The sequence below is a fragment of the Podarcis erhardii genome (assembly GCF_964252035.2).
Source record: "Podarcis erhardii genome assembly, chromosome: 6".
NCBI lineage: Eukaryota > Metazoa > Chordata > Lepidosauria > Squamata > Lacertidae > Podarcis > Podarcis erhardii.
Genome location: NC_138510.1, coordinates 59,395,122 through 59,539,300, shown reverse-complemented (window position 1 = coordinate 59,539,300; position 144,179 = coordinate 59,395,122). Strand labels below are relative to the sequence as shown.

Below are 144,179 nucleotides of genomic sequence, written 5' to 3'. Positions count from 1 at the left end.
ATTATTTGTCCCTTACAGCACATGGTGTAGTGACCTATGTGCTATAAGGGACAAAGCAGTCTCAACCACATTCTTTAGTCATATACTACACTGCATGTTCTCACAATGGCACCCAAGGCTTCAGGATATGGCATTCCTAGTGATATTGGGATGAGCTGGAAACAGGAGATGAAAGAAGCACAGACAATACTATGGTGGGTTGTAGTTTTGGACCATATAAATAGTTTGACATGTACTGCTTAGGTGAGGGATTTTGGCTATCCTTGTGACACTTCTGATTATTCAAATGCTCTTGCTATTTCAACAACTGAGGTTGCATTAGGCGATGTTTCATCTTGCTTTCTCCCAGTCACTCCTTATGAAATAGTGTAAAGAACATAGCAATAAAGAGAATGTAGCAATAATGTAAGCTGGTTAGATTAGATGTTTTCAAGCCTGTCAACTCCGTTCCCTCTTCAGCCAATTTCTTTTTTTATTATTATTTCTAAAGGACATATTGGCTGATTTTCTCTGATAATCTTCTCAGAGATCATCAAAAAAATATTAGTATGGAACGAGTTATAATTTTGGCACCAGACCTTACCGGATGTCCTTGATAGTTGCTCGTTTGAGTGGATCCACCTGCAGCATGTGCATAAGGAGGGTGGCAACTGAACGGTTGAGGTATTCGGGAATGTAGAAGACACCTCCACGGATCTTTTTAAAGAGGGTTGGGACATGCTCATCATCAAAAGGAAGAGTCCCACAGAGGAGAGCATAGAGAATAACACCACAGCTCCAGATATCAACCTCTGGGCCAGCATACAATCTGAACAAAAGGAAGGTGCCATTAACCAGTTCCTTAAGACATTGCAGTATCTTGCCTGAAGTTCCAAAGGACACCCTAAGTAGCTGGGAGAGGGAAAAAGGAAGCAATGCTAAACAGTCACCTTGAATCCAAGTGACAACTGGAAGATCATCTGATTACAATAACATCCTCCCTGAACTTTGTGCAGAGCCTGTTCACCATTCGGGAATGACTCAAGCCTCTTCTCTTTGATTGCTCTCCCCTACATTCTCCAAAAATCCTTAACATTTCTCTCGAGTGTTGCTTAGAAGTGTCCACTCTCTTTGGACTTGCCTTGGTGCAGTCAACAGAAATAACCTTGGAGGTCAATTCCTGGTATCTACTTTAAATCCTTTTGTTGCTATTGTTTCTTGCTTAAAAACAAACTGTGCAACCAGAAGGACAGAACGCTGCCATACAAACATTATCTAAGCACATATAAATGACCACGAACTACTCAGCTATATGAATGAATCCCATGTCAAAAACATGCCTCTGATCAAAAGGGTATCCATTGGTCTTTAATGTTCTACCTTCCAGAGATGACTTCTGGTGCTGCATAGTTGGGCGAGCCACAGCTGGTTCGCAGGAATTCGCCATCTGACATCATGTTGGACAGTCCTAAAAGGTTGTGGAGGGGAGAAAGAGAGAGACTCATTTGTTGGCATTGCTAGAAGAGAGAGAAGGGTGTTTGTGTGTGAAATAGCAAGGGAGGCAGAAGGGAAAGATATAGATTAAATTTTTTAAAAAGGCTCTTAGAACTGTGTTGCATTATTTGCTTAAGAAACAATTCCTTACAGGTAGAAAGGTCTTTGTAAAGATCTACTTCAAACTGAAAGAAAGATTCTCAAAGCTTATTCTAAGCATTTCCCCTGGAGAGAATTCAGTGGACCATCTTTCCTCAGGTTCCTTGATCTAGGTTACTCAAGAGCTGGAGTAAACTCTGTGCAATGGAGGCCTAGAGAGGGAAGGCATCTGTACGCCCCAAGGGGAAGAGAGGAGGACCTCACGTTTCTATATGTCTAGCATGAAGCTGAATATCAGTGCTATACAATCAGTCCTGTCCTGTCTGCTTTAAGGGGCAGTATTATGGTCAATGGGACAAAAATAAATAAATGAAACCTGATAGTATAAGAAGCCACACAGAACTGCATGAAATATTGAGAGGAAATGTTAAAAGTGGCAAAGATCCAAAATAATTTTGTAAATGATTTCTATTATATATCTATAATCACACTAACAACACCATAACAAGAAAAGCCTGCTTTCCCTAGAGGTGATAAGTGAATGTATGAATTGTATTGTTTCAGTCTGCAGGTGAAGGTTCATATGGCTGAGTGTTCCACCATATAAGATAAAGAAAAAGATGTAGAAAACTAGATGCCAGGGAAATGGCAAGGCTAGGACCCTTCTCCCTGAAATCAACTTATTATGTGCCAGGATTTTTTTAAAACTTTCAGTATGGAGAAGCATGCAGTTATGTAAGCGTCCACCTTCAGGTTTAATACTCAGTGAAGACGAGACTAATGTTTTCAACTTGGGAAGTTTTTCACAGTAGCAAAGAAACTGCTAATGGTGATGAAAACTGATGCTGGGTTCTTTGAAGGATGTTAGCCCTGAGACAGTTCAGCAATTGGCATAGAGCTGGTCACATTTCTGGAATGCTGCTGGGGTCACATACCAAAATCAGCTATCTTGGCATTCATGTTTGCATCCAGCAGCACATTCTCTGGTTTCAGGTCTCTGTGAACTACCATATGCCGATGACAGTAATCTACAGCTGACAGAATTTGCTGGAAAAGACGCCTGGCTTCGTGCTCTTCAACCTAGAAAAATGCACAGGAAGGGAAACAAGGCTCAATGTTTTTTGTCCTGAAAGGATACTCAGCGAGGCAAAATGTGCCCCCTTAATGGGCCACAAGAGACAGAATTACAGTAAGCAAACAAGTAAACAGAGGCCAGCCATCCCAAGGAGACATTCCATTGCACTATTCTCTTATAATTAAGTGTGTGAAATAATTAAAGGCCTTTAAGCTTTAAAACTGTGCTGCTTTGACCAATCAATTGTTCAGCTCTGAAAAATTTCTCTGCTACAGATTGCAGCCCATGGCAGTAATTTTCCAAAGGCCTCTGCAAACTGAAGAAACTAGATTGCCCTTGTTACTTTTGCCTTCTACTCCTTGACTGCACCCAATTTGGAAAAACCAAACATGGGGGCCAGAGACAGCAAAGTAGAAGGCCCTGCCTCTTCATCTCACACTTTTGAAATCAGGACTGACCTCTAAGGGTGCCCATACTTGGGCATCAGCCAAAACCCAAGACTTGGCCCTGTTGTTGCTCCTCTGCACTGCTGCAACTGGTTTGTTTACTTTCCGTTTTGGACTGGAGGGGGATGAGGAAATAAGTGATGGTGGCAGTAATAATTAGGATCAGCAGATGCTGCCACCTGCTTGCTAGCTCTTTTACTGGCAAGTCAGCAAAGTGTGGAGGACAAAGCCCACTCAAGGAAACTTGCCCAGGCCAGAACCTTAAACCTAAAGCCAGCACAGTTTAAGATCCTCTCCCCAGCCCCAAGCTATTGGGGATGGATCTACAGTAGAGTGAAATAGGAATGTGCCAGAGAGGGGTCACATTTTCACCTTGTCCCACAGCTCCATAACGTACAGTGGTACCTCAGGTTACAGACATTTCAGGTTACAGACTCCGCTAACCCAGAAAGAGTACCTCGGGTTAAGAATTTTGCTTCAGGATGAGAACAGAAATCATGTTCCAGTGGTACGGCAGCAGCAGGAGGCCCCATTAGCTAAAGTGGTACTTCAGGTTAGGAACGGACCTCCAGAATGAATTAAGTTCTTAACCCGAGGTACCACTGTACTAGTGTTGTTGAAATGAGCCTCATGGTCCCCTGCCCTTATCCCTCATGCATATGAGGAGAGCACCAACTAACTACAGTTTCCTGTCATGCCTGAACTTGAAAAACTATGGTTTATTCAAACTATGGTTTGTTAACAAAGCGGGATATCATATCATGATATGATCCTGGTTTGTTTAAACTAAACACAGAACAAATCACAGTTCCTTCAGTTCAGACATCACAAACTAAAGCGAAAGTGGAAGTTTTTAATTTCTTCTTCTTTGTGCATATCTTAAGGGAAAGAGAGTAGAATGAGCTATATCAGACCAAGTGAGGGAGATCTATTTTTTATGGCACCTACCAGGGCCAGATTTAGGTTTGATGAGGCCCTAAGCTACTGAAGGTCATAGGGCCCTTTATATGTCCAGCTGTCCTTTGTAAACAACAAATCGTCACTGTTTTTTAGTGTTGAATATATTATATATGGTAATTTATGGACCTAATAGGTTTCTAAAACCATTTGCACATGTTGCCACGCAACCAGTCCATGCAGAATGTAGGCACCCTATATATATAGAAATGACTAAACCACTGATATTTTAGGGAGCAGGCTAGCAGGCTGGGCCCATTACTTACATTATAGGAGCCTACACAACACAAAACACTGTTGCTGTATGTAGGTTTTATTTTATTTGTTTTTTTATCTTATATTTTGGAAATGTACATCCAATTTTTCCTTTAATTTTTTTTTGGGGGGGGGCAAGAAAGTGGGGCCCTAAGCTATAGCTTGTTTAGCTTATACATAAATCCGGCACTGGCACCTACCGATACACCCCGCAAGGAAAAAAAACCCTAGGACACCAAAGACTATTCCATGCTAGACTCTTCCTGATATCCTAGTTTTTATACTTGCAGGAAAGTCTCCCCCTCCCCATTAGAGAGCATTCAAAAATGGCACCCCTAGCTACAGTCTCAGTCTGTAAGATCCTAGCAGTTGTTGTGAAACAGCCTGAGTTGACTAGGTCTGTTAATAGAAACTCTATTTTTAAACTGAATTCAGGCCATTAATGGATGCGCCTCACCACTTAATCATAGTGGTAAAACAATGGTAATGATAGTATATACTTAACATTTTATGTATTTCTATAACAAGTATAATTATATAGCAGATTATAATATCCTCTCAATAAATTATGAACAAGGGATCAAATTAGGAAATATTATGACTACAGGGTACAAAAATTCAAATACTGAATTTTATGCAGTCCAAGTGGTGAGGTGACAATCACATAGCATGCAGCAGGGAGCATTTCAATTCTGCTAATAGCTTCCGAAGGATTAAAGAAAAAATAGATATGAGATCCTCTCTAACCTGTGAATTGGCGCTATGGAAAGAGCACAATCCTAAGCACGTCTATTCAGAACTAAGTCCTGCTGAGTTAAAATAGACTTATGTACATGTGTACAGGAGTGCAGTCGAAATCTGTTTATTATTACTGCTTTTGCATAGAATTTAGATTCTATGTTTTAAAAAGCATTTAATAATTTCTATTTCAGGGAAAATCTGGGCAACAAAAATAAAACACTGTTCAACCATGAATTGTGCTGATTGGCTGTAAAATGTAAATTTACAGAGGCAAGCACTTCTGTCTTGCTTCTGAGCTTGAACTATCACCTAGACTCTAGGAAATTCTGTGGCTCATTGTCTTTTCTGGGCAATTATATAGTAAACTGATAGTTATCACTAAATTATACTGTAACGGCAAATAAATGCTCAGCATCGTCTGAAACGGCTGTTCTACCAGTGCAGTGTCACCCCAAAAATTGCACCACCATAACATGCACACATGTCAGAACATATTTAGGACTGGATCACTATCACCAAACTGCTTTCATTTGCCAGAACGCATTCAAATATAAAGAGCCATGGAAGTTGCTACTGGTTATTGCCTTGTTTCTTACATGTTTATTCAAATGATATGCAATTCAAGGCAAGATGGATCAGCAAAATGTTTGCACTCTAAGACTGTGTAGGACACCACAGTGCCATCAGGCCAGTTGCAAGTCATTCCAGATAGGTCTGTGATGAAGCCAGTTCTATTTTTGGCCTTAATAACCTTAAAAATAACCCTCATTTAGCAAAGACATTATAGATCGGTAGAATTCACTTCCCTCCCGCCCACACATTTATCCTTAATGGAAAAAGTCACTTACATGTCCATGTTTACAGATGTAATCAAACAATTCCCCACCAGACACATATTCCATTACCATGAAAAAATCTGTTGGTGTGCTGATGACCTGGTACCTAACAAAAAGATGCACAAAAATTATGTTGTTTTTTATCTGCATCTTTTTCAATAGTGAGACAAGAGCTGGTGCTTACTTAATCTTACTAAATTAACATTTCCCTTAAAATTAGCACTTGACGCATAACTGCTTTCCACTTCTGAAGGTGAATTTTATTATATTCTTTATGATAAAAGCAGATAAACTGTTTCTGGGCTCTGACGGATTTACCTTTCTTCTTCCGTAAGCTTATTGAATCTCTTGGAATCTTTGCACAATAATTATACCTCACTTATGACTAACCCTCTTTTCAAATTTCCATTGTGGCTACAGATGTTCAAGAATGTTTGAAAAGATGGGAGATAATACTCAGACTCGAGTAATATGGTAAAACTGAATCGTAGTGGCAAGAGGATAGGGAAGTCCAAGTATAATAGTCAAAATATTTTACTTTTCAGAAATCCATTTTTGAACAGAACCACAATATCTCAGAGAGCGAGATGCACATCTAACAAGCAGACTCAGTTGTTTCGCCCAAGAAATTGCTCAAATGCACATCAAACTCTTCCATAAAATCCAGGAATTTACTTCAAATCCATCAGCAAGTCCAAGTTTATTTCTGTTCCTCAGCAAGCACAGAGTATAATCCAGCCATTGTATGTTACTATCACAAGCTCCCAGATGACGAGATGAACGTTCTACAACAATATTTTATAACTTTCCCTCTACCCTAGTCTGGTAGTCATAAATTAAAGGAATCCCAATAAAGATCCTGTTTACTGTGCTTCAGAAAAGCAAAGGCTGTAGTTCTAAGTATAAGTAAAGGTAAAGGGACCCCTGACCATTAGGTCCAGTCGTGACCAACTCTGGGGTTGCGGCGCTCATCTCGCTTTACTGGCCGAGGAAGCCGGCGTACAGCTTCCGGATCATGTGGCCAGCATGATTAAGCCACTTCTGGCGAACCAGAGCAGCGCACAGAAACGCTGTTTACCTTCCCGCCAGAGCGGTACCTATTTATCTACTTGCACCTTGACGTGCTTTCGAACTGCTAGGTTGGCAGGAGCAGAGACCGAGCAACGGGAGCTCACCCCGTCGCGGGGATTCGAACCGCCGACTTTCTGATCAGCAAGTCCTAGACTCTGCAGTTTAACCCACAGCGCCACCCGTGCCTAGGAAGTAAACTCAGTGGAGTTCAGTGGAATTTACTCCAGAATAAATGTGCCTGGAATTGCATTGCAGGTTACCTTTGAAAATATTAATTCAATACACAGTAAAGTAACGGGAGCACACAGGGTCCCTGAGGGCAGTATCCCCATTTCATGCAACACGAAACAATGGGAGTAGTGGCAGCAATACTTACAATTTGATAATATGGGGGTGTCGGAAAAGCTTCAGATTTTGGATTTCTCGTTTGATCTTCCCAACCACATCCAAACTGCGAATTTTTTGCCTATTTAAAATTTTGACCGCTACTTTGTGCCGTGTGAGCTGGTGTTCTCCAACTAAACGAAAGAAAGAAAAGTTTCATGCTTTATTGAAGTACGTATAATGTATACTGGATAATAATGACAGACTGTCATGAGCGGGTATTTGGCCCTGAACAGAAACAAAAATAACAAAAGGTAATAATATAATTTTAAGTCTAAGGTGAAATGTTCTCCCCACCCCAATTTCATCATCCTCTTTGTAGGTTGTGAAGAGGGATGTTAGCTGCCAGTGATTTAATTTTTTATTTTTATTTTTGCCAACAAGGGCAAATGGTTCACTCCAGTGAGCAAATATGCTCCTGCTGCAGTTGAAAGCCACTTTCTCTCTTTTTTCTCACAAGACACAAATTTGAGATCAGAAATGGCAATATTTCAACCTCACAGAATATGTGTCTGTGACATCAGAGTGGCCATCTTGGGAGCAGAGGAACTTTAAAGGGAGACTGCAACTTGAAACAGTTGGATTACAATGCATCAAGAGTTCAGTGCTATTATTTATGGACTGCATTAAGACAAAGGATTTTTTATTTTTTTTTAGTAAAGTCATGTGTTAATTGGCTTACAAATGCCAGCATGTCTGAATTAACATTTTATGAATCACTGCGGCTAATTACGTAATTATCACTGTCTGTGCTTTTCTGCATTTCATTTCCTCTGACCTTACTGTTTACAGCCCTCCACGCAAACATATCTGTAACTCAGAAAAGTGTGTGTCATGTTGCAAGAGACCAACGTGGCCACCCCCTCTGGAAACGAAAAACAAACAAACGGAAGTTTTATAGAACGTCCCAAGCTGTAAGGTTCTAGTAGAAGCCATTATGCTTGTTACAGCAAACAATGAAATGCCATTTAGGATACAATTCACTGAACTCTCACACAGCTTAGCATTCTAATTTAAAAGTCATGGAATGTTAAAACTAGGCAAGAGACTATCTGTGACAGTGACTGTGGCCCCGACTAAAGAACGGAGCAGAGTCGTAAAAGCAGTAGCTGTATAGGGTGAGCAAGTCGCTATTATTAGCAGAGATAAGAGCAGTCTGAAATTCTTTCCTCAATATGAGTGTTCTAAAAATAAAGTGCTTTGCCACACTTCCAAATAAAAACACTTGGGCTTGTTTCCTTTTTATGTACTCGGCTAGGCTAGGAAATGTTAACAGGATGCTATGCTCTGCATCGCACAAGTGTATTTATTTATTTTACAGATCAACCATATTTTTATCCTGCCCTAATAATGAAGTAAACTACAAAGCGTAGATTAAAATCCATATAACAAAAAGGTTTCAGCAACAAGAAATAAACAAATCAGGTTTTAGATTTAAAAATCAAGAGGTTACATTTTTTTTTACCTGTCACCAAAAAGACTGCAAGCCTCTCTGCAGAGAGCATTCCACAGCTGGGATACCACTGAAAAAGGGTTTTTCCTCTAGCTATATGACCTATGGAGCAGTGAGCATTTATTCTGATTTGTTTGCAGGGAGGCTAGACAACGGTACATGAAGGTAGCATTATCCACCCTTTCTAGTGCATTTCCCCATCGCGTTCCTTTTTGCAAGAAGTCTGGTATTTGGGGAAGAGGGTTTGTTTCACAAAGGCACTAAATCAAACCAACCATAACTCTGCAACATGAATATGCCCGTATATGGTTGAATCCCACTTGACAATGGGTGCCTCTAGTAAAAATCTATGCCTCTATCTCGACCTTTCTCTGGCAAACATAAACCCTAGGAAATGTTCCCAACCGATTGCTGTGAAACGACAGGAGGGCTAAATAAGAATTATCATTCCTTTTCCTGTTATGGAAATTCACTCTGCTCCATATCCCTCGATTGCCTGCTGCAGCCACTATGCTATTTCATAAACAGCCAAACACAGAGTGAAACCAAGTCCTTCAATATGTTTCTGTGCAAACTTGAGGTATTTGCTTCAACAAAATGGGTGCACATCATATAGCTTTTCATGCCTTGGGTGACCAAGTGTGAAAGAGGATTTAGCTTTTGTGCTTAATGCAGCTGCATAAAAGGAGGGGGGGGGATCTTTTCTTACCATTGCTGCAATATGATGCAGATGCCAAAATAAGAATATTTTTCTTATATCTACACAAACACTAAAACATGCAGGGCTGTGTCAGCTTTAGCATCTGGACACCCCTTCATATTCCAGGTTGTAACTATGCTCCCAGGATCCTAGCAAACCCATGTTTAGTAACTTTTGTTCCAGCACCCTATTGCAGTGCCACAGCCAAAAAAATATGGGCCACAAATTAGTCTAGTAACAGTTATCCTAGTTTGATCATTCCTATACCTCTAAGCAGCTTGTTCTGCATACATTAGCAGGCAATAATGCATTCATCTTGAGCCTCTAAAAATCTTTACCTGCTACTTCCTGAATGCTATGTTTGTATTGTACAGGAGTAAAGCACGACATGTTTCCTGACAACTGTACTGCTAATATTTTGCTCTGGGAGATGAAACAACAAAGATGCCAGCTGTATATACACATGCATGAAATAATCTGGGCCTTAGAAGTAGTGGGAACAGCACTCACTGAGTTCACAGCTTGCTCCTGCAGCTGAACTCACACACATTACACGTTCTTTTGAGGATGCAGCTAAGGCTTGTGTTTTTATACACGGGGGGGGGGGGGCAGAGTGAGGGCCTAATCATCCCTTGATATTTTAGGGAATAACTGAGTGGGAAAGAGACTAAGCACATGATAGCAATGCTGGTGATCACTGAGTGAATGGATGATAGCCAACGTTAGTCATACTCAAAGTAGACCTATTGAAATCAGCAAGCAAATTACTTAAACTTAATGGATTTCAGCGGGTCTACTCTATAACTAAGGCTGAATATCACCCAGCGGGTATGAAACATCCTTGAAATTGGAATTTTCTCTCTGCTATTTCTGTCAGAAGGAAGTCTATCATCTTATGCCAGTGTGGTGTAATGGCTAGAGTATTGGGCTACGACCTGGGAGAGCAGGGTTCAAATCACAACTCAGCCATGAAGCTCACTGGGTGACCTTGGGCCAGTCACCATCCCATGGTCTAGCCTACCTCACAGGGTTGTGATGAGGACGAAATGGGCGAGAGGGAACCATGTACACCACATTAAGATCCTTGGAAGATAAAAGGTAGTACTGTATATAAATGTAATAAATAAATGCTTATCTGGCATCTCCCAGATCAACAATGCAAATATGTTCCAATGGGACAAAGTCCCAGTTGTATGCTTTGGTGACCACTCTAGGATGATCTATTCTACGACCTGCTGTAGTTCACACAGAACATTTGCCAAACTCCAAACCAGCAAAGCAAACAAACCAAAGTATTAAGCTGCAACTGAGTAGCCCATCTTTCATTTGTTATCAATAAAAAAAACCCCTACATGTGTCTGTTTGTGGTTTTCTTAGTGCCGATACATTAATAATTAATAATAAACAAGTCTGCTTTGTAATCCATCGTTTGCTTACAGCAAGGAACTGATACAGAGATATTATTGTTTCGCTCCCTTGGGACTTGTTAAGCCTACTTGAATGTCTTAAGAGATGCAGGCAAGAGAGACAGTGTTATTTGTTGTGTAGTGCGATAACTCAGGTTCCTAATATAACCATGAAGCAGAGGCACAACTCCCTATGATACACTATTTAACACATTACTCTGTGTGTGTGTGTGTGTACGCATCTGTGTTTTAATTAAATGGTATAAGGCAGGAATGCTGAAATTTCCCTCTGAGTAGGTCTACTCAGAGGGTGTCCTTAGCAACATTATAGGAAATGGTTCAGCTCAATTATTACAATGGTTCTTAAGAAAGTTAGATACTAGCTACTGTGTGCTGCGCCCTAACTTTTCATACCCACTGAAAAGCAGTGTTTTCCAACCTTGCAAATGAGCCCATTAAAGTTACTAGCCCTAAAAAATGTTTTACTAGCCCACCCACGTCAGTAGTCTGTAGCACACCAATGAATGATGACAACAATCCTATACATATTTATTTAAGACTAAGCCTCACTGAGCTCAGTGGGACTCATTTCTGAGTAAAATATGCATAGGATCAGGCTGTTAAGGGGAAAAGAATAAAAATAATTTCTTGCTTGGGAGCAAATCTTGCTCCCTACAAGCAACTTGGCAAGTGGCAATTGACAAGCCTGGACTTTATTTTGCAATGATTGGGATATGATTTGGGCAGAGTATGACAGATGGGAGGGTCTGTGTGATTAAGAAATCAGTGTGGTTCTGGACTTAAACTGAGGAAATTCAGGTTCAATCCTCATCCAGCGACTGGGTGGCCTTGGGCAGTTGACTACTTTTTAGCTTCAAGCTTTTTGCAACGATAAAATGGGTAGAATTAACCATGTATGTCATCTGAGCTCCTTTAAAAAAATGTAACAAATATGGCTGCAATCCTGTGCATATTTACCTGGGAGAAAACCCAACTGAACACAAAGGGACTTATATCTGAATAAATATGCACAGAATTGTGTTGCATTAACTTCATGCTAACCTTGGAAAAAATACTTCACGATGTGAAGATTCTCCATGGATTTGCAAAGAATCAGACTCATGTATCAATGACATTTTCTGCCATTCAACACTGGAAAATATCTCACAAATATCTCACAACAACAACTTCATAAATAGTAATAATAATAGAAATAAGTTTCTAATAGCTTAGCATCTCTTTGGTGATAAAACAAGCTTTTGTGGACTACAGTTCACTTCAGCTTTAACACCTCAAAGTCTGTTGAATTTATAACAGTATAAGCTTTCATGAAATACAGTCCATTTCAACTGATGATGCCATAATTAAACTGTTAGCCAGGAGTTTTGTGACCTAACACAGCTATTCCTCTTGAAACTGTTTCTTTGGTGACAGCATGCCCATGAAGTTTATTCTAAAAGGCTACTATAGGGCAGCCAAAGACCAAGGTTATGTGAGCTGAAGATGTCCAATGTTGTTTCACCTTGTGCAAATGCTGGAGGGAGCAAGATGTGTACATGCCAGAGCAGCCAGAGGCAGGGCTCACAATGCAGTGCACATCTTACAGGAAGGAAGGGAGGAAAGGCTGTGTGATTCATTAACTGGAGGCCAAGCAGTGTGGGTAACCGCATTCGGCTTACACACGTTTTGCCTCTATTTATCCCCTCCTGTCCTTTCCACAGTGTCACGTTCCCTTCTCATCAGGGCAGGGACCCCTCTCCCTGACACTTTTATTTTGCTAAAGCATATATACACAGCTCGTGTGTACTGTCAGCGCTGACTGAAAGAGAAAAGAGGAAGGTATATGTGCTGGAGGCTTGCCAGGTGCTCCCGATTTCAAGCCATGAGCTTTTTGTCTTCTAACCCTAGGAGAACTTCCAAATATATCAGTTGGTAGAGCATGAGATGCTTAATCTCAGCGTTGGCCAAAAGATTCCTGCATTTCAAGGGGCTAGACTAGATGACCCTTCCAATTCTACAATTCACGAGTCTTTGAAAAAGACCCTAACGCTCTAAGCCCCTGTCATCATTCGCCAGCATCCTATTGCGGGTTTCTGAAGGCAGCAGGGAGGAGAGTGCAAAGGTGTTTATGGGAGGAGCTGAGGGGGAATTCTGGACTGGGTGCCTGGCTGAATGGAAGGTCAGATGAAAATGCAAAGCAGGGGTGCCAACTTGAATGAAATATTGGGGGGGGGCGGTAAGCCCTGCCACACATAACTGATCACATTCCATGACATAATTGATCACATATACACGTGTGTTTGTGTCTGAATGGCATTACCAGGGGTGCCAACTTGACTAAAATATTGGGGGGCCCGGGTAACCATCACATGACATGGATGCCATTTGAAGGGCAATGCCCATGAACTTTGAAACGGGAAGGGGGGGGGCTCAAACATTTTATTGTGAGTTGGCTCCTATGCCGGTGGCTGCCTCAGATAAAAAGGGATATACTATGGGGTGGGGGGCACCGGGGTGGGGGAGGTGTTCGCTTCAGGGGGTGGGGAGGGGGCTCTGGGGAGGAAAGGTGCAGGATGGAGACGGAGGGATAACTGAGCGCGGGGCTGTCGCCTGGTGCCTGCGGCGCGTGTGCGTATTTTTTTTTGGGGGGGGTGCGCGCGCTGCGCCTTGGAGAGGCGCTTCCTCGCGCGCGCGCGCTCCATCTCTCCCTCCCTCCCTCCCTCCCTCCCCTCCTCGGCTGCAGCCCCGAGCCCGCCCCTCCCGCGCCCCATACTCAGCTCTTGACTTTGCCGAAGGTGCCGACCCCCAGCGTGTCCCCCAGCACGTAGTGGCCGATCTTCACCCGCCCGTCGTGCTTCTGCGGCTGCTTCTCAGCCATCTTCGCTCGGCGCTGCCGCTGCCGGCCGGGCCGGACCACAATGCAGCAGGGCCGGGCCGGGAGGGGAGGCGAGGCGGAGGCAGGCAGGCAGGCAGGCGGCGCGGAGAGGGAGGGCAGGAGAGGGAGGGGGCCAGGTAAGGGACGGGGGGGGCGCTGAGCTTCTGGAGGCGCCGGGTGGCCCCTAAGGGAAGGAACTTAGTCTATAAAATGGCATCGAAAGGAGAAAGGGCTCGTGCCTCCACAAAGCCCTGCAAGCTTCGCTGGACTAGACTGTGGGTACGGCCGTTCACTCGGCACATGTTCAGAGACAGTCTTGCGGTTTTAGGTTCTTTTCGGATCGTAGAAGCGCAGAACTCAGGATCATCTAAGTCCAACCCCGCCCCCGCAGTGCCGGAATATACGGCTGCGTTATCAGCACCACGCTCTAACCAAGTGAGCTATCCAGGCTCTCCCTTTCCTTATTTTACTGTTACTGTTTTATTTTGGTAAGCCGCCTTGTGAAAGAATCATAGAATTGGAAAGGAGCACCGTGATCATCTAGTCCAGCCCCCCACCATGCAGGAATCTTTGGCACAACGTGACCCTGAGATGAGAGTCTCGTGCTCTACCTGCTGAAAGGAGGTCTATCAATATGTCACCGATATTGCAGAAGGAACATTTTGTCCACCTTGATCTTGTGCAAGGGAACACAAGCAGAGCTGTCCTTCCGTTGTTCCTTGAATAATTGCCAAAGGAGGAGCTCATTCTAAGTCTCCATGCTTGGGTGTTTTTCTTTTCTCAGGATAACTTCCTGAGCTGAAACTTTGCAATGCAAACCGTTTTAGGCTACAATCCAGTTATACACATTTAAATGGAAATAAGTCCCGTTGAACTCAAAAGAGACCTATTTCTGGGTAGACATGTGTAGCATTGCACTGTTAGACCCTCACATTAACCCTTGACCAGAAGAACAGTGGTATGTATATATAGTTTTACCACCTTTTGAAAAATATGTTTAGTACGCTGCTGGAGAGGAATGGTGGCTGCCAAATGTGTGGTTTTGGAAGTATCCATAGGAAGTTGAGTGAGACGGCTTCTGGCGGGGAAAAGGCAAGCTGGCGGAAGTAGATAAAAATCTGAAACGACATTAAATGTGCCAGGCATCTATTTTCGTTCATCAGGTTTGCTAGTTTTTAGCATTGGTGATCAAGGACGATTGTTGGCTGCATTTCAAAATTTCATTTTTCATTTTCATTTCACTTTTAATTAGTATACCGTCTTTCTATTTCACAATACCCAAGGCGGTTTCCAAGCTGAAGAAACAAAGAATGTACACCTTATAACCATCTAATCCAATACAAAAATGTGATAATAAAAAAACTTTAAAATAAGCAACTTATATCAAATAAAGTAATCTTCAAAAATCCATTAGAATAGCATAGAATATTAAATATCAGCATATAAAAATTGGAAATTATTATAATTAAGAGTGGATTTCTGTTTAAACTAATCAATAAAACAACGGCAAGTTACAGTGCATAAAGTAATACAGTACAATACAAATTGTGAAGCAGAGACTGGAGGGTGGGGCAAGGCAGGTGGAAGAAAGCCTTGCCTGATGAAGACTTTCCCCTCACAGTTCTAGATCCCAAGATTCAAAAATTGTTCAGAATCTCATTCTACAGTAGAGGAAACATATAGGCTTGTCTGAAGGCAGCAGTTGATATCCTGTCATTTAGAAAATGGGATAAAAGCTTAATTGGTTGGTTGGGGGGGGGGGGAGCCAGCAGTAAGAGCAAGTGAAGCAGCAAGGGAGTGTTAATGGCAATAAATGTCAGCCCTCCTGAGTTAGTATTAAGCACAGGGACTTTGCAATTTAGAAAGAATGACTGCTGCTTGTTGGGATCATCATCAACCTTTTATTCGACCGTCAGTCAGAAAATACAAATACAAATACGTTTATCAATACACAGTTAAAACATCCAGAAATATTTTAGAGCTTAGCCAACACTAAAAAGGGCTAAACAGATAGCCCCATATCAATACAGTCAATTATGGTCTTGCGACGCTTAAAGGCTAAAAAAAGAAATTTGGCCACCAAAAAAGGTATAGCTCTAGTGACATTATTCAGCAAGTGTAAAACCTGGTTTTCTCTGGGTAGAAAGCTAAGTTGACATAGGAGTGGGTCTATAAAATTTTGTCTAAGCTCTGCATAAGAAGGGCAAGTCAAGAGAATGTGTTCGGTGGACTCAACCACACCAATAGCACAATGACAGGTTCTCTGGGCGTATGGTACTCCCCTGTACCTTCCCCACAATATCGCAGAGTCAAGGACATTTAATCTAGCCGCTGTAAGAAGTCTGCGGTATTCCACATAGTGGACTTCTGCAAGATAGGGGGCTGGTATGGTCCGATAAATCTGGTCCCCTAGGAACATCCCTGGTTTTACCTGGGCTATGTCCTCTTGTCTGGCAATATCACTCAGTCTCCGGGAGATCACATCTCTAGCTTGATTGTACGTCATAGACTCAAAGTAAAGGTGAGACAATCCGCAGGATTGAACCTTGTTAATGACCTCCCTTTCCCACGATGGGATATTATTAAACACTCTGGTCTAGAGGGAGATAGTAGGTAGCAGAAGACAACTGCGTGTTTTCAGTTTGCCTATTTTGGCTCTGTTGCCTATTTGGGCACTCAACACCTGAATTCACTATTATGGGTAGTGCTATCAGATGACTTGCTTGGAGCACAGTGTTCTTAGACAAATGAATAGAGGGAAAGGTCAGGTGGCTAAGCAGAATTAAGAGTTGGTGCCTTTCCTTTAAAAAAAAAACAGCTTTGCCTACAGGCATGCGATGTTGTTGGTTACCAAATATCCTCTATTAATCAGGGTAGAGTTTAATATTTCTTTATTTATTTTCCAGCTACCTAGCACCCACGACTTGTAAGTTGCAATTGAACAGATGTCTGTCTGTTACAATGCAAGGGGTCTTAAGTATATTGGCAATATAAGGTGCATTATTTTTAAAAAAACACTGTTTCCAGTTCTGCCTGAAACCAAATTCAGATTAAACACATAACTTTCTTCCTCAGATATACCTTCAACGCATTTTTCGGGTTCTTTACCTTAAACGTTTTAGGTTTGATTGTTCCTTCTTATACTCCCATCAAGATCTTGTCACTATCTCTTCACACACTTTTTGTTAGTTCCTTGAACAGATTTCCTCGTAGATGATCTTATGCAGAGGTTGTTTTATGCCCCCACCATTTCCTACCAATTATTCTCTTGAAGAATGCTGATCCATCTTCATAAATAATTCTTTGACATGTCCAGAATGCACAGTGACACACATGAGCCCTCTCATTCTTTGATTACTTCATAACCTATTGGTATTGTTTACATTTTTATCCCACCTTTCATCCAGGAATTCCAAGGTGATGTACATTGTTCTCTTTCTCTGTGAAGTATGTTAGCTGAGTGATTGTGATTGACCCAAGGTCACCCAGGAAGTGTCATGGCTGAATGGGGATTTGAACCCTTACCTCCAAGCTGCCAGTCCAGCACTCTAACCACGTTTTAATTTTTGTGAAGCACCTTGAAGCCATTGATATAAGCCAGTATATAAATAACTCTGAAGGGAACAAATGCTTTGCAGCAATGCCTTCTTCTATACTTGCAGGGGCAGACTTTGGTAATATGGCACCCTGAGCAAGGACAAATCCCCACTCCCCCTCAATATTTCTCATTTTCACAATAATTCATTTTTGTATATTTGAATTTTTTTATGGATCTTCTCAGTAGGTACTCATATAATATAGGGTGGGTGGGTGGGTTGGTGCCCCCTCTGCTCAGCACCCTGTGCAGGGGAACCACCCACACTGCCCTAAATCTGGCACTGATACAGTACATGCACCTCCTTTTAAAAGCCAGCATCTATAGGTTTTGTTATTTGTTTCTTAAAAGATGACCTTAACATATTGGAGAACTGGGCGCAAACTAACAAAATGAGTTTCAGTAGGGACAAACCTAAGGTTCTGCACTTAGGCAGGGAGAACCAGTTGCACAAATATAAGATGGGGAACAACTGGCTTGCCAGTAATGTGTGTGAAAAGCATCTAGGGGTCTTAGACCACAAGCTGAACATGAGTCAACCATGTGATATAGCAGCAAAAAAAGCTAATGCTAGTCTGGGCTGCATCAACAGAAGTATAGTGTCCTGATCAAGTATAGTGTCCCACTCTGTTCTGCCTTGGTCAGACCACACCTGGAGTACTGTGTCCAGTTCTGGGTGCCACAATTTAAGAAGGATGTTGACAAGTGCAGAGGAGAGCAACCAAGGTACTAAAGGGTCTAGAAACCAAGCCTTATGAGGAATGATTGAGGGAGTTGGGCATGTTTGGAAAAGAGGAGATTGAGAGGAGATCTGATAGCCATCTAAAGGTCTGTCACATGGAAGATGTGACGTGGTCTGTCACAAGTTTGTTTCCCCCCTGCTCCAGAGGGTCAGACCCAAACCAGTAGCTTCAAAGTACAAGAAAGGAGATTCTGACTGAACATCAGGAAGAATCTTTTGATGTAAGAGCTCTTTGACATTGGAACAGACTCCCTTGGAACATGAGAGATGCATATAAAATTATGAATGCATTTTAAAAGGGATTAAACAACTTCATGGAAGATAAAGCTATCAGTGACCACGCTGGCTATGTTTTACCTCCCGCTGTCAGAGGAGTATGCCTACGAGTACCTGTTGCTTGGAAGCACAACTGAAAAAGTTCTGTTGCATTCATGTCATGTTTGTGGGCTTCCCATAGGCATCTGGTTGAACCCCATGAGACAAGCATGCTGGACTAGAGGGCTTCCGGTTCCCTTCTGCCTTAATGGAGGCAGCACCCATGACGGCGGGATATCATTGGCAAAGGAAAAACAAGAATGATTGTGGGTAATCATCCTTACAAATTCCCCCCAAGGATGGGGGGGGGAATGGGCTTCACTCACAGTTCGTCTTGGTACCTGGCTCTCGCTATGGCATGGAATGGGGGCGGGCAGGGAGGGGCTGAGTGCAAAAGCACATTGCCTGTTGAAAACCTTCCAATGTTGCCTGTGCTGGTCCCGGGGGAAGGTACCGTGGGTGTAAGCAGAGTCCACACGAAGAGGGGCGAGGTCCAAGACGGGGAGCCGGGCGGAGAACAGGTACGCTGGAACAGGAGGCCGAGCTGGGAACTGGAACACCGGATAGTCAGGAACAGGAGGCCAAGCAGGGATCAGGAACACAGGAAGGTCCAAAGCCAACAACGACGTTGCTCCCGCAACCTGGGGCCAGGCTGACTGGGCTTTTATCCTCTTCTAAGGCCGGGGGCGGTCCCGACCCCCAGGAGCCCCGCCTCCTCTGGCCTTAAGGCGAGCACTCCTCCTGGGGGCAACCAGTTCCCTTCGCCTCTCTGCCCTAAGCCTCTGCAGATCAGGAGAGGCCGAAGGGTTACTGGGCCCTGGAGGAGGCTCACCTGTGGCCACTGAGTCGTCAAGCCCCTCTGGGGCCAGAAGGGCTTCACCTGGGGCCAGCTCCTGATGCTCTGTCACAGGTGCAGGCTCTTCAGCATCTAGGCCTTGCCCCAGTTCAGCCGGCCCTGGAGGCGGGGACTCCTGTGCAGGCTGGGATTCCTCTGGTTCATCCTCTGAATCGGAATCCCAGGCCATCACATTGCCATTCAGAAGCGGAGGTTCTCCTGTTAATTAGAGCTTAATTGGGCTAAAGTACAGGTGTGTGCTTGAAGAGATGAGGTCAAAAACTGCAGAACAAACTTAACTGCAAGGACTTTTAGGTTTGAACTTGAGATAAGATTTCATTTGGTGCAAAATATGGTTGGAGGGAGGGGAGGCTATGGTTTATTCAAAGTTTTCTTTTCTACATTTATGATTTTGTAACCCTCTGAATGTTAGTTCAAATTATATTTGTACAAGCGAGTATGGAAGAAATGGGATTATAAATATGGAATATAACATCAAACGAAACTGTGTGTAGAAAAAGGAAAAAGGAAGGGAAGCTCTATTTTGCAAAAGGTTAATGATGGAAACTTAGAGCTGACTCTTCCCCGGCCTTTATTATTTACGAAGTGACCTGAATAACACTAAGAAGACTTGGAATTTAATTTAATTAGAAGTATAATTGCTCATATATGTTCAGCTGGATGGAAGGATGAAAGGAGTCTGTGAACTGCCAAGGAACTGAAGGTTCTTTATCGAGTCATCTGCAGTTTCTTCCCAGGCTGAGAGGAAAATGGTGACAACAGTTTATTTACTGGGACAGAGTGACTTTTGCAGTTGTTGTTAAAGTTCTTGGTGCAAAACAACGAAGCACGGGACGGAGTGATGGAGAAAAATGGGATATCAGCTCCGCCCAAAGCATGGCAGATAACAGTAACAATTGGGTGAAAGACATAACATCTTACAAGGACAGGTCGAAACACCACGGACAGAATAGTTGACACACAGAGGAAGAACAAAGATAGAGTTTGAGTTCCTCACTTTCAGTTTTATAAATCATTTAAAGTGTCAACACAAATAGAAGTTACGGTATTAATATTGCAGTTGTATAAGGGATTGCTATTATGACTGGAATGTAATTGAAACTAATAAGATTTTGGGATACAGAAATAAAGAAAACCATCAAATCTAGCATGTGGGAGATCACTTTTAAGTAAATTATATAATTTGGTATTTGAATGATTGGTATTAATAATTGTACTATAAATTGGTATTATTATAACAAGGCTTATAATTGAACTAATTGAAAACTAACAAGGCTTATAATTGAACTCATTGAAAACTAATAAAAATTATTACAAAAAAAGGATGCTGGACTAGATGAGCCTTTGATCTAGTCCAGCAGGGATCTTATGCTCTATGTTCTTGTATCAACATTGACTAAATATTAAGCGAAAGCCAGTGACTATTCAAGATCACAATTTACAAAGTAGAATTTTAAAGAGCTTTTTTTTGGGGGGGGGGAGGAGCAACTTCATTTCACCAAAAGTTTATAGCAAAAAAATTCTCCCACATTTTTAAAAATACAGTCATGGGAGCAGGGCACTATCACCCATTCAAACAGCATGCACTGTCTCGAATTTCCTTCTCTTTAGGATTAATACAATAGCTTCAGAAGGACCACACATGTTCACCACAAACTGAAACCTGTTTTATAGCCATTCGCTCTTCACAGGGAGGCCTGCGGACTGACATTCTGTGAGAAGTGCTGTCAACAAAGAGTTATCCGCCCTCTTGCCAAATGACAACTCCTGGGTTTCTTTGAGGGAAGCCGTTGCAGTTAAACTGGTAATAAAAATCAATAAATATTTGTAATAGAGATCTGCCCCGAAAGTACAGGAAGTCTTGTACAATGTCTATCTTAGGCGTTTCAGAAATGGAGTGGGGTGGGAATATTCTTAGGAAATAATCTTGTGAACGGGGCCGGATTTAGGTTTGATGAAGCCCTAAGCTACTGAAGGTAATGGGGCCCTTTATGTGTCCAGCTGTCCTTTGTCAACAACAAATTGTCGCTGTCTTTTGTTTTGAATATATGCTATACGGTAATTTATGGACCTAATAGGTATCGAAAGCCATTTGCACATAACTAAATATGTATTTTATCAAAGTAATTGATGTAGAAATGAGCAAACCAGTGATATTTTAGGGAGCAGGCAGGGCCCATTACTTACATCACAGGATCCTACACAACACCAAACACTCTTGCTGTATATAGGTTTTATTTTATTTTTATCTTATGTTTTGGAAATGTACATCCAAGTTTTTTTCCCTTTAATTTTTTTTTTAGCCCCGCAGAGAGTGGGGCTCTAAGCTATAGCTTGTTTAGCTTATACGTAAATCCGGCACTGCTTGTGAACATACCTTGACTGGTTCACACCTACCTTATTTAAACTTTTTTCTTTTTCTTTTGTGATGCTAAATTCAGTTGTCTTGTAACACCCTATTTCAAGCTGATTTAGCCAACTCAAATTACTGTTTCTTAGCTGTTAATTGTCTGGATCTGTTTCATTTTTTGCCCCAGCACAATTGTGACACTGCTTTCTGTAGTAAAAAAAAAATTAAAAATTTTTTAATGAGCCCTTTTAAATGCAGTGTCTCTCTGCTGATTATTTTAAGTGCCATTCCCCCCTACTCTCTCAAAAGAAGTAGTTCTTAAAAAAAAAAGTTCACCTTTAGTCAATGGGGTGAAAAAGGATTTATGAATTAAATAAAAATAATACGCATTCCTCCTGGAAAGACACATTCCAACTTTTCCCTCTTTGCTCAATAAAGCAGCATTTTTGTGGCAGAATGCCAGCATTTTTATGAATAGAAGCCTTACTTTCTTCATCTGCAAGGAACAGCTCTGAAATATTAATTAAAATGAAAGCCCCACATGAGACACTCCATAGCTGTGCTATTTTTAGTCAAGGATAGGCGTTTTTGCAATGCGAGTATTTATTTGAATGATTTCTTCCAAATATATTTTTTTTAAATACAGGAAAACTGAAGTATAATTTACAGTAATATACTTACTATTGTTCTCATTATTTCTGGTATCACCACAACCCCCTCAAAGGATTGTTCTCACAGCAGCCGATATAAAGAACATTAGTTGCCTGTTTAAATCCTCAGTGAATATTTCACAGCTCAAGTGAATGGAGGGGGTGCAGGGAAGCAAGCAATAAACATGTCAGTCTAGAAACTAGCTTTTTAAATAAAAAGGTTGAATATAGTGACATTCAGTAGACTGGAAATGGGAAATTGTTTTCATATGTAAACAATTCCCAGCAACCTTTCATACTGTATGACAGTGTATTCACTATCTTACATTGGAAGACAAAGTAGCATCAATTCTTAGTAAAATTGTGGTTTCTCTTATAGGATTTGGAACAGATACCTACATTATTACTTTCCCCTCTGCATCAATAATAACCACGTTCAAGAAACCACTGTTTTCAAGGCAAGATTTCTCAAGCGCAACATTATCTTTCCAACAGTGAAGAAACCATGTGATGACACAACTTGGTTTTCTGTTTTCCACTTTTTATTTTTAAAGGTTGCTTGATTTATCACCGATAGTATATATAGGATAGCAAAATGATTTTTTTAAAAAGGAACCCTGTTAAACCATTTGAAACAAACATACCTAAATAAGAACAACTGAACAAAGTAACTACATGCACTAAAGAGATTGTCCATGTGTGTGCATTGGTTTATCAGCTTAACGGAAACCCTGGCCAAGTCAACATGTCAAGTCCCCAGTCCAGGATCAATCCACATGTCCAAAGTTCAGCAGAGAACCTGGCTCATCCAAGCTGAGGACCACCAACGGGCAGTTGAACAAACACAGCATCTCAGCTAAGCTGCCCTTTTATACATTGCAAGCTGATTGCGGCATCTGGGCCTGATGAGGCAAGTGACCCTCACCTGTTTGGAGCCTACTCAAACTGAGGAATCACAAACCTCTTCACCAAGCCAGTGATCCCCAGCTGGCCAGCTAGGGAGCTGTGCTGTGGACCTTTGCCTGCCTCAGCCTCCTAAAGCAACCCCTCTCGCTGCTCCCTATGCCTCAGAGCCTGCTGCGTCCGTTGGAGAAAGGGGCCCTTATGGCTCTGGTGATGGGTCCTGCTTCTCTGGTTCCTGTGCATTGACCTCCATCCCCTCACCATCCTCTGTCACCCCATGAGTACTTCCTACATCAACCCAGTCCCCAGCTTGCCCCGGTGTGTTTCAGTCCTGGCTAAACCCCTTGCCAGGATCCTCTTTCTTCTCTTCCAACTCCCTGTCATCCTGCCAGTTCAGGGCATGCAACTTATATTTGTCCTATATCCTGCTGCAGTCTTCTTGTGATAGATTTCACTGAAAGCCCAGTCTACAATGAATTCTACCTCCAGTCTGACTTTCCTGTGCTAGGTTTATATGCCCTTGCTTTCTCAGTTCTGCCTTGTCTCTCCTGTGGTTGCTTAGCATGATTTTTTTTTAATTACCGTAACATTTTATGTAGTTTGATTGCAGGCATTATATATCTATGCATGTATTTCATATGATCACCCATCAACAAATGTACCCTGGGTAGCTTACAAAGACGACAAAATTACAAAATAGAATATAAAATATAAAAGACAATTGTGTTGGCTACCATTCTAAGCTTTCTATTTTATACACAACAACCTTCCCCAGCCTGATGCTCTCCCATTGTTTTGTACTATATCTCCCATTAGCCCTAATCAACACACCATCAACGCCAGCCAACATAGTTATCCTGGCTGGGGTTGCTGGGAGCTGAAGTCTGAAACATCAGGAGGGCACTAGGTTGGGGAATATTGCTACAGCCAGCTACCATTGAACTCAAGGGGATTTCTTGCATAGGGTCGCACTGTGAATGCCACTTGATGATAATAAATGAAATATTTGATTAAGGTTCCTTGATTTAATGCCTTTTTCCCCTTCAAAAGATGGTGACTATTGATTTTTTTTTAAAAAAGAAACAGGCTGTCTATCTCCTCAACAGCTCATAAATCATAACAGGGTATATTTGGACAGTGTAGTTATTGTGCCCTAATAGGAAAGGGAGAGCCTATTATCTCTGACACTTGGTGTTAGCTGACATGAATGGAAAAAGAGGATGGTTGTTTTGTTTCCCCCCTGTAAGCAAGAGTGACTAAGGAGGACTAAAAGACAGCAACTTGTCTTACTGCAAAGTCAAGGACAGCTGTGTCACTCTGGATTCACAGCCTTCATGCTGCACAAGATTGATGTGTCCTGACGTTCCAGAGATAAATGAGTATACACTTAGATTATCTCAAGCATCTGTACAGCAATTCTGGACAAACGTTCGTGTTCTGATAGAATTCTTTGACTCATTGAAACTTGCATCATAGTGAACATGTTACTGAACCATGAATGATGAACACTAGATGGAGCATCCCCACACTATAATTTACAAGAGCCTGAATAGAGTTTTTTGGGTGGATTTAATTTGTAAAAGCATGCCTAATGTAACAGAAGAATGCATCCTGTCCCCCCACCTTTTGCCCGATTGCACCATCTACATCTGTCCCTTGCTGTCTTAGTTTTTTCAGTTCAGTTTTCCACATTTCCACATCAATTTTCAATTTTAAAAAAGTTGTCATGTAAATTTATCAGCTTTTTAGTTTGAACTTTGCCTAATGTGTACATTTGTGCAAAGCGATTTCCCTTAATATATATATATAGGCATTTGAATGCATACTTTATTCCCCGCCCCCTGTATATCCATTTTTCTATACACTGGTACCTTGGGTTACATACGCTTCAGGTTACATATGCTTCAGGTTACAGACTTCGCTAACCCAGAAATAGTACCTTGGGTTAAGAACTTGCTTCAGGATGAGTACAGAAATCATGCGGCGACAGCACGGCAACAGCGGGAGGCCCCATTAGCTAAAGTGGTGCTTCAGGTTAAGAACAGTTTCAGGTTAAGAACAGACCTCTGGAACGAATTAAGTACGTAACCAGAGGTACCACTGTAATTTGTGCAACCACAGAATTGCACTGCCAAATCTGGATAAATATTAGGTGCCATGGGAAATAAATTTCCCATGGTTCCTAGTTGCCCTGGATGTCAGCACAGCTGTGTCTAGGGCTTAATAGAAGCCCCATCATGAGCCCCTGCTGCCATGTAAAGGAAGGGGAAATATGATGGGGGCAGTGCTGTCAATGGAAAGGGTTCATGCCAGGTCAGCCTAGAGGCAGTTTGCTTTTTTGACTCTGCCCTTAAGTCAACAATTCTCTATAAACAAAAACTTACCAAAAATTCCTGCTGCTTGTGTGCATGGGAGATCACAGCTCATATATGTGCAGTACTAGGAAAGATAGTTGGTGGAGACTGACCTGGTCTCGAAGCAGGTACAAACTATAGGCTGGTTTATTTTTTAAGACCAAGGTAAGTCATCACATCACAAGGTAAGGGACGCGGGTGGCACTGTGGGTTAAACCACAGAGCCTAAGACTTGCTGATCAGAAGGTCGGCGGTTCGAATCCCCGCGACGGGGTGAGCTCCCGTTGCTCGGTCCCTGCTCCTGCCAACCTAGCAGTTCGAAAGCACGTCAAAGTGCAAGTAGATAAATAGGTACCGCTCCGGCAGGAAGGTAAACGGTGTTTCCGTGCACTGCTCTGGTTCGCCAGAAGTGGCTTAGTCATGCTGTACGCCGGCTCCCTTGGCCAATAAAGCGAGATTAGCGCCGCAACCCCAGAGTCGGTCACGACTGGACCTAATGGTCAGGGGTCCCTTTACCTTTAAGGCATCACATAGCAAAGCACTGATTCAAGTCGCGTTATTCCCCCACCCCAATGTTTCAAGAGAGATGCATAACTTGGAGAGTTACTTCCACAGTCTAGCATACAGCACTCCACCTAGGGCCTTTACTGAACTGAGATTGCAGACAAAACCATCTCAATATCTATCTGGTCATTACTCTGAGGTTCCAGTAAACCAACATTTTATGTTTTGGGGAGATATCTGTCATTATTTGTTTCATTGCTCTATTTATTCAGCCCCAATGATACATGTGTTGTCAGGTCTGCTAGTGAGAACAGCAGAGGCAAATGACTTTTTGAGGAAAGTAAACCATCTGTTGTGCAACCATGGAAAATAGATTACCTATAGGGGAGCTCAATTTGCTACTGCAGCACAAAAGCTGAGAAGAGCCTTTATAAGAGGGGGAGGGGTGGGTTGTCACAAAGATTGACTTTCTTCTATTTATGTTACTACTGCCTACCATTTTCATGGTATTTCTACAGTCTTATTTTCCTGAGTTCTGTTTTAAGTGAAACTCTTGCAATGGCTATGCTTCAACTTTTCTTTCTTTTTTTTGCTATTATTAATGATGTCACCCATCTGTTTAAAAAATAAAAGTGAGCTGCCTGATAGAATGGTTGTGAAGACACATTACATGCTAATGTGCTGTAGAAACAATGGTTCTGAAATTAACAAATCTGAATTCTGCAGACTCAGCTTGCAGTGGGCACTATAACTAGAGGAATACACAAGGGATATATAATTCAATCTGGGATGCCTTTAAATCTTAGGCTTTTTAAAGCACAGCCAGAGGCACATGCATTTTGGTTGCATGCCCTGAGTAGCATGGAGTTGGAAAAGGAGTTGGCCCTTCAAGAATTGGAAAGGATTCCAGCAGTTCTTTGGACCAGGAATGGGGAATTGGATTTGGCTGGTGGGCCAGATACTTATCTCCTTGCACCTGCCATAGACCAAACATGGCAGGTGGTTGGGGTCACCCACCTGTCAATCATGCAGTGATGTCAGGTGGCCTGTTTTTGCCTGCAGCAGCCATCAGCTGACCATCTGCACTTGGGAGCTTTGCGTGTCGAACTCTGCAAGCCTCAACAATCAGCTGCTTGTTAGAGCTTGGGTGCTTTGCACACAGAGCTGTCAGCTGAACATTGGAGCTCTGGAGTCTTGAAGGCTAAACATCCAGAATCAATTCTTGTTCTGCTTTTCTTTGACAGCTTCCAATGAGGTATGGTCATCTATTAAAAACCACTCACGTTCCTGCCCCTATACATTGTGTCTCCTGCTCCTATACAAATAATTGATAGAGGAGGTGGCATTGTCAGCACAGGATTGGGCAGTCTTTAGAAACCCTAAAGACCTATTGGTGTAAATATTGTACATATGAATTCCTTCAGTAGAAAGTAACTAGTGAAGCAGCACTGCTTTGAGGGAGAGCCATAGCTTAGTGGTAGAGCATCTGAGCTACATTGGTAGAGAAAATCAGGACATTCCAGGATCAGATCAGAATCACAGAATCATAGAATCATAGAATCATAGAGTTGGAAGAGACCCAAGGGCCATCGAGTCCAACCCCCTGCCAAGCAGGAAACACCATCAGAGCACTCCTGACATATGGTTGTCAAGCCAGGATGGCTTTTGTAAGCCAGGATGGCTTTTGTAATTCTGGGTCTGTCTCTGGAAAATTGGGACACTTGGAGAGTACAGTGATACCTCAGGTTACAGACGCTTCAGGTTACATACGCTTCAGGTTACAGACTCCGCTAACCCAGAAATATTACCTCGGGTTAAGAACTTTGCTTCAGGATGAGAACAGAAATCGTGCTCCGGCGGCGCAGCAGCAGGAGGAAGCCCCATTAGCTAAAGTGGTGCTTCAGGTTAAGAACAGTTTCAGGTTAAGAATGGATCTCCGGAACGAATTAAGTACTTAACCCGAGGTATCACTGTATGTCCTTTAGCAGGTGTTGGCATTGGCCAGTTTGATGTTTTAATTAGGGACTAAAAAGCTGCCTTATACCGAGTCAGACCAGTGCTGGATTAAACCCTGTGGAGGCCCCTAGGCAGTCGAAATCTTGGAGGCCCCCTTGCAAATTATCTCAAATATTATACTTGGATATGGAGTCGGCAGGAACCCACGACCCTCTAACTCAAAGAAAGTTTTGTTATCTGGAGCTTTGATGTGTGCTCGCTCTAGTGGAATAACATTGAACTAAGAAAGCTCGATTGGAATATTGGAATCAATATTATTTTGATGCATTATTGCGGGGCCCCTAAATGGCATGGGGCCCATAGGCCAGGGCCTACTCTGCCTATTTGGTAATCCAGAACTGAATCAGATCTTTGGTCTAGCTAGCTCAGTATGGTGTACACTGACTGGCAAGCAGGGTTTCATACGGGAGACATTCCCAGCCCTGCTTGTCCAATGTGAGGGATTGAACCTTCTACATGCACAGCAGATGCTCTACCTCTGAGCTACAGCCCTCCAGTAAAGTCTGTTTTCAAACAATTCCCTGGCAAGATTGCAAGGTACCAGGCTATCCTTACAGTGACCTGAAAATGCGGCCTCCACATCCCACTTTACTCGCTTTCCAAACTTTACTCCTGGAAACCGGCCAGCCTGTAGCACAAAGTCGGAATTTACCAGCCTTTATATAGACTCTTGCACACATACTATTTCTTTCATTGCCAGCTTACTCCAAAAATGCCTGCTTTGTGTACATAACACATAGGGTAGTATACACACAGCTCTCTAAGGTGAGCTATAGCCACATGAAAAAGAGTTTGAAAATATATACATATGGCAATGTTGTGATTTTGAAATACTGTTGTTTATCTTTTGCTGGAATGTTTAATAATTACTCTCCTTTTTGCTTTACTTAATAGCCTGCCACACTTACTCTAATTTTGCTCCAGACACTTACATTTGACAGTTAAGCCATTTTGGAAGCCACAAGATAATAATTTCAATTTTTATATCCCATCTTTCTATCAACGTTGAAGCTCAAGATGTATATATAACTTTAGGTGATTTAAGTCTGCATTTATGAAGAACTGCTAAGACCTACTGTTAAAGTCTGCTGTTATATATATATAACAAATCAACCTTTCCCAGATACTCAAAAGCTATGCTCAAAGCACACATTTGCCAAAATAAATATATTTTAACCCTAGTCTAGCTTGAGTGTGAGGATTTGAATCAAACAGAATTTAGAAGCAGTAGGCTAGGGAAAATGGCAAGAGATTATTTAAGGGCAGCGTAGGGAATTTGCAGTCCTCTAGAGGTTTGGGGGATTCCCAGCTCCCAACACCCCCAGCCAGCCTAATATTCAGGGATGATAGGAGCCATAGCTTGGAAAAGAGGAGACTAAAAGAATAAATGATAGCCATCTTCCAGTAACTCAAGGGTTGTCACATGGAAGATGGAGCAAGCTTGTTTTCTCCTGTTCTGGAGGGTAGGACACGAACCAATGGCTTCAAGATCAAAAAAGATACCAGCTAAACACCAGGAAGAACTTTCTGACAGTAAGAATTGTTTGACCATGAAACAGACTCCCTCAGGAGATTGTGGACTAGCTTTCCTTGGAGGTTTTTAAGGAAAGATTGGGTGGCCCATCTGTCAGGGATGATTTAGCTGAGATTCCTGCATTGCAGCGGGTTGGACTAGATAACACTCAGAGACCCTTCCAACTCTACAATTATATGATTCTAATATCTGGAGGGCCACAGTTTCCCCACCCTTGATTGAATGCCAACTATTATTTACTATTTCAATGGCTTTCAAAGCAGGAGGCTCACATTCATGTGAGTGCTGCCACACCTAGGAACTGACACCTCTCGTTTAGAATCCTAAAGTCATAAATAAACATGCAAAGGTTTCATTATCTGGCCCACATCTCCTCTGGCGCGGTCAACATTCCTCTCATCTGTTGAAATGAACGGATGCCTCAGCAGGCAGGGACTGAGAGTAGGTGATGGAGCTGAGAAAGGATCAAGAACAATACTTGCTTTTTTTATTAATAATAACAAATGCGGATAGTTTTACAGGTTATAGTCTGATGCCCTTACATTTTATGGAGGTGAAAAGATTCTTCACTTTTCCCAGTATTATCTCATGCTTGAGCAGCAAAGAGGCACAGCTTTCTATTTTATCAATGCAGCTTGAAGATTGTCTGCAGCAGGGATGGCAAACCTGTGTACCCTTCCCCAGGTGTTATTGGGCTACAACTCCCACCATCTCTAACCATTAGGTATGCTGGTTGGGGCTGATGGGAGTCCAGATTTGGTTCCTCACCACTGACATGTACCAGGAACTCCACACACAACTGCCTACATCCCAAATATTCTTTCCTGTTCTTCACTTAAAGCTCTTGCCCTGCTTTTCCCTGATTGGTGTGTGTAGATGTGTTGTACTGTGCACAACAGTTTACACACACAGATTCACACACACAACCTCCTGAGATTTCAAGACGTGGGTTTGAAATTAATATGCACATGAAGCCGCTCATCTGGAGTTTGTTTTTAATCAGAAGGATACAGACAGAAAACACAGTATCCCATAGCACTGAAAAGTTGAGCACACCATTGTACCGGCATAAAAAAGCATAATACATTTTACAAGATGAGGTTCCATATGTTCGAAAACCTTTAACATTTTGTTTGATTGCAATACCTGCCGAAGGCACTAGATGGTAGCATCTGCTTCTGTTTGAAAATGCAGACACCTCAACCTTCTAAGAAAGCAGAATCAAATCTGATTCACTTTATCAGGGAAACAGCTCAATAACTTTCCAATTACCTAACTGTTTATGAAGAGTCATTTTTCACATTGCTAACCCTACAGGCAGCTTGGCTATCTTTCTGGTAACAATAGCTGTGCTTTGCTGCACTTCGACAAACCTTAAAAATAAAATGTACAAAGGACACCAGTAAAATGTTATTTCATTTTTTTTTAGGAGAGGACAGCATTGGCAGCTGGGTGCTGTTCTATCAACGTGACTTCAGAAGATGGCAGACAAAGATATTCCTTGCAAGTCTGGCCTCCCTAGAGCAGAGAAAGGAAAACTGCAGGTCACTAGGTGTTGTTGGACTACAATCCCCATCAGCCAGTGCAATCAATGATCTGGGATGATAGGGGCTTTCATCCAATAATATCCAGAGGGCCACAGGTTCCCTAACGCTGCTTAGAGGATACTAAATCTTGTATGCAATTTCTGAGCATGTGCAGTAACAGCTTCCTTTAAAAAGAGCAGATCTGAACAAGTGGAAATTAGATTGATGATTGTACATCTCTACTCCTATCCAAATTTACTCAGATTTAATGCTAATTGGGTAGTAATTCCTACTGGACTGCAGGACTTACTTCTGAATACAGTGGTACCTCGGGTTACATACGCTTCAGGTTACATACGCTTCAAGTTACAGACTCCGCTAACCCAGAAATAGTGCTTCAGGTTAAGAACTTTGCTTCAGGATGAGAACAGAAATCGGGCTCTGGAGGTGCGGCAGCAGCAGGAGGCCCCATTAGCTAAAGTGGTGCTTCAGCTTAAGAACAGTTTCAGGTTAAGAACAGACCTCTGGAACAAATTAAGTACTTAACCCGAGGTACCACTGTAAACACAAGCATGCTGCGGGTTCCACTTTCTTCACAAGCCTTTGCTCCTTGGAAGTTTGCCTAGGGTTACAGCCATGCAGCACGGTCCCACACATTCTGTTTACATCCAAGCAAATACTACCGAGTTCCATAGGATTTTACTTACTAGTAAGATTGGCACTGCAGAGGGTCTGATCAACTGCCCACTTACTGGGCCAGTAGCCACAGCAGAGGATGTACATCCCAATGAAAACAGCAACTGGATTAAACATTTTGGGTTTAAGCAAACTGTGCCAACAGCACAAGGATTCCTTCTTATACAATGGAAAATCCTCTCCTGTGGGTCCTAAATTTCTTCTGGGTTCCCCCCAAAGCAGATTTTAACTAGCAATGGCAGCAGGTTGCCCGTGTCCTTCTGGTCCTAATTTAATGTGCTGGTAGTGATGGCTTTCCAATCCCTAAATCGTTGCAACCAGGTTCGTTAACGGACAACATACTTTCATATACGCCAGGCTGTAACTTGAAGACTGTTTGGAAGCCCTGTTGAGATGCCCACTAGTGACAGAAGTTAGGCATGGGCTTAGAGTTTTGTTTTTCTGTCTGTGGTCCCACAATTGTGCAATATGATCCCATGGGCCACCACACCACATCTCTTTTGCCTTTATGACACCTGTTGAAGGCTTTCCTCTTTCAGCTAATTGTTTTATATGTAATTCTGTTGGTTTTGTCTAATTGCATTAGATATTTTTATTGTATTGCAAATCGCTTTGAGATGCTGCAGAAGAAATGATTCATAAATGATATAAATGATTCATCACCTTGATTCTATAATTCTATAGCAGGCTGCATCCCAGAATATCTTCAAATAGGCATTAAGAACTAAGGATTGAACCCAGCGTTTGACTTATTCAGAGTAGACTCCCAAGAAAGTAGGTATTTGTTTGTGATCAGAGACCTGCATTTTTCTGTTCTTGATTTCTGCAGAAAGGGAGGGCAGGGCATTGTTTCAATAAGAATCCAGGACAAATACAAATGGAAGCCTCAACTCACAGGGAGCCCTAACCTTCGATTGAGAATCAGTTGTGGACTGTCACCTAACATTCAGTGTGATGCAGGATTGACTCTTAGGTAGAGGACGTCCGCCCCGTTCTTTCAGACTAAACATGGTGGACCTTGGCTTTGCTGACAAGGGTGAAACTTGCATTAACTTCAAAGGGAATGCAAGCCAAGCAGAAATTCAGAGTCTTCCATGTGGATCGGAGAACAAGATTTTCATGTATGAACATGCTATAGTACAGAAAGACATATTATATGGAAGAGTGTCTTGCGCAGCGGTTTCCAATCATTTGTGGCAGCAGCTGCTTCCTTAGGTTGAAGTCCCTTCTTTCCCAACAATCTCTTATTTCCTTGATAGTAAGATTTTTATTTTATTTTTTAAAATAAGAAATAGTACTCCATACCAGAAATGAGTGAAGGAGAAATGGATCTGCAGAACCACTCTATTGACATTCCATTGGGCTCTGTCCTCTCTTGCTCAGTTATCTAACAGCAGCCATTCCATCAAGCTGTGGCAAAGGGAGAGATGGGACATGAGTGAAATAAACATGGGAAAGCTCATTGTTTCTCCACTGAGCTATTGTAGTGTTTATACAGATTCAGTACCACCCTGCCTGAAGTTCTGAAAGCATGATGGTCCCCTAGATGACTTTCCATCAGATTAGGATGACTCCTGAGCCAAACTGGGTAACTTCATTGGCATTGGGTGGATTTTATAGGCAGGATAGGATATATTTTACCATTTTTCTTTCCCATTACTCAGATATGTGAGCAGAACATTTAAACTTAGCAGAGTTTTAAACACCATCACTTGCAGCATTGAAGTGGAACTTTGGGACTAGGCTATGTAGTAGTGTTATTACAATTAATACAAGCTGTGGTAAGAGAGTGATTTCTGAGGTAGGGGGAAGTAGAAAGGCTTAAACCCATTTTGTCTTTTTCCAGGTCAGAAAACTCAAGGGAAGTGACATCACACAGTGCCCTCTTTAGTCATCTTGAACTCTCCACCCCTTCATATTCTTATTTAGCAAACACACATTGTTAGATTTTGGCAGCAAAATATATACAATGAATGGATGACAGAGAGCTACACGGGATTTGTTGAATTTTACTAGATAGAAAGGGAGGAGGGTTATGAGTTGGCACCAGACAGCTGTTTTACAGTGGCAGACATATGTCAGTCATCACTGTGATAGAGAATTATGTAAAACAGGGTGGGTGAGCATATGCACTTTGGCACAAGAGAAGGGCTATATAGAGCCTAAGAAGACATTAGGGTGATATTTAATATTAGTCATACCCATAGCAGACTCAATGAAATCCATGGGTCTTCTGTGACTATGACTAATGTTGGATATGAGTGTGACTAATATTGAATATCACCCATAATTCTTTACAAATATTTCCTGACATAAAGAGGGGTTTTTTTCTGCAGGGAGGAAAGAGGGTCAATCACTGGTGTTTCCCTAGAACTCTTGCCCAACTCACTTTCACATTAATGATGCTTAAATACAAGATAATATAGAACCCTTTGTGTATGAGCAACTCTCGTTTGTATGGGGGGGGGCTTTTCCTGTGTGTTGACACAAGGGTGCATAAAATCACTGCAGGAGTCTATTCTGTTCTCTAAAGACATAATTATACTTTTTGACTTTGTGCATTTTAAAATTTCTCAGTTAAACTGGACATTGCATTCCCAAAGAGTTTTTGCAAATGCAAACATCACAACTTCCTTTGTCGGCTTTGGTTTTTTCCTCTTCAGGACAGGTAAACCACTTCTTTTCCCACTGTTATGATCATAATAAGAGTTTTTAAACAAAACATGATAAAAAGGCAATTGAATGTAACCTATCACGGCTTTAAGTGCCAGAATTGGCAGAAGCTGGAACATCTGGAAGTCAAATATGAATCACCATAGATAGCTCTGCCAGTTCAGCATGAGCCTCTTCATCTCAGGCTCATAAGTCTGAGACCCACACAGTGGCATAGCGTGGGGGGTGCAGGGGGGGCCGGCCGCACCGGGCGCAACATCTGGGGTTAGGGCAAATCCACGGGTTAGGGGGCGCAAATCCACGGGTTAGGGGGCGCAAATTACTTGCCTTGCCCCGGGTGCTGACAACCCACGCTGCGCCACTGGACCCACATAGGGCAAAAGATTCCTTCGTTGCAGGGGGTTGGACTAGATGACTCTCATGACCTCTTCCAACTCTATTATCCCATACCCCCAATTCCTTAAGGGGCAGCGCCAACTGGATTATCTAGCAAAGTGGATCTCTAAAGCCTTTCCTCTACCTACAGACTACAGTTTGAATCCCAAAGTTACGGTAGTCACATCCATTTTCTTCAAGTATGCATGAAAAGGAGTGGCCTGATCCAGTATTTTCATGATACAGAAGCCTTTCCCATTCATTTCAATGAAAGGAGCTGATCTTTTTGAATGAAACAGATCTCTCCAGAGGCACACAAAACCTGTGTGTGAATTTGTGTACATACAGATCAGTGTCAATATTAATGATTGCACCAACACATACTACATTATGCAAACCATCTGACATACCTCATCCTGGAGCTTCCATAACTACTGTAAAGTGGTACATCGGGTTACATACGCTTCAGGTTACAGACTCCGCTAACCCAGAAATATTACCTCGGGTTAAGAACTTTGCTTCAGGATGAGAACAGAAATTGTGCTCCGGCAGTGTGGCAGCAGCGGGAGGCCCCATTAGCTAAAGTGGTGCTTCAGGTTTAGAACAGTTTCAGGTTAAGAACGGACCTCCGGAACGAATTAAGTACTTAACCCGAGGTACCACTGTATCTGTCTGGCTAGTGCAGGATGTTCTGATTTCCCTGGTTACTTGGACTTACCTTACTAATTTGTGCTGAATTCTGAAATTCAAAGTTTTAGCAATTTAGAAACATGGTCATTTATGACGATGACAACAGCAACAACAACAACAACATGGCAGTACCTGTCTTCCCCAACTTGATAGCACTCTCCAGCTACCTTGAAGCCCGACTCCCATCAGCCCCAGCCCCAGTGCCGGATTACCAGTGCCTTTTAGGGGACCTGCAACAACAGGTTGAAATAATATTGATTTGATCGTGAAAGAAAATTACAATCAAGTTTTCTTAGTTCAATGTTATCCCACTAGAGCATGCACACAAGGGCCCCTCTAAGATTTTGACTGCCTAGGGGTCTCCACAGGGTTTAATCCAGCACTGCCCAGCCAGCATAGCCGATGGTCAGAAGCAAAGGGAGTTGCTGTCCTTCAGTATCTGAAAGGCCCCAACTCAAGGAAGGTTGGTCTGTGCACGCCTTGGCACTTATAAGGTTGGCTCATGCAAAAAAGGTTGGTTCGTGGAAAAACCCACACTATTTATTTATTTAGGCTTGTGGTGGGAAAATCCCCCATTCCTGTACCAATGATGAAAACAGTTGTATTCCTTAAAAATTCAAAGCCAACACATAAGTGGTCAGTTACACGGAAGCAGAGTGAATATAATGATAAGGGGATTTTTTTAAAAAAAATAATCAAAAATAATCTCTGTAATTTCCCAATAACTGATAAAAGCTGTTCCAGGACAAAAGATAAATAAATAAATCACATATTAACAGTCTCAAGCTATCACAGCATTAGGGAAGTGTTCCTGTTAATAACCCCACTGTTATAATAATCAATCATTCATGCAGCATTTATAAGGTATTTACAAGGTATCCCAGTTGTGGTCCTCTTGTTAAGGGTGAGTCAAGGCCGACCCACCCATGAGGCAAGGTGAGGAGACCACCTCAGGTGGCTGGAGAACCACAGGGGTAGAAGATTCTGAGGTAAATCTTTATTCCCCCACCCTTGTTTCTGATGTAGATCTTCACTCACCCCGACTTTCCTGGTGGGGAGGGTGATGCCAGACTGTTTTGGGCCAGCCCTGGGCGAGTCTTCTGAATCACATTTCACCATTATAATGAGAAATGGGGGCTGGGGCAGTATGTTCTATGGTTTAGAGTTCGAAAAAGGCTCAGCCAATTGACTTGAAATTTGGCATTGTAGGAGAGGAAGGCTTGAGGGCGGTCTGTGCTGAATTAGGGATACAAAAGATTTTGATTAAGTTAAATGTTTGATGAGAGACTCTGGCACGTTGACAGGTGCTGTGTGTTCTTCCATCGACTTTGCTGAGGTGGTTTTTCTGAAAACATTTCCCAGTTTGTCCTGGGAAACGGGCCTCTACTTTAGGTCAAAGGGGAACGCTTAGTATAAGATTTTTACCCAGGAGTCGTGTAACAATGGTAGCCGTATGAGACTCTTACTCTGCTGTGGCCATGTAGCCATTTCTGGTTGTTGTTTGGAACCTTGCTATTGCTAGGCAGGATTCTCACAGACCAAGGCTTAGTTTGAAAGCTCAAGAGATTGGTTGACGCCTGGCACCTGTAAAGAAATGGCGATGCGGCCACTCCTACAAATAAAAGCTCTGTGTGGACCCTGAGTACTTAACAAATACTGTACCGTTCATCCACAAACACTCCCTTTTGGGGATAAGGTGCTCAGAAGGATGTGGCAGGCCAGATACAGATACTTTAAGAGGTTATTGTGGCTCTCCCTCTCTCCCATACTGTTTTTTTTTTAAATAAAAAATATAATATTGTTCTACTGTTTTTATGCTTGCATCTGTGTTTTCATTATACTGTTTTACTGAGGGTTTTGTATACCATTTAAAGATTTTTAAAATATTAAGCTGTTTAGAAATATGAATAAATAAATAAATGCACAAATTCCTAACTGCTGCTCATGTAGGCTGAGAAAGGTTAGGTATTAAAGGAGATGGGGAGAAGAAACAAGGGATGAGTATAAATAGTTTGAGACATGGGCTTAGCCAAGGGGGGTGGGGCAGAGGGGCAGCTGCCCCCCCTAAATCAATATAAATCTGATGTTCTGCCCCCCCAACAAAAGTCTGCCCCTAACAAAAAAACTTGGCTACACCCATGGTTTGAGAAGTGTGGGGGGAGGGAAGGTAAAATATCTCAGAAGCACACAGCAGCTGGACTTCTGATGCCCAGCTTTTAAAGGCACAGGAAAGCCTTCAGGAAAACGAAAGTGGGAAGAGAGTTTTAGGGGGCGATTTTGTGGCAGTGTGTGCTTTATCTGTTGAATTTCCCAAAGCTACTCACAAGAACTTCGTTCTGTGACTCATGCCACAGAATGACTTAATCTGAAGACAGTTGCTACTTGTCAATGTGACCTCACTTGTACGCAGGGGCATTGCTTAATAGACTTCGTGCTTGGGCCCATGACACAATTTATCTCCAGACAAATTAAGAGAACAAATGGCTGGGGTCTCATCAGGACTGTACTTTACAGTGCACGTAGCCACTCTGTTAGTAAAGAAAAAAATGGTTTGAAAAGAGGGGAAGGGGCAAGAGATACGTGGCGGTGCAAAAGACCCAGGACCATTTCTGCCCTGGATGGATTTAACTTTATGTTGGTATGCCCAGGGCAAGTGTTCAGTTGCTGGTGGGACATAAACAAAGAGCACAATAATTTAATTTCTTGGGAAAAGGAGTTGCACAAATGAGGTGCCTGTGCACTATCACTGACTAATACTGTATGTTTACCCATATTTTGATCACTTGCCGCAGGGTGCCATTGGAGGGATAGGAATCTGTTTGGCAGGGAAAGGCAAGTGGCTTTATCCTTACAGTGGTACCTCAGGATGCGAACGTGATCCATTCCGGAGCCCTGTCTGCATCCTGAACAGAACGTAAGATGCATCTGCACGTGTGCAGGTTGTGTCTCGCCGCTTTCGCGCATGCACGTGACATTATTTTGATTGTCTGCGCATGCGTGAGTGCCAAAACCCGGAAGTAACACGCTCCATTACTTCCGGGTCGCCATGGAGTGCAACCCAAAAATACTTATCCTGAAGCTTATTTATCCCGAGGTATGACTGTATTGCTAAACCATACTGAACAGCCACTTCTTCCAGTTGCCCCCCAAGTCAATCAAAATTAATACAAATCTGAGGTTCTGCTGCCGCCTACCAAAAGCCTGCCCCCCAACAAAAATCCTGGCTATGCCCATGTCCTGGCCTTCCTCATTTAGCAAGATAAACTCATAGGTGGAAAATAAAAAGAGGGATGGATAAGGGAACTATAACCCATGCAAGAGTTTACAATGCCATAGACAAAGAGTATTCTCCTAAGCAAGGAGGCAAAAACTAACTGCATACTGTATCTGAAAATTATGAGTCACGAATCACATGAATTTTGTGCAGCTAACCCCATGATTTTGGAATACACCATAACCAGCATATCTTCACAAATTGGCAGCTATACTATGCTTAGAGGTCAATTTCTAAAGACAGGGTTAGTGAGTTGGTCTAAAAGTCTTCCCTTCTCAAGAGAAATTCCTTCACCTTAAAATCCCAGATATGGATGTGTGGGTGTGGGTTGTGTGTGCCTGCAGATTGGCTGTAGTGGTCAGGAAACGGAATTCTGCACATGCTCAGAGGCTCATATATGTCCCGGGGATCAGCTCTATGAAAAACAGGGCTGAGTCCTACCAAACCCGATATTTTCGCAAACTCTGTTTCACTCTTAAGGCTTCGAAGAGTGTTATCTACAGGAGCCCACTAAGAATTAAATCCCACGCTCCATCCAGGATATACCAAAAGGCAGCGGAAGTTTTCAAAGCAAACTTTTCCAGCTTTGCTTCCAAGCAAAGACTGGGAGTGGGGAGGGCGAGGGCGGGGGGAGAGAGAGGAAGAGAGGGCATCGTCAGAGAGAAACCTAACCTTAGCAAGATTTGCGTCCTCACTGATCTCAGCAGGCTTGTTTTGAACGCAAGGGGCGCTAGGGGCATATGAAGGATTTTCTTTTCATGGGGGGGGGGGATGTGGGGTTAATTATCATATGTATATGTCAGTTTCAGGAAGGGGGTTGTACTTGGATAGCCCGTAGCAACCTTTAAAAAAAGAGGGGAAAGAGAGAGGAGTGGAAAAGGATCAGAGGAATTAAAAGTGCAGAAGTAACCCCGTCGGATCACACAAGCTCAGCCGGAGCCTGACTTTCGACGCGGCCGGGTGTGCAAGTTGCTTGTCTCTCTCTCCCCATTCATTGGCAAGGGACTGGCCGAGTTGCAAGCTCCGCTCCTGCCGCCAGCCGGGATTGGTTGGATTCCTGGTCACGCTGCGCCAAACTTTCCCAACTTTTTAAAAACTTTCGCTTCCCTCTGTGTTGTGCTCTTTTTGCATGGTCTTCGCAGTCGACGAGGGAGCTGCTACTCGCGCGCTTTCTTCTGCCTGAGACGAGGAGAAGGAGGAGGAGAACTTCCCCGCGGACGCCGAAGGGCCCTGGCAGAGGCAGCCACAAGGACAAAAGTCTGCAGCCGCCTGCAAAACCCCTTCTTCCTCCTGCTCGCTCTTCCGACGTGAGCAGGCAGCGATCAGCCCCAGCCTCGGCGCCCGGATTCCCCGGCTGCTCCCGGCCCAGCGCGACCCCGGAGCGGCGAGAAGGAGACGCAGCTGGGAAAAGCGATTCCCCTGCCTGCCATGCAGAACTACAAGTACGACAAGGCGATGGCTCCCGAGAGCAAGAACGGCGGCAGCCCTGCCTTGAATAACAACCCCAGCAAAAGCCCCAGCAAGAAAGCTTTGCTCATTTGCCTCGACCTCTTCTGCCTCTTCATGGGTGAGATTTAAAACTTGAGCGACTCTCTCTCCCCCCTCTCCCCCATCTTAATTCACTTTCTTCGGATTTTATAAGAAGCCGTTCCAGAAGGTTGCACAACTATTTTTTCCCCTCCTTCCAGCAGTCTCTCTGCTAAAACTAACCAGTCTCCTATTCTTCTTTCCACTCTTCGTCTTTACTCTTTCGGTTGCTCACTTTTGCTCTCTCCTTTCTTGCTTTTTAAAGAAACCAAAACACCACAAAACTTTGTGACTGGGACATAACAAATCTTCTGGAGCCGCTCTCTGCTTTGCAAGAAGACAGTTCTTTGGAATAGATTCCTCTCCTCTCCCCATCTTGCATCCTGCAAGCTTTTTTCTCTTTCCCCTGACCTTTTCTGCTTTCATGATGGGTTATGATGCCAAAGGATAAAAATGTGGGAGGAAAAAGCAAGCAGAAACAAAGCAAAGCGCTCCACTGCGTTGCAAAAGAGCTCTTAAGTAGCAATATATGCTGTACTGTGTGTACAAAATGCACTAGCTAGGGCAGCCGGGCGTTGTTGATGCCAAGAAGTTTTTGTGTGTGTTTTTTTAAGGGCTTCATTTTACTCTAGGAAAGCACCCAGCGAAACCACAGAAACTTATGGAAACCCAAAGCAGCCCTGGTGCCCGTCCAAATAAAATGGATGTCCCAGCAAATGAGCTGAGCCTCATATGTAAACAAAGCATCTCCCATCCCAGCTGGCCCCTGAGGAGCAGCCAGGGAAACAAGGCATGCTTTTCACTTGGCTGCTCCTGGTTAAAGAATAGGCTTCAAAGGTGCCCTCCAAAGGATTTTCTGTAGTGGGAAAGGGAGCAAGGGAGTGCTTTGTGTGCCTTTCAAAAGAAAAAGGAGAAAGGAATTGCAATGATCTCAAGAAAAGATCCAGTTAGCAGCAGTTGTCCTGAAGCTGATTTTGCTCTCACACCAGTTTGTGGCTGAAATGTCCCCAGTTTTCCCAGGGAAGGGGTAAAAATGTGGCTTGCAGAGGAGGGGTGAGGTTTGGCTGTGCTGTTTGGTACACACACACAGAGGAACACACATCTGTGACCTGTCAGTGTTAAGAGTGGAAAGCATGTGCCGCAGTACTTGATCTGCTTTGAATTCTACCTTGTTCCAGGGAAGTGTGTCTTGGTTAAAACGGGGGCGCTCCTTAAAACAAGGGTTCCTGTAGTTGTCTGAAAGGGTATAGGAAACAAAGAAAGAACAAACTTTTCCTCTCTGTTAGGACTCTTGTTTCTTTAACCCAACAGGAAAGCCAGCAGCGCTAGCTCTCCATGCCTGGAAAGGCTTCACCTTTGACATTTCTGTCTACCATTCAGCTGTTAATGGCACAGAAACCCTGCCTGAGGAAATGTTAAAAGGTGACAATCCTAGCACGTAGCTATGGTGTCTTAGCTAGCTTATGGTGGCTTTCATGCCACCATTCTTGATCGGAGGCATAGAGTATTCCAAAAAGGTAGCAAGTGTGAAGAAGCTTGGGCTGAGACACTCAGGTGGATCAGCCAACCTGGTGCCCTTCAGATGTTTGGGACAGCATTTCCACAGGCTGTGCTGGCTGGGGCTGATGGGAATTGTAGTGCAAAGGGTGTGTTAAAGGATGTCTGGATATCCTATCTGTTCCTGACAAATATCTGTCTGCTTTAGGAACACTGCAAACCATCCAGGGCAGAAAGATGCTCTCTATCTGAAACGATTGTTCCTTTCTTCAGATTGTCAGTGCTCCAAAGAACTTTACAAAACAAACAGTGCTGTTGTCATATGGCGCCCGTTTTCTCTTGATAGTGAAGATACAGTGCTGAATTGCCCCTTTAAATAGATCGCCATAGGGAAAAGTAAAAATGCATGTCTCAAACTTCTTACTCTAAGTAAGCTTGGAGACACTGAAAGGATTACTCCCTTTTGAAGTTCTCTGAGTGTCCTGGCTCCAGTGATTTATTATGCTTGAGGGGTTGTGGTGTTTAGAGAAAGAACAAAATAAGGATGTCTGTTCACCTGACTGAATCCAGATCAGGGCCATTTCACATTCAAGACGAAGGTTTTCTAATGAGTGACTTTACGTGTTTTCAAAGTCTTCCTCCTGCTTCAAATGTTTAGGTACCCTTAAAAATGCAACGTGAGAAGCAACATAGCCATTGGCATTAAGAGACTGTGGAAGGGAATCCCAGCTGGTACAGAATGGAATGAGACACTGTAGTTTACACTAGTAGCATCTGGCTTTGTTGGGATCTGTAATAATGCTGACTGCTGTCCAATCTGCACAATTTGATGTGTATATAATAACAGTGCGTGTTAAGAGCAATTAAATCCCAAGAGCTGAATAGCTCTACTATAGAAGTACTTTAGTGTAAGTGGAGTATTGGCGTGTTCCCCAGCACTTGAGATGCTGTATAGATGTAAGGCTTTGTTTTGGGAAAAGAGAATCTTCTTTCATTGTTCTCTTATGTATTGTATGATGAACATTTAGTGAACCAGCATCTTTAAAAGAACTTTGTGTCTGCTGCTCATTTCTCTTGAGTAGAAATCCATTGTGTTTGGTGAACCAATCAATAACCACTCTGTATCACTTAAGAAACTCTAAGAGTTTTTGAATGTGGAAATCTTCTTGATGGGTTCACGGTCATACTATTTCAGTTCATGTTAGTTGGTGTTTTATCATTAACTTTAAAAGACGCAATATGAAGAGGGATTGTGCTCAATGAATATTTTTAAACACACACAAATTTTCTCCTCTGTCATCATAATGACCTGTTTATAGGGCAAAGTGCAAAAAAGAAAAGGGATATATCTGTAAACAGAGTCTAGGGGGCACTGTGGTGTAGTGGATGGCGTGTAATTCACCAAGGCAATTCATGATGGTACATTGAGTCAAGGACTTGAGTTCCAAACCTGAGCATTAGTTATTGGGAGAGTAACCTAACATTTGTGTGCTATACCAACTATGCATTGTAAACAACAATGCTTATTAATTTTTGAAGCATTAAAAAAGAGGAAGCAGTATTGTAGTAACAGCAGAGGGGGGGGGGGCGAATCACAGTTATAGGAGAAAGTGCATAAGAAACAGTGAGCTGAATTTGATAGCTGGATTAAATCATTTATAGCCCTGGGACAACTCTGAAAGATATAACAGATCTTTGTCTTGGGTCACTCTACTCTATGAAATATGGACATAGATGGTGCATCTTTGTACAGGTATGTTACAATGAGATGACTATGGAGTGGCTCCTTAGTGGCTAATTAGTTTATGTGATACAAGCATTTATAGACAATACTTACTTGGATGTCTGAAGTTCACTGAGAAAATGCTAGGTAGGTAAAACTCACAAGGATCAATTTAACAAGGTGAGAGCTAACAACAATAACACATCTCTTGACTACTAGAGCTCTCCATGTATCTACTATTGAATATTGTTAGTGCTTCAGTAATCATATTGCCATGGAAGCTTATACCATAATCAATTTCTTAAAAAGAGTTGGGATCTTCTGGAAAACAAGAAAAAGATAAAAACAAGATACCACAAGACTATGGTTTTTGAAGGCAGCTACCCCTCTGGAAACACATTAAGCTTATTACAAATTTCACAAAGTGAAATTTTATGCACACTTGCTTCGAAGTAATGAATTCTGGGAGCTTTACTAATGACTGAACCCAAATAGGATCAGGCTGCGAGTTTTAACACTGTGAAAATTAAAGAGAGTTGTGTCCTCTCCTGTGCTTCCAATGAGGCACTTGCCTCAGTTGTTAAGCCAATGCACCATATCTTGTCATTTTGCCCCTGTACTCCCAAGTAGCTACCCAGCTGTGAATATTTAGTTGTAACATTGTATGAACATCTAGCAGGGTCCCGTATTGGAAGAAAGCTACAGGACTGCAAACAACTTTTTCTATGAATGGTTTACATGCTGAAGAATCTTTCAGTTACACTAATGTTACAAAATGAATGGATTTCCAAGAAAGAAAAGAACACAACAGCATGTGACTTTAATTATCCAGATACCACAGCCTTTTAACACTGATTGTTTCTGCTTAGAGCACATTTTCTTCATACTGTCAGTTTGGTTTAATTTTTGCAGTTTATCGTTCATCTGTTCTCTATTATCAGGCACAAATATATTAGGCAGAGAGAGAGAGAATAATAGCTTTTTGCTTTATAATCCCACATGAATACGGACCTGTGGAAAAAGTTTCATCCTCTAGTGTCTGGAGGAAATGAACTATTTGATATGTACAGCATAAAAGTGATTAGTAGAAACATAGGATCCTTTATACTAAGAACATAAGAGGAGTCCTACAAAAGCAGACCAATGGCATATCTATTCCAGAATTCTGTTCCCACAGTGGCCAACCAGATGCCTGTGGGAAACCCTTGAGGAACTCATATTTGGTATCATACGGCCTCTTATACTGGAATTAAAAGCCTTATCATACATGAAATTGTCTAATTTGCTTTTAGATCTTTCCAAATTGGTGGCCATCGCTACATGCTGTGGTAGTGAATTCCTTACTTCAATTAAGGTGCTACGTGAAAAAGTGTTCCTTTATCCCTGCCCCATCTTTTCTCCAAATTAAAAACCCCAAAAACTGTAGCCTTCAGCCCCCTTGGTTACCCCTTTCTGCATCTTTTCCACCTCCTTTTTTGAGGTGCAAAGAGAGCATTCCAGGGATCAGATTGCATGCCTAGGGATAGCATTGTCAGCTTTCCAGGAGTTCACAAATCATAGAGTTGTAGAGTTGGAAGGGACCACGAGGGTCTTCTGTTCCAACCTCCTGCAATGAAGCAATCTTTTGCCCAATATATGGGGCTCGAACCCACAACCTTGAGATGAAGAATCTGTTGCTCTACCGTGGTGTTTCCCAAACTTGGGTCTCCAGCTATTGTTGGACTACATCATCCCTCGCTAGCAAGACCCATGGTCAGGCATGTTAGGAACTGTAGTCCAAAAACAGCTAGAGACCCAAGTTTGGGAAACACTGCTGTGCCAAATGAGTTATCCCAGCTGCCATCAATATGGTGTGGGGACCAGGTGTGAGAACCTGCTGGCAGATATTTGCAGCTCTGTAGCCAGTGCCTTGTGGTCCCCCCACTTCAGTTGTTCACTGTGCTATAACAGTGGCTGTAGGCCTGGACATATCAAACAACATCTTCAGAGTGGTAGTGATACATGTGCATATGGGAGAAGAACAAGGGAATTTACTACCTGCCCTACGTTTAACCATGCCATTAGCACCTAACTGCATATCTTCTGAGAGATGCACATGTTATTCTTGCATTGGGAGACTGCCAACACTCTTTCACACATCGACAATCCCAGGATGTGCAGAATGTATGCCACTTTGCTTTTAGGAATGTTTCTAAGAGTATTTAGCCAAGCATGTAGAAGCTCCCTTCAGACCTCTGCACTCAGTGCAGGAAGATGGATGGACTAGGTGCCCCTAGCGCACCTGGAGACATTGGGGGTTGGGCCAGTGTGCACACTGCCATTCCTCTCCCTAGTTTGAGCTCTCCATTCCTTTTGAACACTTGAAGAAGACTCAACTCATTCAATCGTCCAGATATGTGTAGCAAGTGCACTACAATTACATAGTGTACTATCAGTGGTGGGAATGAATGAGCTTCTTAAATACCTGCTGTGTGGCAAAATTATTCTGTGCTTCAGACTTTAATCTCATGGACACTTACTTGGAGTAAGTCCCCTTGAAGGTTTTTGGATTTATTTCTAGATAAACATGGGTAGGATTGTGCTACCAGCTGCATGTCAAGAACAAAGGTTCTTGGGGAGTTTTTCAGATGATATATTGTTAGAAGTGCATTTCCTCCTCAGTGCAGGTTACATATTGGAGATATTCCTGCAGGATTGCAAAAGCACTTGATTCTGATCTAATCCTAACTTGACACTTTGCTTTTCACATGGCTGTTTGAAGCAACAAGCACTTTTTAGTTAAGGAAAACCAGAGCTTGTTGGAGAAGATCTAGTGTTATGTTAAATAACTTTTGTTCAGAGTTAATGGATTATTGAAAGTTCCACCTGAGTCATAACACTGAGTGGCAAGTTGCTATTCCTCAGCCTCCAATATCTAAAACAGGAACAATAACGTTGTGAGTGAAAATTAAGTAAAGATGGTAAAAGACTTTGCATATTCAAATTAGTTCTCTTTTATTACTTAGCTAGAACATATTTAGCTTTCAGTATGATAGAACCCAGGTATAGAGATGCTAGGCTGGTTGAATATAAGGAATTTACAGTGAAATCTTCTACACATGTACTTAGAATCCTACAGATATTTTACCTGGGAGTAAAGCCTGAGCAAACATGTATGACTTGCACGATTATGCTGATAAATTTGGAATGATGGGTCAGGTTCTTCTACAGCTTCTTCTCCTTGCCATCTTAGCAATAATTCATTTTTTGTGTCTCACGAAAGCACCCGAATGTTCCATTTTATTATTCACAGATGAAGAAGAAAAATAGAAAAATAATGATTATAAAAATAAATCCTGTGTTGGACTATTGTTTTGCATAGACTACCTGGAGCCAACTAATAGCAGGAAAAACTGAGTCTTAAATTTCTTATGATTGGATGTCAGAAATAAATGGCTACAACTGGTACTTACAAACTACTCCTAGTGTGAATTAATGTTTCTTCTCATGTTCTACTTCTAATCATTAAGAAAACTGTTTATCTGAATGGTGGAAAAGTTGGATTTTGATTAAGAATAATTAAAGTAATAAATAAATTTCCAGGCAAGGAATTTATTTACTTTCTATTGATGAATTGGTTGAATAACTTTTGTTTCTGAAGCCCTTGTTTCCTACCAGGATTAGACCTCATCATAGAAATGTTTGCCCATTTAGTTTAGGACTGTTTACAACCTTGTGAGAAGTTACGTCAGAGATGGTTGATTAGATTAAACTTTATTTTTTTCCATGGTTTTGCTTTTATTTATATCCTGAACAACTTGAGGTATTAATGGTGGCATTAGCTATTCTCCAGGCTTTTTACAACTCTTTGTAATATAAAGCATCTTGCTTGATTTTGTCTGAGGCTTGCTGAAACACTTTCAATGTTTGCTCCTCTTAGAAGGGCAGTATTTGGACTGGCAGCTTTGTATATCCATGTCACAGTTGCCATCCAGATTCAGCTACTGAGCTTTATTTTTATTATACCAGCCAATTACTCAACAAGAGCAACTGGGGGGATAACGAACTGATAATGTGCTTGCTATCTCTTCTGCTTGTGTGAGCTCTGCTGGACTTAGTGGTTTGTAAGAATAACTTCCAAAGTAAATGTCATGCTAAAGAGTTGGTGCCTGGAACAGAGGACAAATGCTATATGGGGGATGTTGAGAAATAACGGGTCTCCTTTAAGAATTTTGGATTCCTGAATTGATTTAATAGCCAAAAGAGAAAGAATAGTCTGCAACCTGAAGTATATAAGATCTCATGAAATCAGTAATTCACTAATCTAGCTTGTTTTCTATTACATAATAAATCCATTGCTCATAGTTGGTACCGGAGCATATGAAATATTAGTTCTGCTTAGCCCCTTTCTATGTTTCATCATTAACTGCATCTCACCCTAAGGCATAAGAAATGTTCTTCTACTGAGACAGCCGTTTGGTTACTCCAAGGCTGGGGAGCCTATGGCCCTCCAGAAGTTGGACTCTAATTCCCATCAGCCTCAGCTAGAAGGGCCCCTTCTCTATGCTCCATGGAATAGAATAGACTCCCCACTTGCTACTGATGTTGTTATAGCGTTTTTGGATTGGTGTTGCCTGCAGCTGTACTTCCCTACTGTCAGTTATTCAAGCTGTGATTAACCTGGAGAAGCACTGGCAGCCTCAGTCTAAGATTATGACAGATTTGGTATGTTGGATTCAGCATTGATTGCTGGTTCCATTTACATCAGCAAATGCTTGTTCTGTAGCATAATAAAACAAGCTTTTTAATATAGGTATTGGTTATTCCTGAGAAGTAAGGCTTGTGAAGGACAGGAAACAGTCTCAAAACAGTAAGGAGGAGTTGTGCAGCCCCTGGCAATGTTTCCCAGTTTCCCTTTTTTCCTGCCATTGCCATTTTTCCAGTGCCTTTTCACCCTTCTGTGTACCAGATATAGTGGAACCACAGGATATAAATAGCCCATGCTCCCAATATTCACTCAAGATGTAAGGGAAAGGACTTACCCTCTAGGTAAGCCTGGGAAACCAATCCTGAAATGCTGGCGAGCATTGCCAATCCTAGCAAACAATACTAATTTCCCAGTTGGATCAATGGTCTGAATTGTTTTAAGGCAGGTTCCTATTGGCACTGTGTTTCCAAGGTGACAGGATATTTGCATGCCTGATTTGAAACCACACCTTATAATAGGTTCTGATAACATCCCAGTGGGCAATCCATTATCAACATTTCCGTTTTTACAGGGTGGAAGAAGGTGTTAAAAGACAGGTGTCTTTGGGTGCTCATGAAACAGACTTTATACTTCTGTCAACCAGCTTAATTCTCTACACATATTGCATTGCTACCTTTGAACCCTGAATGGTGTGCCAATATGGTTGCCACTAGGAGAAAATAAAGTCCTTCTTGTTTTAGAAGCTCTGATGCAGTAAGACCTTATATGGGAATGATGACAACTCCCCAATCATCCAGATTTTCCTTTTTTGCTGGAAGGAGAATGGACCACTGAAACACTGGGGAGAATGCTTTAACACCCAGGGTAGTTTATGTTTGCATATTTGAAGGCGATTTCATGAAATAATCTTATGTACTTACATGAACTTTTGAGGAAGGGTCCTGCAATTTCACTGTTGTCGAAATTGATCTGGTGAAATGGGATCAGCACCTGAAGGCCTACATTGCAGAGGCACCGCATTGTGCCGCATTTCAAACATGCTTTCATTTCATTCTGTTTTTTAATCCCTTGCATATCTTGCAACTTTCAGCATACCAGAGTTTATACATTCCCACAATGTGTAGGCTCTTTTGCTGGTGGGAAACTAAGCCCCTTAATCAGGCTTCTGTGCATGAGGCTTTTGTTTTGACAGCTGTCAAAAGAAATTCAGAAGGTATAGCTTTCACTTGATTGGTGGATGATTCAACTAGTTACAAGTCTAAGTACTCTAATCAGCAGGAGAAGCATGTGAAATTGCCAGAAGTTGTGATTGCTTTGAAAAAGTAGGCAAGTGATAAAACAGAGAGTTAAGCCACCTTTAGATGGATTTGGCTGACAGTTTTTATGCTCATGGTTAAGGGAGAAAAAAAACCCTCTAGTGACAACTTGTAATTAAAAAGAAAATCAAACTGGAGTAGATCAAATGAATCAGTCACTTTCTCAGTCTTGAGCCCCATAAAACTCTACTTCTTATGTTATCCAATAAGCTTTTTTTTAAAAGATACTTGTTTGACTGGGTATTAGGTCTGTCAGTGGAAGCTAACCCCAAAAGCCAAACTCAGTCTCCATTTTGAGATTTTTTTTCAGAGCTAGAGCTGATGGAAATTGTAGTCCAAAATGAATGGACTGCACCAGGTTGGCAGGTTGACTCCTTTAGCTCATACCTTGGGCTGGAGTGTAACTATTAGGAATGTATATCACTATAATTATGTTCTGATTGTGAACCTGCCTTAGGCATCTTGTCTGATCTTTTGTCAATAAGTTTTATGGACCATTGATATATGACTCAGCCTGAAAATTCTTACTTTACTTGTTCTTGATTTTGCTGGGGAAGTTAATTGATTCAACTTGCAAAATAATGAGCTGTGTGTGTATATTGTATATGATTTCATCACAGAGTGTTTGCTTAGCAAGAGGACTTCCTCAATAAATTATCTTGGGACAATTCGAATTAGCTCTCCTCTGCATTATCAGTGCCTACAGGCAATGTGCTGCTGACAAGGTTTAGCAACATCTGACAAGTGAATCAGTGCATGATTGTGTTATCATTGCGTTAAAAGTTGCATTGTGTTAAAAGGAGTGTTGGTGAAGTAACAGAGTGCTTCTAAAATGATGGAATCAGAACCTATTGGTTAAACGTCAGAAACCTGTGGCTGACATTAGTGGATGATGCAAACCTCTCCCTTTCTTTTCATTACATTCATTCCAGACACCAAAGATCAGATGAGTCTTTTACGTACCTTTTGACCGAGTTTTAAGAAGCAGCATGGCGCAGCCTGCAAGGAATAACAATTTTGATGAGACTGGAAAGAGGCGACCATTTGGATATCATTGCAGAGTGGGCAGTAGAAGCAGGAAGGAAAGGAGTAGGGTAACTCACCCTTTACAATGTTGTATGGAAGGTCCTATATTTTGAAGACTTTGTCAGCTGTAGTCCTGATGAATCCTGGGAAACTAAATGGGTGATGGAATGTTGAGGAGGGCACAGATAGGCAGGGAAATGACAGAGACCCTGGACTGGTGAATTCAGGGACCTCACAAATGAAGTCTATTCTGACCCTGGTGCATTTGACCTGATGCTTGTTTTTAATGAACTAGCCTGTCATGTTAAGTTAGCAGGTGCCTAAAAGGGATAGGTAAGCTAAAATGGTGAGTAGGTGGGCAATTGTTTTGATTCTGAGGGACACTTGCAGCAGTGGGCAGTCAGTTGGAAACTACATGCCAGTGGGCACTGCCTAGCAGTACCCCTCACCACCACATCCTCCCTCCCTCTCTCTCTCTCTCTCTCTCTCTCTCTCTCTCTCAAACACACATGTCTTTGTATGCCTCATACACAGATACACACCCTCCCTGCCTCTGTCACACACTTAAGAGACACGTAACCCCACTCTCTCATACACAAACACAACTCGCCCCCCACATATGTGCACTGTAACCCATCCCCAGCTGCATTGGAATTGCTAGAAAGGGCGCTGCAGGTGAAAGAAAATAATTGTCACAGCAATCTTGTGTCACTGATGCAGCTAACCATCACTGATGCAGCTAACCATCGCTGCATTGCTTAGCATCTAGTTCACACCTGGGCAACTTGTGGTCCTTGCCCTAATTACTGGACAAAACAGCAGACCTAGTGCTAGACAAAACAGTGTGTCCTATCCCCTCCCATGCCTCTCTCTTTAGAGAAAAGGGAGTGTAGTTCCAGCCTTTAGTAACATTTTTCAAAGTTTCAAGCACATTTATGCTTATCTACGTTCTCTTGTATTACAGTCTGACACCAGGAATGGAAGGGTGCAAAGTGTTATGACGTCCCTATATTGCAGGGAGTACCAGAATAAATTTTAAAAACCACCCCCAAAACCAACAACTGAGCTTATTGGTACATCTCTAACCTTCCTCTGATAGCACGGAGAATGGGCTCAGTTGTTTTGTCTGCCTTCAAGGATCTCTGCATGCTTTGCTGTGGAACAGGGTGGCCCTGGGTTGTGTGAGGAGGGCAGAAAGTAAAAGGCAGTCAAGGTCACAGAGTCTGAGAAACTTGTCTAGAGAGGATCCTGTATTAGTGGTGGTTCAGAGAGATCACCTTCCATTCCTTTCCAAGCTTCCCCTCTAAAATAAATAAATAATACAGACACCTGTCAGTTGGAACTTCAAGAGAAAACAGTGGTTCTTCAGAAGCTAATTTTGTGTTATTTGGTGCAATCAGCTGCCTAGACTGCTGTGCTTCTGTTGATCACCAACTTGAGGTTTTGTGGACAGTGGCTTTAGGAACTCTTTGCCTTGTAATATACTAGTATTTTGACAGATTGCTGCACACACACACCTTTTAGCTACCCACTGCACTATACAACAAGTGAGTGGCAAAACTGTATCCCATGTTTAAATCCCAAAATGTTGTTCTTCTAAACTGGTCCTTGGTGCAATCATGTTGAAAACCATTTTTCTTTTTTTTTTTTAAGAAAACCATTGAGTTGCCCAAGGGTCTGATTCTGCCTGTGCTAAAATAGTGTCCAAAGCATGCAAATTAATTCTGTTTCCAGACCTAATGGAGGCAGATTCCCCCTCCTTTTAATGAATTTGGTTAAGCATTTAATTCAAAAAGGGCTGAAAAACGGACAGAACGTGAAGTATGTGTGTGCTCCAGCTCTTTGAAATTTGTTTCAGTCCTGGGGAGGGGAGGCATTCCCCAACCCCACCCCCCCAGCCGCAAAAGTTGTTAGCAGAGGTCAGTCCCTGCTGTCCGTAATTTGCACAGAAGCCCAAGCTCGCTGTCTTTCCCACTGTTGCTTTTCAGTGCAGGCATTGTATAAGCCTGGTATCCATGGCAACCGGCCAAGAACTTCAAGCTAAGATCTCCTTAGCAAAAGAGAGTCTGTCGCCATGGTTTTGAGGAAAGTATTGAGAAAAGAATACCATAATCCCAGAAGGTTTTGGTAAACTGGTCATTTGAATGCAGTTAACAGTATTTCTCGCTCAGGCAGCCTCATAGATCCTCAGAGGATAAATGCTTCGTTCCCCGAAAGTCTCCCCCCTCATAAAAGGGGGGGGGGAGAAAGAATTTTAATTGATTACAGATAATTGATGCGACTCACTAAATCAATTGGGAGTAGTCTCACATCAATCATCAGTGGACTTTGTTCCATTGGAAAAAAAATCTGTGGATCCAAGCCAAGTATTTGCCAGTTTTACTTGAGGTCCACTGAGGCCTGTGTGGAAATCCTTCTCCCACATAATCTCACACCCCCAATTATTGGAAAGACATATGAAGACTCTAGCAGAAGATGGCAGGTAGTGGTTAGTTGGTTGGTTGGTTGGTTGGTTGGTTGGTTGGTTAGTTAGTTAGTTAGTTAGTTAGTTAGTTAGTGACTGAGTGGCAATTAAGCATCTAGAAAAGTTCTAACCCTGCCATACCTTACATCCGTCCAGTTCACTACTTCAGTCATTTCTGCCCATTTGTAGCTCACTTCTGGTATTGGGGCCAGGAATGGTGGAAACCTGGCTGGAGCAATCAGCTATCAGGAGGTAAGGCATAAGAGGCGAAAGGTTAACGGCCCCTTTTGCCAGCTCTATCCCCTACTTTCCATTTGAATAGGGTGGACACATGAATGATAGTCATGTCCAATTTGGCCCACTGAAGATTTGGGTTAAAACTCTGCTAAACTCAGGAAATGCACCAAGACTGCAGCCACACTCATTTTTTGCCCTGGTTCAAAGAAAGAGGGAAATTGCTTTTCCCTCTCCTTTCATTCTGATTGGCACTAATTTGATCAATGCATGCACACTGAGCAGTAGGGAAAAGAAGACAGACTCATCGCATCTTGGGAAGCTGCTTATCAAAAAACAAGTAAGAGAGAAGGAGAATGGGAAGTTTGGAGGTGGCATAGAGTCTGCTACCTCAAGTACTTCCTATTTTAACAAGACAGACAAACCACAAGCCACAAGTCACCAAAGGTAACTGAGGCACAAACCACTCTGACAACTTGGTGAGCTGAATCTTTTTAGTGCCTGAACTTTCTTCTTTGTTGTGGGTTTGTTTTCTGTTCCTCTTTTACTGAAGTCTATGATGGTCTGAGAATAATGGTAAGGTAGGACAGAGGTTTAGCTTGGTCCTGCTGGTGGACCTTGTTCTTTGAATCTTGCTCATGGTTCTATGTAGAATCCATCTACCCTTAGTAAGATTGGATAGTGACACTGGTTTGTTCCCTTATTTTGCCTTTTGACATGGATTTCCTGACAGAATGATTTGGGTGTATCATAATAACTGTCACTTCTGTTCCTGGCACACTTTGTACCACCTGGTGTTTGATTAAGATAGACCAACTAATGCATTCCTTGTAGTTAATGAAAGTGGGCATAAGCAACATGGTGCCCCCCCCATATGTTTTGGATGACAGCCCTCATAATTCCTGACCATGGGCTATGCTGGCTGGGGCTGATGGGAGTTATTGTCCAACAAAGTCTGAAGGGCACAATATTGACTACCCCTATAGGCACTATTGCTGATGGTGGGAGGCTAAAGTGATAACTAATCTGAAAGACATGGAAGCCCTAGTTTCACTCTAGGATCCCTAAAGACTGTCTTGTTAGCATTGATCTTATTGAAGGTTTCGCTCTACCATCTATGAGACAACACTTTTCAGATTTTGGAAAAGCCAGTGCTCAATTAAATAAATCTTGTGAAGTTTACAAGTCCAGTTTTGTCTCATTATGATGTTTATGCTTCTTCAGTCAAGTAGAGGAAGGGCCCCCAGAGACCAGGTCAATATTCACATTAATGACTGTCTCATGAAAAACTCGAACCAAGGATTGAGGGCCAAATTAGACATCAATAAGATAAAATGCTGTTTTTCTCCTGCACTTACAATTGTCACAATACGGAACAAAAACTTGTACACCATCTGTGAAGAATGCACATTGCTATATGTCTGTTTTGTCACAGGTACACATTACTGTGTAAAACCTTGTGTGCACTTCTTCCTTCCTACACAGAGCTGGTACCTATTGAGGACAAAAGTCTTGTGTGTGAAGGAGCACTTGGTTCTGTGTATTTCAAGGCCTTTGTTGAAATGCCATTAAGGGTTAGAGTAGCGTGTGAGCCAGCTTCTGAGAAAGAATACAAGCTCTCACCCTCTTTTCCCTTAAAAGGATAAGTTTTGTGACGTCCTTTTTGGGTTTTTTTTTACTCATTTGGCATGAATCTTTCACAAACACAAACCCATGGAAAAGTCAAATAGAATTTTGGAGGGAGCCCATTTAAGGGGAGAGAGAAATATCCTCACACGTTTTAAGGTTACAAAGAAGCTTTCTGAAAATTTGGCTATGTCTGTCCTAGGCAATGTATTCCAAAACCCAGCCTTTTCTTTTTCTGGCATCACAGAGCAGACTGCACACCAGCAAGCATCGTCTTCAACTAATTCCCTGGCATGTGCATGATTAGCCTTTAAAGGTGATCAGTCCGAGGGCCAAATTAGGCATTAAATCAGGCTTTGCATTTAACCCACATGGTTGTTGTTGTTTTTTAATGCAGATAATAGCTGGGGGAGAGCTAATAATTATCAGGATAGCAGCCAGTGGGGAAAGGGATTTTTAACCCTTTCATTTCATGCTGCTTCCCCATAGAAAATCTTTCATCTGGAGGTACTATTTGCATTAGGCGACACTGTCCCCTTGGCGCCAAGACTTAAATCACACCCTCCCTGCAATCCTGATAATTATCACTGCCTGCCACATGTTGCTATTTTGAATCTTACCTCTTGTTTAAATGAACCACATAATTCCTGTTTATTTGGATCCTGGATAAGGGCCTCTGCAGTTGGTCACAAACCAGTGAGTCTTCACCACTGCAAAATTGGCAGTATGGTGTGGATACCAAGAGCGATAAAAACTGTTGGATGTGACTTGGATTTTTCCCCTTGGCTGCGGTTGTTCCTGATTCTCTGTAATTATTAGAGCAGGGAGATTCAAAAGCACAATTCTTTGCAGTGAGAACTGGTATGTGACATCAATAGGCTTTGCATCAGCTGATAAATTAGTTTCAGTGGGAGTAGGAAATGCTTGGAGAGTGTGGTTCCGATGAACTGATTCAGCACATCCACTGGGGTGCATAGCTCACATCGCTCCCCCAATAGTTTTGATAGCAGAGTGGAAGGATTAGGAGATTAGTGTGGCAACGCCCGCCTGCTTGTACTTAGAAGGATCTGTTTATAAACCCACTTTAATGTGCCCTAGCTTAGCTTGGACAATTGTTTACATTTAACCATTAGTAAAAATGATGTTAGTGCTGCTTTTGTTAACAAAACCATCATAGCAGAGTCCAGCTATCACCTGTGAATGCTTCTTCCTGATTTTGATCTTCCACTTGTGTCACTGGGACCGAAGTTGTTGTAGTTTTGTTAAAGGGTTCCTAGATAGTTGGATCAATGGTTCAACTTGTTTAAGGACTTTTCATATGCAGGAGAGTGACAGTTGCCCTTCCATGTGCAGCCCCACCCAGTAGGAGCAGGTGGCTGGAATGGAAGCAGGCAGAGTTTATGCAGGTAGTGTTAGAAGTGTATACCTGGATTCACACGTGAGCACCTGGCACTTGTGTATGTTCATATACATGCTGTTGTGTATTGTAGAATTTGCTGCCTGCTTAGATTGCAACTTTGCTGTCTGAAGCAGCATTTTAATATATTCTGTCATTCCTATTTCATATAATAAACCAAGCTTTCCTTATTCCTCTGTGTGAGAGCTTCCTGTGGGCATAACAAGCACATGTCATTACTCCAGCAAAAGATCCTAAAGCTCTCTCAGTATATGAACATACATGAGTGCTGGCTGCACACATGTGAGTCCAGGTACACACTTGGAAGAGTAATTCAGCAGAGTTCCAAGCTGAATGCATATGTTGAGCTTTTTATTGTTGTTGTTTAATCGTTTAGTCGTGTCCAACTCTTCGTGGCCCCATGGACCAGAGCACGCCAGGCACTCCTGTCTTCCACTGCCTCCTGCAGTTTGGTCAAACTCATGCTGGTAGCTTCGAGAACACTGTCCAACCATCTCATCCTCTGCCGTCCCCATCTCCTTGTGCCCTCCATCTTTCCCAACATCAGGGTCTTTTCCAGGGAGTCTTCTCTTCTCATGAGGTGGCCAAAGTACTGGAGCCTCAGCTTCAGGATGTGTCCTTCCAGTGAGCACTCAGGGCTGATTTCCTTAAGAATGGAGAGGTTTGATCTTCTTGCAGTCCATGGGACTCTCAAGAGTCTCCTCCAGCAACATAATTCAAAAGCATCAGTTCTTTGGCAATCAGCTTTCTTTATGGTCCATCTCTCACTTCCTAACACCACTACTGGAAAAACCATAGCTTTAACTATACGGACCTTTGTCGGCAAGGTGATGTCTCTGCTAGTTGACCTTAATTAATCCTCATATTTAGTTTCCTATAAAAGATGACATTTCATGTTTGTGACCATTTCTTGGCCTGCACTCACTGTGATAGTCAAACCCAGTAATGCAAAAGACCATTTAGAAATGACAACTTTAGTAACTCATGGGAAATTTGAACTGTGTGTTGTTTGGATTTCAAACCCTAAAGCATGTATTTATCAGGTTTGCAAGAAATGATAAGGACTTGAAAATTACTTCAGGAAAAAAAGCAAAGCAAAGGACTTCAGCACAAAGACCTTGGGCCAAACATATGGTTGCTACCCAACGTGGCATCTTTAAAGAAACAAAACAAACTATTTCCATCTTTATGTTGCATCTTCAACAGATGCTGCTAGAGGCTGATTACCTCTTATCATTTAACCTGGGGTGAAAATGCCTTTAGATCTCTGGTAGTAATTAAGGATAAAAGTTTTTGAAGTCGTTCTGTAATATTGTCTCTTTCTTCCTACTCTGTTAATTTTTCTGTTCTCCCTGCCTGCACACCCTGTCCCCCGCCTCTCACCGGAAAGAGTTCCTTAATAGTAAATATACTCCGGCATTGAAGTTTGGAAAGCTATTATGGGAACCATAGACCTGCTAGCAGACTCTCCAGCTGCCAAGGCCTGTGAGTATTATACTGTACTGCAGGGTTCAGTCACAGGATATGCTGAATTGGAAAGAGATGGCAAACAAAGAAGCTTTTCAGTGGCAAAGTTGAGGTTTGGCTTTGCTCAAGAGCAGTTTTGGGTCGAAGAGGCATCCGGAGCTCTGGGAGAGGAGCAAACATATATTGGATAGATGCAATGAACAGCATGGTTTTGTTTGAAAGCTTACAGAACCAGCTTTAGGGAGTTTTCTCTCCATTCTTTTTACAGTTTAGCTTCTCTCTTCTCTGCTTTTAGGTGCAGATCCTTCCTTCTTCCAAACACATGCTAGTTTTCTATAAAAAATTTGTTGACTCATTGCATTCTAGGCACATTTCAGCAAACGTTAGACACGATTAACTTACACAGAAATAGTTGGCTTTAGGTTACTCTTGACTGAGTCCCATTCTGTTGATTTCAGAGGGACAGGCTAAGGTCTGCTGCATCATGGCAAATGCATTTGCCATTCTTTTCAATCTGAATCCAGTTAGCAGAACTTGGAAGCATGGTGAATGTAAGCAGGGAAAGAAAAGTTTAATTGTGTCGGGGAGGAGCAAGTAACTAAATTGCAATAGATTATGGGGGGAAAGCACCACTCTGTTTTGATTTTTTGTTTGGGTAGGGATGGGGAAACTATTGCCCTCCAGATGTTATTGGACTCTCATCCCCAGCTAACGCGGCCAGTGGTTGGGGTAATAGCAGTTGTGTCCAGCAACATAAATTCCTCATCCCTGATTTGGGTATACAGTAGTTATATTCTTCTAAAGTTCTGTACGCATGGCAAAATGGTTTGTAGAACATGCAACATAACATATATTTGATCTACTGTATCTGGTACCCTCCAGATGTTTGGGACTGGCTGAAGCTGATGGTACTTACAGTGCAAAACATTTGAAGGACACCAGATAAGCAAAATCTGCCAGAAATTCATAATATGGCACTTGGCATTACATGAGCTTAACAATTTCACTTGTAGAAATTAGCAAGGCTACAATTCAGAGAAAACTGCAAGCTATCAAAAAAAGAAAAGGAAAAAAAAGCCAGCAATAAAATGCCAGGCTCATATTTCCCTATTTCTTCCTAGTTTATTTTAGCAAATCTTAATGGTGAACAAAACCCTTTTAAGACTGGTTAAGACTTGCTTCTTTTCAAGCACGCGGAAATGTTCATTTAAATCAAAAGAGAAAAGACGGAAGGGTGTATTGCTCTGAAGGTGTTATGAGGTCAACAAACCATGCAGTGCAAGCTGTTTCTGCGATTTTAATTTATTTTAGAATGTGCAGCTTAAACTGCCCTCCTCCTGGAGCATCTAAGGAATGAAATGAACAAACATACAGATATTAAGTGTTATCTTTGGCAGAAATTTTCAAGCTCTGTAAAGATTTGTTCTTTGTTCAGTCTGAACTCTTCTGAAGGTATTTATATTTATTCACAATTCTGTGTAGTGTTCTGAGTTAGACAGGGGCCAGGCATATGTGATCCCAACCATCTTGCCAAGACTCTTAGAACTGTAGAGTTGGAAGGGGTCCTGAGGGTCGTCTAGCCTCCCCCCCCCAGCAGTGCAAAAATCCTGCCCACATTTTCACAGATGTTTCACCTGAACAGGACCCTGAATTAACATGTTTACTAGAAACCCAGGACTGCACTGCTGTTCACCCTCTGGGACCTCATCATATATTCCACTCTAGCTATAGCTTCAACTAGGACAGGAGTCACCCCTGTGGCACCCATGGGTGCAGGGCACCCACAGAGGCCTTCCAGGACACGGTCCCCACGCTCTGCTGAATTAGGTTAAAAAGAAGTGCTTGTACTGTAACCACTAGAATGGATAGCAGTGTGTGCGTGCACGCATGTAGTGCCCATGACAGTTTGCACATGGGCTTTAAAAGATTGCTGACCCCTACACTAGGATAAAAGCTGTTAAGTGATGTTACATTGTTTGGAAGTCCCCTGTTGAGCAACTGCCTTCTTTTTCTTTTTCTTCTTTTTCTTCTTGCTGCTGACAGGTTGCACAATTTCACTTAGTCATGTGGATTTTGAGTCCACTGGATAAAGGAAAAACGAACTCAATATGAATTTCTGTTCTGTCTTAATGTTGGAAAAGCATTTAGAAATGAATCATAAAATTGTAGAGTCGGGTCCTGAGAGTCATCTATTCCAGCCCCCAGCAATGCAGGAAGCTGATGCCCTGTGCACGGTTTAAAATCTTTTTGTATCAGGAGATGGCCTAGCTCCCCTCACCCCTTATTTTCAGCTTCTGTTGACGCTAAAGATGGGGAAAGGAACCTTTCTCAGACTCAGGGCTGCATTTCCCTAGTGTGGAGCTTTCCAGGGGCCACGTACCTGTGGTGTGTGGATCCAGAGGCAGCAAAAGTGGGTGGAGCAACAGATGTGTGTGGCTCTTTCATCTTTGTACAATAGGCTGCCGTTCAGCCACACACAAGTCAGAGGTTTCAGAACATGCCACCACATACCTCTCCGTCCACCCATTCCAGGTAGGCAAACGCGCTCAAGGATGGAACAGAGCAAGACAGGTGAATGGTACAGCCTGGGGAGGCAGCATGGCTTAGTCTGATTAAAGGTAAAGGTAAAGGGACCCCTGACCATTAGATCCAGTCGTGGCCGACTCTAGGGTTGCGGTGCTCATCTCGCTTTATTGGCCGAGGGAGCCGGCGCACAGCTAGTCCTAGGCTCTGTGGTTTAACCCACAGCGCCACCCGCCTCCCTTAGTCTGATTAGAGAGGCTTAAAAGGCCACATTTAGCCCCCTGGCCTGAGGTTTAGCACTCTGACCAAACCAGAGTGACAGACATGAAAGACTATAAGTTTTTAATGTTTTACTGAGTGTCTTTGGTCAGGATCGTCATTCTTATCCTCTACTAGAAACAGAAGTTCATAAGACAGGAAGACTATAACAAATCACAAACAGAATAAAGACGATAAGTTCCTTGACTATTTTAACAATTATCTGTCTTATAAAAAAAAGAGTAGTGACCTCCACGCAAGTGGTTTGCCCTGCTATATACATAGGCACTCTTTCTTCGCTTCCTTGACTGCAGAACATCTGCAAGATTGTTTGAATTGTTTGCTTAATGTTAGGGCTAGCAAACATTCTAACCCATGCTGAGCTTCCATTGATCTGTCGAATGGCACCCCCTCCAACTCCACTGGGAGTCCAAGGTCCTGTCTATAGCAACACTAATCTGTAGGGAGATACACGTTATCACGCGTCCATTCTCTTGCTCCCTATCTCCCATGGTATTTTTTGTTTACAGGCTTCAAGAATAGTCTGCCTCTCTTAGCTCCGAGGCTGGGCCAATTCCAAGATAGCAGTGGAACTATTCACAAACCAGGCTGATTGGAGTACTGCGGAAGGACAATGGCAGTGTGACCTGTCAGCACGCAGTTCTCATGACTTACAGCTCACAAGCCAGATAACAGATTTCCTTGCAGTATTTCTCTTTCATCATTGGGTTGATGATCCCCGTTGAAGTGGTTGGTAAATGCAGCATATGGATTGATACGGGTTATCAGAAGAATGCATTTGATGTAGGTCAGCTGCAGAAATACTATACACTTGTTCAGAGAGCATCAGCTCTGATAAGGAAGAAGATCCTTTGACTTCCCCCTAGGTGGAAACTCTCCTAGAAAATGCACAATTCAGACAGCATAAAAAATAATGGACAGATTTGTGCAGGGTTGGCTTTGGCTTTGAACTTTATACTTTCCCACTCAAATATTTCAAGGATTCATATATTGTGTATTATGAAGATGGAAAGGTCAGGGCAGAATCCTTTGTTTCAGATTTCTGCCATCGATAACAGCTACATTTACTGTTGTACATACTTTTCTAGGCCATCAACACAGTGTATATATAGTAGATATGCTACGTTATTAATAAAATGCTGTACGAGTCTTGGGTCACTCAACCTCATTACATCTCTCTAAAGAAAGGCATTTATATTCCTGTTTTGCCAATGGGATGTTCTTTTTGGATGTACAGAGAGAAGTTCAGTGTGTACACCTAAAAATGTAAAACCTGTGTGCATCAGAAAGGCATTTACAAAGATATGTCTCATGCATGGGGACTTGCTTTATGATTTAAATAATATTTTGCATTTCCACCCCCATCATTCAGCCCAGACACTGAGGTCCAGCTCCGAGGGTGGTTCCCTCATTGCAAGAAGTGAGGTAACAGGGAACCAGGCAGAGGGCCTTCTTGGTAGTGGTGTCCACCCTGTGGAACGCCCTTCCAGCAGATGTGAAGAAAATAAACAACAACCTGACTTTTAGAAGACATCTGAAAGCAGCCATGTTTAGGGAAGTTTTTAATGTTTGATGTTTTATGTGTTTTTAAAATTCTGTTGAGAGCTGCCTAGAGTGGCTGGGGCAACCCGGTCAGATGGACGACATATAAAATTATCATCATCATTATTAAACTGTGATTTTTATAATCTGCTATGGAGCCACTCTGTGAAAGGCAGGCTATAAGTACAAATAAATAAGTAAAACAAGTGCATCTTTTGGGGACCCATAATTAGCCAATGCTTCCCCATATGTACACACTGAATTTACTTGGGGTTCTTGAGTGGTCTACCATCCAGACATTGGATGAGACCTAGATCTTCTTAGCTTTAGCAAGGTGGCTGCATAATATGCCCTTAGTTCATACTTTCTCTCAGTAGAAATCTATGCTTGTTGTTATGTAATGGTGCAAAGGAGTCTTGTGTTTGTGATCAGAGATTTGAACCTAGCTTTAAATATAGCACTCCCTCCACTTTTGATAATGGGGAAGAACATGTTCATCACATCAGCATTTAACTGTTCTTAAATCTGGGATTTCCAAGGGATTTGTCAAGTATATTCTTCAGAGGGTCCTGGGTTTCAGCTCTTGCCCATTCTGCCAACCAGCCCCTCACTAGTGTCTGTGTCCCCTTCCCACACCATCCACAGGGCTTTATCAGCGTTCTTTCTGTGATCCACCAACTATCGGCTGATTCCTGGTGCTTCAGAACAGCTTGCAGCTGCAGTATCCTCCAATATCACTGTTCCACCTCTGAGGCTTGTATGTCCTGCTTTGGCATTACAAAGCATATTTCCCCCAGTGTCGGAAATTCATAGCTCCATAATGAATTAATTCCCACAGTATCCCACATGTCACAATTTGCCTGAAGCCTCAAACTGAAAACCCTCCTGGGGATGCGGGAGACCATCTGCCTTCTCAGTGGGGGAGGTGGCAATTAACACTGAGAAATGGAGGATGAATTAAAGAAACAATTGGATTAACAAACACACAACTTTGGTTTGGGAAGGGGGGAAATATTGTTTGAACTTGTGAGAAAACAAAGCCGAGTAGAGAATAATACAACTTCCTGTGTTCTTGAAGTCTATGTGGTTGAGCCTGGAAGCATAGGGTTTCAATATGGTATTTCATTGAAGTGGTCACTAACTTAGATAACTTAAAAAATGGATTACACAAAACCAGAGAAGATAGGCCTATCAATGGCTGTTGGTCATGTTCAGAGGGAGTGTGCCATTTAATACAGCTGTTGGAGGATAAAAGCCAGGAAGGGCTATTGCACACCAACGTAAGAAACTGCATTATACCACTGGATAATCCAGCTCAGTCTTGTGTACACTGGCAGCAGATTTCCAGGGTTTCAGGCAGGGATCTGCTGCCAGTCCTAACTGGAGATGCCAGTGACTGAACCTTCTGGGACCTTTTGTAGGCTAATAAGATGGTCTACCCCTGAGCTAGGAATCTTCTCATTTCTTTGCCATCATGTCTGGTTTAGTGGCTTCTCCAGACCCATTTGGAAACCAGGGTGCTTGGTTAGACAGATCTTTAGTCGGATCTAGTAGGGCTTTTCTTATGTTCTTAGTCCGTAGAGAACAAATGTAGCAATTGCCATCCTTCCGATTAGTCATTTCATTGGGATTTACCATAGATTGATCGTATCCAAAGATATATCACACTGAAGCAAAAAAATTTGCTTGCTCGGGTGTCCGAGATATATATATATATATATGGTGTTGGGCAGGCTGCTTCCATAAATGTCAAAACTTATCTACCTGTGAATCTATGAGCAGCTGCTTTCATTGGTGTTCCCTTTGAAGATTAGAATCTGGCAGCAGATTCTACGCTTAATTACGAGCCACCCGCGGAAAGACATAGGCAGCTAATGAACTTCTGCCAGACCCAAGACAGACCCAAAAAAGAAAATAACAGAACACCTCTAGTCATCACATACAGCTCCCAAGTTAAAACAGTACAACGCATCATCAGAGATCTACAACCTCTCCTGGACAATGACAGTTCTCTTTCTCAAGCTCTGGGAGGAAGACCTTTCATTGCCTACAGACAGCCTCCCAATCTTAAACAACTCCTAACCCACAATAATACTACAATCAGACTTAACACGGACACTGGCACCAGAGCCTGCAATAAACCCAGATGCCAACTTTGCTGCCACATACACCCGGACAACACCATTACTGGCCCCAACAACATCACACATACCATCTCGGGACTATTTAATTGCTCATCGTCTAACATTGTGTATGCCATCAAATGCCAACAGTGTCCTTCAGCTCTCTATATTGGACAAACAGGCCAAACCTTACGCCAAAGAATAAACGGACATAAATCTGAAATCAGGAATCACAAGACAGAGAAACCAGTAGGAGAACACTTCAATCTCCCAGGACATTCTATACAAGATCTCAAAGTAGCTGTTCTATTACAAAGGAATTTCAGAAATAGACTGGAAAGAGAAGCTGCTGAATTGCAACTTATTACCAAACTTAAAACCATGGAGAGACCTGGTCTGAACAAAGACATTGGATTCTTATCTCATTATACATGACAAAGCCATTTTTCACCTTCTCACCCCTTGCTTTTTCCTGTAAGACCTATTGCAGTTGTTAAGAGTCGTCAACAGGCTCATCACAGCTATCTGCCAATCACCCATTCCCACCACCCTCCTGAGTAATACCCCTCCCCACCTTCTCACTATATAGAAGGGTCTGGTGACTTCTGTTTCAGTGTATCTGAAGAAGTGTGCATGCACACGAAAGCTCATACCAAGAACTAACTTAGTTGGTCTTTAAGGTGCTACTGGAAGGAATTTTTTTATTTTGTTTTGACTATGGCAGACCAACACGGCTACCTATCTGTAACTGGAACTTCTGCCAGAGAGAGAGAGAGACCCCTGCTCAGTTTGTGAAGTTTGACAGGCTTAAAAAAAGGGGGGGGGGAGGAAGCATATTGAAGAGTGACAAAAAGCTCACTTTGGTAGGATTTAAAAAGGGACTAGTTTTCCCAACAGTTAATGCCTTCCTGGGTTGCACTCGGAGAACTAAATATCCATGTGTATATTCTGAAGTAAAGTAACAGTGGCGGACTTTGGTGTCTCAAATATCAGCAACACCCTGTGTGACACTAAAATTCAGCATCGTTGTCCCTGCCCCCCTCACCTGCCATTCAATAACTTAGTTGTGGCTCCCCTGTGGTGCTCCTGAGACTCTCTGGAACTTCCCCTAAATCCGCCTCTGCAAAACAGCTTTTAAGCTTAGCTAGGGAATGGGGAAGTAGAAATAGATGACAGTAACCTGTCATCCATCCATCCATCTCTTGGTCTGTCGATCTGTTGGTCTGTCTGTCGGTCTCTTTCTCTCTCACACACACATGCACATGTATATCTTAGGATGCTCTGTGTCTTGGATGAGAGGACTGCTGAAGCTTCCAGATCAGCATCAGTTGAACCAATTTATTCAGTGATGCGGAAAACGTTCTTTGATTAAGCTCTTGGGGCTCTTGTTGTAAAGTTATTTACAGTTCTTGCTCTATATCGGATAGGTTTATAATGTTGGCAGTGTTATAAGGTAGGCCGTGAGAAATTTCAGAATGTTACTGCCTGCGAAAGGGATCACACACGTACTTTAATGAACCCTGAGAGCTATATCGTGCACTACCCACTTAAGCCGCTACTTGGGCTCCTCTCAGTGGCATTTGCCCAGTGTCATGTTCCCAGTTCTGATGATTAGATTTCATCTGAGCGCTTCTCCCTTTTCATGTCTATTTTGACAAAGGGAGTTGTTGAGCGAAAACCATTTCCATGAAAAACCTGCGATTTTCAGGCAAACATACCAGCCTACTCTCATGGCAGTACCATGGTGAAGGGGAATAACGTTATTTGGCACCAAGCCCTGAAGGAGGAAAAAAGTGCAGAGAACAGGGGTGCCTTTGTCAAAAACCTACCGCAATAAAGTGCAAAAGTGGGGGGTGGGGGTGGAAGGAATGAAAGTGAGAAAAAGAGGCTGCTATTCCCTTAGGTTTCTTTAACCTTTTTTCTCCAATTTATTCACACATTGCCTGACAGCAGGGCACTGCATTGTTACAAGAGCTCTGAAAAGGGAAGCTGGGACTTCTCCATTTTTATTTGTGAACGAACACTATACACATTGTGCCCCAAGAGAACAAATGAACTGTAGCTCTGCTACTGCCTGCTCCATTGAGGATTTATTAATAGGGTCCAGATTGGAACTGCATCTCTGAAAAGCACATACAAGGAATAGTAAGGAATAGTTACCGGAGACTCCGCGAAGCCTTTATTTGGTGACAATTCAAGGCTTGTAAACGTTTCCCTGCCCTGGGTTACAAGTACGACAACAGGATGGGATGAGCCTGCCTTAAGAGGCATTACTGTAGAGACTCAGACATGGAAACCCAACAGACAAGAGACTGGCTTTCCACCTAATTGCTTTCAGGCTACTTCCACTCTTCTCAAGATGTGAACCATGAGGAAACATTCTTCAATATTCTGGTATCTTTGTGGGGAGGGCAGCTTAGGGAAAGTCTTTGGAAGCTCTAGGAGTTTGCAAGGCATAAAAAGTTACTGTTGTGAGTTGGGAAAAGGATTAGGGTTAGCATTTTGTAAATAAATAAATAAATGTGCAGCTTCTGTTCCTAAGTCCCAAAATGAAATAGCCTGTCTAAGAGGAAATGATCTTTTAAGCATCTTTTGTCTTGATCCAAGAAGCAGATGTATGTGTACATAGAAGAAAAACTCATGTGCATTTTAGGTATGGATTCAGGTGTCATTTGGATGTTCATCTGAGCCCCTTGAGTTGGCAAGATGCATCTTTTGTTGCTATGGGGATGTACAGTGCACACAACTAACCACAGCTGCTAGTTGTTCTTCATGAGAGCTGGATTGGGGTTTCTATTTGGATTCTTAGGGTTAAGACTTTGTTTGGAAGCGGGTGGCACTGTGGGTTAAACCACAGTGCCTAGGGCTTGTCAATCAGAAGGTTGGCGGTTCAAATCCCCGCAACGGGGTGAGCTCCCTTTCCTCGGTCCCAGCTCTTTCCAACCTAGCAGTTCGAAAGCACATCAAAGTGCAAGTAGATAAATAAGTTTCTGTGCACTGCTCTGGTTCTCCAGAAGCGGCTTAGTCATGCTGGCCACATGACCCGGAAGCTGTACGCCGACTCCCTCAGCCAATAAAGCGAGATGAGTGCCGCAACCCCAGAGTCGTCCGGGGTCCCTTTACCTTTAATGAAAAAGCAAGTGACTCCTGGGTGGTAGTGGAATCTGGATAGGTGTGGGGGAAACAACATTTCATTGGGGGTAGTCAGCATGGTGCCCTTTAGATCTTGTTGGACTGCTACTTCCATCATCTCTCCTGGTTGGCCATGCTGGCTGGGTTGATGGGAGTTGCCCATTGGCTTCCCCAATTTACCTGAACAAGTTTCAGACTATTCATAGCTAACATGGAGAACAGTGAAAAATTGTGGCTTTACTGGTAGGATAATTACAAAATCAAGAAAGAAATCCCCTTGCCTTAGAATGGAAATAAATGTAGGATCCTTCATGCTTCTTTTTTTAAAAAAGGAGCCTGGATTTAACATGCCCAGCCATATTGCTGTCTTGGACCCATCACAGTTTCTCATACCCCATCTGTTTTAGTGTATGAAGACTCTCTCTCTCTCTCTCTCTCAATATATAAGCACCACAATTTTCTTAGAATGTCAGGAATTGAAACTGTAGCATGCATGTTAATAAAAAGTGCATAAATAGGGACTTAATGTCCTGTCTTGAGAACATTTCACTTACTTAGTAGTCCACTTTGCTTGCCCAAACAGAACAGCCCCGCCCCCCAAAAAAAACAGTAGAAAGGAAAACCATAAGAAGAAGTTGATTTCGTTAACACCATAGAGCAAATAAGGCTCAGGTACTCCCAAGGTCCTTATTCTTGCTGCAAATTATACGTCACTCAAGCATCTGCAGTGAGTACTTGGAGTGAAAAAATCTGGAATGTTGCTTAAGCCAACCAAAATAATATTTTTGTAACAAAAGACCATTGGTTCAGATTTCTGCTAGATACCCCTGATCAGAGCTGAGACTCTCGTTTTAAATTCCTAGGCTGCAGCATCATATTTTAAGAGCCAAATCTGCAAAAATATCAAACTGTGAAGGTACGAATGGTAAGTTTATTGTGATGGTTTTAGGAGCCCGGACAGTCAACCAACTAAGACTTTTTCAGCCTTAGCTGTACTCAGTGCAATAAGTTTGGTAGCTATTTTCTCATGACACACACCAGTTGCTGATGTATGTGAATTCATAAAGGCCAGTGTAGTTTTCCACAGAACTTGTTTGTTTCATAGAAGGTTATGAACAGTGCTGTTTTTCTAGAAAAAGAGGTACCGGAACTCACTATGAATGCCTCCTTCGTTCTCTTAGAATGGCAGGTGCCAGAACCGAGTTCTGTTGAGTTCTAGTTCAACTCTAGGGTGAATGGTCAGTACATACTGAGCACTGGTTAGAATCTAGCATGAAGTGCTGCTGAGTTGCAGGAAGAGTGCATGGTGATAATCACCTTTATTAACAGTGATGGTTCACAAAATACAGTAGTTGACAACACATAGATATACTGGCTTTGGTAAGCCAGTAGCCACATGTAGCGTGATAAAAATCCATTGTGTCAATTTAGTCCACAATGGATAGCACTGAATCTCTTGATGCATTGTAATTCAATGGTTTTACATTGCCAGCTTCTCTTTGAAGTTCTTTTGTTCACAGATAGACACCATAAGACACAGAGTTCCCAGTGCCAAGTTGTCTGTTCTTTTATTAGTGGCCACTGTTAATAGGGTACTTATTTCCATCTGTACTTCTCTGAATTTCATTTGCTTTTGACCTCACGGTTTACAGTATTTTGGTCCCTTCCATCTTTACAGTTGTATGATTTTATACCAAGGTGTGACAAAATTGTTCCTTGCTTTACTAAACATGTACACACAACGCCCCCCCTCCCAAGAATTTCTGTTTGATTCCAATCTTGTCTATATGCAGAGTTGAGCACAGTGCAGAATGGTTTCAGAGGTCTGTTCCCTTGGCTTCTCAACCCAGATTGACAGCATTATCTTGGGTATGTTTGCACAAGCAAGAACTCTGTGTGATTTTAACCACCAACTTTGCATACTGGTTGCAGAGCACTCAATGCTTGTTTTAAATGATGAGTTGTACTCACATCTGCCCTACTGTACAGTCAGTTGCCTCATGGTAAAAACAGAGATAATGCCAAAGTATTTTTTCCTCAGTGGAATATTCTTTCTTCTGTTTAACTCATTGTCTTACATTTGTAAAACAAGGCAATGTATGACTTATATGCTGGGCACATCTACCCCAACTCTGCCCTGGGGTCACTCAGAGGGTGTGTAAATATGAGACCCCTCTCCACCAAATGGGCCAGTTTAGGATACAAGCCCTGCTTTCCCCAGAAATGGCATTAAGATTATGAAAATGATTTACAGGTGGTACATGACACCAGTCAAGCTTGCAAAAATTTACCATTTGCCCAAAAATAAATGTTGGAAATGTAATGAGACTGAAGGTACATTCTTTCACCTTTGGTGGACATGCCCAAGGATTAAGACATTCTGGGAGATGATTTACAATGAAATGAAAAAGGTATTTAAATATACCTTTCTGAAGAAACCAGAGGCCTTTCTCCTGGGCATGGTCGGCCAATTGGTGCCAAAGAAGGACAGAACTTTCTTTATGTATGCAACAACAGCAGCAAGAATACTCATCGCGAAGTATTGGAAGACACAAGATTTACCCACCCAGGAAGAATGGCAGATGAAGTTGATGGACTGTATGGAATTGGCGGAAATGACTGGCAGAATCCGAGACCAGGGAGAAGAGTCGGTGGAAGAAGATTGGAAAAAATTTAAAGATTATTTACAGAAATATTGTAAAATTAATGAGCTATAGAAAAATGGTGGAATGAAGTTATATGGCTTTGGCAGAAATGTTATAAGGAACTAGGTACAGATAGATTGTTAATGTATTAAAGGGAAAAAACAAGGTTAGAATATGTTAAGATTAATTACAGGACAGAAAATAGATGAAGATGGAAAGGAATTGCTGAAACAGTTAATTGAAGTGGAATACAAAAAGGGAGGCGTGAGGAAATCAATGAAACAAGTAAATGAAAGTTAAGATTGAAAATATTGGAAGTGTTTTTAATTGTTTTTGTTTTGTTTTGTTAATTCAATGTTTCATGTAGTGTTTTTGTTTCTGTTTTTGTATTTTATTATATTGATTTGTTTAATTCTTTTTCTTTCTTTTTGTAATCTTTAAACTCTTAATAAATGTTATTAAAAAAAAGAAAGAAATGGCATTAAGATTGATCCCTTAGTTAACAAAGCTTAGAGACCACACAACAGAGTGGTAGCAGTTACTGAAAATTAGCTGAGGTGGTTTTGCTTGGCTGCATTTCTTTCTGTCTTAATATGTCTACAAGGGGCTGAAGAGGCTGGTTCTTCAGTGCTTCATTCCAAAACAAAAAGAAGAAACTTGAAAGTGGGAGAGGCAACTGTGTTTAATTTAGTGCAAAGGTGAAACTTCAGCTGGGAAGATCAGAGCTGCCTGTTTGGGTCACCACAGTAACATATCCCACATGACTTTATCAATGGGTGGCCAATGAAAGCTTATCCTGTCTTATATCCTCCACGCTCCCCAAATCTGCCCAACTCTTAGGTTTTCAAAGGTTCAATGTTTCAAAGCATTGAATTCAGCACAAGAGGCTTTTGATTTTCAATCAATTGCAAGCTGCTCAGTCAATGCCCCCCCGCCTTTTAAATCACCTCCTGTGTCTCTGAGGTTGTTAGGTTTCCTAGGAGGTAAAGAAAAATTAATTGATTGTTGAGGAAGATGTTAATAAAACAATGTTGCTTCTTTTACATTTAACGTTCAAAGCCTGCTAAGTTCCAGCCCAGCTGCAGTAGCCCTTATTAAAATGTAAAGCAGAATGCAATGTCAGCTCTCCACTGAAGCAGCTTTGCATAGGACACCAGCCGCGAGGAGTCAGAAAGTCATTTTGACTTCCTCCAAAGAAAAGCGGTATCCTTTTCCTTTTCCTTTTCCTTCCCTTCCTCCTCCAGTGTATGCTGCAGCAAAAGCAGCTCCTACAGGGCCTAGCTGAACTCCTTAGTGCCCACAACCTGTGTAGTCCAGCTACTTATTAATTGATTCATTGGAAATGCTTCTAAACCAGCATTCACCAACCTGGTGATCTCCAGATATTTTGGACTGCAGCTATTTTGGACAGCATACCTGTGCTTGCTAGAGCTGGCAAGAGTGTGTGGAGCACATCTGGAGGACATCAGGTTGGTGAAGACTGCTTCAGACTGCCCTTCATCCAGATAAAGAGAAATAAAACACTCAACTCCGATATAATACGGCACTGAAGCGAAAAGCCATTTCTATCGTTTGTTTGTTTACTTATTTAAAGCATTTCGTACCTGCTCTTTGTTGCATATGTAATTCTAAAGTTACAGATTAAAGCAAATCTGGATACATCATTCAAGTACTAAAGAAGAGTCAGATAGTTTAAAACAGCCCAATGGAGCAGGTGTTGTTGTTGTTGTTTAGTCGTGTCCGACTCTTCGTGACCCCATGGACCAGAGCACGCCAGGCACTCCTGTCTTCCACTGCCTCCCGTAGTTTGGTCAGACTCATGTTTGTAGCTTCGAGAACACTGTCCAACCATCTCGTCCTCTGTCGTCCCCTTCTCCTTGTGCCCTCCATCTTTCCCAGCACCAGGGTCTTTTCCAGGGAGTCTTCTCTTCTCATGAGGTGGCCAAAGTATTGGAGCCTCAGCTTCACGATCTGTCCTTCCAGTGAGCACTCAGGGCTGATTTCCTTAAGAATGGATACATTTGATCTTCTTGCACTCCATGGGACTCTCAAGAGTCTCCTCCAGCACCATAATTCAAAAGCATCAATTCTTCGGCGATCTGCCTTCTTTATGGTCCAGCTCTCTGGAGCAGGTACCACTTCCTTTAACACTGCCTTACTATAACAGGAAAGCTTTCCTACAACCCTTATTCAAGCTGCTGAATCTGGCTCTCCAACGGCATGCTTTAGTAAGGACACTTTAGAAACACAGAAAAAGGCCAAACTGGAATTGGAGTTACAAGAGTGAATGAAATCATGGGTTTATCAATTGTGGCTATATAGGAGCTTTTTATCCCAAGGCATTTATCCACTGAATACCCAGAGGATGTCCTGAACTAGTCTGGTTGGCCACTGTGGCAAGCAAGATACCGGACAGGGTGACTCTGGTCTGGTTCATGGGGCTGCTGTTTTGACTTTTGCATGTAAAAGGTCCAGAGTTATCCCAGGTTCCTTGTGCCATTACAGAGGCAAAGGGAAACACTGGGAAACTTAGCAAGCATCTCTTCTTAGCTGTATCTTTCATGGAGGAGAAAGGCTAGGAATTATAGGATTCTAAAAGCTCTCCAGCTCTCCACAGTTGTTAGAAGAGAGGTGTGGCATGTCTGCTCATCCCATGCCCACCACCCACGTTAGCTGAGCTTGTCTGTGAGGATCCTGCAGGGCTATAAATCACAAGGGGGTCTTTCAGGTATAAAGCAGGCAGGCACCCCACACTGGTTATGCACCCCAACACTTGAATCTCACCAAACAATTACAAATGTGTGGAGAATAATGCCCAGAACCGGCCTAAAGAGATTAGGTCTCAGAGATAAGCTTCTGAAATGGCTACAGCTGAAAAATCCAGGGTCACATTTCCCCCAAACTCAGATTACTAAACTTTAGCCCGGAGACTGATATTTCAACCACCAAATCCAGTGGGGAACTAGAATGCCCGGGAAATCCATCTTTTCCAATTTGGTTGGAACTTTGTTTTGTTTTTTCCTGTCAAAAACTGACACCATCATTTATACTGAAACACTGTCAAGTCTTGTTGAAGTTTGGTTTCCGCAGTGTTGGCAGTGAGTCTGAGAGAATGATTTTTGCCTGACTAGAACCTGATGTCTCACTGTACGGCCATAGTAGGTTGTTGCTGGCCTGGGAAACTGATTGAGGTGGGTTATAGTATGAGATGTTGAACGGCCACAGACTGATCTTACACTTCATATTTACCATTTTGGTGTAAATGAAATTAAGGCCTGGAGCCTTTCCTGTAAACAGTCACGCAGCTAGAGCTATTTCCATTTTGTTGTTCCTTTCCTCCCCTCCCCTCCATCCTTGATTTTCATCTGTGGCATTCCCACCCCCTTTAAGATTTCTAGTAGTATCTTTTGTAAACCCCTTTTCAGGGTGGCCATTGGCACCAGCCCATGCTGGAACCTCAGCGCCAACCATTTCCAGAAGATGGGGTTTGTGCCAGAAGTTGTGGGTGGTGACACAATTCCTCAAAACAATCTGTGCTCCAAGAGATTTTCCTTGGAAACAAGGCTACCTTAGCAAGGGCTCTGACACCACAGTGCTCATTTTGACGGCAATGTGTGCCCTGGCCTGGACGGTGACCTTGGTGAAGCATGGCCTCCAGCCCAGTCCTCAGAGTCTAGGCATGCCGCGGGTTTTGTGAGCAATATCCGTTCGGCTCCTGAGGGTATGTTTATGTTTCTCATATGAAAATAGGGAATCTGAGGTTACTGTTGTGCTGGAAAAATGTCAAGACTCAATTGGCAATATCCCACTAAACCACAAGTTTGCAGGAGAAAAAAACAAAACCCTCACATTTTCAAAACCATGTCTGTATGCTTTTAAAGAAAATATATACAATCTTGGTCAAGTCTTGCTCATATTATGGTGGTGGCAGTCCTGAAAATAATTGAAATGTGGAAATACTACTCCCATGCTGTTCGGTGAATGAAGGGGGAAACAAATCTTTATTATTCCAGAGTTCACATAATTTATAGGAACACTATTGTCTTTCCTCCCCCTTAACCCGTGTCCCCTATTTCTTTCTTTTTCTTTTTTAAAAAAGCCCGATTTAGCTCTCAGATATGTTTTATTGTTTGAGGGAACATGTGTTTTACAGACTTGTCATATGAAAACAATTAAAAAGAGGAACTGGAGCAATAACAATAAGTCACGTAACCATGGTATGGTTAATCCCCAAAGTTTGACTATTAAACTGCTGCTTCTAGTGGATGTGAAACCAGATCTCATCATGCAGTGTTAGCTTTTTGGCAGCAATTTTTTATTGGGATGCAAAGGATTTTATTTTGGTTCTTTTCTTTTTTCTTTTTTTCTAAAAAGGCTATTCATATCATATATTGTTGGCTCAGAAAACAGATTCTGTATCCAAATTGACTCTGTTCCAACAGGTTTTAGGTAGTGGAATGAGGATGGCCTGGATCTGAACAAATATGCTAAATTTTGAGTTGCAAAATCGGAGGTTTGTTGATGCCTCTTGACACATTTATTCACTATTTTATGAATGTGTTGCAAAACACACACTTCTGTGTACAATGAGTCAAGCTTTTGACTAGGCTTGTGAAGGCAGCAGTGCATCAGTTCCCTTTATGAAGGTGCCAGTAGTAGAAGATGATCTCACTAACCATGTATGCTGCAGTTCAGCAAAAAGGAAAAGTTTCAGCAAAAACGTAAAGTTATATTTTAAAATTTGACTTTTTGCATAGGGTCGTTCCACATGCCAGTTCATTGTGGACTCAGTGCTGCTTTGTGTAGTGTTCTCATGACACCTTTAGGAAATCAAAATGCCACCCCCTATGTCCCCCCCCCATTTAATTTGCATTCAGTGTTTCAACAATATTTTTTTTAAAAAAGACTTTTCTACATTAATAGTAAATGGGAAAAAAATATGGGGCAGCATTCTGATGAGGACAATGTTAAGAGGACACCAAGACCACAATTAATAACTATATGGAAACATATATAATATTAGGCAGCTAGAAATAATATCAAATCCTTAATTACCTTCGGTTTTCTTCCAGGTTGAAAATATTTTCAGTGATTGAAATTTAGCTTTTTTAAAAATAATGATGTGGCTTTGAAATTTGTTACAAGTAATTGAACCAAAGAGCGCAGTTGGTTTCATCCTGTGTTCCTATTATTGTGCTTTGCCTCTGACCTCTATCTGCTTTGGGAGATTTAGGGTTGTGACATTTTAAACAAGTTGAATCAGAGAATCTTGTGAATTTGACTGATTTTAAATGCATGTCTTTTTATTTTGGGGGAGGGGAGGTGGCTAAAGTATAGTTCAGTGTTGAATAAGTTTATGCAAACCCCCCACCCCTAGTATCTGTATGGGATTTCCCAGTGCAAGTCCCAATAAATAGTATTTCCCAGTGTGCCATAATCTTGACTGCTAAGCTCCTTGTTTAATTCTTACTTGTGTTTCTGACCACACTCTTTTTCTTTTGTTCCCCTTCCTTTTCTCCCTCTAGCTGGCCTGCCATTTCTGATAATCGAAACAAGCACAATCCCACCCTATAAGCGGGGATTTTACTGTAACGATGAAAGCATTCGCTACCCTCTGAAAAGTGGAGAGACCATCAACGATGCTGTCCTTTGTGCTGCAGGCATTCTTATTGCCATACTTGCTGTAAGTAGGACAAAACGACTGTGGTTTTATTTCAGCTCCCTGTACTATAAAAATAAACACCCAGTACCAAACAACATGCCCATTTTTTTCTGTTCTGTTTTTGTTTTATTGATTGTTCATAAATAAAAGTTAGGATGTCGACTAATCAAACATTAGTGGTTCTAAATACTTTGTTACTGAAAAACGTGCATGTCTTTGTGGAATTAACGCAAACCAGATCATACCTTAAGTGGCAGTTCTTAAACTGAAATCTTCAAACAACTTATTATGGAATAGTTCCCTAAACCCACTACATGTTACTCCATCAGGGTCATGTGCACGGCTGATAATACAGCATTCACAAGGATAAACTTTTGAAGGAAGTGGCTTGTGGAATTACTGGCTTTGACAAAGTAGCTTTCAATATAGCCACCACTCAAATCACACTGCAGACCAAATTAATCTGTATATCAGTTGATTCAAGAAGCTATGATATTATCCAGTGATAGAAATTAGCCAGGTGCCAGGTGCATTTTGTGACTGGCACAAGTCCAATTGCAAGCACATGGAGATCTCTGAATGCCAGGTTGGCAACTGACATCTTCATTTGGCTGGGCCCTCCAGCTTTCTTAAGCAGGTAAGCAGAAGAGCTCATTTATTGTATTTATATCCCATCCTACAGGGTACAACGCCTCCTCAGTTAATCTCTACAACAACCCCGCGAGGTAGGTTAAGAGGCTGTGACTGACTCCAAGGTCACCCAGTGAGCTTCAGGACTGAGTGGGGGATTTGAACCCAGGTCCTAGTCCAGCGTTTCCGTGCGTTTCCGTGTGCTGCTCTGGTGCCGGTTTGCCAGAGCCGCTTTGTCACGCTGGCCACGTGACCCGGAAGTGTCTGCAGACAGCGCTGGCTCCTGGCCTCTAGAGTGAGATGAGCGCACAACCCTAGAGTCTGTCAAGACTGGCCCATACGGGCAGGGGTACCTTTACCTTTACCTTTACCTAGTCCAGCACTCTAACCACCCCACCACATTGGCTTCCTAGAGTTCTTCTGCTATGGGGCAGCTCTATAAATTATGTAAATAAATACAGGGAAAGCAAAATGTCACTTAAAGAAGGATATGAAATATTTTCCTGGAAGCTTGAATTTGTTTTATACTGGATTGCTGTTTTTTATGTTTCAATGTGTTGTAAACCGCTTGGAGATTTTCTTCTTTAAAATGTAAAGTGGTGTAGAAATGAGATAATAATAAGAACCACAATAATAGTAACAAACACCATTGCTGGGGGGGAGAGTGGTGCCTAAACATACCATTGTGGCAACCATAACCCAGACTTAAGGTGCCATTTGGCGATTAGCTTATATATCTGAGTTTCTAACACTGCACCCATCACATGCTTATCATGGTATGAGTGCTTGCTCCCACTACCGCCTTGGCCATGACCCTGGTGGTTTGGCCTTGCTGCTGCCTATGCATTGCTCTGAAAGTTTGAAGCAGGCAGCCTGCTTACATGCGTAGGCCCTGTGCATAGTTTAGAATGCCTGAATGATCAGGACGGTAAATTGTGTGAAGAGCCTATTCATATACACCAGGTGCCATAGTTCAGGCAGTGTGAATTGCAACAAGGCTGCACCAGGCAGTTAGAAATGCAGGGATGAGGCCACAGGGGCCTTACCCTGCTCTCCCAGTCCCTAAAATTAACTGTGTGGGCCATAATATCTGAAGAGGGCTGTTCAGCACAGATGTTGTGAAATACAGCTCCCTTCAGCACCAGACAGCGGGACCAATGGTCAGGGACGGCCAGAGTTGTGGCGTGCAACATCTGGAGAACACAACAGTTGTTAGGCAGTCTCTACTGTATGAAGAGCATGATTAGTTATCTAATCCAGAAGTACGCTAGAAACAAACTCCAAGTTGGGGACAAAACGTTCCTTCCAAAACCATACAAGTAAGCAAAATCCTATAAATTTCATTGAACAACCAATGTAGGAGACATTTTCCAGCTCAGCAACTACGTGCTTGTTCGGCAAAAATTTATCGTCTTGAAGGATTTGGTGTACATTGTCTGCATTCTGGTACGCTTTGTGGTATTTACATATCCCGTATTTCATGTTGGGTTGTGAAGTATGTTCTGCTTTGCAGCCAGCCACTGACTGCCTGGAAATGTTTTGCAGACAGTATTAGGTTCTGATATCTACTAAGGAGGCAGATTTTGAAAGGAAATTTGAAACTTGGGAGGCCGAAGGGAAGAGCCAATGTCTGTGTTCCCAGTATCCTTTGCATTAAGATAGATAATTCTGTTTGCATGTTCTTTTCTTTTGGATCTCTGCTAACATTTTCTCATTATTGAAAAAGATGCTGCTTCATGGAGAGGGGGCAGCTGGGTATTTCTTTGTCAGTAAATGGAGGCATATTCTCAGCCCAGGCTTACGAATGGAGGTTGCTCATATGATTGCATTGATGACCACTTTATGAACTGAGTACTTCAGTTCAAATATGATGCCAAACTATGATTTGGTGCTAAGAAAACAAATCTAGATGTTTGTGTGTTGGGCTGAAAACTGTGGTTTGTTGTTACCTCCAACCTGACAAACTCTCATTTCTATTTTCTCTACAAACTAGGAATAAACCCTGGTTTGCATGGCAAGTCGAAGCTACGGTGTGGTTGTATCGGCAAACTATGGTTTGTTGAAAACAGGAAGTAACGAGGGAAGAGGAGGAGAGGGAGCAGCTGAACCTGAGGTTTATTTTCCTAGCACTAAACCATGGTTTGGTACTACATTTGAAATTAGGCAAAGGGAAGATGGGTTGTACTTCTAAGTAAACCAAGAGTTTACACATAGTTTCCATGAAGGTCTAAATTCCAGTTGGCTCGGGAAATGTAAGAGTGTTCCTGCCCCACAACACCTGCATTGGTGACCTTTCTGTGTTGAGGGCGAGGTAAAAAATGAGACTGAAAGCTTGTTCAGCTGAATGCGACTGGGAGCCCTGCATGATGACCTGGACGCAACTCAGACCTTATTGCTGAAAGCAGGAACCTCAGGGGTAGAATGGGGGCGGGGACTGGCACATGCAAGGATGTTGGGGAGGGGAAGGCTGGCACATGTTCCTCCTGCACACTCACTCACGATTGGAATTTCTTTTGTATGCCGGAAATTATTATAACATTCTTATAGAATTATTGTTATTTGCAGAATAATTGTTTTAAACAGCTCTCAGATTTGTTAGCATCTAGAGAGGAGACCATTTTTGAGCATCCCAAATTAAGAGTGGGAATAATAATAAATGCCAGCAAGTATTTCAGTTGACAACTTCTCTTGTTTGAACATGGCCTATTCCTGCCAGTTGTAGGTTCTGTCCTTCAGGACTTTGAGGACATTCTTCAAAATGCTAAGTTGTATAGCAGGCTAACACCATACGTAAGGCCCGGCGCGTTAAGAAAAGTAATTTCATCAGTCACATAATTTTAACATGTAGATCGCATATACTTTTGATTGTGACTTTTAACCTAGCCCCACTCATTTCTCCCTCTGTCTACAAGCCAAGTTCCTGCTGCTTCAAGTGATGTAAAATAAAATAAAAACAAAATGAAACACAATGACAGAGGGCAATCTATAGCAAAACCCTTGTTTGTAGCGTCCAAGAGTTTTGTGTGCTTGGGTTGGCCAACCATTGTGTTAGGTCTGCCCAACCTTTATGTGACTCCCCAACCCCCACATCCATTCTAGGTTACTTTGCTTCACGGCTATTAAAACTTCCTCCTGCCATTATTTGTCAACAAAGTCTGTTCCTACTAAGTGCTCTATCAACTAAATAGCCCCAATAACCAGTTATTTTTGCATTCAAAGAGAAAATGAATAAACCTATAAACAAGAAGGAATTTTATCCTGCAGGGGAACTTTCCCATTATAGAAAGGCCATAAATGAAAGTGAAAAAGCTTTTCATTTCCATGTTATTGCCTAACATACCGTCATTTGGGCTCCTTGCAGAATCTGCTTCTGATCAGGAGCAAGCCAGTGGTGTGTATTATTAGTGCTGAAAATGTGGCTGGAAACATAATCAGCTGACTATATAATCCGTCAACTTTCTAACACAAAATGGCAGGCTAATTAAAAACTGGGTTGGGGGGGAGAGAGAAAGAAAACCCCAGCCACTCTGACGTAAAATAGCTGATTCTCTGCCATATTTGCAGCTTTCCCAACAAAAGCAACTGGGTATGGAAAATACAAAACAATACAGCACTTTTATTGTGGAGGATTGCCAATCTTATCAAGCATGCAAAGAAATGAATTTAGAATTTTTATTTTTTATTTATGATGGGAGAAGATAGAGAAAATTTGTTGTATTTTTAGTATTATATCAATAAATATACATGTAAAATTGCCATACACCAACTGCTGCATCATGCAGGCATACATGCAGACCTAGAAACAACAAGAAAACACCACGCGTGAAATAAATGTTCACTTTCTCTCTATCAGAAGTGGGGAACTTCTGTCCCCCCCCAACCTGTTTTTGGACTCCTACTTCCATCAGCACTAATCAGGATTGGTCACGGATGATGGGAGTTGTAGTCCAGCAACATCTGGAGGGGCACAACATCCTCATTCCTGTTCTATTCCATAACACCAACAATTTTCAGTTTATAAAGCTGCTTAAATCCATATATACCATACCATCTAGGAAAACAGTTTTCCACCAAGTGGTGACCACTGGTGAGATTTTAACTCTCATTCTGCACATACGGTACATATATTTCCCACCACCACCCAGAAGGCATGACTTAGATGCCAGGATTATTGTAGCACCACTGGAATTCACCTTAAATTCACTGAGTACTAATTATCCCCTTTAAATTTGATGTATTTGCTTTCCAAACACTCCATAGCTGGAATAAGGGCATTGGGGGACAATAAGCAAGACAATCATTTTCACACTGCTAACCCTTTATTTTATATAGTGTCATCAATAGACTCCCTCATCTAGAGCAAAAGGTCTAGGTCATGTTTTATGGGGCTTGCAAGGCCCACAAAGTTCTTGTTAAGTAAATACCAGAGGCTGTGACCTTTGTCTCCATCAGTACATGGGAGGATATGAATGCACAAGACCCTTGAGATACTAATTGCCTTAGGGGATTGTGCTTTCCAGACCTCCCCTAAATATTCCCAAATCTTACCCCACATTGTATTTCTTTTGCTTTAGAAAATATGGCTTGGTTTGACCTTTCAGGACCTCATGTTATCCACAAGTCATGGCTGCAAACTTCTATGCAAACTTCTACTTACTGGCCATCTAGTAAAGTCTCACATTTGTGACTGATGGCCCTTCTCTCTGCACATTTCAGTAAATAAGCAATGCCTGGTCCCCTACTGGCATCTCTACCCGACTTCGTCTCCTGTAAGAAAAGTTCATCTTGTACAAAGGAGACATGTGACCTTCTGCTACTTAAGAACACAAATCCTATGCATGCTTACATGGGAATGTATCCTGTTATACATAGTAGGACTTGTTTCTACGTAAACATGTATCTCCTCAATTATACAGAGCCTTTTCTGTTCTCTAAAGAGGTGAATTTCACCTTAGCAGAGGAAAAGGCACTACCAGTCCACCGTAAATTTGAACCAGTGACCTAGTTAAAGTGAAAGTTAGCCTACTTCCTCGTGTCTCTCTTTGCATGCACTTGCATAGCATCTTAAAAGTTTTGTTTAAAGCAAAAATAGAAACAGCTGCACTTAGTAGAGTCAAAACCAGTGCAAACAAAACAGAGAGAAGTGTGTTTAATTTATTTAAATCTCCCCATCCTATTAGATGTTTGGGGGGGAGTGTTTCACAGTAACTTGAAAATGAAGCACGGTTGGCGGTGGTCAGGAGAGATTGCAAGGGTGACTGAATAATAGAAACTAATTGCACAGAGACCTTTCAAGGATTTGATGAAAACGGATTTGCAGCCATGCTTTCCAAATATTGGGCCATTTTGCACTTTGTCCCTTACCAGCCTTGCTCCCCTTTAAGCGTTTCCAGCAATTCACACCACATGCATACTACTTGCTGGAGACACAAGTCAGAAGAGGAGCTTAATATCTTTAAGACTTGTTTATTCAGGATGAAGTTTCAGCTTTTGCACATCTGTGCTGAATTAGTTGCTTGAGCTTTCTCCCCCCCCCCTTTTTTAATCAGGGACAGCGTTGCCAAAAGAACAAGTTTATCCTACTTCAGCTTCTCATTAAAGGTCCGGCCCTGATTTCAGCTAAAGCAGGACGGGTCATGGCTACACACTGTTGTGCTGGTGGGGGGCTGAAGTCTCCAATTTACAGTCTGCTACATCTGTGCAATTACCAGGACCACCAGCAGTGAGAGAAAATATTAATCCCTAGACTTTGTTGGCCCTGGTCAAAATATTCCCATGTCTATCTCAGGACAGGCATCTAAGGTTTAAGAGGCTCCATGTGTTAAGAATAAAATGGTGGAGCACTTATTGTTACGCTCTTTCCTTAATTCAGTTTGTTATGCTGACCCACGTTCGTATGGAGCAAAAGGCTCAACCACTGTAAAATGCAGATTTCCAGTTGTTGTTTTTTGTTTTTACATTGATCATTTGCATCCCCATCCCAGGACAGCTGGGAAGCATAGAATCTCCTCTGAAGCGGCTGAACACATGTGCATCTCCCTTATACATATTTGTACTTTTTGAATGTAGTGCGCCTACAGGCCACTTTTGCTTGTGCATATGTGGTGGAAATGCATTCCCAAGTGTCCACAAAAGCCACAGGGGATTTGTAAGAGACTCATCCTCCAGTAAATGAGCAATAGGGAAAAGAAACTGATGCTACGGTTGTCGGAGAGAGGCCCTGGCTGTAAATAACCATTAGAGGCCATCTGGCAAATTAATTGCATTCTGCCAAAGGAGGAGATGCTGAGATTCAGATGCTTTTATTCGCCCCACATGCAAACGTAGACTCTGGCCAATCGCCTGCATTTGAAGATGGTCCAACAGTCGAGATAAGCCATCAGCTGTGCAGCACTTGTGTTCTCCAGGGCTTGCATGTGATTCTGGAACAGGTTAGCTCCTAAACCTAGACAGCCTGGGTGAAGCCCCAGGGACCACAATATTAATTTCCGGTGGGGGGGAGGGGAATGTGACAACGCAGCTCTTCAGTATGTGCTGTTTTTCTGATGACTAAACAAAAGAAACTAAACTAGCAAGCCCACACTTTTTCTAGACACTCTTCCATGAAGTTGCTATGAATGCTTGTAATTTCAATGAATCCATGTCCCTTTCTCCTCTTTCCCATCCCCACCCAACTGTCTCATTCTACCTCCATTTCTGAATGTTCCTTCAGTTTCAGGTTTTACACCTTACAATACAAACCTTTCCAAACCAGGAAACCCAGTTTCCTGTAGTTAGTCTTCTCAGTACCTCTTACGTCTGTAGCCTTTAAACTTTGCATTCTTTTTTGTCCTGTAAACCGGATTGCTTGCTACCTTCTAGGGTCTTCCTTTGCCTCACCCCCATAGGGTTCTAAGCAGAATACTAAGAATACTACACTTACAGCTTGTGGCACATTATTAATAACTCTTATTCTTGTAAATCTTATAATCAGGAAAACAGACACCCTCCTTCTATGAAACATCTATAAGAGAGCTAGCCATTTCCTTCTCTCTTTTGTGGATAAACCTGCAAGGAAGCTGTTTGGTGGTGTGACATGTGAAAAGCAATCCTTTCTGAACCTTCTAAGCATCCTTATATTAGCATGTTGCCTGCATGCCATTTGTGGCTGGGCAACAATATTGAAAAAAACAACAATACACCATCCCCCAGAAGCATTACAATATAAAAAAAATGTGTTTCCGTATCTAGTGAAGCAGGCTTTGTTGCTCTTAATAGTTATTTCCTTGTTTTGCTTAATTAGTATATTAAGCTAAATAGCTTTGTAGATTCATTTTAGTGATAGCTGGTACACAAAGACTTTATGGTGAAGGGGAGAAAAGTAAATTAGAATGAATTTGTGTGTTTGTGTGTGTGTGTGTAATTGGCAATGTTTCCATGTTGCAAGTAATATTACTGGCTGTTTCAGAGATTGATTTGCATGAAGGCATTTTTCTGGCCATTGAATGTGTATATTCTTCTATTGGCCAGAATAAAAAAAACATGTAGAGGGAGAGGGAGGAAAGGAACCTATTTTATTACAGAGGTATAAAAACAGTGAAGTAATTAATAAAATCCTAAAAATGTAAAACCAGAGCTCAAAAAATCTACTTGGGTAACGTGACAAAGAACAATTTAAGCTTTTTGCCTCTTTCCTGGAGGTGTGACATTTGGAATTGATTTCACAGCCTGATTTTCATTAAACTGCCTTTAAAAGCTTGCGATTATAAGAAGCCAGGAAACCAAGTTCATAATGATGATTGATAGCATTAGTGTCAAGTCTAGAACATTCCCTCTAGATGTGGCACAGGAAATACTTACCGTGTATGGTTCAAGGGTTCTTGGGTCATGCTCCCAGAAACATGCTACATTGTAGGAAGAGCAACAGAAAAGTGTGTGCAGGTATGAACTGTGTTTCCCACAATTTTAAGAAATTACAAGGAGAACCATTTTGCACTTTATGGGAGCATGCAGTCAAGCAGGAGCTACAGCTAATCCTGGAATCTGGCCAAATGTATCTATGTTGATCACATGCAAAGGTGTACATTTAGACAATTTAGGATGACATCTAAAATGTAATAGCTGAAGCAGAAAATGTGTACTTATTCCCACCCTCAGCAACCTAGGAAAAGGTAAAGCAACCCAGTTTCTTCCTTGCTCACTGACTAGTGCCCTGCACACAACCTGGCATAACTGGTCCTGTAGCAGTCATGCGCTTGTGACCCTCCTTTCCCCCCTTTGAATGATCCCAGTGGAGTCACAACAGAAATAAGCTTGCTATCTGTGAGATCCACAAAACAGTTTGCTTCATCTACCAGAATCCCATGCTTAACAAGTTGAGGAACCCTGATGTATTGGAGAGCAACTTATGCTCCCCCAGGAATGTATATGCAATTCCGACCTACCTCACCTAAGAGTTGAGAAGGAGCCTAATCTTCCATCTGTCCAGAGGTTAAATGAGAAACTTGGCTCTCAAAAGTGTGATATAAATTAACAAAATATTATTGGACAGTGGCCAGACATAGACACATCAAAGAAGTGTTTCAGTTAAACACGCCGTAAACTTTGTATGAGAAATCGGGTTGGTGAAAACGGAATTCCACAGCACTGTCTGGTGTCACCATGTTATAATGCATATACAACACATATAAAGCACTTTTTCTTTGCCAGTATAGCTGAGACTAATGTTTCAAAGATCATACTTGGCTAAGAGGGAAATCTAAACCCATGGTCACCAGTGACAGGGTTTAATGGAGCATCATGGTCACCACTGCACCACAGCCCTATTACTTGTGCTGACCAGGAGCAAAGAACCACCACCCCACCTCAAAAAAAATGTTTTCTTCCTGTGCCAGCTCTCAGGCTAATACAACAAATTGGGCCTGTTGCTGTCACGTGATGGCACCAGGACTGGCTCTCCCAACTCCTCATGATGTGTTTATCCCAAAGAAGCCATGAATGTCAGTCAAAGAGGAAAACCTTGGTCTCCGCTTGTGGTTTATCTGGAGAGAAACTACGAGCCTGGGATCAGATGACACAAGCTAGACCATAGCTTGCTTCCCAGCTATGGAGAAGAAGCAAAGTGTCTGTGATTTCAGCAGCGCACCTTAGCACTGTATGCTCATTTGCATTAAACCATAGTTTATTTTAACTATGGTTTAATGTGACATGTGAACTAGCTCTGTTTAAACAGAGAGAGGGGAAAGTGCCTTTGTAGTGACTTCCTTTTCAAAAACATGTGAATTGGCCCAGGTGTCTTGCATCGCTTAAGGTTTTGCTGCAATTACTAGAGCAGAATTTTTAGAGCTCTCCGTTCAGGTGACAGACTTGGAAAAGCTCAGCTTAGGAACTGTTGTGCTTGTGGAATTACCTGCTATTTTTGGCTCCACCTGCAGCTTATTTCCAGCTTTGTCTGAGGTGCAATTGCCCAATGACTCATATATATAAAGATGCCAAAAGCACCCACATCACTTAGATTTGATTCTGTTCTTTTGGTGTTTAGAAGTAGATAGGATCGTCCAATGAAAGCAGCTAGACAAGTTCTTTCTAATGATATCACTGGGCTTGTCATCATTGCCTGTAAGCTAAGGCATGGAATAACAGTTACTATGATTGCTCTCGTTTTGCAGCCTTTGCAATTGTAAGAGATTCCCCCAAAGCCGTCAGATTTATTATTGCATTCCAAGTTGTACTTATAAGATAGTCTCTAGTAATAACTTTGGGACGTGTAAATTGTTTGGGGAATGTTGTCTGTCTCTATACTAATAAGTACCTTCCTTGTCATTTTGGCTGCATTCACAGGGGAGTTACTAGGTGCCATTTGAATGTTTTTCTCAAATAAAGACCCTAAATAATTACTGGGGGGGGGGAGGAGGGAATCACAGAAACTTGGCCCAGCATAACAAAGCAAGCCCATGAACTTCAGCAAACTGACGGAATGGAACGCAAGTGTATATGTTTCGCCCATTTCAACAGTGGGTGGAGACAGAGAGGTACCATGATGCTCTGTCTCCCCCAGATTAATCATACAGTGAAGTGGGATTGTTTCTGAGGGGAGAAATGGGATATCTAAAAAAGCTACACCTGTACGCTTTTTTCCAATAAAATTGTATTGACATGTGGCCTGCTCATGAAGGATGCATAATTTCTTATCTTACTTAAACATATACGTATCTTTCCCTTACAGATCATAATAGGAGAGTTTTATCGGATCCATTGTTTAAAGGAAACATCCCGATCCTTCATCCAGAACCCCTATGTGGCAGCTCTGTACAAGCAAGTGGGTTGCTTTGCCTTTGGATGTGCCATCAGCCAGTCTTTCACAGACATCGCCAAAGTGTCTGTTGGACGTTTGAGGCCCAATTTTATTGCGGTTTGCCGGCCGAATTTTACACTAATCAACTGCTCTCAGGGTTATATCCAAGACTACCAGTGCTTTAACGATGACGAAAGCAAAGTTCAGGAAGCCAGGTGAGAACTTTTTCTCTCTCTTTCCATCAGAAATAGTGTGTTGTGACTTGAATAAAAAAGATACCCTTGTTTGCCTACATAATCACCTTGAAAAATGGCAGAGGAACCTGAATGAATGAGCAAGCGGGTTGACTTTCTCAACCGTAAATTTAAAGACGTAATAGCTCTCCTTTAGTCTTGATACCTCCATGCGAGTTTGCAAGTCATTTGTCCAATTTTTATTCCCTTGCACTGGGTGTAATAATATCACTGTAAGTCCTGTTTCAATGATAGATTTGCAAGTATATTTCATTAAACAAACAATGGATAATTGTCCAAGGGAAGAACTCAAGAATGGAAAGGTGAGAAAGATTATAAAAAGCTGCTGGGTGGTGGTGGGGGGGCAACTAAAAGAATTTGATACACCTAACTTTATAAAAATCACTGCTCCTTACAAAGGAAGCATTTTTTGAGGAAGGTGTAACTTAACTCAGATAAGCTATGTAGCCTTGTAGCAAATAGATTTGGCTACTTAAGCTTGCAAATATCTGAGTCCACTTATAAAGATAAGCACCCATAGTTTTGTCACTAATAACAAAAAAAAGTAAAGGAATTTCAGAAAGCTTTTCATATCAAGAAATATCAAGAAAGACAGATTAAATTATAACTTTTTTTTAAAAACTTGCTGTTCCAAACTGCCTCAAGAAGATAGGCGAGACCAACTGATTATGCACTAGGAGATGGTAAAACCTGCTACGTAAGTGCCCTGGGCCACATGGCTACATGCCAGAATTTTATTTCAAATTGCCATCTCTATGAGTATCTATGTGTAGGGAGGAGGAGACATCTTAGAGACATATAAATAAGTAAATATAGACAGGCAGTGTGGACTGTTTAATTTCATATCCTTAAGTAATTTTAAACTGCTGTTCCTGTTTTGGTATTTTAGGGGTTGAGAGTTATACTTGATTTTATTGATGACTGTGCAAAGGTGTTGTTCAGAAAACCAAAGCATTTGGCCATTTGCTCCAGTAACAAAACAGGTTTGCTACTTTGCTTCTTTTGTTTTGCAGGAAATCATTCTTTTCTGGACATGCTTCCTTCTCCCTCTATACCATGCTTTATTTGGTGGTAAGTAGGAGGTCATGTATCTTTAAGGAATCATGTTTTATCAGTGTTTCTTAAGGCAGTATGAGAAATGAGTAAATGTTTATGCTGGGCCAAAGTTTTCAGCCCAGCTTTGTTTTTTGATATTACATTGGGTGGTAGTGTTCAGGTGACAGCCCCCACCCCGGACCAAAGAAATCAAATTTGAATCATTATATATATATGGGGGCAATTCTAAGAGCTTTTTTGTACACCTGGCCATGTGGCTTACCTTAATGAAAGGTGACTGGGAGGTTTTAAAAATTTCTTTTTCTTTTCTTTTTTCTCTTTAAACCCCTTTTCCCAAAATGTGAAAATTGCTGGGCCGAATACTACTGCCCAACATTAGCATAAACCATGGTTTATGAACAGGGCTGTCTTAAGCATATGTGGTGCCGGGCTGTAAGGATCCGCCCGGCGCCCCACCCCCCAGGTTGCCCAGTCCCAGGTGCGCAGGAGGGCGGAGCTGGCCGGCCGCCTCAGCATCTCGCTGGCTCGGTCGCCCCCTAACTCGCGGCGCAGAGCCGCCTGCAGCAGAAGAGCCCACCGTGGTACTCTGACCGATGGGCGGGCTCTTCCCCGTACTCAACTCTGGGGTGCCATACTGGCACCCCTGAGAGCCCAGTGCCTAGGTGCCCCACACCCCGAGCACCTATGGGTAAGACAGCCCTATTTATGAAGGTAGCAATGTGTATTGAATGTGCATCAGAGAGTAACATCAGACATCAGCCTGATTTGTTCCTCATCTTCAAGTTGGGAATTATGACCTATGGAATGGGATTATGACCTATAAAACAGGTATGCTACAGAGGCATTTGGATGCTGAGGTTTTAAGAAGTTGGCGTGAACAGCCATAGCTGAAAGGTAGGCAGAGCATCTGCCTTGCAAGCAGAGGGGACCAAATTGAATTCCCCAGCCTCTCTAGGTACAGTTGGAAAAGACTCCGAGGCAGTGTAACCAATAATGAGCTAGATAGACCAGCAGTTTCTTGTTCCTTTGCAATGTTTATCCTGCCAAAAAAGAACCACATCTGCATTACTTGTTTTGATCTCAGTTTCACTAGAAAAAGCAAGAGCAAGCAAAGCTCAAGGAATGTAAGCCTTCGTGTATTTCATTTTGCCAAGCAACATAATTGAGATAATGTTAGGCTGCTTTATTTGTCATTTACCTACATTGATTCAAAATCATAATTATCTGTTTCATTAGTTTTTTTTTAAAAAAAGTAATCTGCTTTCTGAGTAGCTCTTCAGGAAGCAGGGCAGGTGGACTTACTAGCCCACATAGTTTCATCCAAAACTATGGGGCTGGTCTTGTTTTTCTTTGTCAATGAAAAATGGCTCTGCCCTTCCTTTCCTCAGCTTGTTATGCCAGAGTATTTCCTGACTGTAGCTGCTGGAAGCATGCTTGATAGAGCTTGTGAAAAGAGCACGGCACAGGTCAATTATGGGTGGAACTACCCTAAGCTCTTTGGAAGGAAAAGGGAGAGAGATTTAGGGAGTGATTTGTGGTAAATGTAATTAAGGGAAAGCTTTTTCTTCTTCTGAGACTATTTCAAAAGATCTGTGGGCCCTGAATCTCCTGTAACCTTAGATATGAAATTTGGGGGCAGGTGGGGGAGGAGAACCCAGACCTGAATTTATAAAAACATTAAACATAAGTAGATATATATGTGTAGGCTTTCTGCAACACAATTCCTTCTCTTTGCTGCCCCAAAAGATAAATTAACACACAGCTCCCTGCTGTTTCCCCTCCCCTTTCCCTTTTACTCTTTATGATGGAAGCAGCCTCCATAATTTAATTACCATGCCTTTCAGACTGTTTGGGAGTCTGCATGAATTTATTTCCCCATATTTTTCTCTCACTTTTCTTTAAATGTTTCAAAGTTATTCCGTAAACATTTACACCATTTCCTCTCAACGATGGTAAAATAACATTGCCAGTGAACTGGAGGCGGGTGGATTTGCAACATGAAAAAGGCTAAAGCTCATTTTTTTGTCCCCCCCCTTCCTCCTTCTTAAAAAAATATAAGAATAATCATAGCAGTAGTGAGTGAGTGTGTGTCCTTTGGTTATAGCAATGGAGCTGGTCTCGAGGACTTCAGAATAAACGGTTTGTTTTACCTATCACCACTTCCATTTGCCATGAAATGGCTCCACCATTTCCCACCCTGTATGTGTACACCCCGCTAAACTCTCCAGGACCTCTTTAGAGGCCATTTATGTTCACTGATTTTAAAATTAGAGGAACAGTATGAAGACCTGCTGTACTGTTTGGACTGAGGTGAAAACAAAATAGTGATTATATGGCACTTTGGTATAGTAACCAAAGCAATTCATGGAGAATTCACAAAATGGTAGAATTATATTATTGTATTGGACTGAGCTGAATGTTCTGCATCAGGGGAGCCTGCAAATCTTGTTAGACTACAACTTCCAGCAATCCCAAACAACATGGCTGGTAGTCCGAGATAATGGCAGTTGCAGGTCAACAGTAATCTAACCTACAAGGTGCTCAGGTAAGCTCTAGGTTAGATTACTGCAATGCCCTTATACGTGGGGCTGCCTTTGAAAACAGTTCAGAACTGCAGCCAGTGTATAATCCACCAGCCAAATTGTTAACTGGGTGTAGGATGTTTGATCATATAACACCAATCCTAATCTGCCTTCATTCACTGCCAATTCGTTTCTGGACTCAATTCAGACTGCCGGTTTAGACCTATAAAGCCTTATGCAGCTCATGACCCAAATACCTTCTGGACCACATCTCCCCACATGAACCTATCTGGACCCTGCCATCATCATCTTGAGTCCAAGGGAGCTGCAAAGAGTGGCTAGACAAGAACAAGTCTTTTTGGTGGTCGTTCCCCAATTGTGGAATGCTCTCCTCAGAGATATTACACTTGGCGCTGTCATTATACACATTTAGCACCTGAGGGTGTTGAGGTGAGGGGACATAGCATCTTTTGTGCTATGCTCCTTTGCTTATATTCACAGTGCTACTCAATTGCTTATTTGGCACCATTCCCCCCCTCCCCCGATGTATTCAGTGAGAATTAGCTAGTTGGTGATGTCACTCAGGACAAACAAATCTAACACAGATTTTTTTTTTTAAGAAAATGTCCTCACTCTGAATTTGCTTCACTGGTAATATCATCACATAGCCAATTCTCACTGGCTAAATGGCAGCTTCACTGCTCTATTAGAGGATGGCTGATACGAGAGCAAGTGGCCATTGGGATTGTGAAGAGTTATCCCCCCCCTTTCTTTCTGAGTGTATTGTGACCTGAGGAGATAGGATGGGCACCACATCTGCCCAAAATGTACTTGGAAGAGGCTCTTTTTATTTTTGGCTGTACTGGGAAGGGGCACTTGTCAGGGGAGAGCATGGTAGTCCTGAGTACATTTGGGGGTTTCTGCAATCATTTAAACACCTTTCACTCTCCTTCCACCAAATAAACGGTCAAATAAAAGGAGGGGCGAAGGCAATAGGGGGAAAGGTGTTCGTGAAATGTGCCCAGCTAGTTTGGCTCATAAATGTTCAAATTTGATTCTTGGAAATGGTTGCTGCAGAAAGTAGGAGGCTAGAATGTGGCAGAGAGCTCCCCAAACATTCAGAGAAGTCACCTTTGACTTAGATGAGTCACTATTAGTTTTGGATTCATTAAAGAAAATGGCATGTACAGACAAGCATGTAATTTCTGCAAAACTGGAGGCTGTCTGTGTGAGTTTCAACTTACTGAAAATTGGACTCTTTCTCTGCCCCTACCGCTGTACGCTACTGCCCCCACCCAGGCAATTGCTGATTCTGAACCTGCAGAGAAGCCATTTTACAGGCTTTGTGGGCCTGGCACACCATATCATAAAAACCTGCTCTGCTGCTTTCGTACAAAAAACAAAATGAAAACCACCTTGAAGTGCTGACTAATGTCAAACTCTCCCACAAGGTGCTAATTTTCCTCTACTCTCATTTGACTTCAGGTAGAAGAAGCTGTCACGGTTGATCCAGTTTTGCCTGTAGGGTTCTCTCTCTTGCACTCCAGTCCTCTAGGGAGTGGATCTTCATTAAATTTGTCAGGGTTGCCTTTTTTTGGATCCTACAAGTTCAGCATTGTGCTCTTCATACTGCTTGATACATTTGGAGGTTGGTTTGTTTGTTGAACGAGTCTATTATAGACTAATGTTTTGTTCCAGTTAAAACTGTAACATTTGAAGCATATGGATTACGTATCTATTTTAAGTCTCGTATATTATTTGGAGAGCCGTGGGTTGGTCTCTTGTTGCTCAATGTATGGTTAGTTCACCGGAGGTGAGAAAAGGTGTGTGTTATGGTTTTAGTTGATTTGCAACAGGAATCTGCATTGTGTACTAGGAGTGTGCATTGGATTCAGATGAATCCTGAATTCCAAAGGAAAACCCACAATGGCATAGCGAAGCTTCTTCACAGCAGTGTTCAGATATGCTGGGCCAAAGCTCATTCTTGACTTAATGACATTCCATTAAGCAATTGCATTAGTTTCCTGCTGCTGCTCTCTCTGCCCAGTTCAGACACTACTAAGGCCAGTCCAACAATACCCACACATTTACTCTCTCCTCTTTATGTGGAAGAACACCAGCTACCATCTAGGTCAGGCTTCCTCAGCCTCGGCCGTCCAGATGTTTTGAGACTACAATTCCCATCATCCCTGACCGCTGGTCCTGCTAGCTAGGGATCATGGGAGTTGTAGGCCAAAAATGTCTGGAGGGCCGAGGTTGAGGAAGCCTGATTTAGTTAGTATTTAGCTTTCTAAATAAATGTGTCCCGACTCCAGAGGTTGTTAGAGTAAGCCAGGTAATGTTGCCCACAGGGTGTTGCATTGTGCCAGCCAAATCTGAAAACAGCTGCTGGATTAATGTCTTATGTAACTTCACTGACATTTATGTCGTTGTGCCATGCGGGGTTAGGAAATAAACTCCTGAGGTGGCCACCTTAAATGCTACTTGTTTTAGTTCCCAGGGCTGTGCTATACTTACTCTAACAGCCAGATGAACAGTGGAGTTCATGTCTGCAAGAACGCCAAATAGCAAACTTCTGACTCTATTTCAGTGGGATCATGGCCAATCTGTTAGTCATTAGATAAATATCAGTGACAGATTTCAAAGCCCCAGACTCAACAAAAGGGAATGATTTCCCCCCTTTACACTCTTTTGTGTGACTCTAACCCATCTGCTCAAATGAGGCCAGATGCAGGTACTCATTCATTTGAAAATTTCCTACAGTACTTCAGAAACTGTTAATCATTAATGTAAGCATTTCTCAATCAGCAGTGTACTCTACAGTGTGTTCTTACTCATCCCCACAGCAATATTTGACGTAGGTTAGGCAACCCTGACAGCTTTAGAGTTAACACTTTAGAGTTTGAATATGGGTCACGGTTACAGTTGTGTCAAACAGAGCTTACCTGTCAAGCGCTTATGAGGGAAGTGTGTGTGGTTGACCACATCTTCTCCCACCCCAAACAGATTGTCCAGTAGCCTCTCCATCTTTCCAAAGTGTTTTCAAACAACGCAAAATCTCCCCAGAGCAGTACTATGAAGTAACAAAGATGCCTTCACACAGCTGGTACTGGTAGCATGAGTTTACTTGTGTAAACTTCATGACATGCAGAGCTTTTCCCCCCAGTTGGAACTCACTGGAACTCAGTTCCGGCACATCTCAGGAGGGCGCCATTGCCATTACAGTGGTGCCTCGCAAGACGAAAATAATTCGTTTCGCGAGTCACTTCGTCTTGCGATTTTTTTGTCTTGCGGAGCGCGGATTCCCCGGGTATTAACAGTTTTATGAAAAAGGAAGCAAACTCGCAAGACGTTTTCGTCTTGCGAAGCAAGCCCATAGGGAAATTCGTCTTGCGAAGCACCTCGAAAAATGGAAAACCCTTTCGTCTAGCGAGTTTTTTGTCTTGCGAGGCATTCGTCTTGCGGGGCACCACTGTATAAGAGAACAAGGGAGTCGTTTATGGTGAGTTCCAGAACCTCTTTCTAGAAAAATGGCACTGATGACAAATGTATTCATTCACGCATGATATAAACGTTGAAAATGGTGGATTTAGCTGCTTTGAGCCACTATCTGAAAATGGAATGAAAGCCCTTCTTACAACAAACATATGTTGCATGTGATATTATTATTATTATTATTATTATTATTATTATTATTATTATTATAGCCAAACCTTCTGAAAAGTAACAAAAATGTAAGCAACTATTAGTATTTTTCTCCTCTTCACTTGTTAAGGGAACATGAGCCCCTCATTTTTATTTGCTTGGGATCCCTGACTAACCACAGACATTCCCACTAACATCACTGGAAGTCCCCTGGCCGCAGAACTGCTGCACATTGCCCTGAGAGCGGTCTGTTCTGTGGTGATGTTGCCACTGCCAGATTTCTTATATGTGAGAGGTTTTCCAGCAACCCTGGCTACATATGGCCACAAGGTCATTGCTGTCTTCCCTCCCTCTTTGGTTTTGTCATACTTATCTCCTCTGTCTTATTGGCCACCACTTTTCCCACTGCAGCTTATTGGTCTGCAAGTGGCAGTTGTTCATTTCATGTTACTATATAAACACCACACTGGCGCCTCCGTAAACCTCCCACGACTGAGTTAGCAGTATATAGAGACTTGAGTAAAAACCACTTGTAATTCGCTTTTTGTCTGCTGTAAAAACAACTTCAGTTCAGTTGGGTTGTTCGTTTTTGTTTTTTGTTTTTTTACATTAAGTGTTTGTTTTCTTTAGCTTGGTTTCACTTTATAATGAAAACCTTTCGGATGTAAAGAGGGCAGAAGATGACAGCACAGGGTGGGTTTTGTGAAAAAGAACACAAGATCGGGCTAGTTAACCTTCCACATGCTGCAAATAAATTTTGTTCAGCAAATATGGTGATTTAAAGTTTTGTCGAATGAGAAATAATTGATATTATGTTGAAGGATGATTCTAAACTGTTTAATGACTGAATGGGCTCTTATACATTCAGGCTTAGATAAAACAATTCTATGATTCTGTGAGAAGGGAGAATTCCAATAGGTACAGCCTCTTTCAGAACTGAAATGCCATAGTAGAGACAGCTGTATCTGGTAAAATTCTGCCTTGCTTGCAGGAGCTCTCTTAAGTTTAGACCTGACCTTTCTTCTCTCAGACTACTGGCATGCACTGTTTTCTTCTGAAAATATACTGATTGGCTTGTATCATTGTACCAATGGCAGGTTCAACAAAGCAACTACATAAAAATGTCCCAGTCCAGACATAAAAATATTGGACTGAGAAACCATGGTTTATTGGCTTAAGAATGAGCCCACCCTAATTCATGTCTTGATTTGTAAGCAGTGATCAGACTACAGTGCCTCGCTTTTCCTCCAACTGTAAACTTTTACTGCATCAATTATACAAGCAGGCATTGCTGTGACCTTGTCACGTTCATCTCCCTGCCTTGTGTTATGGGAAGGCAGCCATAATGGGAGGACTTGGCCATGTTCAGACTCCCCTCACCCTGCATTTCAGATTGGGTTAGCCTCCAGCTCCTTTGATTTGTGGGCAAAGGTTTCTGCCTTTCCTGTTGCCTCTTCCTCTCTCTTTTTGGCTTCCCAAGGTTCCCACAGGAACTCGAGGAATAGGTTGTGCCCACAACTTTCAAGAGGAAACCAGACCAGGATAAGTGGGGAGGGGTGAGGCAGGAGACAATACCCGTTTGACATCATTTCAGCTACTTCATTTCAGGTCAAGTCCTTGGTTGGCTGTTGATTTGTTTGTTCGTTTTCCCTGGCTGAAGCAAAAGTATCATTTCAAACACTGTATTTTAGGTCCAAGGCATTTTAAAAGTTCAAGTCACAAAGTGGTCACAAACACTGCTAGGATTTAAAAGCAAATTAGGAAGAAAACATAAGATGGTCTGAATCTTAATGCTATGATCCATGCTGCAGCTGCACTTGCAATAATATTCAGCAGTGTTCCAGTTACCTCATCTCAAAAAGGGGGTTGCAGATCTGGAAAATGTTCAGAAGTGGGGAAGCCACCATCTGAGAATGGTGTGCTTTCTTTATCAATTTTTAACACACTATTTATAATTGTATAAACCTTTCTTATCAGGTAGAAAAAATGATCAAGGAAAGACATAAGAAAGGTTCATACAATTATAAATAGTGTGTTAAAATTTGATAAAGAAAGCACACCATTCCCCAGTAATTGTAATCATAGGACTGTGGGTCGCTCATTAAAGTTGGATGGCATGACAGACAAAAGAAGTTACGAAGATTGAGCCGAAGGTTTGAACTTGGGACCCAAATTTGGTCGACAAGGTGGGGGTTGAAATTCTTCTACCACCTTTTGCCTACTGCTGACACCTGTTTTGCAGTGTTGGTTGTGACAGCAGAGGCACTCCCTGCCACACAACGCTTTTCCCCCCGGCTGCTATTTTGCTCTGCCCTGAAGATAGGTTTGTTTTCTGTTTGCCATATTGTAAACCTGGCACCAATTCTGTTCCACTGCAGTCTGGTGCCAACTGTTGTGAGGACAGCATCCTAATGTCTTTCTCCTTCCTTTTTTTTTTCCCTTTGTAGCTGTACCTGCAAGCCAGGTTCACTTGGAGAGGAGCCCGTCTGCTGCGTCCCCTGCTGCAGTTCACACTGATTATGATGGCCTTTTACACAGGGCTTTCTCGTGTGTCTGACCACAAACATCATCCAACAGACGTCTTGGCTGGTTTCGTACAAGGGGCCCTGGTGGCTTACTGCATAGTAAGTGACATGTCATACCATAGAATTGTTTCACTAAACAACCACATGCACCTTATCCATAAGACAGTGATGCACCATTCGAGTGTTAAAGCCCATCCTAAGGGCAGAGAAAAGCTTTACCCTGGCACCAGAAATGTAGTATCAGAGCTAGGTGGACCTCACTGGGGAGAGTGTTGCTGGCATTGTGCAGGAGTTGGTAAAACCAAGGAAGGATAGACTTAAACAAAGAAGGGAGAAAGGGGTGGAGACTTAAATAAGGAAAACCAATGTGCAATGCAGTGTTAGAAACCTAAAAGATAAATGCACAGCAAACAGTAACCTTTCACATGTAACATGTGAAGTTCATGTGAAACAATTTCCCTCTAAGTATTAGATTGGTGATGTTTAGTGCACGGAAAAGAGTCCTCCTTGAATGCATACTAGACTGGGCACATTAGCAGGGTGGTTCACACAGGTGAATGTGTAAACCATTATAGCAGTCCCCCACCCATCCCGAGTTTTGAAACATCTCAAAAGGCAGCTGAATATATATGTATTTTCTTTCTTTTCCACTGATTCCATTGCTAACCAAACCACTGTTTGAATTCTGTGAGGAATGTAGTCTCTCAGTACCCAACTACAGATTGAAAAGCTAAGCAGAAATTTTTTAGCTCCAGAAAACATGCCCAGATCTTTTTGAGACATCGCAACCTTCAGGAGAAAGCTATCAGAGCTTCACAGCATAGAGATAAAGGATCACAGCTCCACAATCAGCACCATGCAGTGCTATGAATCAGGGCCATTTTGTGAAGTAAATAAACCTGGGGATTTCCAAGCACTGAGTTCCCACATAAGATGCAATTTGACTATGCAATAACAGGAATTGCACTTATATGGGAGAATTGCCAGTCAGGTGCTTACTCCTTCCCAAAACCACCAGTTCTCCCCTACAAATGCCCTGCCCTCCTCACTTGCAATTTCACAATCTAGCTGGGAAGAAAAATAATAATAAAACTGCCAGAGAATCTGGGAGGGGGAGAGAGAATGCATAAGCGCTGTCCATGCCCCCAGGCCATCAGTTTGTTTTCCAGCAAGCGCTTCTTCACCAGTCCTGCTTCTCTCCCATACACATTGAACCTCAATTGTAATTTCAGTGGGTGAACATCTCCTGCTTACATTTTACTTAGTAGCAGAAGTGATAGTCTCCACTAAGTTGCAGAGACAGCGCAACAAGATTCTTCAAAGCTTCCGTGGCATTTTTATTCTTATTTATTTCTGTCGCTGGTTAAACAAACAAAAGATCACCCTGGAAGGAGCTCTTGGATATATTCAGAAAATACTTTGGGCAACTTTTTCACACAACGAAACAGTTTCTTTTCAGCTCAGGGGCTTCAATTTGGGTCATGTGGCTTTGTCTAGAATTGCCCGGTATTAGAGATAGCTATATGGAAGGCTTTGACTAAGCTCTCCTGTTAGTTGCTCTAAATACTTTGCCAAAGGGTGGAAGAGGACAGAGAAGAAGAAGAATGCGATGCTAGGGTACAGTAGGATGCAGATGAACTCAATGCATTGCAGCAAAAACGCTTCTGACAGACAATAAGGGTCTCGATGCTTGAACAGGACACTTTTCACCATTTCCTGTCCAATGACAAGTTACAAATCTGACCCCGTTTTCCTGACCTGTAAACAGATGGCATGTTTTACTGGGCCAGAGGAGGGGTGAGAGTTCGGCTGCTATAGGCTGACTTTCCTGTGACGAGATAAAGGCCACGGAGGAAGCAGCTGCCTGAGAAACACCACACACATGTACATCACTTCCTTTTTAACCCCTTCCCTCCGTGGCTGCTGCCCTTTTGTATGCTTCAGTCCTTCATCAGGATGTGCAGAGGGTATTGGTCACTTTTAGTCTGGCCCTTGTGCAGCCATGGGGGGTGGGGAAAAAAGACATGGCTGTAGAAAAGGAAATGAAGAGAGGGGTGACTACTGCTCCCCTACTTCGTCCCATAATTTCCAGCTCCTAAGGAATGGCCTAAATGTTCATAAGCAAGTTGAGTGTTGCTTATGAGACTTAGATTTAGAAAAGCCTTAGCCTCACCTTTTTCACTGTGCTTTATATACTTTTCTGAATTTATTTAAAATTTATGCCCTGTCCTTTGACCTGGAGTTCTTGCAGTTTAGTTCTTCTGATTATTGGCAATAGGTGCCGGTAGCTGAGGCTAGCCTCTAAGGCGGTTGCAGTACTTGTTTCATCCAAGACCATACAAGATCTTGTTTTGTTTGGAATTCAGATGCAATCAGAATGGCTGAAATCAAAATGTCTTTTATGAACTGCTTTTGTGGTGGCTATAATTGTGTTGTGGCAAATTGTGGGAAGATGCAAATCTTAGGGGCCATTTCCTTCTCCTATTCACCTAATCTCATGTTAAGCTGTTTGCTTAAAATGTTCTGGGTCCAAGTGAAGCCTTTTCTAGTATAATGATTTTAAGAAGGGCATCGATCAGTTGAAATGGTGAGCTACCAGCTTACAACATCATATAGCACATTCCCTGTCGTCTGCAGTTTAGTTTTCTTTATGGGTGGAGAGCACCTTCCACAGGAAGTGGCATAAATCCAAGCAAAAACACTCTGTGCATTTACCCCTCTCTCTTTTTGTGTTAAGCAGCTGAAGCATTAGGAAGGTTTAACACACTGTTCTAACCTTAGGAGATCATGTTTCATGATTTCTCAAAGTGTTTTTATAACCTCAAACCTTGCTAAAAGTGAAATACAGTTTAAATGGGAATTAACGCCACTACCCAAATATCTGATTTAAAGCCACACACGCCATGAACTGCAGAGCAAAGGCTAAGAAAGCCAAGATGACACTCCATCCATAACTTATCCAGTTAGAAAATACAGGCCAGATTGAACCTAATCCTCCATCTGCCACTTCCACCGTGCAACCGCTACTCACTCCTGCCACAAATTGATTTGTCATGGAGCTCTCGGTATAGAATGTGGATATCGTCATGATTGAATCCAGTCTTAGGAAGTGGGTACATGAGAGGCATGGCATCAAAATCGCCTTCCAACTCTTGCTTCTGCCATACTACAGAAATGGATGAATGGGTACAGACATTTAGCAGTTGTGTTCAAATTAAATGAAGATTTAAATACTTCCAAAATCTAGAAGACACACAGAGAACACCAAGTATGCCTATTCCCCCCAAAAATCAAAGGGACGCTTACAATTCTCCATCACAAGTTTCTTGAAGTAGTGATAGAATACAAGCATGAACCACAAGTACTGCACACCGTCCAACAAAAGCAAGTAGTCAGAAGTGGTCTTGACTAATTTAAATCTCATTGATTTGAGTAGGACAGTCAGAGAAGCATTTGCTGTCCGGAGTTCACAGCTCCTTTTCCTCTCATTATGAAGGGCTAGTGTTATAATGGGTAAGAAACCTTTTTCTCCAGAACCAAAAGAAAGTCTAGAATGCCTATCCATCTCTAATATAGCTTCATTTGAAACAGGAGACTTAATATGCTGGCAATCAGAAAAAGGAACTGTAGTTTTGGTTCAGGAACCCTAGTGTTGCCTTCGAAGAGAACATAAAATTTAAATAAGCCAGGGAAAGAGGTTGGTACTACTATTTATTTTTCTTTGGTTGCAGCCAACCATCTATTTTTTTCCTGAGTGGAGTTCTGTTTCCTCAGAGAAATAACTGTTTGCTTCAATGCTAATATTTAGATGTCAAACTAACTGATCTGGGAACATAGCAAGACAATTGGAAGCCTGAATGCAAACATCTGCATCCAGTAAAACAAGCAGTCTCTTTAAACAATCAAATGCTTTGTGATTTCTCACTCTGAAAAGCCTAGTAGCCTAACTAATGGAAGTCTTGGGAAGTTGAATTAGGAGCACAACTTCTCTAACCCTGCTAGAGCTTCAAAGCAGTATAAAAGCAATGCTTTTGGTCATAACATATGAACAATAATGTTCTTGCTGGACACATTTGCCAGTGGAATAAGAGCCTCTCACACATTGGTTACTTCAACTGCAGAGCAGAGTGATGGATTTTCCTGGAATTACATTTGTCAATAGATGGGCATATTTCATGGATCAGCTGCTTTCTTTAACCCCATTATCCTGTCTGTACCTTGTTTTGGGGGGATTCCTGGTAGGCAGGATGGAGAGGTAGTTGTTAATGGAGCACCTTGCACCAAGGGAACATTTTGCACAAACTATTCCATCACAAACTTCCTACCTGTAAAGTCAGCTATGGGTCTAGAGTGATGTAGCCACATGTTCTGCTTTTTAAAATGTGCAGTCTATGTTCTGGGGAGGTGTGCTGCTCTTCTTTGAGTCGTGAGTAGCTCTTGGGTTAATTGGAATCCCATTCTGCACCCCCTGTGTAACTGCAGGTAAGGTGGGAATGAATTGCCTTGGGCTTTCCATTGACTCCCGTCAACATATACAGTATTTAGATGGCAGTCCGAAGCTCCAGTCTGCCTACCAAATGACACTGGCATCATTTGTCTGGTATGTTCCACTCACTCAAAGTATTACCAATGGATTTACACTGGCAGTAGCCTGCAGAAAACAGGATATTTTGGGGGTAGGGATGAGTGAGCCCACGTCTCACTGTATCCACTGACTGGCTGTCACTTCTTGACACCGGGCCCAGTCACCACAATGCTCAAGAAATTTGAAAATTAGTAGTAAACCAATTGTCATTCAGCCAGTGAACAAGTCTGTAGCAGCTTGTGTGATTGTTGTTGTATATAAATATTATATGTGTTTAATAGCTGGGATTTGTTTGTACCAAGCCTCTAGCATTGAATAGCAGAGATGAGCCTTATTCTCCTGTCAGCAGAGCCTGCATTCTGTCTGACCCTTTTCCTTTCTGGCTTCAGAGTTAAATTTTGCAAGGGAGAAAGTACATCAGTCATGCTGGACCTGATATGATTTTGGCTGAAGGAGGATGTCAAAGTTTCCTCCCAGGGCTTTCCTATTGTGTGGCTGCCTCTCTGAATTGTCAAGCGGGAGACTTTTCACATCCGTAAGAGCGGATACGTCATTGATTATTTCAGGGAAAGGTGGTTGGGAATATCTCTTCCTTGACACTATTTCTTTAAAATGACAGGACAGTCATCCTGACTAAGCTTTTAATTTTCTAGCTGTGAGGAAAGGGCAGTAGGGAAGGGGATGCGGGTGGGTGGGAAGGCAAGGAAATATCAAGCTACCCTGACTGACTAAGAATTACGGAGAATTGACTCCAAAGGGAAGTTTAATTTTAGTCCATTTAAATCACCAGAGGAAGCGAAGCCGTGTGAACTCTTGGTATGGATGTTGACAGCTTCTTGATTGTGTGCCGGGTTGTTGTTTTTTAACTGTAAATAACATTTTTAAAGACTTCTGTATTAAAAAAAATCCCCATCCCCTCAGTACATCTCCCTTCCAAACACACAGTGAATGTATTTGAATTAAAATAGTGAAAGAAACCAATGGGTGCTGGGTGAGATCCAGTGGAAAAGGAAAGGCAGAGAAAGGCATTTTCCATACCAGTGAGATCCCCGCTCAGGGGCACTAGACATTTATGCAAAGTTGTGCCTTGGGCCTTTGTCCCTGCTAGGTATCTAGCAGTGCTTGACTCCTGTGAAATAATTGTTTGCTTTTTTATGGACCAGTCTAGAAGACCTTCAGTCTGGTTCTCATTATAGCAGGATAGTGTTAACTTCAGAACTGTTATGCTTATTAATGGAGGAGTTAGATTTCCTTTACATAAACCAGAACAGGTATAAAAATCTGAATATTTATATTGAATGCATATATTCATTTTATTTACAGGTGTTCTATGTCTCAGACCTCTTCAAGGAGAAAACAAAGATTTCTCTGCCCCCACCTCCAATCCGGAAGGAGTTACTTTCACCTGTGGATATCCTTGATCGGAACAATCATCACAACATGGTGTAGACATTTGACAAATATATTTTTTTTGTTTTTGTTTTGTTTTTGCAAAATGACTGCTGACAGCAACTACCTGCTGCTCTCAATCTCATCAGACAGTAGAATGTAGGGAGAGACTCTTGCCTGACCAATGAGGTCTGACTCTGTGGCCTTTTTTACACTCACAACATTTGCATAAAATGGGTGTTGTTCAAGTAAGTCAAAGGCAACAATTACGAAATAAATCAAAACACGATGCAGGAATCCTAAATGTGCAATTGGCTGAGTGTTCATGTTGTAGTGAATGCTGAATTGTTCATAGCTTAATGAACACTAAATGATTTCTAGGAAACTGGCCATCTCTGCTTCTGCTTCTTTTATTTGCCATGACAGTTTTCAATTCCTATTAAGTGAGAGAGGGGAGAGAAAAATCCTTGCCAACTAGATTATAGCACTATCTATGAAAAATAAGCACTGATTCATGATTTGTGATCACTTTCTAAGTGTAACCTCTTATTTTATTGGTTTTCTTTATCTCCATTCCAATTCGGAACTTACTTTTGGTTTTGGAGATGTATACCCAGTAAAATGTTAGAAAAGTGCCTATTTCCACTACACAATTCTGCAAGACAGTATTTTTCTATTTCCAGTTAGGTGTAGAATCCACTTTCTAAATGCAACCCAGCCTGCTTCACCAGTATCCCTGGTTGTATCCCTTCCTAGCGGGAAGGTAAATGGCGTTCCGTGTGCTGCGCTGGCTCGCCAGATGCAGCTTGTCACGCTGGCTACGTGACCCGGAAGTGTCTGCGGACAGCGCTGGCTCCCGGCCTATAGAGTGAGATGAGCGCACAACCCTAGAGTCTGGCAAGACTGGCCCGTATGGGCAGGGGTACCTTTACCATTTTTATCCCTCACTTTCTGTATGACATTCTCCATGTTCACGATTATTCTCATCACTAATACTTTGGAGAGCAGGTTGGAGGTGCAAATAAGGGACAACACAAGAAATATGGGACCCATGCCTCTAATATCTAATGTCAACAGTACTGTATGAATTGTCCAGCCTGCATAGTATTATGCTTGGTGGCCTAGTTTTTTAATTAAAAAAAAATCCCCTTTTACCATTGACTCAAATAACAGAAGTATTTTCTGAACATACGGATACCTTGTTTGTGGTCAGCCTTGTTGATCTATGTTAGCACTATTGGCTCTGGGGTTGAGACTCAGAAGGCAACTCCTCCAGCTATCGGGCGGACTGCTGGGCGGGACCGTCTTAGCCTTATGTTCAGTCAAATCCCTTTTGTAATTCCCATGGCTTGAAAAGGGATCATTTTCGACTATTCATTACAGACTAGGCTAAATGCTGCTCTCAGCAACACCAAGGGCATGCGAAGAAAGTAAACCGGAAGAGACCCGCTTCTAGGCTTTCAATTGCAATTCCAAAAGACAGTTCTTAAAAACCTTAAAAGGACTGAACTGCTGATGCTAACCAGGGCAGACTGACCTTTGCACATCTTTGCCATGCAAACTCCGTCCTATCATTTCAATTCTAGCAAGCTATGATTTTTTTTATAAATATAAATATATATAAATATATATAAATATTATATAAATAATGTATAAAACATTAAAAATTAACTATGTAAAATATTATTTCTGAAACAATTTTAGATATATCCACTATGATCATAAACTGTGTTTTGACCTGTGTTATTTACATGTTGCTGCTTAAAACAAAAAGCATTGACTTAATTTTTTATAGTCGACTAAAATATTGTAGTTCTGTGGTAGCAATATTTTAATGAAAGTAACAACTAAAGACAATTGTATAAAAACCATATTAAATTGTCTGTATTTTTGTAATGTTTCTTTTTTTGTAAAAAGAGGAATATGCAAGACTTTTTGTAGAGTACAAAATTAAAGTTTGTATTTGCAAAAGAAAAAAACACAAAAAAAATGCTGTATAAATGTGCTTTATAAATAAATGTTTCAGGCACAAATTAATAATGCTGTGCACCCATATTCTCCATTTTGACTATTCCTTGGAGCCTAAATGAAATGGAAGATTATACCAAGACTGATATTTCCTTGGAAATGTTTACACAAAAAGGGTTTAGTGTTCTGTGCATATCTACATACCAATGGTGATGAGAGGTTATGTAGAATACAGCTCAGTAGTACCTGTTGAATATTTTACAAAGCTGTTAACATATAGCCCAAATGATGTTCTGTTTTGAGCATTGACCTCAACAGCATGGAGGCAGGTGAGCCAATTCTTTAGTGGTACACTGGACAGCACCATGCAAGGTTGAATGAATGAATGAAACTTTATTTGCCTCAGCCGTTGGCCATAGCAACAAAAAACATTGCAATATACACAGAACAAAATAAAAGTCATTTATATAAAGCACGGTTTAGGGTCCTGAATCAGCACCATGCAAGGTTTGTGCAGAAGACTCCATAAGAGAAGAGCTCAACTTTTATAGTATCCACATGGTTGCAGGGTGGGTTACAAAACTATCACAATTCAAACGACATTAAAATCATAAAATAAAGTCACAATGACAAAATAGCAGAAATGCAGTGCAGGAACAAGCAAAGAGGCACATCTTGAGCAATCATTGAAAAACATACATCGATTGTGCTAGATGCACCTCCATAACCACAGAGAAGACCTCATGCACCACTCAAACCGCAGAATGGGGGGGGGGGGGTCCAACACAATAGGAGCTCTCCTAATGATCAACTCCCAGACAAGTCAATGTGGAAGGAGCTGCTTCTTCAAACATTGGAGGCCCAAGTCACTGAGCACTTCATATGCCAGTGTTAACATCTTAAATAGGGTTCAGTAGCAAATTTGAGAACTTCCAAGAGTGCATAGTATGTGTCTGGCAGAGGTACCCACAAGCAGCCTCATGGCTTCATTCTGCTCTAGTTGCAGCTTCCAGATTGTCTTCAAAGGTAGCTCTCATGTAGTCCAATCTGAACATTATCAGAACATGGATTGCTATGCTCAAGATATCCCTATCTAGCAAAGGGCATAATTGATGAACTAACCAAAGCTGGTCACAGAGGCCACCTGGGGCTCAATTGATATAGATGGATCAAGGAGTAGCTCCTAAGCTACATACCTGTTTCTTCCAAAGGTGTGCAATGCCATCCAAAACTGGACTTCTCCCTACTTCCCAGACTTGAGATGGAATGGAGAGAGAGGGTTGGGTGTCATCACTATAATGATAACACCGCACACCAAATCCCTGGTGACATGCTTCATTTAAACGTTAAAAAGCACAGAGGACAAGATTACCCCCAGGGAACCCCACAAGATAGCTCACATGATGCTGAACAGTAGTCTCCCATTGCTACTCTTGAAATTGGCCTTGGAGGTGGGAGTGGAACCATGGTGAAACCCAACTCCCAACCCTCAAAAACACCCTGGGAGGACACAGTGATCACAGGTATCAAACGTTGAGAGGTTAAGGAGAAACGAAAAGGTTGTTCTTCCTCTGTCACTCTCCTAACAAAGGTCAACCAGGGTGAGTGAGGCAGTTTTGTTGCTGAACTTGATCCCAAAGCTGGATTGAAATGGGGCCAGATAGTCTGCGTCCCCCAAGCATGCCTGAAATTGGAGTGTCCCTTGCCTTTTCAGCACCTTCTAGATCCATCATTATACACATTGGTTGATACTGATTAAAACTTGGTTAGCTGGTTAGTCCTCCCATTTTTAGTCCAATGTTTAGCAATACATTATTTTAAACTAGCAAAAGAAAATTAACTTGCTATGTTCCTGTTGCATTTGGAGTAGAAATCATTAGGAAATCCTCAGCAAGGAGGTGGATCACTGTTGTCTCTGCAAGCTGGAGCAGAATAATACATCATTGTATACCTTTCGTGATCATTGTTCAACACTCAGGCTATAAGGCACTAATGTAATTGCTGTTGTTAGCTCCAAACCAGAGAATAATGGTAGATGATTTCATTAAAGGAAAGGACACTAATCAACCCTGGAATGCTTAAGCAAAAGAAGAAAGGAAGGCTGAGCCCCCTGCTGCCCCATCCATTACAGGTGCTCCAAATAACACTAGAAGTTGGTGCCTTGTTTATTGTTCTGTTACTCATCTGGAGACTGTTGCAAATGTCTGCAAATCCAGTCTCTCAACCACAAACAGGCATTAAGAATGCAAGAGTCAAAAGCTAGGAGGCATCCAAGAAAACTTCTATATAAAAATCAAGATTCAAACTCATGGTTTCCGGTTTCCTGGCACACAGATACGCGCAAGGGGTGGTCTCCTCCATCAGCCTGCCAGATATGTATATGTTACATTGAACCTATAGAAGTGAAAACTGACATTATTTTGGTTTTGGTTTCAAGATCATTTCCAACAACTGCCCTACAGGAAGCTTGATTTTGTATTAATACTTGCACCAGATTTGTGCCAAAGCAATATTATAACAGTAAAGTGAAATGACTATCTGGTCTGATCGAGATTTGAAACAAGTAAGATTACAAAAACAAACAGTTCTATTAAGGCTAAGACCTTTAATCATTTTGATTTCTTATAGTCATTAATGCAAACAGTCAAAATGTGAGGTTGGCATGCAGTAGTGTTACCCTAGAAATTAAAGAGCACCCTTTTTCTCCCCAAACACTTTTCCATGTATACAAACTGGATGAGTGTGGGGAAATCACACACAATTAAAAACATGGGAGGGGAGACAGTTATGGGTACCAATGTACCTCCAAAATACATTTTAAAATATGTTTCAAAATGTGCCATTGCTCAGAGATTGCAATACTGTCATAAGAAAAGCTACTGGATTGAGCTAGATATTTTCTTCCAATTACTTTTGGACTGTCACTAGGGCCTGTATTGCTTCAAATTGCAGAAGGGAGATGCTAGCTTTAATGTTCCATTCAATAAAAAAAATTCAATAGAAAACAAGCATAGCAAGAGGTGGAATCACAAACGCATTATCTCTCCCACATAGACACTAAACTGGCTGCAACAGATTGAGGGCTCACAATGAACACTCACTGAAAACTTTAGTGTTGGGAAAAGGGGAAAATTCAATTTAGAAAACAGGAAGGTAAAGAAAGGAACTGAAAGTAAAGCAGCAGGTATCAAAACGTCGTTCTGTTAACCACTGGTATATCACTTGTGGAATACCAAGTGTGGTTCTTATCCCCACCTTGCTGAAAAGATATTGCTGAGCTGTAGATATATAAAAGGGAGGCTAAGATGTAAAGCACTCAAACATCTTTCCTGTGAGGAGGATATATTTAAGAGGTAGGACTACTTGAGGAAAGAATTACAAAGGAGAGAAGTGCATACAGAAGCTAATAATACGATGGATAGTGTTAGAAATGTGAAAATGATGTTGCCTCTCCTAAAATCGAATCTGATTGGCAGCAGGTTTAGAACAGACAAAAGCAGAAAGTTATTCACACAGTGCAAAAATGGCGGCAGTTATGCAATAGATAGGGGCTTAAGGTATAAAAACGCATTTTGCAATATTTTGAGGTTGGGCCCAAGGTGAAGCAAAGTTACTGAAACCAGGGGACAGATTTTAGTTTGTCACCATCTTCAGAATGATTGCCTTTGAAGATGCATCTGTCTGTACTCTTCCCACAGAATGGGCCTTGCTGATTACCCTCTTCAGCTGTAACCTTGAAGATAAACTATGTAGTTAAATAAAGTAGAAGGCAGTTGGGAGTGAGAATGACGACCATAGTTATAGAGCACAAATAGCAAAGGAAATCAAGATGAACATTAAGATGTTCTTTAAATACCTATGAAGGAACTGACAAGGAGTCAGCAGGTCTGCTTGGAAACAGAGATAGAAACTAATGACAGATGATGTCGTTATTGTGAAGAAGTTAAACAAATTGTTTACTGTTGCAAGTGAGACCGTCACGTCCTAGGTAATAGATATAACTCCATGGGAGAAGAGGAAATGCTAGAAGACTTTTAATATCTTTTGACGGTTCAGCGTAGGCAATGGACCTAAAATTCCCTAGGAGTTCCATACCAGAATTCTAAAGGAAGTAAACAGAAACAAAAGGAGGATACTATTTTGGTAGATTGCTAAGCACAAAGGAAATACGTTAAAGGTTAATAAGAGCACTGTTATTAATTCTCAGTAACAGGTTTAGGAACAAAGCAAGGTAAAGAGATACTATTGTAATTATACACTTTTAACAGGCAATCATAGACCTCTTGAAGGTGGGAATGCTGAAGATGGATTGAATCTCATGGCCTCTTAGGAATAGGAGGAAGCTTAATCCAAATACCCCATTATCACAACTAAGAGAGCAATCCTCACTATGGGAAGCCAGCATAATTTATGCCACTTTAAATTAAGACAATATAAAGTATGCCAGATCCAAATACCATCCAGGAGTGAGACTACTGCTTGCTGAGCCAGCCTGAGCTTGTCAGAGGGGGAACAAACCTTTAAAACAGAGTTTAACTTACACCACCCTTTTTGGCCAGCATTAAGTTCTGCTGGGTTTCTAGGTTGTGTGATGGAGCAGAATGGAGCTAGGATCCATCTGAGCTGGGATGAGGGACTGTGCCAGAGATTCATCACATCCTAACATGTTCATCCTGGCAGATCTTTGGTTTGGAACATCCCCTTAGTTCTTGTTTGCACCATCGTTTTGGTAAAACTATAACTGAGACAAAACAGCCAGCCTCGAATCCAACACACAATAGGAGGCAACAGAAAAACAATGGCTAACTACAGGTAGCTGTCATTTTTCATTTGTTAATGAGGCACATTCCATTTCTTCAAGCTTCTCAATTACAACTCACTTTCTTAGCTGTTCCCCAAATCCTTTCCCTCTCATAAATAATTTCCTTGGACTGTAGCATCTGGAAGAAAAAATAATAACAGAAAAGAATGTTTGAGCCTAGCTAAACCAGCCTTGTTAATTTTCAGATCATGGAAAATGCTTCTGTTAATTCATCCTCAACTGCTCTTCCCTGCCATAGAAATACAGATCAGAGAAGATTCACAAACCTTCTGTTGCCAGCTATCTCCATCTTAAGCTTATGAACGTAGGTTTTTTGTTACACAACAATGAAACTTAAAATGTATATGGTTAGATTCAAAGGTTCCCTTCCTCTTGCAGACAGGGTCTTTTTATTTCAAGGTCTTAAAACATCTGACATTTAAATCAGGACAAAAAGGGATCTTAAAAATCGCATTTTCCCAAGATTCACCTCTATGATCCTTATTTCTGCTTTTGGGGCCTAGTGCCAATAGGACTTCAGAGTGACTATTTCGCCATTATTCCTAATGAGCACGATGGATTTGCCTGCCTGTGTGCAGGTAGGACAGGCAGGTATGGGGAACCTGTTGCCCTCCAGAGCTCATACAACTACAATTAGTTGCGGAACAAACCTTCCACCAACCCTGACCACTGGCCAAGCTGGCAGGGCTGGATGGAAGTTGAAGTCAGTTGAAGCGCCATAGGCAAAAGTCTTTCCCAGCCATATGTGAAGAACCTGGCAGTGGCATCTGACAGAGCTGTGTGGGTGGGGCTGTGTTGCTCTCTGGACTTTACAACGCTATGTGTCGCTGCTGGTTACTGGGAGAGGCAATTCAGTGGGGTGCTCAGCCTGATGCGGGGTCTGAGGTGCAAACAATCTGACACTCCCAGCGCTGCACCCACACCATGCTGAGCTCCCTGCTGTCTCCCCCTCTCCATCTCAGCAAACAGCAGTGAGGTACAACAGTGAAAAGTCAGGAGGGCAATGCAGGTCCACCTGCACAGCCCTGCAAGTCACTCATGGAGCTTGGATCTTTTGCATGTAGAACATGCACTCTGCCACTGGGCTATGGCCCTTCTGCAAGCTAGCAGTCGATATGTGCAGCCCTGGAGAAGATATTGCCATATGGAGGGTGGATGCAAAACTCCCATGGCAGTGTAGTACAGGGTGCATAGGTCAACAGGGAAGGGCAGCCTCTGCCTCACACACTGCAATGTTGCCCAGGCAGTTCCTGACCCTATGCTTGCACAACCACATAATCACAAGTTTCACTAAAGAGCAGAAACAGCTCAGTGACAGAGCACATGTTATGCCTGCAGGTCAGAAGTTCAGCCACTAGTTTTATCAGTATTAAGGGTCAGGTGAGCAGGTTCTAGGACACACCTCTGCCCATGACCCTGGAAAGCTACTTCCAGTGAGGGCAAGTCATGCAAGGTCAAATGGACTGATTTCGTATCAGCCCAGAAGCACATGTTTAAATATCTCTGGGATTCTTTTCTGTGTCCACTTGCTGAAAATGAAAGGAGGCATTATGAAAGTAACACAAAGTGGTTGTTCCTGCTGCTAGGACCTTTGGAACAATGGTAAAGAACTTTAATTCTTGAAAAAAGAAATCTATAGAAATATATGCTGAAGGCATCTTTTCAGTGACACACAAACATATCGATAAGCTGTACATTTTCTCTTCAAACCACTTTATATTTTATCAGAGATCAAGATCAATCCAATTTATTCTTTTAACAAGAAACAATAGAAGTATGGGAGAACAAGATTAGTCACACAGCACAGTTTAAAACATGGTTGTGGAGAGTTCTCAGATTGGCGTTGGAGATAGTTTATAACATGAGATTTGTAGTTTGGGTTTTGTTGTGTGCTGTGTTTCTTCCTGTGTAGGGGTATCGGATTAAGCAAAAATTAACAGAAGCATAAAGAAGATTTGGGATTTGTAAAAAGGTGGGGAGTGATTTTCAATATTGGGATCTCAGCTGCTAATCCCAACTGCTGTTAGGTGGATTTTGCAGTCAAATCCACATTTGTCCCATGTTGTCAATCTCACAGTGACCACACAGTGGTTGTAATGGAAGACCTGATAAAAATGTTGTGCGTCTGGAAGTTAAGAAAGCATTAAATTGATGCAATGAACAACCTGGAAAGCCTCAGACTGGTTGAGCTCATATTACCATGAAGCAGCATATAGGTTTCTAGTACACCAAGGCAGTCTAAATATTTATGTTATTTTGACAGTATATCATTATAATTAGTAAGCAAAAACATATGTACCCAGAAGAGAAAGCAAGAATAAGTTTAATTAAGGGTGTTATGAAACTGAACATTGTGTTTCTAGATGTTTCTTCATCAGCTGCAAGACTCATGCTGCTAACACTGAAAGCTAATGGAGCACAGTGGTTGCTTTTAATAATATCACCCACCGGTGTGCATTTTACTCCAAAACCATTTTTGTATTTGTCAGTGTTACTTAATTTCTACGTCATCCCATAGAAATTATGGAACAATGTGTTTGTTTTCTGAACTGCATTTCAACTCAACTCTTTCTTGCTTTCTGTGGGGCTGTGAGTTCTCCCAAGATGTCCGTGATCCAATGAGTTTAAATTTGAACCAAGACAAGATAAAGGGAGAGGAAGAAAGGAAGGAGCAATGGTGACTAGAGATGAATGCAAGCAAGCACAGAAACACTTCTCTCTCTCTTACAGATTATTTAATCATTCTGTCTGTTGCCTTTCAAAATCAAATATTTTCTCAAGGCAATGTTACAATAAAAGATGGTGTCATCATAAACAGGATCAATAGGATCACAACATCCACTTCAGCAAACTACCAGACTAATTTCACAGGGTTCTACATTGCTCGCTCTGTGCAGCCACCCTTCAGCTTACAAGAGGGATGGGGTGGGGGAGTTAGCACATGGTCCCCCATGAGCTGATTTTCCCAATTCCTAAATGAGTGAATAGGGCTATACTTCCAGTTCGATCCAAAACATGTTTGTTTACTCAGAACTAACGGTGGGATTCAATGTTGTGGAATGACGGCCGTGGAACGATTCCCCCTCTCCTACCCCATGCATTGCACTTTGGGTTCTCCTGAGCCCCCATATTCAATTGTTGGGGGTGGACATGGGACATGTAGAGTGGGTAAAGCCCTGTTTTGCAAGTGGAAGTCCCTGAGCAGTGCTTCTGCTGATGGTTTTTATTAAGTGAATCCCGTCCTAAGCTCCATTGAGTTCACTGGGTGTTACTTCCTTGCAACTATGTTTAGGATTCCACTTAGAAATTTGTTTGAGTTGCATCTCTGTCCTAGCAGGAAGCAGCCTCCCCCTCCACTTTGCTTTCCTTCAGTACTGCCAGATCTAACTGGATGTGCTGTAATTGGATTTCAGGAAGAAACTACATGTTGCTTTCCCTAGATCAGTGGAGCACATAGAACAACCCCTGAGCCATGGGGTTAGGAGTTAAATCCGGAATCTTTTCTTCTTCTTCCCTCTTTTCTTTTCAGCATCTGAAGATCACAGAAGAGAGTCATTCAAGACAAGCCTGATTTTGATTTTAATGCAAATGTGCCATAAAACTTGATCAATGTCACAGAATTCCTTGTGTTAAAGCAGGAGGAGGAGGGTGAAAGAAAAATACTACAAGGGAAATAGACAGACTTTTCTTTTCTTTTTAAAGTGAAAAACAAATAGCATCATACCAAAGATGGAAAGTTTCCAAATGTCATGAGGGAACTGCATTTCAGAGGGCTGGGAAAGGTTCTTCTGTCAAATGAGGTAATGTAGTAAACAGAGACTTTTCTTGGAGTAATCCAAAATTATGTAACATATATTTGATTTTTAAATGCACTGAACGCTATGTACCTTAGGCTGGCCTGCTTGGAAGAGAAACCATTTTGGGAGAAAGCACCATGTTTTGGCTTTTGTCCTGGAATTATTTGAAAGCTGTCTCTGCAAGTTTCCAGTGCCCTTACAAGTTAAGATACAATCTAATAAGCCAGGATGGTTCTCACCAACTCAGGAGAGATAACCTCCCTGGAATGGCCTCCTTTTCCAATAGAACAAGGCTTTGCAAAATGCATTGTTACCTGCATTCCACAATATTTTTTTGGGGGGGGGAGGGGGTAATGCAAAACACACGGCTAGGAATGGAGGAGAAATTTGTTTTTTTTTTTAAATAATTTTTATTGGGTTTTTACATTTTATAACAACAAACACACACACAAAGACAAAAACACACAAACACACAAATACAATTACATACCCTAATTTTATTTACCCACTTTCATTGACTTCCCCCCACCCCCTCCTCTTACATCCCAGTTCCAAAATTAATTCAGCAAGTTCTTACCTAACCTCTTAAAGATATTCATATTGTTTTTAAAAATTAAATTCTTTTTGTTTATCTATATTCAACTTATCCAATTCTCTTATAATCATTAATTTCTTTTTTTTTAAGGTCGATCTAACTTCCCCTCCACAAATTTTCCCTTTATTATATTAATTATAGGTCACATTGACCAAGTAAAACAAAACATAACATTTTATAGTTCTATTCTCTCCCCCCCTGCCCCGGTTTCTGTCCCTTCCCAGACAAATGTCCAAAAAACAAACAAAAAATAGTTCTTAGCCCGGATTCCTCACGTCCGAGGCGTCTGATTCTCTGTCAGTCCCTCTCTGCCAACTATGTTGGTAATCCTCTTTGTTGGTCCTAAGACCCCGAAGGAGTTCAGTCAGAGTCACATCATATTTTCTTTCATCCAGAATGTTAAAGAGTGTTTGCTGCGAAAGACCATCTAGTTTTCCATACTCAAGAGGAAAGTCCCAATCACGTTGCTTTATTCTTTTTAGTTTTAATATTCCAAGTACTCCAGGGACTTCTCTCTTCTTCTTTCTCATCTTTCGCAGGTTTGTAATCCAAAGGTCTTCTTGCTCATACTCTAACAATGCAGATTCCTGGTTGATATTTTCCACTTGTAGTGTCTGAACTCCTTCTTTCTTCTCTGTCAATTCCAAAGGCATCTCTTCCTGCTCAGCTGCAGAGTTTTTATCATGCGTCTCCTTTGTGCATTCAGCAGAGTTGTTTGTTTCAGAATTCAAGGTCATAAAAACTTTACTCAGAGCCATACTCTGCTCCTGCAGGATTCCCACGAGAAAGAACATTTTTTCTATCTCCGCCAGTAATTTTCCCTCTGCAGCCATTGTAATGTCACTAATTCCCCCTAGGGGGCTTTCAGTTATTTAGTAGTCCTTTTCCAATAATCTGTTACTTTGTTATTATCAATACTTTGTTTCCAATCGCCTCAGTCCAAATGTATCAGCTTTAATTCCAAGAGTTGTTAAATAACAAAATTCTTTACTTTGTCCGCCCGTTTGACAGCTTCTTTGACAGCTGTCAAACTCCTTTCACTTCTTCCTCCGGCACCCAAATAGGACACTCCCGGGTTTTTGGGGGGGATTACACACAAAGTTCCAAAATTCCCTTTCTCTCCAGCACAAAATCTTCTTCTATCAAATTTGTGAAAAACTTTTAAATCATCAAAACAGTATTCATTCCGCCTTAATTCTCCGTTCCTTGCTTTAAATCGTCTATAAGTAGAGGGGGTGCGGACTTCCCTTTAACACATCCCCCGATCGTGCCGAATTCACAGGATAAAATTTTTAAAGTCCAAATTCCACTACTCACGGGTCCTTTGTTATCCAGTCCAAATTTTGGGAAGAAAGTCAGCGCTCTCCGGCCATGGCTTGCGGCTTCACTCCACTGAAGTAGCGGTCTACTCTCAGCACCACGCCACTCTCCGTACCCTCTCCGCAGCCTTTAAAAAGGCTCTTCGTGGGTCGGGGAGGGCGCTTAAGGTACCCACCGAGTCACCAAGTCCGCAGGCTTCCGCGCCTGCGGTTTCTGAGGGTCCCCGTTTCGCTGGCACGGCAAGACCCGTCTTCAGTAGAGCCGATTCCCTCCGGAGCTCGGAGGGAATCCGCCATTAGCCGTTCGCGCTAACCCGGAAGTCGCCAAAAGTGAATGGAGGAGAAATTTGATCCAGTCCCCATTTAAAGGCAAACCAACATAATTTGCACTTTCTGAAACAAGGCATTAGCTGCCCCTCTCAGTTTGGTGTTATCTGCAAATTTGATGAGCATCCCCTCAATTCCTTCACCCGAATCGTTTATAAAGATGTTGAACAACAACAGGCCCAGGCTAGAACCCTGAACCCTGTGACACCCCACTTGTCGCTTTCCCTCCAGGATGAATTGGGACATAGCCATCCTTTGAAATTTGCACTTCTTTGAATTTTGCAATGCAGTTTTCCAGCCAAGCAATGTGCATTAAAAATGCATATATTTGCAGAAATCACATAATACACATTACATGGGATAGAAATCTTTTGCAAAAATGTGTCTTTTGGATTGCATAGAAAAATGTGCATATGAGGATAAATGTTTGTGAAGACTTAAAAAAAAAAGTGAACTGACATGGAAATGAACTTAAGAGTGGAAAAAAGAGAAAGCAAAATTTTGGGAGAAATCAAAATTGACAGCCAAATGAACACATCACAGCATTATCATCTTCTCAGTGACCTAATGAGTTTGCTCTGATGGAACCTTCATACCCAAATCCAGCAATGGCAAGAGGCATAATTGTGACTAATTTTTATCCCATAGATTTCAGTGGATATTTGTGGCCACTAAGTTTTGCCACATTATGCTCCTCCTATTTATATTGCTTGACCACACACATGGCTATATGGACTGAGGTGGTTACACCTCGGTCTCCCATTTCCCATAAACATTCCAGATTTGTCGAAAGGAAGCTGGGCGTAGTTTGGTTTAATTTTTTTTTTTTTTAGCCAACAAACTTTATGGCTGGGAAGATTTCTTCTCCTGTTTCCATTACTGGGAAACATATAAGCAAGGAAGTAATATTTATAACAGTCGAGGAAAACACTGCTTCCTTCTTCAGCAGGAAATGGTAGTTATTCTCAGGGCTTTCGCAGTGGAAGGAGAAATTAAATAAAGAACTGTTGGGCTGCGTTAGGTTTATTCCTGGGGATTTATCACCTCCAAGTCAAAACAAACACCTTTTTCAATGCTGGGAGAGGTATAGGATAGCAAGACCGGGTGGTGGGAGAAGGACTGTTTACAAGTTTCAGGGGAATAGCGCACGCAAGTTTATCAGAGTAGGTGCCAGCAGCATTTAACATCTTCCGGGAGACATTATCAGATTCTCTGGAATGTAGGGGGAAAGTCTCAAGGACTCAGGTGCTTGATACTGGCACTAGATCAAGGAGAGTGCAAAGTAACCTACTGGAAAAGAAACTGGATCATGGTGGAGTGTGGGAAGGGGCACATGGGGTCAGTGAGGCTAAGTTCCTGGAGTCTATCGACAGCTGATGCTATGGGGGCTCATGCTTATTCTCTGCGGCACAATGGATCAATTTGTCTGACTGTTAACCAGAAGGTTGGTGGTTCAAGCCCACGCAGGGATGGCTGTGGGCAAGATTCCTGCATTTCAGGGGTTTGGACTAGATGACCCTTGGGGAACCCCTTTCGACTCTACAATTCTGTGATTTGTCCATCTTACTTTGCTTGTACAAAGGTTACATTGTGGTTACTATGTGCGTAGCATTAAGCATTCATTCCGATTTGTTTACAGGGCAGTTATACAACAATGAACACTCACACTTTACATTGTGGGTGCCCTTTGCAGGATCGTGCGTGGTGCTACAGTTCCCAGGGAGCTTACTGGCAAACAGGGACTGTAATTTTTGGAAGTTTCTTGCTGGGAGGTGGGGTCAGCCCCATTTATCAATAGGGGGTGGAGCCCACAACACCACGAGTTGGTGGTCTCAGGTGGCGGTTTTGGCCTTGGATGGAATCCTTTAGTCTTTTCTTCCCTATATGGGGAGGGGGGGCCATGAAGTGGTGTCTCATCCCCCTGTGGCAGGGATACCAGGGTCCCCCTCTTAAAGGGGTTATATATATGGGTGTCACTGGCCATACACTGAAAGGATGTCAGTGAGCTACCTTGCGTGCGGGGATATGGGCTTGACTGCCTGCTACACTTACAACTCACAGAGCACCCCCATTTCCCATTTACCCTGATGAGCCCCAGTTCCCCCCAGCTGGGGGCTGGGAGGGATACACACCCAAGGCCTAAGCCTTCCTACATTCGGAAGTTTTATAAAGTTGTAGCCTAATTTTAATTCTATATAAAGTTGTCAGAGTCTTTATTCCTACCTTATGGGGCTGGGGCTGTTGCCGCCTGGTCACACAATGAGAATTCATCCAGATTTGCTTGTGGGGTGTTTACACATCTTTCTGTTAACCATTCATTCACCTCACACTTCTCAGCACATTTCCCCATCAGTTTCTTAACAGCAAAAAGTCAGGGGGTTTCCTTTTGGTTTTTTGTAATGGCTTTGTTGCAGAGAACATTAATCTACTTCAGTTGGGCAAACCTAAATTTCCAGTGTGTGTTTGAATCCTTCCCACAAAAAAAGTGACTGTCTGAAAGCAGCCTGGTTCAGTAAATTCCCTTAACTCAGCAAATTCTAAGTGTAATGTTCAGGCTCCTGCTCTGTCCTACATGATGCCTGGTGGTTCAGGATAGAGAAAAAGCTAGTTTTAGGGGTGGGTCTACATCCCATAAAGTGCTGCATCTAGACAGGATACAGGGCTACTCTGATAACTCCAGCACATAAGGGCTGAATAGCTATGGGCAATTAATTCTCTTTCCTCTCTCTCAGTAAGTCCCTTGGACTGCCCACCAGCACCATCAGCAACTTAACATCCAATGGTTACTTCTGTGCAAGGCCTGATGTCTGCCCAGACTATATGTCACTCTGTCAGAAAAGCAATCACAGGCCCAGCTGCTTGCCTACTTGACTATTGCTTAGCCTGTATATCTCAACACCAACATTCTGGAAAAGTTACGTAGCAGTGTGGAATTAAATCAAGCCGTGTTATTTCCACAACAATTGCCGACACTCTGTTTGTACCCAGATAGCGCTCAGGATTTTTGTGTTTGGGGGCCTGTAGATGGTGTTAATTTTGAAGGCCTTAATATAGAATGTATAACGTGGCAAAGTTAATGAGAACCACAGCTTTTTAAGTTTTCAATTTGCTGCATGTTTAAACTCTCAGCCCTTAGGACGCATTAACGAATAACAGATTTGCACTTTTAATTGCCTTGGGAGGAGCGCAGTTCTCAAAACGAAGTAGAAAACAATAGAAAACTTGGCTCACACACATATGGGTAAAAGCATGAAGTAGAATTCTTTCCATAATTACACCATTCCTAGGCCTCTTTTGAACTCCTCATGGAATTCCAACTCCCCTGGAAAACAGTGGACGGTTAAGTTGACAGGATCCATGTTTTTCAGCAATTTCTAGTTGAATGCGCTCATATTTCTGACGTTTTGGTAATGTAGCAAATTTTCTATTCCTATTTGCTGTTTCTCAATGAACAGTTTGCTTCCGTTAAGTGGTTTAGTATTTGCAGTGAGCATATAATTGTACCAGAATTAATGACAAAATAGAGGGATAAAAGGGACCTGGAATAATGAGCTTCCCTAGGTTGCTTGCCCTAGCAAACACACAAGTACAATTTGCCACAAGCTGAAAGGGTGTGTCGTGGTTTTCATCTGGACAGGCAGAAGCAGCACTGGATCAAGGGCAGCAAGTTGTTCTGACAAGAAGCTCTGGCAAAAACAGCAAAAGAACTCCTGGAGCCTAGCAAGAGTTTCTAAGTTTTAGCACAAGGTGATTTATATACCATGGCTGGCTCTGAACCGAAAGCTCCACCCTTGCCTGATGGGTCTGACTATGGCCAGGAAAGAGAGAGCTTGTTTCTGATAAAACTCAAGAGGACTCGTAGACAGTGTATGACTTTCTTAAAGACACACACAGTTCAAGCTGCTGAACTGATATTTCTCTACCTCTGAATCAACTTGCACCTGACCTTTGGGTGGCAGTCTCTTGGGAAGCTACAAGAGAGAACTTGGAGGCAACTGGGAATTCTGTGAATGAGGAGTCAGTGATACCAGTGAGGGTGGGTAGCTTTTCCTCTGTGGTCACTGTGGGCCAAGCAAAATAAGAAGAGGGTTGGGGTGGGCAAATGAAACTGCAATAGTCCACTCCCAAAATACCTATTTATGGAACACTTGTTTGTACAAAATTTGTGGATTGGATGACACCAGCTGACTAGGGAGTATCCATTCTGATTTGTTTCTAGGAAGCTTTTCCGGTCTTGTGTGAAACAATGGTAGTCCTACATGCCAGTGCATTTTCACAAAAAGTTGCTCCTCTCATAGTTTCAGCAAGCTGGGGTTCACAGCAGCAGCCAATCATGGCCCCTGGTCTGTCGGTGCAGCCTCCTCCCACCAGTGCCACGTTCCTCCTTCTTGTTCCCAGAATGCCTTGCCAAACACAACCTCCCCTTCTATCCAATCACATGCCCTCCCAGCTCCAGACCTTTGTTTTTTAACAGGACAACATTTTTTTTTATTCACAGACTCAAACATCTTTCTTTGATGGGTCATCATCAACACCTTTGTCACATCCCCCAGGTGATGCCCTGGTCTGGGAGACAAGCTTAACCTGCATTTTTTACACTACAAAGCTGTCTCTTTCCCAAGTGAAGACTCCAAGCATTTAGTAATTCCTAACACTGACATACTCCAATTATGGATGCTTTTGCACCCACAAACTCTGGTACCGCAAATCTGTAACAATATAATAAGACAGCAGAACCAAGGGGGAAGAGGTGTACACACCATGAATTTAAAATCACACCCACCCAAAAAATTCTGTGAACTGCAGTTTGTTGAGGGTGCTGAGAATTGTAGCTTTGTGAGGGGTAAATCTCAGTTTCCGTTATTCTTTCAAGGGGTGGTATGCATCCTGCCTAGATGTCTCCTGCTCAGTGGTTCTTGAGCTGCTCTTTGACAGCAGCTGAAGGGAAAAAAGGCTACTTCACCATGAACATCAGGAGCTAGATAGTGGGCAGCTCTCCAGCTGCCTTCATGCTTGGAATTTTCTGCACAGAACCAATATTATCCAGACCAGGTGAATTCACCTAGAGTTTGGTGTGCTTCACTGAATCGAAAAAGACTGGAAGCTCCTGTCTAGGACAGCACAGTGTACCTCTGTAATTTGAAAAGGGAAAGATCAGGCACTTGAAATTTCATAGTGGAGCATGCAAGGAAGCTAGCAGAATTAGCAGGCTCAGGAAGCAGCTTATACTTTTGCACATGTGATGGGATAACAGTGCCTGATATTGATATCAAATGTTCTATACAATGGTGGAAAAGAAAAACAGTAATCTCTCCAAAGGTGTCAAGGGGGGGAGGGCAGGGCCCCCAATATTTCCAATGAAAGGGCTGCCCCTCTGAGTCCCACAGTGGCCACACACGAATGTCATGAGGCATGCTGATGTTATGCAGCATGCCATGGGGCATTCTGATGTTGGGCCCCCCTGGGCCCCCCCCTCAATCACAGGGGCAAAACGGCATGTGTGAATCCCTCCCCAAAGTCACAGCTTTGACTGTTTATGATTCAAAACAGAGGGATGAACCAGCTTACCACTGTACAGCAGAGAATAGAGGCAGCGGATGAAGAGAAGAGAGAAACAGTACCAACATGTCAAATAGCAGCAGATTTTGAAGGGAATATGCTAGTTTTTAATCTGTGTTTGGCTTCAGGTTGCCTTTCGTGTGCCAGCCAAGAAGAAGCTGGAGGTAGAATAGTTTAGTAGCAGTAACAGAAATGATAGACACCGAACGGGTAGGTCAGCCATCATCAACCTGATGCCCTCTAGATCTTTGGAACTATAACTCCCATCAGCCTCAGTCACCACATCTATGGTGACTGGGGGAGTGGGAATTGTAATCCAAGACAACTGGAAAGCCCCAGATTAGCAAAGGCTGTGCTAGATCTGGTAGATGCAAAATTCTCAAGAATGTGAGTATATGATCAGACCTTCTTTCCTGAAGCTTGGCAAAATTTACTTTCCTCCATTTACTGGCTTTGCATTGTAGCTCTCCCCCCTCCCCCGAATGCTGATTTTTCTTTTTTAAACAAGACTTGAAGAATTCTTTGTTCTCTCATTTTAATGGTATTTTCGTATGCCTTGCCTTCTCAGGGAACAGCCGTGTGAGAAGGAAGAGGCAGAGGATGTGAACTCCCACAGCCAACACAAAGAAAGGGAGGATTATACGTTACAAGCTCTGCTGAAGTGCTTTTCAGGAAAATGGAGTTTGCCATAAAAGTTAAAAATAATATTAGGCAAGTATGGGATGAGGGAGCGTCTCACACCCACACCATATTACCAGTGGCAGCAGAATACAGGGGTTTTGTCCCTTTCACAGGAGGAGATTTGCACAGGTGATGCAGCATATCAGGCAGGAATGACAGAGAAAAAATTGCCACATTCTTTAAAGAACTACTGAAATGTCTTGTTCTTGGCATGTGGTTAGCCTGTTCAGCATCAACCTTCTGCGGTACTTGCAGACTGTTGCTCTTTTCAGGCGTGATTCAATCGCATACTGGCAAATTCAGGCTGGACAATTACAGCCTACTTGAAGGTCTTGCACAAGAAACCCACTTCCCAAAAGATCAGAATTTTCCAATAAGGAAAGTGATGAGAAAATGTAGTGGAAAGTATGGGATAACGCTTGTTTTGATGCAATGTCATCTAACAAATCAGAATTGCGTGCTTATTAAAGAGTCAGTGTTGTCTAAGATCCCTGCAAACTAATCAGGATGGGCATGAATATACGCAGTGTAAATAAGATGACATAAAATGATGACTGTAAAAGATTGTTTTGTCTTGTTTTGTTTTTGTTTGTGAAAAATTTAATAAAAAGCAATTTAAAAAAACCAAACAAACTAATCAGGATGGATGCTCGATTAGCAGGTCACCTGGAAGTGCCCCATGAATCAGCTTTTGGCTTTCTGCAAACACCCAAAGTGTTCAGATTCAACAGTTGGAAGGCCATGGCACTTTTAATCTCAGGGTCGTGGGTTTGAGCCCCACCTTGGGCAAAAAAACCTCATGCATTACAGGGGGTTGGACTAGATGACCCCCATGGTCCCTTCAAATTCTACAGTTCCATGATTCTAAAAGCAATAGGTCAACCAGCACTAGCTGTAATCGCAAAAATGGCATGAAAATTAATACATGTTAATCATACGCATTTGAAACATTTACAGGACCCTTCCTGTAAATATGGTACATTTCTACTGCGATTCCCCCACCCCAGCACTGAGGACATTGGCAGCCTTGCAGCAGAAGGCAGATACGCACTGCCGTTTACAGCACCGTGTCTTTTGCCAATGCCTGAAAATAGGTTTAATGGGGAAACAAGCTGTTAAAAGGGAGGATACAGTGCAGGCCAGAGCTTTCCCAAAGTGCAAGACAAAACAGTTTAGCTCAACACCATGTTTGTTATACACAGAAAAACATTACGTTCTCAGAATCAGAGCCAGGTTATTCAGGTTCACTCCAGAATTCCTAAGTACAAGGGAAGGCAGCTTGTTCAACTCTTAAGCTGAACCGCAGTGGCCTGCATTATTAGAGGTCTGTGGCTAATGTCCATGCTTTTGTTTTGGCGTGCTGTATCTCAGGGCTGCTTTGCTGCTTGTTCTACACATTAATTAGGAAATACCTGATTTGGCAATTGCTACATTTTGGGCTATAAGTTGTGATGAAAAGTGGGGGTCCCAACTATGTGACAGACAATTATTATTATTATTATTATTATTATTATTATTATTATTATTATTATTATTAAAGGGTTGCACCTAATAATGATCCTGAAGAGCTTCTGTGTGTGGAACAAGCGACACTAGGATAGACAGACCAAGGAACAGGCAAACCTGTCAATTTCAGCTTCCAATTTTCCCAATCTTAAATTCAGCTCACCTCCATCACTTTGTTTGTTTATTTAAAAAATAACAATAACAGCTGGCGGACATGCAGCATTACCTCTCTGACTTAGCTGAAAATAAGTGTAAACTGCTGTAAAAATACATGGTTTCAAGTGTGCATAAAAAAATAAAAAGAAAGTAATGTCTGAAAAGGATGCATTGCAAGCAAGGCAGAAGGAGGACATGGCCTTCCTCACCAACGGAGCTGTCCAGCTCACTGGGATGATCCACTCTGTTGCCAAAGTCTGTCTGCCCGAGAGTAGATTCAGCTCCAAGAGACTTCCAGAGAATTCCATGCATATTAATGAAACTAATTAAATACCTCTGCTTCGGGTATGCTTTTCACATAGTTTCATTTAGCAAATTGACCTAAATCCTGCATTTCATTTTCTTGACCATGGGAAGACAAAACAGCCTTTCTTTGGATGAACAATTAACTGTATGGGAATCTGAAGATTTTCGAATTCATTAAAATGGTAAGCAGGTGCGTTTTCTGCACATGAAGTTGCAGCTTCTGGCTCTGAATACAAGAAAAACCCTTGTCCTCCCCCCCCCCTTTTTGGAAAAAAAAAACACACACATCCCAAAACAAAATAGCTGTTCAAAACTCAGATGGCAGCATCCAAGACTTCACTGGGAACATTATTCATATTCTGAACACTTCACGTTCTTAAGCAGATGACTATTTCTGACCAGATTTAGAGGAGGGGATCCATTGCCAAGTAGTACTTTTCTACATGGCTGGACGGTTTGTTTTCTCCCAGTCCTTCACCAGTGCAGAAGGATTACGGTTTAGTGCCGCTATGTTCCTTTTAAATATGTTGTCAGATGGGTATTTTAGTTTTTGTTTATTATTGTTATTATTTTAATATTCCCATTATTATTATTATTTCTGTGTAAGTTGCTTTGAGGAATTTGGGTACAAAAATGTGATAGATAATAAGTATAATAATAATATAGCTAGATCTGGGAGGATATGCATTAGCTAGGTCTTTGGTACCCACAACATGCATACAAACTGTACAAAGAAAGGGGTGGGAGGGGAATTTGTGGTCCCCCAGATGTTGTTGAACTGACTGGTTGGAGCTGATGGGAGTTGGAGTGCAGCAGTGTCTGGAGGGCCACAAATTCCCCTCCCACACTATACATGCATACTAATGTAATGTCTGCATGAGCAAGGATCCATACTTGTCTTTTCCAGAGTTACCAGTAATAGGGGCAGAGCCTAAGCCTGGCATTGAAAGCATATTATATCTTAGTATATAATAAGATTATAAGAATTCTGGCCACTGTGGTCTATCCCTCACAAAGTTACAGTTCCCAGCAACCTACAGTGCTCAGAATTCTTTGAGGAGGGGAAATGTGCTTTAAAGCTATAGGGTGTACATCAACACTTGTATTGTAATCCCCAAGTGGTGCAGGAAAAGAAAACCCTGCTAATGCATATGCAAAGCTAAGCAGGGTCAGGTATTCAAATTCCAACTCTATGTCCTGAACCCCAGTATACCTGGAGGCAAGTCTTGCTGGTGCACACAGTCCCAAGGGCAACACCAGAGAGTAGTCAGACAGTCCAAGAGGTCAAATACCGACCCAGGTCCAATACGACAAGCAAAGTCTGAAGTCAAACAGTAAGAACAGGCTCTCACCTTTGCAATAGATCCAGGATCAGAACACCTGAGGTCAGCCCTAAAGTCGCCGCCTAATGGAGTCCCCAAAGCAGCCAAGCCGTGATGCATCAACAGAGAAAGTTGAGCAGACACAGAGCCTCTGCCTTTTATCCCTCTTATCCCTTTCAGTCTTGATTGACACATCTGGATTTGCTCCAGCTGAGCAGCTGTGTCTCTCCACTTGAGGGCCCAATCCAGCTGCATGACCACAAACCTCCTCCAAGACCTAACGAACCTCATGATCTCCTCCTAGACAACTAGTGAGCTGGGCTGCATTCCCTTACCTGCCTAAGTCTCTTAGAGGGCACTTCCTGCTGTTCCTGATGCTCTGCTGTGTCTGAAGAGATGGGGGCACTTCTGGTGATGTATCCCTCTCTCCAGGCTTGTGTGAACTGTCAGCTGCCCCTTCACCATCCTCTGATGCCCCATGAGTACCTCCTAAGTCCCCGACCTCCCCTTCCCCATCTTCAGCTTGCCCTGGTATATGGTGGCTACAACCCTGGCCAGGATCCTCTTCCCCTTCCTCGGTGTCCTGCTAGTGTCATGGCACTCTGCAATTCTAGGAGTCCAAGCTGAAGATTTTATAATGCACCTAATGTAGTTTTAATTAAGGTAGATAGGAAAGATAGGATTCCTCTTTTGAAAGCAGGTTGATGAAGAGCTCTTTAATTTCTTAGAATGATTTCCTCCTTCCAAATGTCTCTACATGCTGTTTGCCACCACAAGCATTTGTCGCAGTCAGTTATTTTCCTGGGTACTTGAGAAGCAGACATAATGGTCCTACACCTTTTATTGCTCATACTTTCTAGCCAACATGTTGAATTTTCAGGTTTATACACCTGCCAGAGGTAGACTTGGAAGCTTGTTGGGGATTTTGCAGGGTAGTACTCTGGAAAGAAGAAGGCCAAGAGAATGACCTTGTAGCAGGTGGATGGTTTATTTAATTCTCTAGTTTCACTAATTGGCTGGCACTGTGCTCAGGCAAGCCATAGGAGGTAGACTGGTAATGGCTTCTAGGCCTAAACGTTTGGCTCCGTTGAAACATTCCCAGAAGGAAATAGCTCAAAGTGGTGCTGGAGTCAACTTGGCCTCTGTCTCATCACGGCTGTGGAGAGACCACAGCTATCAAACCGTGTCTCACGCTAATTAATTCTCCACCATTAAGTTGGTTTGAGAGTAATGTGCCTTGTTCAGTGAAATAATAAAAAAGGCAAAACCCCTAGAGGCTTAAACAGAAACTAATGCTGTTTCACTACTCCACTATAAAACTAGCAATGATTGGCAGGGGGGTGGGTGGGTTAAGTTTTCAAATGAGAGCAAAAAACACAGAGGTGCCTGGAGGGGTCCATAACTGGATGGTCCTTTCCTGTAGTCGCTAATAGAGATACTCTTGGAAGAAAAGAAGACAGGGTTGCTCCTGATAACTGACAAGGATGTGTATAGGGAGGCACCTGATGTGTACGTGGCAGAGATATTGACACAGCTAATTGTTTGTTTTAATTATTTTGTTAGAGTTTTAAATACTTACTTTTAACAATAATGCCATTAATTCTTTTGCCATTTTATTAGAATCAAGTGGTTTGCAAATGTCATGAAACAAACAAACAAAATAAATTGCAGTGAAAGGGAGGAGGGTGGGGTTACTCGAATCCATTCCAGCCTAACTTCTGGCCTAGTCATTGCGCTGAAACTGCCTTGCTAATGACATTTATCAGGAGACAGATGGGAGGAGTGAATCTCCTCAGTCTCTCGATAGCTTTTGATACTGCTGACCACAGTATCCCTCTGGAGCAGCTTAGCGAGGTGGAGGTTGGGGGCACCTTGTTTGAGGGCTTCTGCTTCTACCTTAAGGGCCATTTCCAGAAAGGAGTCATGGGTGGGCACTGTTCAGCACCAGGGGAGTTGTCCTTCAGTATCCTGCAGGGTTCCATCTTGCCCCCCCAATGGTATTTAACATTTACATGAACCTCTGGGAGCTGTCATCAGGAGATCTGAAGTGAAGTGTCATCAGTATTTGTAATGGTGTTGAGCACTATTTTTTTGTTTCAAGTAAGTTTAGAAGTTATGTTCTTCTTTATTGAAAATGTGTGTGTGTGTGTGTGTATATACTGCTTTGAGGGATTTTTTTTTACAATCAAGTGGTGTTTAAATGTTACAAAATAAATTAATAAATGTGCAGATGACTCCCAATGCTATTTCTCTGTTCCAACTGAACCAGAGGAGGCATTTGAGGCATTAGACCAGTGCTTGGAGGCAGTGATGAGTTGGATGTATGCCAATAAACTGAAGAAGAATATTGAAATGAGAGAGGTGTTTTCGCTTGATATCTCCAGTGAGAAAGTATCAAATTAGGAGCAAAATAGGAACATCCACTGCACAAATCTTGGTGCTGATTCCCTTCTCCTTCCCAAGGATTACAGCATGCTTAAAAAAAGAGAGAATTATTTGCATAACCTTCCAGGAATTTCAAAACAACCGCTCCATAGAAAAGTAGTAGCTACACTTTGTGCACCATCCGCCTTCCCTCCCTTCCCCTCTGGAATGATCTGCAAAGGAATGAGAATAATCCCCCTCTCAAGTTGTGGCACCATTCCTGAGCCCTTGCCATGGCTAAAGAAATCTCACTTCTCCCACACCTCTAGGTAACACCCTGGGGAAAAGGGCACGGTGTGTCTGGCCACTTCTGGCAGCGCTTGGCTGTTTATGGTGGAGCAGCATCAAAGGGTTGAGATGGCCACCAGCATAAAGTTGCACCTGAGTTAAGAGAGGCCAAGAAAAATCTGGCAAAATATAATGTGTGAACATCTAGAAGCATAAATGGAAAAGAATAAAATATATATAAAAGCCTTCTATTTTGACAGGCTCTCCCACCGAGCTTTCTTCTTTCGCTCTTCATTTCTCTATTTTTCCTTCTTCTGCCACTTTTATTTCTCTCTCTGGTATTTGTTCTTTCTCCAGTATTTTCTAACTGTACATTTGCAATGGTGCTCAGACCCCTGCGACCGCAGCTTGGTGCAAACAAGGCTTGCTGCAGAATCAGAATTGGGCTACTGTCTTACATCACTGGATATTTCCACGCAGACAATGGATCAAAGCTAGTAAAGCATCAATCCAGAATCAAAACCTGGGAAGGATTCAGTGTTCATTCTTAAGAGTCATCTCTGTTTTCCTCATTTTTTTAACTAGCTAGCCTAGTTTCCAGGAAGACCAATGTGTAAGCACATAAAGTTACCACTGCTACGTTTACAGAAACCCAGAGACAGACTGAAATTTCACCTACTGTGTATAATTATTGTTGTGTTCTAAGAACTGACTGGAGCCAGAGTCAGGGCAAGTTCACAGGCTCAGTTGGAGGAGAAGAGGTGCTCTTGTGAATGCTGAATGTGTAAAAAATTCTAGCTGACCCCATCCTTGATGTAACCAGCCAACTCCTGGCCTTGCCAAGCAACTCCGGGGCTCTCGCTTTGTTCCTTTTGTTGTGATGTTATGAAGCAAACACCCCAGAGCTCCCAGCACATGCATTAGCTTACACTAGAAACTCTCTGGGCTGAACCAGATTGCAATGAAATAGGACATGCCTACCATGTTTCAAAACACTCATACCATGCTCACATAGCCTGGATAGATCAGTTGATTAGAGCATGGTGCTGATAATGCCAAGTTTGCAGGTTTGATCCCTGCATATTCCTGCATTGCAGGGGGTTGAACTAGATGATCCTCAAGGTCCCTTCCAACTTTACAATTCTATGATTCTATGGACCAGGACTACCATGCTAATAGAAAGTCAACACGACTGTGCACATTTATCCCTGCATTATCCTTGCAATTTGAAACAGCAAGATCTCTGTGGAACCCAAAACATTCTGAATGTTCTTCACTAGTGAAGTCGGTCTACTGGCCAACGTGCTTTGTGTGTTAACTTATCTGGGGCTACGTCAGGAGCTCTCAAGCATCAACTTCCCGAGCAGAAAGCCAAAAAGCTACCACCATCTTCAGCGCCGTAATAAGATGTGACAACAGTAATGACATAAGAGTTAGGTTACTTTGTATTCTGATCCCAATAGCAGCTAAAACAGAAAATGTAAGCAGATAAGTGTCTGTGGTTTGGCAATTTTCTCCCTTCATTTATTGTTCTTCGGCAAAACTGTAGTTATCCTGCAGAGACAAAGAGAGAGAGAAATAAAGACACAGACAAGCTGAAATGTAATCTGTGTCATCCCTGGGAGCCACTGCCCATGAAAAGCTGACCAAAAGGTTTTGCTATTAGAAACCCACACAAAAGTCTCAATGTGAACTTCCTGTTTATTTCAGTACCCAATAACAAAAACGTTTCAATGCCCTAAAATGAAATAGCTTGTTTTCCAAGGGAACTGCTCATTATTCTCTGTCATGCTTATCATCAGGAAAATGGACGCTGATTTTAAGACATGTAGAGAAGGCAAAATGCTGTTTTCCCCCATTATTAACTCTACATTAAGAAGTAGGGATAGCAATAAACATAACTGAAAACAGAACTTTCAAAAGATTTACCCTGAAATAATCAACATTCTTAAGAAGGTTATTTGATATAACAGGCATAATTCCAAAACAGTAATAGATTTTACTTACTGTGGGCAAAATACTACAGAGTAAAATTATGCTACCATTCAAGGATTCACCTTCTACCCAGCACCAAGAGAATACAATATAGCACAAATGAAAAATGGCATTGATACATTTGAAAAGAGATACAGGGTGTTTTTTCCTTGATGACTCCAAGGATAATATAGACTTCTACAACAGAAATCTTCTATAGCCACCAAAAACGTGGAAACCTTATATCAATGGACATCTTTTTCTTGTTAATGGAATACTTAACAACCACATGCCAATACCTGTTTATGTGTTTATGACAACTATGCAAAGAAGAAGAAGAAGAAGAAGAAGAAGAAGAGAATTTCCCTAAGGAATCTCCAGATGAGAAAGGCAGCTTAGATCAATTTAAATATTTCATCAACGTTATTCATTCCCCAATCAAGCTTACATTCAGTAGCACCACTGAAAATCCACACATCTCTTTGCTTGATGTTCTTATATTCATGGAGAACAGATCTTTACAACAAGTCCACTAATGACCATACTTATCTAACCTGGAAGTTCTGATACCCCAAACATAAGAAAGAAAAATCAAGTACACTCTGGTTCTCCAAACTCAACTGGACTATTGAAGAAAATTACCAAAGAACAAATGAATTTAAAGAATATGTTTGCACAGCAGATATCCTATGCATGCTATTGAGAACAACAGATTCATCCTTTGTGTGCTGAAATCACAGAATCCATGAGCAGAACACGCTGGATGACTCATGTAGCAAGGGGAGAAAAGTCTCCCAGCAACACATACATTTTAGTTCATATCACACTCATTACGGTGCACCATAAACTGAGATCAGGGTCAAAGCCATATATGTAAATCAGTTTCAAAAAACTCACAACTCCTCTCAAGGGTATCCTGGAAATTCTAGTTAAGGGTAGTTAACTGAATTCTCAGCGCTCATGAATGACTTACAATCTCCTGAGTTCCTATGTGATTTCACGGCAACTAAAGTCACTACAATTTTGTAAACGAGTACAGTGGTACTTCAGTTAAGAACTTAATTCATTCTGGAGGTCCATTCTTAACCTGAAGTACCACTTTAGCTAATGGGGCCTCCCGCTGTGCCGCCGCCGCACGATTTCTGTTCTCATCCTCAAGCAAAGTTCTTAAGCCGAGGTACTATTTCTGGGATAGCAGAGTCTGTAACCTGAAGCGTCTGTAACCCAAGGTACCACTGTATAAACGAGCCAAAGTAAAGCAGCCAATCAGATCCGGTGGTTCAAAACATACATACTGGTCAGGAAAACAAATCCACTTTGCTGTAGAAAGAAGCCCAAGTCGAGGAGTCACTTTCTAGGGCAACATGCAAACTGCCCCTAAATGGAAACCTGTCAGCCTTTATTCCAATGGCACACTTGCTTTTACTCTTTCCATTTCTTTGGGGAAATTCCTGGTGACATCTGGGTTTAAAAAAAAGAAGAAGAAGGGGGGGGGGAGAGAAAAAGGCCAAAACATGTGTAAAGCCTCTAGGAGCTGGTCCAATTTGTTTTGCCACTTACTTATCTAAACAAACTATGAAATGCTTCTGCAGTTCAGCTCAGCCTATCTATAAAAACAGTAGACTAGGAGAGGTGGGAAAGGAAGCCTTGCTGTTCTTATGTGTTGTTTTTCTAAACATTTGCTTCAGTAAGCAGGCAGCCTTTCCATGCTCTATGGTCCCATTGAGATATTTAAATTGCACAGCAAGAAATTCTAAAAAACAAAGACCTCAAACTTTCAAATTCAAAGGGATTGGGAAAGGATCTCTCTCTCTCTCTCTCTCTCTCTCTCTCTCTTTCTCCCTCCCCCTCCCTCCCTTCTCCATCTTTCCTGCCTCCAAGCATGAATATTTTTTAAAGAGATCAGTCTCCCTTACTCATTTGTTAAAATTAAATGTAGGTCTCTGCTTCTGAGCTCTGCATTTGCAGAGTTGGTTGGAGGGGAGAAAAGATGGGATGAGGGTGAAAGCACAGCCCTCTGGAAAGATCATGGACGCTATAAATGGACACTCCTCCAAGTTCAGGGCATCTGAAGCAAAATGAAAATATCAGACATCCAAGAAACATATGTGGACATGGCTCCAGGCCCAGTATTATTATTTTTTGCTACAGCTCTGTATTAAACAGCAGACATTGGGTCAAGTGCTACAGATACGACTGAGAGGTAGGCCTGGCAATAAGGTTTCAAAACAATTAGAAACACAAGCCCTGTTTATGGATAAAGCAAATGGGTTCTTGCAGTGCAAGAGATCAGCAATATGGGGAACAAATAGAATGATTTTTTTTTTTTTTAAAAAAAAAAAGACACTGTCCATCTACAGCAACCTAGAAATTCCCTTGCTCCAAAAGAAAGCTAACGCTAAGAAGGCCCTTGACCATTACGATCTACGCTTTTAAATGAAGATATTAATCAATCCAGAACTTTTGGCAAGAGTTTGCAGCTAATGCTCGTGCCATAAGCCAATGTCAATTATGTCATTCCCGAGCCTGCAGAAGCTATTACTAACATTACTTTTACAGTTCACTGCCAACCAGAGAAAAGAGTTTTTCACACTGTTGTCGTTTTGTTGGAGCAAGACTATATGAATCACAGATGGCTTCTTTGCCATATGGAGCCTTGCAGGAGCTCTGAGTTTATAAGAGGTTTAATGAAAACTTGGCACTCTCCCAATTTACAAGGGGGTGGGGTGGGGAAAGTCTTGTGCTGTGAACTCATGCAAACAAGTCAAGATGGCCCAAAAGCTCCCAAAGGCTTCTTCCTGACTCAGTAGGAAGGCAATGCTTTATTTGAGAAGACAACTGGATGGTGTAAGGCAATGGAATTGTCAATGGCCTGGATCAGTGTCCACTTCCATTTTGAAATGGTAGAGTTAGAATGGAAGAGTCAACATCCATTCTAGGCTAGCTCCTAGCACAGGGGCATGAATTACTGTACTGCCTCCAGTTTATAAATATAGGAGATTGTGTTACAAAATGCAGCTTCTAGGTTCAGCACACATTTTTTTTTCCTCAACAAAGACTGGAGGCAAACATTAGAGCCTGGAAATGTAAGGACCATGGGCGTGACAGGAAAGAGACAAGTCTAGAGCAGTGACTCTTGCAGAGAGACACAGCAGAGGATTTATTTCAGGGAATTCTGCTGCACGTTTGTATGCAGTAGGACTGAACCCCACATAGAGGTCAGGCACAATGACCAGCTCTCTAGCACAGGGTGTTTTGAAACAGTCCACAGTACAGTGAAAAGTGCAGAGGTGCAGTGGGAAGGCAGAGGGCTTCGCTGAAAGTCACATCCAGAACAGGAGGTAGAGAGCAAAGTGAGGTTGGCTCCTCTGGCTGCATAAATGATGGAAGGTGAGTGTTATATACTGAAGTTCTCACCCTGGGCCAGCAGGGGGATACTGTAGATAGTTTTCACTCAGGTCCACATATGTAAATAAGGGATTGAAAGTGACGTTCAGTGATTGGATAGTTACAGAAAGTTGTTACTCTTGCGTTGTAGTGGAGCTCTACATAAGCAGGCTGGCTGAACCCTTCAGTTCAGTTCTGTTCTGGCCTGTGAATAAACAAGAGCTGTTGAAGAATCGCTGTGTCGTCTGATATGTTCACCCACAACTTAACAGTGAGATTGTGTGAGGGCAGACTGATGGGTTCTGTGCTTTTAGATCTGGGGTGAGCACTGGTTTTCTTTTAGAACCAACACACAGATCTGTATGGGATGCTGGTCAATGTTCACCTTACCAGCATATAAAATCATGGAGGGTGAGGAGCTAGAGCATCCCTGCTCAAAAAGCCCAGCAGTGAGACCCCCCCATTGGTAGTTGTTTCTATTATCAAAGTGCTCTTAGCATCAAGAGTCCCCCCCCCCAAATGTTCAACTCAAGATGCACCCTCCTCAAATTTAAGCCTTTAAGGCCCAGTCCTTCCCTTTGGGGCAGAAGGGCAATAAATAATAATCACCCTCTTCTATGTGTTAGCCCTGCAGGCCTGTTGGGGTCCCCCTTCAGGCCACATTCATTTAAAGCTCTATTATACCACTCTAAACATCCATAGTTTCCCTCAAAGAAACCTGGGAGCTGTAGTTTAAGGGTGCTGAACATTGTTGGAAGACCCCTATTCCCCTTCCAGAGCTACAATTCCCAGAGTTCCCTGGGGAAAGGAATGGATTGTTAAACACCTCTGAGAACTGAAGCTCTGGGAGGGGTCTCCTAACAACTCTCAGCACCCTTAACAAACTACAGTTCCCAGGATTCTTTGGAGGGAAGCCATGACTGTTCAAAGTGGTATCATAGAGCTTTAAACATAAGGTGTGAATGTGGCCTTAGTTTCCTCTCCTCCTGGCTAGGCATACCTAGTTACTTCAACTTTTCCTCATAGGGCTTGCTTTCCCTACCACTGACCATTTTCATTGCCCATTTGCTCCCTGCACTTAACACAAAATCCTATCTGGCAATTTCTCTGCAGAGGATATTGACCTTGCAAAGACTGCCACGAACTTTTCCATTGCTTGGGGGAAGGAGTAGGAAATATTATAGCATAGGATGTTTGGGATGATTTATCTGCACCTGACTTGCAAATTATATTAGCTCTGAGCTTGGGAGGCTTTTTATTTTGTGATACCTCAAGAGATTGAGGCAAATACTGGTGTGTGTTTTTTTACAGAATGTGACTTACACCTTTTGAGGGCAGATGGAAATAAAAACAGTCCAATTCACCCAGCCAGCACAACTTTTAAGAAGGCAATACGGCATAATGGCATGTAAAATTCACCCATAAAATTGTTTGAAGGATAGCATAAAATTATAAGACACATCTGCAAAGCTCAGAAACCATTTGCAATATATCAAAGGTGCACATAAAGTTTCTGTTGCAGGCCAAGTCTCAAGCTTTCAGATGGAACCATTTCTGATGATATCTGAAAAGACTAGATCTCACGGTGTTGCATATTACTTCTTTGAGTGAAACCCAAAGCAGCTTGAAGGAGGGCTGTCTTAGGTCTGGGATACAAAGCTCTGAATCTGCCCTCAAAAGGAAGAATTGGAAGAATCTGCCAATTTTGATTTCTCTCCATTTCTCATTTTTCCATTCTTAAATTCCATTCTCCACATTTTTGTGGGATAAATCTCAACAGGGAGGAGGATGGGGACAAAACCAGAATCAGTTGGCTCCACCTATCATTGACTCTGACTCCACCTGTGACTGGCATCCCTACCAGTTCCAATGGGCAGCAGCCACCACTGGGAAGGTTCACATTAAAACCCAAATCAAACACCTCCATCCCTTCCCAGGACCCCCTCCTGTTAGGTGCCTGCCCTGCTGCCATATACCTGATGAACTACTATCACATGATCAGAATGATCCCTATCTCTGTGAAGTAAATCTGATGAAAACTCATGTCCATGAAAATCTATGCCCCATACATTTATTTGTCCATAAGGTGCTACCAGATTCTGATCTGGAATGTTAGGGTTGCCATACATCCAGAATTTTCTGGACATACCCAGAATACTGCAGTGTCCGTTAAAAAATTGGCAAAATATCCCAGAAAAATCAGACATTTGGCAATCCATGTCGGTAGTGTCATTTTTACTGATTTTCTTTAAAAACTGATTTCCCCAAACCTTTGTCTCCGGATTTTCACTTTTTGAAATATGGCAACCCAAATGTGGATCTATGCTGTGAATTCAACACACACAGATGCACAGGCACTAGCATTAAAATAGCTGCAAGCACTAACAGCAGGTGTTGCTGCAAGTGCTTTATGTACCAACCATTAGGACATCTGTCCATTGCTGATAGATCAGATGTGTCAGCAGGAGCCCACTGATGACTGCAAGTAGTACCAGTGGCAGGACATCTAGTACAGCAAAACCCAAAGAGCCAAAATTAATTTTTCATATATTTCTCAATACATAGCTCTGCTTTCCTAGTTTAATTCTGCAAAACAACAACAACAACAACAAAAACCACGACTTCATACAAGAAGCAAACAGGAGGATATAGCTGACCCCTAGGCCGCATTGATTTCAAGTGAGAGACCAAATCATGTTGTGCCTTAACTTTGGTTGGCTTGTCCATGTTTGGCTACTCCTTGTTCTCCACTGTTGCACTGACCATCAACATCTAATTCCTTGCAGGATTGGTCCCTTAAAATGCTCCATTGATGAATCAGACCTAACTGCCCCCATGGGGCCTTTCTGCTAGTAAAACTCTCCACTGTTTTATAAGTCATGAATGGTAGAAGTTAAGACAGGAAACAAACTCAGTGACCCATCATGTCAGGCTCTGAAATGGAGCCAAATTTTGTAGAAAGCTGTTATAAATCTGTTATAAATACATCGAGACTTTTTTATATATAAAAAAGCCCACAAGGGCATTTCCCTAAACTGTGATATAATCTTGGATTCCTGCTAATTTGGGTTGTTTGTTAGAAGCAGAGTGTGTTGGTGGAAAACCTCAGGCGTAGTCTAAAATTCAAGACTACCAGATAAAAATATTTAAATCCTATGACAATTTCCTGGATGCCTTTTTTTTTTAATGGCATCCCATTTGATTAAAAAGAGGAAGAGGGGTGTGAAATGACACAAAGAGTCATTATTGGGGCACGTTAGATAGAGTCTAAAACAACGAGACCAGAACATGGATGATGTGATGCACATGGCAGAGCTGTCCCACATGAATAAAAGCGTTATGAAGTTGCATTTGGGAAATGGACGCAAAGAACCCTTCTGATCTATTTCTCCTCCCTGCTAACTTTGAGGCGACAATGTTCATAACCAGGATACAGAAGTGGTTTGGCAAGTGCAGGATGCCAAATGGTTATAGTTACCATTTTATGTTTCCTTGGTATCTTTGTACATGGTGCCAAAGATGAACATCACAGTATATCCAGATGGAGCAAGCTCCCTTTCTTCTCTTCGCCCTGCTCGGCTTCTGTAAAATTAATGGGGTTGGTATTGTCTGTCTGCATGAAGAATAAAGAAGCTGACTGATGCAGAATGCCCTGCCCCCTTCAGATCAGAAATCTTGAAGCACTCTCTGACTGGAGCCGAAAGGAATATATAAAAGGAATTTTGGGCATGTTGGCTTTGCCGGTTCAGTTGCCTAAGTATCTACAGGAAGAGATAATCAAAACCTGTGCTGTCTTGACCCAATTCAACTGCCATTTCTTACTGGGCATCTACTGGTGCCCTGAACTGCTTTGAACAGTTTATTTACTGGAAAGGCATCTCGTAACTGTGAATAATAGTTAGATTAAACAGTAGCAACAAGGCTGCTGGGTCACCCCTTAGAGATTATGTTGTATTTTTAACCACTCCATAGCAGCGAAAGAGGTAATGACAGCTTTTCCTCCCCCAGCCCATTCAGCCAGACTCTTCTCTGGATGCTGGGATTTATTTGTAATGAAAATTTAATAGATGCTTCCTGTGATTGCTTCTTTATTAGCAGAAGCACACTGGATCACTGAGTTTAATGAATTCAAATCTTCAGTCCAGTCTAATCCAACTCTTTTGTACCGTATTATTTTATTAATTTATTTTACCTTGTTTTTTATTTTGTTTTATTTTAAAGAAAGCATTTAGAAAGGAGTGTTGTTTATTTATTATACTATTTTTTGGCATCTACTATATATTTTGTAAAGTGGTTTGTCCATCTGTCCATTTGTTTGTCCTCTATATGTTTGGATGAGACATCATTATCAAACTTGGCATGAGGGTTTCTGAGATGGATGCAGCACTCTTCCTCAATGTTTGGATGCCAGCTGCCATTTTGAATTAAGATGGTAGACAAAAACATGACTTTGGTGTGATTTCACCTGTTTATTGGCATCGGTTTGGCCGCCTCTCAAGATATCATCACAAAACTTGGCATGAGGACTCCTGAGATGGAGCAGCAGACTTAATCACCATTTAGACACTGGGTGACATTCTGAATCAAGATGGCAGATTGAAAACTGACTGGATTTTTTATGTGACAGGTCCAAACTCACAAATTGCACTATGCATTTAAAAAACAAAATAGTCTTTGGCTTTTAAGAATACTCAAGAAGAGTTGGACACTCCCCGCTAGTAAACAGTAAAATCCAAATTACAATTCACTATAAAAGTGCTAACCAAAATAAAATCACAAGAAGATCAGCAAGAAGCCAGTGAAAATCAGAATAAAACACAGCAGCAGAAACCATTTAAGCAATTTAAGAACAGTATAAAATCCAGCAATGGGTACTTGGTGCAAAACCTGAAGGGCCTGAATTATCCTGTAGCACATTGTGCAGGGTGAGGACAACTATACACCCTACAATTGATTGTCTGGTTTGTGTTTGCTGAATGTCCATAGAGAAAAGGTGAAGAACTATCCCAAAGAGAAATTTGTAGAAGTCATTGACCATTTTGGTCAAGACCCTCAAAGATTCAAGCTTCTGTTTAAAGCATAATTCCCTTTGTCCTATATTTTCCTTTATGTTAAGGATGGACAGGTATTAACAAAAAGGTCTTGCACATTTCAGACCTTATGACTGGCATTCACCATAGCCAAGGCAGATGCTTCATAAAAGATGAGATTCCAGCCTTAGCAGTTTTTAATTTGGTTCAGAATCCTGCAGTAATGTGAGTCAGAATCCTGAGGTATTTTTGTTCACTGGACAAACTGAAGCTGTACGTCTTTTTAGTGACATGCTCTGTTACTGTTAAATGGAGAAACAAAGCAATTTGTTAGAAGTTCTGAAATGTACAGTATACTCCCATACAATACAGTAAATCACTGTTGTTTCTTAATTCTTCAGCACCATATGATAGTGCATGGGGTTCAGACATAAGTTAACAACCGGTAGTTACAAGTCACAGACCCAGCACCCCCAGAATTATTTCTGCAGAAACCCATGATAATCGACCTGCGGCAACTCCGGACTTGGCCAATGAATGTAACACAAACTGAGGGTATTTTCTTCTTCTTCTAGGTGGTCTACTTCAATTTATGCCTGGCTTTGCATCACAAAGAGCGTATTTTTAAGCAATATCCATATTTTACAAACTGCGAGTGATGTATTTCTCCTCACAGTATTCCATCTCTGCCTCCTGGAGATTATATATAGCAGAGCCCCAACATTTGCACATGCATTGGGAAATTTAAAATAAAATCTACATTGTCGTCCTTCATTCGTCATCTAACAAATCTTCTGCAATTTGTCACCACAGGACATAACTCTGCTTAAAATGAGTGTTTTATCCTGGACCAAGTCCCTCATCCTTGAACCAGGCTTTGAACTATGTTCTGTTTGGTGGTGCCAAAATCAAAACAAGGAGAGCTCCTTGAGTGCTTTTGGCTCAAACAGTTGGGGACAGAGAGAAAGAGAGAGAGAGGAGTCTGCTGAGTTTTGAAGATACTCCATGCCATGAAGAAAGAAAGAAAAATACTATTTCCCAGAACAAATTAAAAGAAATGCTGGGGGAGGTAATAATTGCTTATAAGCCACATGAAAAATCTTCTGGTGGCTTCCCTGGCCCTGACAACTGCTGGATACCTTGATAGGCTTTCATGTGGTGCCTTATAAATAGGCCCTATGGTCCTCTGTGAAAGAAAACGTTACAAATCAAATTTGATGGCTCATGGTATTTCCCACCAGAAGCAACACACTCTCTCCAGTGTAAACTGGTACCTCAGATAAGTGGACGAAAGAAACAAGGGCACACTCATTTGAGGAATTCATCTTGAGCAATAAACATTGCTAACACTACCTACCCTTACACTCTGTAAGGGATTGTAGGGGCCTGTGCGCGACACCATGCAATGTCATGACATCAGGTGTGCAATGCTGCAAGGAGCCAGGGCATGGTGCTGAATGTCCCTCTGAATATTGTGAGGGCTTGGCCCCCTCAAAAATACTTGGGGGGGGGGCAAAACTGCCTCGGCCCCTAGGTGTTGGTGTGCCTAGTATGAAGTATATGCTGAATCATAAGAACATCAGGATCAACACAGTTAGCAAGTCTGAAAACCAAGTGACATAAATTAAACCAGGCAGATTACTTAGTTAGTTAGTTAGTTAGTTAGTTAGTTAGTTAGTTAGTTAATTAGTTAGTTAGTTGGTTAGTTAGTTTTAAAACCCTACAGGGGTCATTTCTATGATATCAAAATAAAGAGGCATTTTAAAAAATGATTGGTTGAGTGAGCCACAGAGCTGCTGCTTATTGCTGTTGACCATTCCACCTTCTGTTTTATAAGGTTAGAGGCAGAAAAAAGACCAAGTCGATAAAGACTATACTGTACTCCAGATGGATGACAAAACTTCCAGAAGCTTATCCATATCCTTATCCATATTTCAATAAAATTACCTCTGAACAGAAGGAACATGCCAGAAATTCCACATGGCAGCACAAAGGTGCAACCATTTCCTTGTAGGTCTATCTTTACAAAGCTTGGCCATTCTGAATCTCACACGGTCATTCTGAGCATATTTTATTCTGAAGTAAATTCACTGAGTTCAAGAGTTCATGTTCCATTGAGTTCTTTAGTAAGGACTTCCCTAGTAGCAAGCCCCATTGAACACAGGGTGGCCCACAGCTGAGTAAACGTTCATAGTCACTGAAACACACTTCTTCCTTCAAATATTAGAACATTTGCCCACATGGTGTCCTCAACTTCCCTCAGCTATATGCTGCCTGGGGCTGATGGGCATTGCAGTCCAAACATATTGAGAAGTCCAGGTTGGCAAATGAGGACCCTTTTGGACAACTGCAGCAGGTGACAGCAATCCCCTGCAGCTTTCTCCTAACCTTCATTTGGCCTTTTCCTCCCTGCTGCTGCAAAGGCCCACCCATTGTGGCACTTGCCATCTTTGGCAATGGTGGGGATAACAGAAGCTTCCAGTGCACCCCGACTGAGGCTCTTCTTCCCACACTGACAGATGGATAGATCTCCCCACTTATAACCAGCAATGGTGACAAGCGAGGTGCTGCCACGACCATAGAGGAATATATTCTTGGGAACTTGTGAATGACTGGGGAGGTGGGGTGAGGAACACAAGGGCTTTTAAGGTCAACCAATGGCACATATAATTTCCCACAATAGTTAAATAAAGCCCACTTGCTTTTCATAAGCAAACACAAAAATTCAGCTGCCACCCAGATACCTTTTTCCAAAAAAGGACCACATGCCACGTACTTATCCTCCAAATATGAAAACAAACACAATGCTATCATCAACAGACATCTGTCAGAGCACTCTCCAACAACCTCTGCTGCGTTTCTTCTGTAGTGCTGTGTATATGCCTGTCTCTATAAAAACAAAGTGCAATGTGAACCATGTGAAAGAGTTGCAATGAAGGAAATGACTGATGACAAGTGAGATTAGACTTTGTTGCTTCTCAGAAGTGTGTGACTGGGAGGTGGGCATGGTTGGAAGGGGACTCGTACCTTTTCTGTTACTTTTGTCCCTCTCTTGAATGGAGCCAGAAATCAAGTGCCAGTGTCTCTTTCAGTGCAATACAAGCAGTAGTGTTGCTGTTTTTGTGTCGGTGTAGGGGAGGAACGGAAGCTTTTTGTTCTATGCATCCATCTACTTAGCAGCACAATGCTATCAATGTCTATTCAGAATTAAGTCCCCTGAGTTCAAGAAGACTTACTGCCAGGTAATCATGCATAGAACTGAAGGCGAAATGAAGTTGTAAGGCCCAATCCTTCTTTCTGTTCTTTGTATCTCCTTGTAACCAGGACTGGACAAGCCATAGGCCTGGACCAGAAGGCTCTTCCTATGTAAGCGCCCAACCTTCTGAATAGCTCTGTGGTTTTGTATTACCCATAAAAATAAATGCACAGCTGTTTTGTTTTGAGACCAAAGAACAGGAGCTATAATTTTTTTTTTTTAAGTGGTCATCAACTTAGAAAAGCAAAAGCTCTTTCCTTCAAAATGGTGCCATGCTGCATTTTGTTCTGGGATGCAGAATCAGTGATGTGAGTTGGAAGGGTTGGGGTCCCCCCCCCCGATAAATGAAACTGAACTGACCGGGGGAATGTCTAAAGCTAAAGAGGGGAGTGGTGGACAGGCAGGGAAATCATTCAACTTGTTTGACAGGTCAAGCTTTCAAATACACTGAATTATTTCCCCATTTTCTCTCTCTCTCTCTCTCTCTCTCTCTCTCTCTCTCCCTCTCTCCCTCTCTCCCTCTCTCCCTCTCTCCCTCTCTCTCTCTCTCTCTTTCACAGAGGGAACATCTAGGAGGGGTGGTGGGGTAAGAGAAAAGTCTTACTTTCCCAATAGCAATGCCTAAATGGTAAAGTCAGTCCTTAAAGGAGATCCTCTGCACCTCACCTCGTTTTCTGAAATTTGGCAAGCTGCATCCCCTCAGAAGGGCTAACCAAGCCTGCAATGGTTCAGATTTAACAGATCATATATGAACTGAATAATTAGAACAACACAAAGTGGATCCAAACCATATCAGGCACCTGCAAAACGCTCTGAAAACAGATACAAGGTAAATATTGTTGTCACCGTGCACCTAATATTTATCCATGACATGATATGACTCAAGTGAATTTGACCTGCAGATCAGATTTGGAAAAGAACATCAGAAATACTTAGAATTTTGACACATCTATGCATTTATCAACTGGCATGGAGGTAAGAAACATAAAAGAGCTATCCTCTTCAGCCAGTTATGCCACCACCAATGCTTACAGATGTATATTATAAAATTGGGCTACGACCCATAAGTAACAATGTAATGATCTCATAAAGTCGTGCCAAGCCAATATAATTCTTATAGATACCACACGTTTATTTCACATTGCCAGCCCAACTAATCTAGCATCCAGATGCATTCAATATGCATTGATTTAGCAGGGTATTCATCAATGTAGTCACAACCTAGCCGAAGGAAGGAAGGCAGCTTTCTGCAAATTACAGCAGCTATGAAATTACCAACCTGACTTCTAAAAGTGAAAAACAATGTATCTTGTTCTCTTTTTTCTAATAAAGAATTCTTTTTATGCAGCTATAAAGTAGCAACACCCTGGTTTCTATAGGAAAGCTGCATATCTACATAGATTAGTAAGCAGAAAACTAAGAATCACCCCCCTCATGAGTAGCCGTCAAGTGTAAAACCATTATTGCATGTAATTAAATAAAAAGACTAGTTTTGTTCCAGAACTGCCTCCTCATACTTTGAACCTCTGGTTGGGGAAATAAGTGTCACCCTGAGATCTTCAGGTGAAGGGCAGTTATACAAATAATAATAATGATGATGATAATTGGACCCAGGGCATCCTTCACACAAGTAAAACCCCTGGCTGTGGTATAAGGAAGAAACATCACCACATACAGTTAAAGCAGAGCTCTCTAGCGTTTGTTAACAGAGAGAGCTGAAACTTTTAAGCGCCCAGGAAATCAGTCATGTTACCCAGCTCACATCTTTAGTGAGGGAGAATCTGTCAGAGGACCCACTCTTTGGCCCTGGTTTAATCCAACTGTTGACCAATATGGCAGGGGAGCTGCTGTGTTTAGATGCAAAAGAACCTGCGTTTGAGGAGGAGTTGAATTGGCGAAGGTTTTCAGGAGCACTGCATACCTCTTGCCTGCAATTTTTCAGTCTCTTTGCTAAGCACACAGAGCCCATGAAAAAGGGAATGTTAGAAAAACAAACAAAAACAAATCCCTGGGACGTTGAGGAATCTGGAACTTCTGGGTGGGTTGCAATTCTGTGGGGAACGAGGCATTTCCATCCCTTTCAATCCGCACCAAGTGGGAAGGACGCTGGACGCTTATGCGAAACAGCTGGCCTCCGTTTCAAATATTTGTTGGCCTTCATATGAATGTAAGTATGAAACAAGGACTGTATAATATTGTGTAAATAAGCAGAGGCCCACTAATATTTCAGTCTGGAAGGCTGGATCCTTTTATTCACACTTCTAACCACAGACGTATGCGGAGCTTGCCAGACTTGGGAATACATATGCTCTGACAACCTTCGACCCTAAGGGAGCCTCTTTCTTCTCTCTTGACCACCGTAGTAAAATAGCATCACAGCCAAACGGGAAAGGTTAGGTGGGCCACATGTATTTTCAATGCACTTTTTAAAAAGAACAAGCTGGAATTTGGAACATTGTTGGAAGCAGGTAAAAAAATGTAACCTGTCTGTGGCCAGGGAGTGTCTTGCATGTTATAGCTCTTACATAAGCCTTTTGGACTGAAGAATGGGGTTGAAATATTTGAAATAAACAATATTTTCAGACCACATATAAGAACACAAGAAAAGCCATGTTGGATCAGGCCAAAGGTCAAGGTAGTCCCGCATCCTGTTTTCACAGTGACCAATCGGATACCTATGGTTTTGCCACAGTGCTAGTGTACCACAATCACAAGTGGGGCCAATCATTTGGGTTTTGCTGGATGCCAGTTTTCTGGAAAAGACCTATCTGACATGCCCAGTTGCAGAACTGTAAACATTACCCTAGTGGCAAGATATGGTCCTATGTTCATCCCACAGCACTCTTCTAACTTTTAAAGGACACCTCAGTGGTGTGGTGGTTATGGGAAGTTGTCAAGATGTCAGTTTATCAATTGTGGAATCAAGGGT

At 42.1% G+C, this 144,179-nt stretch overlaps 2 protein-coding genes across 3 annotated transcripts in view; one reads left to right on the top strand and one right to left on the bottom strand.

Annotated features, from left to right (window-relative positions):
• PRKAA2 (protein kinase AMP-activated catalytic subunit alpha 2) overlaps nucleotides 1-13,824 on the bottom strand; it is a 62,615-nt gene extending 48,791 nt beyond the window's left edge. For both annotated transcript variants that reach the window (XM_081867224.1, XM_081867223.1), the window contains exons 1-6: nucleotides 13,675-13,824; nucleotides 7,330-7,471; nucleotides 5,895-5,988; nucleotides 2,508-2,652; nucleotides 1,360-1,447; nucleotides 584-808 (exon numbers count right to left, since the gene is read on the bottom strand). In XM_081867224.1, coding sequence (XP_081723350.1) covers nucleotides 584-808; nucleotides 1,360-1,447; nucleotides 2,508-2,652; nucleotides 5,895-5,988; nucleotides 7,330-7,471; nucleotides 13,675-13,774 — 794 coding nt within the window. In that variant the 5' untranslated portion in view covers nucleotides 13,775-13,824. The remainder of the gene's footprint in view (nucleotides 1-583; nucleotides 809-1,359; nucleotides 1,448-2,507; nucleotides 2,653-5,894; nucleotides 5,989-7,329; nucleotides 7,472-13,674) is intronic.
• A 25,864-nt stretch (nucleotides 13,825-39,688) lies between these two features.
• Nucleotides 39,689-103,332, top strand: PLPP3 (phospholipid phosphatase 3). The gene is made up of 6 exons (XM_081868327.1): nucleotides 39,689-40,391; nucleotides 75,578-75,735; nucleotides 86,549-86,832; nucleotides 87,885-87,942; nucleotides 96,542-96,718; nucleotides 102,528-103,332. Exons 1-6 carry the CDS (start codon nucleotides 40,253-40,255, stop codon nucleotides 102,651-102,653), a joined length of 942 nt encoding a protein of 313 aa, XP_081724453.1. The 5' UTR covers nucleotides 39,689-40,252; the 3' UTR covers nucleotides 102,654-103,332.
• Nucleotides 103,333-144,179: the final 40,847 nt, after the last annotated feature.

Bases quoted from the DNA above. Each gene is read 5' to 3' on its own strand.
- PLPP3 (XM_081868327.1), top strand. From the start codon at position 40,253: ATGCAGAACTACAAGTACGACAAGGCGATGGCTCCCGAGAGCAAGAAC. The intron at 86,833-87,884 runs GTGAGAACTTTT...TTTGTTTTGCAG, and splicing joins AGCAAAGTTCAGGAAGCCAG to GAAATCATTCTTTTCTGGAC. The intron at 87,943-96,541 runs GTAAGTAGGAGG...TTCCCTTTGTAG, and splicing joins ATACCATGCTTTATTTGGTG to CTGTACCTGCAAGCCAGGTT.